The 127,636-nt window shown below is 33.7% G+C and overlaps 16 protein-coding genes across 25 annotated transcripts; 7 read left to right on the forward strand and 9 right to left on the reverse strand.

Annotated features, from left to right (window-relative positions):
• LOC18604961 lies at window positions 2,948-3,414 on the forward strand. Its single transcript, XM_007037686.2, has one exon. It carries the CDS (start codon window positions 3,044-3,046, stop codon window positions 3,404-3,406), a length of 363 nt encoding a protein of 120 aa, XP_007037748.2. The 5' UTR covers window positions 2,948-3,043; the 3' UTR covers window positions 3,407-3,414.
• Window positions 5,864-6,724, forward strand: LOC18604962 (probable calcium-binding protein CML15). The gene has a single exon (XM_007037687.2). It carries the CDS (start codon window positions 6,112-6,114, stop codon window positions 6,595-6,597), a length of 486 nt encoding a protein of 161 aa, XP_007037749.1. The 5' UTR covers window positions 5,864-6,111; the 3' UTR covers window positions 6,598-6,724.
• LOC18604963 (putative phospholipid-transporting ATPase 9) lies at window positions 7,822-16,542 on the reverse strand. Of its 4 annotated transcripts, XM_007037689.2 has the most exons (13): window positions 16,304-16,542; window positions 15,086-15,464; window positions 14,877-14,962; window positions 12,789-14,140; window positions 12,506-12,616; window positions 11,809-12,085; window positions 11,489-11,577; window positions 11,292-11,400; window positions 10,228-10,437; window positions 9,745-9,870; window positions 9,542-9,640; window positions 8,935-9,126; window positions 7,822-8,762 (listed from the first exon to the last, which is right to left on the reverse strand). In XM_007037689.2, exons 2-13 carry the CDS (start codon window positions 15,267-15,269, stop codon window positions 8,133-8,135), a joined length of 3,465 nt encoding a protein of 1,154 aa, XP_007037751.2. In that variant the 5' UTR covers window positions 15,270-15,464; window positions 16,304-16,542; the 3' UTR covers window positions 7,822-8,132. The 4 variants fall into 4 exon arrangements, with proteins under 4 accessions (XP_007037751.2, XP_007037752.2, XP_017973497.1 ...); XM_007037690.2 differs by having other exon boundaries at window positions 14,877-15,464; XM_018118008.1 differs by lacking the exon at window positions 16,304-16,542 and adding an exon at window positions 16,173-16,279 and having other exon boundaries at window positions 14,877-15,464.
• LOC18604964 (G patch domain-containing protein TGH) lies at window positions 23,073-34,709 on the reverse strand. The gene is made up of 16 exons (XM_007037691.2): window positions 34,431-34,709; window positions 33,162-33,252; window positions 32,976-33,070; window positions 31,639-31,742; window positions 31,240-31,301; window positions 31,072-31,146; window positions 29,974-30,125; window positions 29,452-29,527; window positions 29,264-29,350; window positions 29,041-29,118; window positions 28,345-28,489; window positions 26,763-27,255; window positions 26,308-26,586; window positions 26,104-26,232; window positions 25,594-25,800; window positions 23,073-24,420 (listed from the first exon to the last, which is right to left on the reverse strand). The coding sequence occupies exons 1-16, from the start codon at window positions 34,563-34,565 to the stop codon at window positions 23,644-23,646; spliced, it is 2,985 nt and encodes a 994-aa protein (XP_007037753.2). The 5' UTR covers window positions 34,566-34,709; the 3' UTR covers window positions 23,073-23,643.
• On the forward strand, window positions 37,636-42,418 carry LOC18604965 (protein Dr1 homolog). Of its 4 annotated transcripts, none has more exons than XM_007037693.2 (6): window positions 37,636-38,081; window positions 38,174-38,237; window positions 39,320-39,409; window positions 40,873-40,967; window positions 41,597-41,665; window positions 42,023-42,418. In XM_007037693.2, the coding sequence occupies exons 2-6, from the start codon at window positions 38,183-38,185 to the stop codon at window positions 42,182-42,184; spliced, it is 471 nt and encodes a 156-aa protein (XP_007037755.2). In that variant the 5' UTR covers window positions 37,636-38,081; window positions 38,174-38,182; the 3' UTR covers window positions 42,185-42,418. The 4 variants fall into 4 exon arrangements, with proteins under 4 accessions (XP_007037755.2, XP_017973562.1, XP_017973563.1 ...); XM_018118073.1 differs by having other exon boundaries at window positions 42,026-42,418; XM_018118074.1 differs by lacking the exon at window positions 39,320-39,409.
• LOC18604966 (protein MIZU-KUSSEI 1) lies at window positions 42,727-44,403 on the forward strand. Its single transcript, XM_007037694.2, has one exon. It carries the CDS (start codon window positions 43,308-43,310, stop codon window positions 44,055-44,057), a length of 750 nt encoding a protein of 249 aa, XP_007037756.1. The 5' UTR covers window positions 42,727-43,307; the 3' UTR covers window positions 44,058-44,403.
• Window positions 49,509-54,583, reverse strand: LOC18604967 (kinesin-like protein KIF18B). Its single transcript, XM_007037695.2, has 7 exons — window positions 53,470-54,583; window positions 52,553-52,826; window positions 51,743-51,793; window positions 51,560-51,652; window positions 51,107-51,472; window positions 50,185-50,856; window positions 49,509-49,864 (listed from the first exon to the last, which is right to left on the reverse strand). Exons 1-7 carry the CDS (start codon window positions 54,318-54,320, stop codon window positions 49,826-49,828), a joined length of 2,346 nt encoding a protein of 781 aa, XP_007037757.2. The 5' UTR covers window positions 54,321-54,583; the 3' UTR covers window positions 49,509-49,825.
• LOC18604968 (DEAD-box ATP-dependent RNA helicase 51) lies at window positions 56,343-63,828 on the forward strand. The gene is made up of 12 exons (XM_018118216.1): window positions 56,343-56,834; window positions 57,332-57,517; window positions 58,216-58,401; window positions 59,900-59,983; window positions 60,870-60,914; window positions 61,130-61,201; window positions 61,290-61,589; window positions 62,559-62,597; window positions 62,703-62,807; window positions 62,905-62,973; window positions 63,059-63,184; window positions 63,371-63,828. The coding sequence occupies exons 1-12, from the start codon at window positions 56,394-56,396 to the stop codon at window positions 63,551-63,553; spliced, it is 1,836 nt and encodes a 611-aa protein (XP_017973705.1). The 5' UTR covers window positions 56,343-56,393; the 3' UTR covers window positions 63,554-63,828.
• LOC18604969 (piriformospora indica-insensitive protein 2) lies at window positions 63,953-67,536 on the reverse strand. The gene is made up of 4 exons (XM_007037698.2): window positions 66,867-67,536; window positions 65,386-66,433; window positions 64,584-64,679; window positions 63,953-64,472 (listed from the first exon to the last, which is right to left on the reverse strand). Exons 1-4 carry the CDS (start codon window positions 67,083-67,085, stop codon window positions 64,141-64,143), a joined length of 1,695 nt encoding a protein of 564 aa, XP_007037760.2. The 5' UTR covers window positions 67,086-67,536; the 3' UTR covers window positions 63,953-64,140.
• Window positions 69,580-74,745, reverse strand: LOC18604971 (probable serine/threonine-protein kinase WNK3). Of its 2 annotated transcripts, XM_018118336.1 has the most exons (8): window positions 74,330-74,745; window positions 74,091-74,128; window positions 73,750-73,977; window positions 73,431-73,654; window positions 73,179-73,336; window positions 71,460-71,643; window positions 71,245-71,382; window positions 69,580-71,073 (listed from the first exon to the last, which is right to left on the reverse strand). In XM_018118336.1, exons 1-8 carry the CDS (start codon window positions 74,414-74,416, stop codon window positions 70,217-70,219), a joined length of 1,914 nt encoding a protein of 637 aa, XP_017973825.1. In that variant the 5' UTR covers window positions 74,417-74,745; the 3' UTR covers window positions 69,580-70,216. The 2 variants fall into 2 exon arrangements, with proteins under 2 accessions (XP_017973825.1, XP_017973826.1); XM_018118337.1 differs by lacking the exons at window positions 73,750-73,977; window positions 74,091-74,128 and having other exon boundaries at window positions 74,330-74,408.
• On the reverse strand, window positions 76,181-79,860 carry LOC18604972 (50S ribosomal protein L19, chloroplastic). Of its 2 annotated transcripts, none has more exons than XM_018116739.1 (5): window positions 79,508-79,860; window positions 79,046-79,267; window positions 78,870-78,956; window positions 78,640-78,773; window positions 76,181-76,627 (listed from the first exon to the last, which is right to left on the reverse strand). In XM_018116739.1, the coding sequence occupies exons 1-5, from the start codon at window positions 79,685-79,687 to the stop codon at window positions 76,528-76,530; spliced, it is 723 nt and encodes a 240-aa protein (XP_017972228.1). In that variant the 5' UTR covers window positions 79,688-79,860; the 3' UTR covers window positions 76,181-76,527. The 2 variants fall into 2 exon arrangements, with proteins under 2 accessions (XP_017972228.1, XP_017972227.1); XM_018116738.1 differs by having other exon boundaries at window positions 79,046-79,270; window positions 79,508-79,845.
• LOC18604973 lies at window positions 86,813-87,793 on the forward strand. Its single transcript, XM_007037705.2, has one exon. It carries the CDS (start codon window positions 86,813-86,815, stop codon window positions 87,791-87,793), a length of 981 nt encoding a protein of 326 aa, XP_007037767.2.
• Window positions 89,566-93,372, reverse strand: LOC18604974. The gene is made up of 9 exons (XM_007037706.2): window positions 92,868-93,372; window positions 92,097-92,770; window positions 91,727-91,932; window positions 91,224-91,304; window positions 91,033-91,119; window positions 90,815-90,947; window positions 90,649-90,720; window positions 90,348-90,497; window positions 89,566-90,157 (listed from the first exon to the last, which is right to left on the reverse strand). Exons 1-9 carry the CDS (start codon window positions 93,254-93,256, stop codon window positions 90,060-90,062), a joined length of 1,890 nt encoding a protein of 629 aa, XP_007037768.2. The 5' UTR covers window positions 93,257-93,372; the 3' UTR covers window positions 89,566-90,059.
• On the forward strand, window positions 95,683-97,591 carry LOC18604975 (high-affinity nitrate transporter 3.2). The gene is made up of 2 exons (XM_007037707.2): window positions 95,683-96,055; window positions 96,699-97,591. Exons 1-2 carry the CDS (start codon window positions 95,929-95,931, stop codon window positions 97,178-97,180), a joined length of 609 nt encoding a protein of 202 aa, XP_007037769.2. The 5' UTR covers window positions 95,683-95,928; the 3' UTR covers window positions 97,181-97,591.
• Window positions 109,011-112,608, reverse strand: LOC18604977 (manganese-dependent ADP-ribose/CDP-alcohol diphosphatase). The gene is made up of 2 exons (XM_007037709.2): window positions 112,405-112,608; window positions 109,011-110,253 (listed from the first exon to the last, which is right to left on the reverse strand). The coding sequence occupies exon 2, from the start codon at window positions 110,238-110,240 to the stop codon at window positions 109,272-109,274; it is 969 nt and encodes a 322-aa protein (XP_007037771.2). The 5' UTR covers window positions 110,241-110,253; window positions 112,405-112,608; the 3' UTR covers window positions 109,011-109,271.
• Window positions 113,994-120,052, reverse strand: LOC18604978 (quinolinate synthase, chloroplastic). Of its 2 annotated transcripts, XM_007037710.2 has the most exons (8): window positions 119,796-120,052; window positions 118,878-119,667; window positions 118,462-118,746; window positions 117,814-118,032; window positions 117,528-117,707; window positions 115,979-116,488; window positions 114,645-114,806; window positions 113,994-114,500 (listed from the first exon to the last, which is right to left on the reverse strand). In XM_007037710.2, exons 2-8 carry the CDS (start codon window positions 119,631-119,633, stop codon window positions 114,420-114,422), a joined length of 2,193 nt encoding a protein of 730 aa, XP_007037772.1. In that variant the 5' UTR covers window positions 119,634-119,667; window positions 119,796-120,052; the 3' UTR covers window positions 113,994-114,419. The 2 variants fall into 2 exon arrangements, with proteins under 2 accessions (XP_007037772.1, XP_017973588.1); XM_018118099.1 differs by having other exon boundaries at window positions 118,878-120,052.

Raw genomic sequence — 127,636 nt, forward strand, 5'->3', positions numbered from 1 at the left:
TTTTTTTTTTTTTTTTGTTTACTGTTAGTTAGCATCAATGCACAAATTCTAAAAAAAGTAACAAAAAAATTGTAAAAACAATGAGACATAATATCTGAAAAAACTCATGAATTATTTAAGAAAATTAAAATAAATTTTTATTTTTTAATTACATTTAATCAAGTCTTTATATTTTTATTTTATATCAAATAAGCCATAATGGTTAATAGTTGATTAGCAAAAATTAATCAAAATATTATTTTTCATTTTGTATAATATGGTGCTGGCACGATATGTTGACATATTACAATAAATAATGACGTAAAATGTTAGTGTGGTATGATGATATAATTACATAACATTTTTCACCTTTTATGTTAACGTTATGTGGATATAAAATGACAAGTGATATTTTGATTAATAACAATTAGTCAACTGTTAATTATAAGAGTTTATTTGATCTAAAATACAACATACTCTTTATAAATTAATACTCGATAAATTAATTATCTCAATTAAATAATCTTTTTGATCTGTCCCGACTTAGGACCAATGTGATAAATTAATAATTCAATAAATTTATACGATAATACATTTTTAAAAAATATAGAGGTCCCACTTAATATATACATTAATAATCTTTTTATACATCAAAATTATATATATATATATGACTTAATTAAGAGGCTTTTGTAAAATACAAGTCTAATGTTATTTTCTCTTGAAATTGATGTTTCTTTATATCTCATTTTTAACTTTTCCTAATACATTAAGAAACACTGATGTAGTTTCATATTGCCAGAGAAAACTATTTGTAATACAATTATATTAAATTCAATGTTTTGAAAAAAAATAAAGAAAATCTTAATCAATTAATTTTTTATTAATTTATTGATTAAATAATATTTTGATTAATTAATAAATTTTAATAATCTAAAATAATTAATTTATAAAGATTTAATTGTAAAAGTATAAAAATTTGATTAAATGTAATAAAAAAATAAATATATATTTAAAATTTTTAAATAATTTAAGAATTTTTTTCAAACATTATATAATAAAAACAATATGACTGGAAGCAATTAATGCGAAAACCAATTGCTCAATGATTCACGAATTCCAAAAACAAAAACATGAAGGGTAGAAATGGAACTTAATAATTTTATTTGAGTGAAAAATATGGACATAAAAACTTCTTTAAAATTTTTGAAAGTTTAATTTAAAGGATGGAGCGGGAGGGAAAAAATAAACCTCTAAAATTTTTTTCATTTTTTAAAAATAAATTATTATTTTTTTATATACTCAATTTTTATATTATAAGTTGAACCTAAAAAGATTTTTCTCTTAGTAATAAAAAGATGTCACTTGAATCATGTAATTTTTTTTCTTATTCTTTATCACATGTGCCAAAAGTGTTAGATACTTTCTAACTTATCAGTTATTCATGTGTGTTAATATAATGGTTTATCTCAGTCAAAATAATAAAATAAAAATTTATTTACGTATAACAAAAGAATATAAGTTTTGTGAGAAAAAAATTTTAAAAAATAAACAAATTACATTTTATATATTATGATAATTTTTAAAATTACTCAAAAACATTTTTGTCCACTAAATTTTTTTACTTTATTCCTTACCTTTTGTCCACTAAATATCAAGGGACTAGGTATTAGTTATTCCTCTTTTCCCTGAATAGTCATTTCAAAAAATGATCATTCTTTTTAATGGAATAAAACATTAAAAAAAGATTAAGAATAGAAAAAGAATGATCATTCCATTCTCCCAACCAAACATAGAATCCGTTTGGTTTATAGAACATTTGGTTCATAGAAAATTGGTGGTGGTAACATGATATCGGTGTTAATGTGCTGCAAATATTGGCTGTGAAATATTGATTTGGGTATGATTTTTTTTGTTTTATCTTTAAAATAGATAGAAAAACATAAACTTTATTGTACAACCAAACAAAACAAAAAATTTCATTTTACTTTGCTTTAATTTGTTTTCCCCCAATTTAATTTCCTTAATATTTTCTTTACTTCAATTTTTTCATGAATCAAACGGGACCTAATTATCAGCAAAATTTGGGTGAATGAAAAGAGTTACCAAATGTTAGTTTATTAATGATAATGAAGATTTTATAATTCAATAAATATGAAAAATAATTCTCTTGATAAAGAGTAAATTGTTATGAAATAAATCTTAAGAGAACAATTATAAGAAAAATATAAGAGAAAGTATTTAGAGGGAGTAAAAAGATCTTATTCAAGTGTGTATTTTACAAATGAAGTGAGACGACTATTTATAAGCCAACAATCCTTGAATTACAATCATAATCTAATTCTATCTAAGGATTCAAATCAGATTACATTTCTTATTTCTTACTTGTTGGGTTGTTTGATTTGATTTATACTTATTGAGTTTTAATATAATGTACATTCACACATATATTGATAAAAAAATAATGATATAATGGGAGGAAGATTTTTGTGTTGTAATTTTTAAGTATTTATGTTTATAAATATTGATAAAATTTCCAAACACCAAAATATATTTTTCAGAGTGATATCCAAACACAAAAAAAAAAAAAACCTTTCTTTTCAAAAAGAAATATTTTCTTTTAGGAAATCAGTTTCTGATTACCAAAGGGACACTTGGGATAAAATGTTTTACATGCATGTCCTATATAAATTAAAAGAAATAATGGGATTTGAAATGTATTAATTTAAATCCTTGAAAGAAAAGTTAGAAACGAGAAGCTAAGATATCAAGAGAAGTGACTTTTAGCGCTGGAGACCTTGGAGCATCTTTTAATGGTTTCAGAGCTTTCTGACGAGGCAAAGAAGCACGCAAAAATTATCTTTTTAAGGCCTTTCCATGTTGGCTTCCACTTTCTGATCTTTCACTCTTCTTTATGGCCGGTTTAAAGCCTTCAAAAGAGCATCGCCCGCTTCTCTTCTCACTTTTTTTTTTATCTTGGTCGACAAATCCATTTGGTGGCTTGCTACTTGTATATATAGATGGCCTTCTATTCATAGTTATTTCTTCCTTAATCACAAAGAAGATGGAATCCGCTATTTCGTCATTACCACAGAGGCAGCAGCAGCAACAAGGAGATATAGGGAGCAGCCAAGGAGCAGCAGCGGCGAGCAGTTCGTCATCGTCAGCAGGTTCTATAGGGCCGTTCTTCGCGGTTATCTCGATTCTCACATTTCTTGCAATAGTTTCTTGCGTGGTGGGAAGAATTTGTGTCCGACGTCGGACGGCAGCGCCAGTTACACCGTTGGATACTATCAAGCATGGAGGCTGCTTGGGATGGTTGAAGCGAAAGTGTCGACATTGTATGGCTGGCGAGGTGGAGGTGGGAGCCAAGGTCATGTCTTTTGGGGAAGAAACAAATAACCATGCCCATTCCCCTGAAGTTTGAAATTTAAGGTAGCATTGCTCGTATTTTTTTTAGATTTGAGAGAAATGAATTCAAACCATACTCTTTAAAAAAGAAATTATATATCAATTAATGAATTAAATGTTTGAATGTAACATTGTTCGTATTTAGTTTCATATATTTGCTTAAATCATTGTACAACATGCACATAATATTTTTTCTTTCATGCACTGAAAAAACACAAATGAAAAAAAGAAAGAAGGGCGTGATCATGATTTTGGTTAAGTTATAATCTTTTTTACCTTGGTTCTTACTTCTTTTAACTGTGGAGGTTTTAGATCTGGTAAGACGAAGCATATAGTAACACTTTGTTTCCTAATGTATAATATGTACATGAATTGATTACGGGAAACAAAGGATGCTTAGATTTGATTTGATACAATGAATACTGTATGCACATTCAATATACATTATTGGAGCTTCAATACCTTATTAATTATTCAATTTGAATAATGTGTTCAAATTAAAGATTACTAACATGTATATTTATTTTAAATCAAATAGATTTTCATAATTAAGTATTGATTAATTGTTATTAATAAAAACATCACTTGCTCTTTTATGTCATCACATAATGTTGACATGATATGTTACATGTCACAACAAAGATTGTGCATGGTGCCTTACAATGCAATCACCTTACAGAGAATGTGATTACAAGGAATATGATTATAATTTTTGGTATATTAAAAAGGGTGTGATTAAAATATTGAAATAATAACTTTGTAGTGTTTGATTTACAAAATGTAATATTAATTTTTAAAATTATCCTATGTATTAAATTGCAAGTTTAATATACTTGTATATTATTTTATTGTAAATTTTTATATGATATAATTTTTTAAATAAATTTTTCAACAAATAACCAAGCATCGAGCAAATTNTTTTTTTAATTTTTTATAAAATTAAAAATATTTTGAAAAAAAATTAAAAAAAAAAAAAAATTTAAAAAATAAAAAAGAAGAGATATTTTTTGAAAAAAAAATGAAAGTAAAAAGGAAATATTTTTTACTTTTAAAAGTTTATTAAAAATTACATAGAGGAAATAATTTTTATAATTTTAAAAAATTATGAATATAAAAAGAATATCTTCTATTTTGTCAAAAATTCTAAATATATTTTTTTATGGATTTTCTAATCTTTTGTAATTTCTTAAAAATAGTAATTATTTCTATTTTTAATTGTTCTAAAATAGAAATTATTTTTAGGTTTTTTAAATTTTTTAGAATTTTTAAAAATTAAAAAATTATTTTTATGTTGTTCAAAATTTATAGATTTTTTTCAAAAATTTAAAAATATTTTTAATTTTTTAAAGTGATAAAAATTAGATTTTAAAATTTTATTGATTGAAGTAGGGTAAAAATGTCAAATCAAATTAGATAACATTGCAAACTAAGTTATAATATGAGATTGTATTCGTTTTTCAATATAATCATATTACATCCATTGCTTGTAATATGATTGCATTACAATCTTACATTAAGTTGATTTATTTCAAAACAAATATTACAATGTAATTTTTAATTACACACATTACAAGTAATGTGATTATATATCTTTGATATCAAATGCTATCAAATTGTGACATGATCACATATTGATGTAATAAGATGACATGATAACATGACGTTTTACTCTTCTTAATTAAGAATCAATTAGATAATTCTTAATTTATTATTGGTATTGTGCAAATAATCCAAACAAATTAATTTCCCAACTTTTTATGCAAATAGATTCAATAATAATATATATATATATATATATGTGTGTGTGTGTGTGTATGTGAAAGACAAAATCTTAATTAAAAAGTTTTGGCCCATAACTTATGAAGAATAAATTAATTGTTCCTCTTGCAGGCGGGCCGAGAACCACCGACGTTGAATATTGCCCGTAAACAAATCCAACACACTTGAGTTGTTGCAGCCTCTGAAGAGTAACATGTTTGGTTGACAATCACAGCGAAGCTTATCTACCCGCATTTTGCAGTTTCTCAAATAATACATAAATCAATAAAATCACTTCCATAATTAGCTTGTTGATTTACGTACATTTCCAAAATATAAAACATCTTTCCAAATATAATCACCTTTTAGCAACCAAAATCAAACTAATAATAATTTCCAAATTAATTTAATTATCATAAAATACTTTCTTTTTTCTAAATTCAATTTGGAAACCCTTTTTTTTTTGGGTTTCCTGGTATTAATTAGTGAAAGATATTCTCATGAATTAATCTTTGTTAACACTGCGTAATGATTACCCTGCAATGCATTTTAGTTTAAAAAAAAAAAAAAACAAACAAGGCAATGAGGAGGTTTCCTTGGTAACTCCCATGAAAGGAAAGACTAAAGATTCTTAACCTTCCATGTGTGTGTAAGTATAACAAAGCGAAACAAATCCACCGACAACACCCTTTCTATTTATAATGCCACCCCAACATCAAATCTAAACCTCACACTCTTAACCATCCCTTCCCGAAAATACCAAAAACCAAAACATTTCTTTCATTTCCTCCTTGCCCATCCCTTCTTCTCCTCCATAGCTGCCGGAGGGGCCGCGGCCACCTGCTTTATCATGACCATAAACTACCATTAAGACGTTAACATTCATTCTCTTACTAACATTAGTTTTCTAGTACTTTTTGGTTTTGTGGTGCGTTTCATGTGCTGGGAACATTTACATTCAAAATGGTGTCATTACGAGTTGATCAAATCAATCAATTAAAGGACATATTCGCAAGGTTTGACATGGATGCGGATGGCAGCCTGACCATTCTAGAGCTTGCGGCGCTGCTAAGATCGCTAGGACTCAAGCCATCCGGCGATCAAATTCATGTTCTGCTAGCCAACATGGACTCTAATGGCAATGGTGCGGTGGAGTTTGATGAACTAGTCAATGCCATATTGCCTGACATGAATGAACAGATATTGGTAAACCAAGAGCAACTCAGGGAGGTTTTTCATTTGTTTGATCGTGATGGCAATGGCTACATCACCGCGGCGGAGCTAGCTGGCTGCATGGCCAAAATGGGACAATCGTTGACATATAGAGAGCTGACGGAGATGATCAAAGAGGCTGATACCGATGGGGATGGTGTCATTAGCTTCAATGAATTTTCTTCTGTAATGGCAAAGTCAGCCTTGGACTTTCTAGGCATTACTTTGTCATGTTAGGTTATATATAATTTATTCTTTCTTTCTTTGTTTTTATTGGTGTGAACATTACCGGGAATGATTTGTCGATGAATCTTATGTGAATTATTAATAATTAAGGCTCTGAATATGGTCATTCTGTATCTAACTTTGTCTTCAATTTCATCTATCTGTACAGATTGGAGGAAGAACTTGCTACCAGCCATTGTATATATATATATATATGTTGATTCCAAAGTTTAATAGATTCAGGTTGGCTCTATGTATTATGTCAAAATAACTTTTTTGTTGGGGTTTTTCTGATGAATCTATATATTTAATCAAGCTGAGTGCATTCATCTGTTAATATTTTCTTTAGATGTTTCTATGTGTTCTTGAAGATTGAGCTTATCTAAAACGATAAACCAGATAAATGAGCAAGAAAAATGGTTCATATTGGTTTTCTGTACATTACTACTAAGATTAAAGACCTCAAGAGACAACTAAGAAATTAAGATCATTTAGTAAAACCACATGGCTTTTAGCACAATGATAAAGGAATCTTCATCAACTATATTGTATGCTTGGTAATGCAGAGAATTCGATTGGTTTTTCAAAGGAGAGTTGTCCTGTTTTAACGAACCAGAAATCCTCAGCTCTGCCAGAAAAAGCTGGTTCTTATCGATGTCTGTTTTTGTAGTAGCAGTCTAGATTAATTGGCGGTATATAATCCAGAAAATCTTGGCATTGGCCTTAGCCTCATGACAGAAAGATGTCATGTAAAAGCATCCGGATAATGTTTATAATCAGCTGGGGAAAGATCAATGGCAAGATTAGAGTAATATCTGCACTTCCAAGTTAAATGTGAAAGCTAAGGTATGCAATGAAGGTGTGTAACTCATGCTATGTGACAAAGACCATTTAAGGTAACCAGCTACCCCTAGAGAAGGAAATTTATATTTGATCCTGTAGAAATATGGATACAGACACAGAACAGGATCTAGTACCAACAGTCAATTCTTCCGCCTTTTTAACTTTTTCTTCATTTTGCTTGCTGTAAACATGAAAACATTCAACTCTATATATACTTTTTCCCCTCTACTATCTTTAGAAATGTACTGCAAACAACCAAAGAGCCGGACAACAGGGTTGGGTACTGACCTCCAAAATGCTGGAGGCCGATTCTGTCAGGGGAATGGCAAAAAGAAGAGAGAAGAATTAATGGTGTTGAAATAGGTTTCTGAGAATCATGCAGGACAACATGAATACTGTCATCAAGAACAAATTCAAAATTAATTAACTTTTATTTCTATATCCTTACATCTTATCATACAAATTACAACTTTAGCGGAAAAACGTGATATGGGCTCATAGAAATAAATAAAAGAAGATGGTTCTAACTGAAAAGGTTGGATACAAGGCTGCATCGGTTGGGTTCATAGGACTATCTTAGGGACATAACTTTCTTGTCAAGAAATGCAACTATCTCGATGTTAAATTATGTACATTAGAAGAAACCTAGCAGCACAAGTAATATACAACTATCTTGCGGTAGAAACTAGTGAAGAGGATAATCATCAATGATCCCCAGCTCTCTCTTTAAAGCTTTTTGATTTTGCTTCAAAACGTGCAGTATAACCTACTGTTGTGGGACGTAGTGATCTCTGCCTTACCATATGACAGTACTCAGGGTCATCGCTTTGCCCATCAGATCTTATCCACTGTATCATCTGATGATACAAGGGGAAAAACCGCATTTGAATGGCAGAGTAAGTGAAATATGGGAGAAGTGAGCATATCAGCACAAGGAGTGTGAGAAGCCAATACAATCCAGATGGTGCACAGGCTTCAACAAAGACCTGGTAGGCGGTAGTTGATATGTCTGGGTCCATGGCTCCATAAGCCATGAGGAATATATACCATAATATAATGCCGCCCCAGATGAAGAGATGTTGTATATATGTAAAATAAGTGATGGATAGTGCCATTTGGCAGTTAACTACCCAGACCATACATGTATACATGGTAGCGCCAAGGATCTCCAATCCAACAACTTCCCCACCTTTGCGAAAGGCTTGATGCTGCATTGCTCGGATGCAGAAGAAGAAGATTATGGTAGCACTTAGCACTCCATTAAATGCCCAGCCAAGGATTCTAAGCCAGCTGAATAGGACATTCTGTATGCCTTCTTGATATAATAGAGGAAACTGCAACATTAAGTATAAGAGAAATGAGATATTATCATCACGGTGGCATTTTCTCTCCAGTATAGAATTTTAAAAGTATGTTAGTTTTCTACTTCAATCAACGAAGCTTAATAATGCCATTCAAGAATCTATCACTTTGTGGGCAAAAGAAAACCATTTATACGAGAGATACCTTCAGACACAAACGGGAAGAGATGTCCTGGTCAAAAACTCCCAGAGCAATCACAGGAAGTGATGTGAAGAAGACATTATAGAGAGACAGATACCAATCGTTGTACACAGCTTGCCCCGAGAAAGATGCATATATCTCATAGAAGAAGATAGTGAAACCAAATGCAATATTCTTGTAAAAGAAATAGCATATCTGCAAAAGAGTGCAATCATCTCAGTTTAACTGGTTGATATTGGATGCTTGAAAAAGAGCATTAATCAGGTTTCTGACATTTGATTGTCATGGCTAAACAAAAGGGTTAAGAAAAGGTTTAATTTTTCTACCATAGATTAAAAACCAAATCGATTTTCAGACCAAAGAAAAAAGAAACACAATGCGACTCATAGTTTCAACTGCTAGGAATTTAATACTTCAACAGTACAAGAATCATATTGGTCAAATCCCTATTCATTTTAAACTGTTGTTCCTGATTTAACTCAAACATCTTCCGAATTTGTAGTGATATCAAAATTCCAAATTTAGCTTTGTGATAAAAACATTGGTCATCTCAATTCCAGGTTAGATTGAGAACACTTCAAGATTAACATCTCAGAATTACTTATATTACCATTGATGAGATCCGTCTATAACACCAATGTCCATGCACAAGAAGCAAGCGCTCCAAAAAGCGGAACTGGGCAATTGCTATATCACTTGACATCACAGCCTGAAAATTTGAGAAGTGGGTATTAGAAAGGAGAAGGAGAAAGCATCAAGCAAAACAAATCAATGCACCGGCTTTACACATGAAGCAATCTATTTAGCATTTACCTGCATTCCTTCCACACCACTGATACCAACTCCGATATCAGCTTCTTGAAGCATACCAACATCATTTGCTCCATCACCAATTGCTAGAGTTGTACTACCCGTTTTACTTTTAACCAGTCTTGTAACCTGCATTTTTTTTTCAGATAATTAGTTTGAGTTCTCCTTGGAATTGCTAGAAGCAAGCAAGAGCTCGGATGATGTTCTTAGTTACAAAAATAAGTACTTGATAGTCAAGTTGATGTGGGACAAATTTCATCATTCATTTAAAACTGACTTAATTTTTAAAGATTCCAGAAGTACTATAAACAGGCTAGTAGCTCTTGAAACCTCAGTTCAACACTTTCTTCTGTCAGCATATGTTATCCCAAAGGATAACATGCACAACTTACACCACTTTTTGCTCACCATAGGAACAAAATCAAATGGAAATTTTTGCATTAAAAGAATATATTTTATGCACCATTGAAAGATAATCTAACTTACTAGTGCCTTCTGTTTAGGAGATGAACGACAGCAAATAACTGATGCACAGCCAATGGCAAGTTCTAGGAAAATGTCTCTGACATCATCGTCCAGAGCATAAGTTAGTGACTTCCCATCAACAATTAAAGCCAATGCCTCAGAATTTTCACTTGATAAAGTAAGCAACTGCTTCCCTTCAGCTATCTGCTGGAGAACGCCTGCCTTAAATGCCTAGAAAATCAAAAAGATCTCATCAAGCTGACAAGCATACTCAAAAGTTGGACTAGATTTGATAAGAAACCACTTTATACTGGTTACCAAGAAGTTGTCAAGATATGTAACTATAAAATCCTACTTTTGTTCTGGGGCAAAAATGAATCTCAAAAACTGTTGAAGGGAGCAAAATCTTTCTTAAATTATTTTAATTTATGCCACTCACGTAGTTCCTATGTGTTATAATTGAGCCTATCCAGAATGTAAGGCATGTGAGAGTTTTTTTTTCATAAAAAAAAGAATTAAAGCAGAAAAACACCTCAAGTAAAGCTCGAGTTAATCTTAACCCTCAGTAATGAGGAGGATGTCACTGTCAACTGCACAACTTTACCAAAAAGCCTAAAGCTGAGATTTGTCATGAGGTTTCACATTAAGCATTCGATGGGATAAAATGGACAAAATAAACTGGCGGAGAAAAAGGTCCATAATGCTTTTGTATATGTCGATATAGTTGAAGAGGAAGACTTGAAAAGAGTTGAGTTTTCCCATTTGTCCACAAATTAGGAAACTTTTGTTGCAACGGTTAGTTCATATTACAAAAATAAATGGAAGGATTTAATCTGAATATATAAAAAGAAAGCCACTGAGAATTTTTGAGTTGACATGCTATCGCAGTCCAAAACGGTAAGAAAATCTGGAAATATAATAAATGCAAAATATGTTTTTGTTTACTGTACTTAAATTGAACATTCTCAGTGACAAGCATGGTTAAAAGGAGCAATTTGTCAAATGCCGTAATGCCTAATCTCCTTAAAAGCAGATAAACTTAAAAGGAAGGAGAAATAAAGCCATCAGTTGAAGTTAGAGTTTACCGCTGCAACAGCAGATTTGTCCCCTGCTTTCTCCAATGCCTTGTTTTCTGGAGTCTCTGAATTTATTACTATTTGCTTCATTCCTTGTCTAAGCAAACTACAGGCAAAGCTGCAAAATTCAACATGAAAGTTTGAAAAGTCAGCACATTAAAGTTTACATAAGATTTTATGGTAAGTATTGGCAACACTCATTATACCCAATATTTATTGCCGTCTCCATCTTATCTCCTGTCAAAACCCATAGTTTGATCCCAGCTTGTGCAAGTTTGTCAATGCATTCAGGAACCTATCCAGAAGAAAAGGTGAAATACTCAATAGAAAGCCTTAGAATTGATCTTAAAAGTGATTCAATCCTCCAGTATTCGAGCATGAAATGAAAAATGAATTAGAACAAGTCATATTTGTTGCCTTTGTTTGTAATGATAGTTATTTCTACGTTCATAGGGAGAATAAACAAAAGCTGAGGGTTATTTTGCTGTGTGGTGATAATGCTTTCATTAAATGCCATTAAACCCACCCCATTTTGAAGTTTGTCTTCAACAGCTGTAGCACCAAGAAGAATCAAATCCCTCTCAATCTTTTCTGCCACTTCCTCAATCATTTCTTCACGATCTCCACTCACTAAGTTCTTGGCTTCTGTGAATTGCTCATTGAACTCAACATATTCTTCCTCATCTATTTCACGGTATGCAAGTACCAAAGTCCTCAAACCAGCATCAGCATATTCATCAATGTGCTCCTTGGTTTGCTCTGCAAATTCTCGTCCATTCTTTGCAAGTCTTTCAAACATGACACTGCTTGTTTGGAGAACGAAGATGTACTTAATGTAATCTGTTTTCAAGCATTTGTATTCTGGAAAGAACTACTAAGCAACGTAATTTAGCCAGTCAAGATATACACAATTGCCCTTCCCTTAGTTATGACAGAAAAATATTCATTTTTACGCAGAGATAGAATGAGGTCTCCAGTTGTTTCTTTTTTGGTGCTAGAGGTCAACCCTTCCCACCCCATTTGCCACTCATCTAAAAGCGAAATGGATAAAAAAAAAAAAAGATGCAAACAGAGTTGAAAAGCCATTGCAGGAGCCATGTCACTGACCGCTAACTTGTATGGTCAGTTTGTCACCAATGTAATGCCTCACAACTCAAAATTTTGCTATGTTCATTATTATCACTTGCTCTGAATAATAGTAAGTTCTGTTTCAGATTACAAACCTGTCGGCACCTTTACAAAGTAGTAGCAGCTTTCCCTCCTCATTCCTCACAATCACAGACATCCGCTTTCTTGAGCTACTAAACTCCAAGATGTTCAATAGGTTATAAGATCTGCAAAAGAGAAAAAAATGTTCCATCATGTTGAATACATATATGAAAATACCATTAGCTACTAATACCTAAATTGAAATGATAAAGCCTATGCATTCTGCCACAGCTAAAGTTGACTACGAAGGAGGGCCTCGGAATATTTTATTAACTATTGACCATTAAAGATTTTGACCTTTCAACTTTTTTGCCAGAGACTGGATCTAACTCGTATAATGAAATGCTTGTTTGTGTCCTCTCATAAAACTCAAATCCCAGTTCTCTAGCTGCAACCACAAATGCTGCCTCATCAGGTGATTCGGCTTCATAAGAAATTCTTCCAGTTCCTTCATCCACTTCAGGTATTGCAGTATGGCAGATAGCCAATAGTCGTAAGAACTTCTGGATTACATCTGCACGAGTTTCATTTGGCCAATTACCATTAGTGATTCTTTCATCCACAAAGTTAAACCCTTTGACGGATGGCTTCTCTTCCTTAAACTTCTCTACTTGGCCCTCTACCTCTGTTGCCTCTTGAGCCAAAGGTGAACCCTTCCTCCAGGCCAGAGCTCTCTCAACTTCAGTAATTCCATGGCCATAAGATATTCCAGCTACAGAACATTTGATAAATTCCATAGAGTTGCAAGTCAAAGTTCCTGTTTTATCAGAAAGTATGGTATCAACCTGGCCAAGTTCTTCATTTAGATTTGAGGTTCGAGCACGCGCAGGCTTGTCTGCTTCCTCATAGTACATGTGCAGATCTTGGTTGATGAAAATGCTCTGGAGAACTTTGACAATTTCGATGGATACATACAAGGAAATGGGAATCAAATATGAATACAACATGAGGGCTGTCAAAAATTGCAAAATTGCTGCAACTGCTGCTCTTTTTGGGTTATAATAAATTGTAGTCTTATCTGGTCTAAGGTACCATCTTGTCATTCTTCCATTTTCCAGGTCCTCCCTGGTTGCTATCCCAAAGAAAATTGACCCAATAATGGACAGCACAACCAGGACAGCAAACAGAAAGTACACAATCTTATCCATCCTCTTCTCAATCTTGCTTCTCTTTGAAGGAGGTGCTGTTGAATTTTGAATAACCTTTGTGTCATGGCCTGTGAAGATAACAGCACCAAAAATATAATCCGTGTTTCGTAATTTGGAGTCCCTAAGTAGAAGCTGCTGGGGGGATAGAGGATGCTGTTCTTCTCCAAGTTCCAAACTGCCAACAAAGGAGTACAAATTTGAATTTGGATCTTCACATCTAATGACAGCCTTGAAGTTTTGAAAGCTTGATTCCTCATGCATGCTTGAAGTTGCTTCCAATGCTTGTTTTAGTTTCAAATTGGTTTCTCCATCAAGGTTTGTTGTTTCAACATAGCAAATAGCTTCGTCGTAACTTGATGAGAGCAAAATAAGATCAGCAGGAAAGAATTCATCCTTTTCCACCTTGACTATATCTCCAACTTTCAAATCCATCCATTTAGTATGTTCAAAAATACCATCACCTTGATGCATCTTAACTTTCCTGTTATTCACCTCAATGTCCTGCAAGGTCATCAACAACTACTTTACGAACCCAAGAAACAAAGACTAATCAAACTAGAGTAAAAAGATATAAACACAAGAATGGCAGTCAAAAAAGAGAGATATGAAGCTTAAAGGAATAGCAGCAACTCCACACACTAAAGAGAAAAAAAATATAAACATACCTGTAGCATTCTATACACAGTTTTAATAGGGACTATGCACCACCACTTTTGATGTGAAGTAGCAATTAATGGGACTTAACTACTTTCACATATGCAACATATTTGAATTGACTAAGGACAAAGAACACATAAATTAACTGGTTAAAACTAACCCATCAGATACATAGAGCTACTGCATCTAAACAGACAGACCTCTGCAATCCCTTACCCCCTACCCCCACCTTTTGCTTGGTCTCTTCTGCAAGATAACCACTATACACAACCTCCGATCAAACCTGTTAAGTAGTAGAACCTGACAAGTATATTTTCTCAAAAATCGTTTCCCTGAACTAACAAACTTTGTGACAATATATTCCCTAATCCTAACATTTGCAGACCCGAAAATTAAGAAATCTACCATACATTTCCCATAATTCATAGAAAAATCACAAATTTTAATTGCAATTATGATTATGATTAGGAAAATTAGTTTGAAAAACTGTTCACAGCCGAATATACACTTGTCACATCATAATCAGAAACAGAATAGTACTAAACTATAAATGTGACATCTCAGCCAGCATCAATGTTACCTGCTTTTTTCGCCTCCAATCTTCGACAACCTCCTTTCCCATGGTAGCTCCAATTACAACAACTAATGGAAGAACATTACTGACAGCTGAGTAAGGAGAGAGTGGGGTGAAGGACAATATTGCACAGATAAGAAAATAAAAATTGGCAACCCTCCTGAACTGCTCAAACAACGATTTTGGGAAGAAGGTTGCAAGTGTATACTTTGTACCTCTGACATAATTATCACCATAGTTGAGGAGACCTGCCTCAAAGCATTCAGGGTCATTGCAATACACTACCCTTGAGAAACCAGGCCCTCCAATCAATGAGTGCTCCCCTTTGAAAGATGCTTTCCCACAAGAAAAGGCATGTATTCTGCTAAAATGCTGCTTCTTTCTCCTGCCACCAGCCATTCTACGCAAATATGAATCTAATCGCACTGATTCAAACACATAGACACCACCAAAACCAAGAAACTTCTTTTTTCTTCAGGAGCTGCAGATACTGACAAAGAACTGAAGTTCTCAAAAGATGCTTTCAAGTTTCAACACCAAATGATATTATAAACAAGATTCTCCAAAACCAGCTGCACATGAGATCCCGGAAAGCTGCCAAAGCAGGAATCAATCAGACCAGATCTTTAGGCCACAATTTCTATTTATGAACAGGCAAAGAAAGAAAAAAATGGAAAATTAAGGTAGTAAACACCAGGAAAAGCAAAAGCAAAAGCAGATTAACCACTATCAGAATTCTATATGTATTGAAGCTCTATTTAGAATAATTAACTCCCATAAAAACCAAAAAAAAAAAAAACCTTAAGCCACTAAAATGATAAGAAAAAGAATTCCCATTTCATAAATGAATATTCCATGAAGGGACAAAAAAAAAGGGATTGAGAAGCAAGCTTTGTTTCTGCAACATACATTGTCTCTTTCTTTTTTTATTTCAATTTTTGGTAGAAATTGTGGACCGGGCAGCCATGTCTCAACTTTGACTTTCAGCTAGAAGAAACAAACCAAAGGCGTGCAGTTTGTTTTACCCATCCAATCTCATTTAGTTCAACTCAACTACTTCATTACAACTCATTTAAAACCCAAAAAATTAATAATAATAATAATAATAATAGTAACAAACTAATATGATACAAAGACAATAACACCAACCCAGACAGAACCAAATCAGATAAAAATGGAAACAAAACGGCTTTTGATCCAAAGTTTTTAAAGATACCCAAAAGTGTCAAACTGCTTTAACAAGCTTTCACTAAATCCTGAAACACTATAATTATAGCAATAATTTGAAGGAGTAGTGCTGACCAAGGCTTCTAGAAAGTCAATGAGAAAAAAAAGGCGCTGCAAGAGAACGTGAAATGGAAGAAGAAGAAGCTTTTACAAACAAAATACAAAGAACGGAACTTTTGAGAAGGGTTCTAAGCTGAGAACATTACTTCATTCATATTTTCTGGGATCTTCTTTTCTGTGCGGGCAACTGGAAGTTAGATAAGAAGCAGACAAAACAAAGAAAGATAAAAAGAAAAGTGGGATTTTTTTTGTCTTCAGGTGATGTAAAGAGATAGAAAGAGAGAGAGAGGATTTAGCTGTGAATCTACAAGTGAGGGAAGGGCATTGACAGATGTGAGCTAAGATTAATTTAAGGATGTCAGAGAAGTGAAAATTTCTTCTTTTTTTTCTTTTTTATTTTTGGGTTTAAAAGACAGTTGAGAGAGAGAGAGAGAGAGATTTCGTACGCAAAATGTTCAAAATTGGATTAGCATAGTGGCGTGCTGAGTGCTGACGGCATGGGATGAGGCTGCGTGTAAGAATGGTCAAACCACACCATTCACCAATCACATGCTCTAATTATTTTTTGGCTCTTTTTTTTTTTTTTTCATTTTCTCATTTCTTTAAACAACAAGAAAATTGGGTTTCCAATTGTCTTATTATTATCCAACTTTTTTTAAAAAAATTAAGTATTGAATTTATCATTACTCAATGTCCTAGTATTCAAGTACAGGGAAACAAATTGTTTTTTTTTTTTAATTTCAAAAGCTGAATATATTAAGTTTTAAGTTAAGTAGAATTTTAATTTTTATTTAATTACAATTTTTTTATGCATAATATTAAATAATTATATAATTTTAAACTTCTTTTTTCATATGAGTCTTAATCTCATTTTAATTTAAATTTTTATTATATTTTAAATTTTCAATAATAGAATAACGGTTTCATTTCAAAAATACAAACAGAAAATTGAATTACATAAATTTTTATATTTTTTTTATTATTTGATTTTTTTGAATTTTATCTTTATTACTTCTTAGGTGATTTTCGCAACCTTTACATGGAATAGAACAAGAAAGTAAATGTGGTTGAGGTAGTTGGTCCTAAACCCTTTGGTAGGTTTCAAAATTTGAAAGGTGATTATTGGAGCAGCTGTGAGCATTTCAGCAGCTTGAAAGAGTAGGCAATGGCCTCCATATTTTGCCCTTTTCTCCTTCCTTTGCTCTCAGAATCTGCCAAATGCAAATACCAAAATCATGTCCTCAATATTAGGCCGGCGCTTGATACTAATTAAGTAATGTTATTCCACCAAATGTCCATAAATTAGAGCAAGTGCTTCATTATCAGTTTGGATTTGAAAAGCCATCAGATTTTGCTTCAACGCTTGAGAGTTTTGTTTTGTTTTGTTTTTTTTTTTTTTTTGTTTGCTAAATAATTATAACCAAGGGATTGGGGTTGGGCGCAGCCAGATTGACTAATTTTACATGTGCCACGTGGCAAAAACCCATATGATTAGAATTGGAAAACAATTTTGGGGTTTTCTGGTTGTGCCCATCCAGATTTATCATTGTATAATTTAGGAAAGCTGTACTTTTTATATTTATAATAATACATATGCACCAACCTAACTCCAATATTTTTTATATTAATTGAACCATTCCATATTTAGTGAAATCATAGTAATGCTTTTTACTTAATGATAACATTAGATTGCATATGAATATAAGACATACTGTTTGAAAAAGTTTTTACATTATTTAAAAAAAATTTTATTCTTCTATTGTATTTAATTAAATTGTTATATTTTTATTTTAAGTTAAATAGATTTTTATAATTAATTAATTAAAATTAATAAAAATATAATTTATTATTTTATATTCACATAAGGGTAAAAAATAATATCATATGATCATATCAAAATATCATGTTATTATTATTTATATTATATAATATTTATGAATTTATTATTTATTATTTTTATATCATTTACAAACGACATCTATTCATTAATAAAAAAGTAAGTTAAATACTTGAAATTGAACAATGAAAGGGAAGTATTACTTTAATTAGAGTTGATGATCTATACTGTTGTTAATTGTTGTCTCATGGTTGTGTTTGTAAACCAAAGGTGGGGAAATAATTACAATTGAACTTTGCATTCCCAAACATAATTTAATGTGAAAAGAAACCAAAGGATGCCTAAACATTGGACCTAAATTTTGCCTAAATTCCATACCAAAAAGTGGCCAAAACTATTTCAATGCAATTGTTTCTATATATCTAGAAACAAGGGCTACCCGACATCTAAAAATAGTAAGATAAGCAATTAATGTGAAAGGAACAACAGAGTTAAGGGCAAATAAAAGTAGGTAAAAGGAACTGATTAAAAATAAAAAACAAATTTTCCTATTAAAAACCATTATAGCCGACAGAGAAATTTTGGAGCTGTTGAATCTATCCTTGCAATTTACAACGAAGAAAATAAAATAAAATGCAATACATAAATGAAATTATCTCAAAACCCTTTGAATATCTACCAGTCAAAAGGCCAAATATTCATTTAAGAAATTGGATTAAAATTATCAATGGAAAGACAAATTTACCGAAGTTTGGTATTCAAGACATACAAAATGAACCATAGCTAAGAAATGAATTCTTCAATTTTCATTTTTTGACTTTGGCTAGTTGCTTAGGTTATTCTCAAATGAAGGAAACCTAAACCCAAAAAAATTAGCTTGCATACCACTACTCCCACCTCTCACTTTGACCACGATGAGAGCTCTTGTATTCTCACCCCTTTTTTTCTTTGTATTATTTCAACACCAAAATCAAAATGGATTTTGTTATGATCCCACTGTAGATTTGATATTTCAAAGAGAAACAGAGAGATTGAATTGCTTCCCAAGAAAAGAAGAGAAAATTCTAGAAAATTATGGACCAAGAAAAGATAGAGAGAGAGAGAGAAGAGAAAATGATAATTCTTAGGCGTGACCCATCCACGACCCTGCCCCTCCATCAATAGGTGTATAAGGCATCTTAATGAGGGGTACAATTAAGTTTTAAAAAACATAATAATTAGAAAAAAAAAATGTGAGAAACGGTCATGCATAACATCATCCTGGATTATGAGTTTGACTGAGAAAAGAATAAACTTAAAGACAGGTGATTCATTCATTAGACTTTATAAAAAGTCTCTGAATCTACTTGTTTTTTTTTTTTATTATTATTATTATTGGCTTTTTCATTCCCACTATTTGAATATTGAAAATGCTTCCAACAACTAACCCAAAAGGCTTGATTTGGATTAGTTCAAAGCATACAAGATATAAGGAGTACGCATGGTTAGAAATGAAGTACATTAAAGCACATGGGATGGATGGGGAGGGTCAGCTTGATTTAAGCCCACAAAAATGCTGAAATGAATAGAAAAAAAAAATTTGATATGTACCATATAATTAATTAGCCTCATAAATTGTTTAGGCCATATTTTAGAAAGATCTCAATTTCTTTTGACATATTTTGAACAGGACCAAAGGGGAGTGTGAATTATTAGGCTTTAATCCTCCAAAAATAAAAAAATAAAAAGAAAGCAAAAGAAAGATCAGTGTCATTTGGTTAAACTGACCATCTCCATCTTAGAAATTTTTCAAGGACATTGGGCAGGGATTAATGTTGGATGTTTTGTTATCTCAAATTCAAACATGAATGCAGTTTGTGGTATTAATTGGTAGGTATGATAATTGGACACATAACTGCATGACAATGCTTCACTGCAATTCCTTAATTGAAAGTCAAGGTCAAGAGCATTCCGTATTAGGTACTTGGGCATTTAATTCCGTATTAGGACCTCTACTTTCACATTCTGCCTAACCATTCAATTTTCTTTTTTTTTTACTGTAGAAAAAAGAAAAATGGCCAGAAATGTAAGAAAAGATGGACTTATAAAGCATGCATGCTTGGACACACTTGTTTCAAAGGTTCATGAAACCCTTCCACAAAACAATGGTACACGTGGCATCTAAAGCAAGCACCACCTATACTCATAATCAAGGTAATAAAAATTCGTGACAGTTGCGACCAACAATATGCGTCATGTGCTATAATGAATAAGATCGGGGGTGTTAGTTTACGAATCTATACAAGAAAATTATAGATAAAAATATATATATGTATCTCAAAAACAATTTATATAACTTGTCTGCAAAAGAAATTAAATTATAAACTGTATCTCGTCTTCAAAAAAATATTTCGTATCTAAAAGATTTACTCTTCTTTTAATTTTTTTTAAAGAAATAAAAAATTTTATTATTTACTCAAACGAGAAAAACAAACACCAACTAAATCATTAACTAATAATTCCCTAGATTCATCAGGTGGGTTGTTATAAACTAAAAAACTCTCAACAATAGAAAAACCTCATTGGCTATAAAATCAACAATTTTATTGCCTTCCTTGTACACATGACGAATCAGGACGTCCCATTGGTGTTGAAGAAAACTATGGATGGCTTGAATTAGTTTTGAATTGGAACATGAATGACTCAAATGAGACGTGCAGCTAATTTTCTATCCATATACCTTAGTCCTCGATGTACTCCGCAGGGTTATGCTCGGTAGGTTGTACAATTTCTAAGCCTCATTGCTTTGTTTTCTAATAATCGTTACTAATTAATTCTAGTGTCCAATAATCCTTGTTTTTATATATATACTAATAGACTTAAATCCATTACATCTGATAATAGTCCAATAAAACTTATATATAAAACCCAAAATAGAAAATACGTGTAAGATCTTTAAGATTTCTCTACGATCCCAAATCCATATCATTTGAGTAATATTTTACTTGTAATTTCATTTAATCTAATATTATCATTTAATTTTTTAAATTAATTAAGAAACTTTATTTACCCATTAATTGTAATAATATCCATCAACACATTGCAATTGACCTCTGCAGAGAAGAGAATTATCGATGAGATCCCTTTCATTACAATCTTTACTAATTAGGCCTTTCACCATACCATATTTCTCATGAGCTTTCTGGATAAATAATTTTCACTATCACATCCAATTCATGTAATACTATTTCATGATTTTTATTTTGGTTGAATTTTGAAGAATACTTTTTTTTCAAAATGCTAATATATAATACTAATATAAATAATAGAGTAAAATACTCAAACACTTCTAAATTTTGACTAAAAATACACAGAGCTCTATTAGTTTGAGAAATGAACATTTTGCCTCAAAAGAAAGTTTGCCGCTTAACATGTAAGTCAAACTATTAGTTAAATGTTAAGATTAATGTTAATTTGCTAACGTGGCAATATTTTTTTGAACAATTTTACCCTTAAATATGTCAAAAATTACAATACTAGATAAACCTTTATTCTTCATTTTATTATTTTTCATTTTAATTTTTTTACTTTCTTAAAAAAAAACTACTTACCTTGTCCAGCCAAATATGGCTGGAGAATCGCACTCCTTCAGGGGAGCACCGAAGCTCCCTTTTGAGGGAGATGTCTTGCTACCTCAGTGGAGCCCCAAAGCTCCTCTAGATCTAGCGCTCTTCGATGTCGAGGAGTGCGAGATTTGGCCAAAGGGTGGCCGATCGACGTAAGCGAGCATTAATCGGTCAAATTGTCTAAAAAAAAAGAAAAAACTTAAGAAAAAGAGGAAACGATATTTTAGTTTTTTTACTGTTTGGTTAATGGTGTTAAGATTTTTGGTTCTAAATGTCTTTTTTTCAAACTAATAAATTTACATGTAATTTTGATCAAAACTTAAGAATATTTGAGTATTTTCCCTTAAACAATATAATTCTAAAATACCTTTTTAAAAACACACCAATTGGACACTCAAGTATTTAGCTCATTGGTTGGTACATGATCCCTACCTAAAAAGTAAAATTCGAATCCCCCTTCTTCTAATTATATAAAAAAAAAAACACACCAATCGAATTTCTTAAGTTGAACAATCTTATGAAAATCTTTAAATATCTTTTTCAATAGAAAGTGGTGAATCATTTATCAAGCATCCAATATAATTTTTTTAGCATGTATATAACCCACTGTACCAAGCTAAAGCTTTTATATTCAACATCACCTAATGGTAACATCAAAGTCATATAGCTACAAAATAAATTATATTGACTTTTCAAGTCTAAGAACAATCAATAAATTGTAATAAAATTCTTTTTAATTATTGACAATGATTGACTTATATGGAGTTTTTTAATTAAATCCTGTTCAATGTATGTGTATCATACAGTACACTCACTCATTTGCTTTAAGGTTACTACCCAAATGCTAGAATTAAACCATTTTATTTTTTTATAAAGGCATAACAAGTGTAAGCTTTAATAGTTTGTCACAGTTAGCCTAAAACAATTTTAACAAACAATGAACTAAAAAACTATAACCCCCTGCTTACCATTAGCATAGTTTTTTACAATGTTAGCAAATAATTTATAGTCATATCTTATATGTCATAAATAAATAAAATGCTTGTTAATATATATATATATAATCAATAATTGATGTAATAATTATTTATCTAATAACTAATAAAATTGATTTTTAATGTCTGACAATGGGAGCACGTCCCAAAATATACGATCATATTCTATCTTCTCACTCTTCTCCATTACCGACTCAAGCATAGTAGAAAGTCACTGAAAAACCGTTGGCGTCCTCTTCTTCTTTCAGGTGTTTCGTTAGACTAACATTTGAAAAGCAGATATAAAAATGTGTACATAAATATTATTCTTTATTTAAATATGTATAAAATATTAAAAATATTTTAAACACATTATTATTGAGTCAACTCGTGGTGGTGAAGTCCCTTGACAGTGAGTTGAAGTTGAGTCTCCATGAGAGCTGTGGAGTAACTATGAAGGCAAACTCAAGTGCTCACGAGTAACTTGGCTCGTCGGGTATGATAAATTTCGGTGGAATTAATATGCAGGTCACTTCCATTTCAGAAGTAGAACCGAGAGGATGCAGCAAGAGTTCAAAATTTGATCAAGGAGGCCAGAGAGGTACCTGGCCACTATTCCGAAATTACATTCATAATCTTACAGCACAAACGGCATTCATAAATTATAGTATAGCTGTATAGCTGTCTGTATGTATACCGCTAGACATATTTCATGTTCAGTTCAAACGTCGCCCAACATAGATACTGCCATCAGGGCTTTTGCATGTTAATAGCATCACCAACCTTCTAAATCCCCTCCATCCACTTTTCCTCCCTAACCAGGCCCATGCTTCCCTGCTTTCAGTTAAATGAATCATTTCATCAAATGCAAGCCTCGATGGATTTTAACTCCCTCCCAACAAGATCTGGACACAAGACCCACGCTAGTGAATAATCTCCACGAACGTTTCAGCGGCCAGAACATCAAACAAAATTAATCAACCGTCAAATTTTGGGGTTTGGTTCCATGGAGAGATACAGACCAAAAATTTCTGTATGAAGATAGGAATGAAGAAAATAGATGCTTATGTTCAATCCCTCCGTTTTCGTTTCTCTTTCCTGGCTTCTGAATGTTCCCTCTCAGAACCATAACGGGATCTGCCGGCAGAGTCCCTATTTCTGTGTTTATGATGTTTTGAGTGTTTTCTGCTGCTACTAGACTTCTCCCGAGAGGATTTTTTCCATCTCCCTTTTGACCTAGAACGGTTGCGATCTCGATGATCAGTGGATGAATCACTACATGAATCACTGCTTCTATGACGATGCTGCCTAGAATGTTTTCTACTCCTTTCATCTTCTGATGAGGAACTGCTGCTCCAGTTTCTTTGTTGCCTGGAGGGTGATTTGGCTCTCCTATCCTCTTGAGCAAACTTTTCCACATTGACCTTATCAGATATGTTCTCGGACAAACCATCAGTATATTTGCTACTATATCTCAAAGAGCTGCCAGGAATGGATTCATTTTTTGAGGATTCACTATCCCGAGCAGTTTCTTGTCCAGGGTTTAGAGAAGTTCCACTGACAGCATTAGAAGTACAAGAAGTTCTACCTTCAACAAGAATGATTTTAGCATTTTCAGCATCACCGTTAGGTGTTTCTATCTGGGCAGGAATGCTGGCTTTATTTGTCGAATAGGGCGCATCAGGGGGAACCTCCAAGCCCAGTTCTTTTCCTAAGGATTCCAGAAAGTCACCTGCTATCAAACGATTTAGAGTTGTAGTTGCTGTTTCAATCTTCTTCTCTGGATCCCCCACTTTGTTGGTATTAGAGTCTTCCACATCATCATCAGAATCATCAGAAAAAATAGCCTGCAGAAATGAAGATCAATGCAACAGAATGAGTAGCATGTCCCAGTCACATCATGCCTTAGTGAGAAATAAACATTTCATATCAACAGAAATTTCACCATCGCCTCCGTCTGCACCCATCACTTGTCGGCACATGCACACTCTTTCGAAAAAAGAGTCTGGAACATGCATACAAGAAAAGCATTACAGTGAAGCAGGCAGGCTGTCCAAGTCATATCATGCAGTGATGATAAAATAAATGTATTATATGGGTTAGGCACATGCTTTAGTGGCACAAACAATATTGTATATCCATAGAAATAGCAGTGCAAAATCAACTCCCATTCAAGTAAAACAAAGTCTTCTAATCTACAAGAAAACTAAACATGAATCAAATGATGAGCAAGCAGCAAATTGATCTAACTATTTTCTTTTCAAAACACAAACAGCAAAAGTTATCCTGGTATCAGAAAGTTCAAATACTAAGGATATTATATTATTAAAAAGAGGCAGAACTGAACAAATGCATGTAAGAGATAACAATCACCACTAACTGTCCAAACTACCAAAGAACATGCATTCAAAGATTAAGCGCAGGTACAGAAAGGGCGATAGGATGCCCTATAGCAGAAGTCAGCACTTTGAGCCTGCTCATCTCTAACTAGTGAACTTAAGCTAAAACAAAGTTGTACGATACAATTTGTAGCATTCTGCTAGCTCTTCTGAACTCTAGATGCTGTCAGAGTAAACAATCATCCTCATTGCATTGAAATTCAATTTCAAAAGTCAGGAAAATTGAAGAGCTCCAAACAGAAAACCCAAAATAAATTATTTATGGATGACAAGAATGTCTAAAACATGAAGAAATTGAGGAACATGCGTCCATGTGCATGTGAAACCAACAGTACAAAATGATGACAAAGAACTTTTTAGTCCAAGATAAACAGTTAAAAGCCTCACTGATTAATTATAACGAGAAAGGACACAGAAAAATCGGGTCAGTTAGAAAAGAATGCTCTCTCCAAATTGTCAGGCTAACCATTACAAATTCCAATTCTAGTTTGTGTTATGGTTCAAGTGCTTATAAACAGGAGAGAAAATTAACTGACAAAAGAATTGAAACCAAATGTAAGTTCCAATTTCAAATGAAATGTGATCAACTTCACAAACATATTTTAACTGAACAAATAATACCTTATAGAGATCGACAGGCCTTTCAACATTTTCAACTTCAATTTCAATTTCCTTTTCAGCTACATCTCCAATTGTCTTATGAGCATCAGTTTGAGCAACAGGAAGATCTCTATTTGTAATAACATCTTCTAGTTTAGCACCTTGAACAGAATCTGGCATGAAAAGTAGAGAATCCATCTTACTTCTCATGCGTGGAGGTGGTGGTGGCTGCAAATGGAAATATTGTATTTTAGAACAGTGCAATGCTTTGAAAAAGATATGAAAGTTCTCATCCCCTCCTTCCAGAGAGTGCAGTAAGCAAGAAGATAAGCAAAACTCTAAGACAACTAAAACCAGCAGACATGACAGGTTTTATTTTTGGTGGGTGGGGACTAGGTAGAATGGAAGACAACACGATGCTTGTCCATGTATAAGCATGGTAATACACATAAAACCTTTCATAAACCTTTTTGAACTAATTTAGGCTTATAAAATGAAAACATCAGAACAGAAGCAGGAATTTAGGATTACCTTCCCCATATGAGGATCAATGAGATCAAAGCGCTTGCATAAAATAGGTAAAGGTCGCCATTGGAACTCTGCCCTTCTTGGGTACATTTTCTTTGTCACCAAATCTTCAGCATGAGCGTCTTTAACTTGCTGTAAAATTTATTTAAAATCTCAAAATCCAACACAAAAGATTCAAAAACTGAAAACACACCACCTTATGATTACCTCTAGTCCACCAGAGGTAAACTGCATTCCAGTGGCTAAAAGGTCAAATGGCTGTGTAGAGATCATGCTTTCCTTTCCCCGTTTCGCTTTCTCTATTGCCTCAGCAGCTGCCTCAAAATCCAATCTCTCACGAGCACGAGCTGCTTCTGACATATTACTAGCTGCACTAGACCCTGTAGAACGAAGTCCTCCTTCGTACTTTTCCTTGAGAAATAGCTCAAACCTTTCTTGCTTTGCAGGATCATCTTTGAATGGTTTTGCAACTTCTGGCAACTCACTCTACAATAAACAGAGAATACAAGGAGGAATTCAACATTCTGTACAAACAATCAAGTTGAAGTGTGCAAAACAGGAAACTGAGGATAATATTGAGAAATATTACAGCATTAATAGAACAAGAAAATTTCAGATGCTTGACTTGCATGACTTTGAAAAAGAATATAAGCAGTACTTACAAATGATGCAGGATTTGTAAATGTATCTGATAGATTGAATTGGAGCTGAACAAATTCTCCAGAAGCAACAGATGAGCTTGGGGTCTCTTTCAAGCTTCTTTCCAAAGGTTTTTCTCCTAATAATTTGCCACGGCTCTCTGCCGTCATCTTCTGCACACTTGGTGAGAGTTTTCCATCCAATGACAGCTTGCCTTGATTGCCACGTTTCTGATGCTCCTCCCAGAGCTTCCTTGCATAATAATCATGCCCATTTCCTCCAGAAAGAAAACTAAACAATGGATTTGACTGATTCTTCTTTCTGGAAAGATCCTCGAATAATTTACCACACCGAGCTACTAATGTTGCAACCCCCTCAATTAAGAGTTTCAGATTATTATCATCAGGAGGAGGAACCACTGGGGGAGAGGGAACATCAAGCTTCTTGAGAGTCTCGAGAGAGCCAGGAAATTTATGGTGTGGCACAAAATCCTTTGGGATTAGAGGAGGATCAAACCTGAACAACAATTTCAAAAAAAAAAACGAGATTAACAATTAAAGGAAAACAAAGCGAACTACAACAATTTGTTTATCTCTGATCTCCCAAGTATGCAAAACATGTAAGAAAATGAACTAGGTACGATGTACCTGCTGAATGACTCAAAATATTCATCTAAAAGAAAGTTGCACTACAAGCAGTTGAATGTACAATATATTAGGTGCCGCAAATATGTTTCCTAACACTTTACAAGAGTGCATATTTAAATCTCTTTTAGGTTTGTTGGTATTTCAATGTATGATGACATCAGTTAGATTTAAAAGCTAAAATTTATATCATTATACTTCCAGGTCTATGTTAATGATTGCAAATTTCTCTTTTACTGGCATGATTATCAATCAAGAATTGGCAGCTTTAAGAAACCAAAAGTTCCACCATTACGCTATTTAAAAAGATCCATCACTCTCCTATTTCTTTCTTGTTTAATTATTACTCTCACATTCTCTGTTTTCTGTTTGCTAAGCACTTCAGCTTTATCAATAGATTTCTTAATTTAGAAAAATCAACACACTTATCATATAAGCCTCAAAATTAACTTTTTTTAAAAACCATAATTCCACCTATTAAAAATACAAACAAACAGAGAGCTATCCACCATAGAGAATTTCAATTAAAAACTCTGACCCACATAAACCAACACCACCCTGCCCCCAAAAAAAAAAAGTAAAAAACAAAAACTTCTCGCCAATTTGATAAATGTCCTGCAGGAAACTGAGCAAAAATTAAACACTTCAAATATAGTAGCCCAAACACCCTTTTATTTGAAACCTTAACTTTACTGATCCACAATCAACAAACAAACTAAAGCTATCCCACCATAATTTCTTAAGTATTAATTTACAAACCCTGGCATGCACCACATCCCCAAACTTACTACCACAGGAGAGGATATATTAAATTAAGAATTTCCTCAATTTCTAATGTCCTAGAAGAAATACAGATTGAACATTATTTCTCCAAATAAAAAAGGGAAGATCAAATTACAGATTCAAAACAATGAGACAAATGTGTCATCAAGCAATGCACCATCGACTACTTTACAATTACCTTTCTAACTGGTAGTCAGAAACTGATGCAACTTTGAAACCACGCAGAATACCCTGGTCCTTCGCAACCACCTTTTGTTTACTCTCTATGCTCAATCTTGACGGCTCTTCATCCTCTTCTACGTAAGTTTCTTGAAAGTCATAACCTAGATAACAGCTATAACCTCAGCTTGAAACTTAAAATCAAACTGATAAACTCAGGATAAGTTGGCACATTAATGATAAAATTATTCACCCCTTGGACACTAGCAACTAATTGTCTGAAAACTTTTGGCGCTCCATGCTCTCCAATATAGAAGCTAAGGGCCAAAATTAGTTTAACAATATCAACAAACCAAACAATGAGGATACCTAATGAATCATAATACAGTTGGCATCTATGTCAAAAACATAAGCTGCGAGTAAAATACCAAATTTCATCACAACAGTAAACATAAGAAACATTCATCTATTAACAGAAACCCATAAGATCAGGATTTTCAAAAACTAAAACAAATCAATCACCAACAGCAAAAACGGAAAAGGAAGGTAATATCATGTACTGAGGAAAAAAAGGACAAGAGTTCTCTACTCCACTATTAGCCAATCTGACTGATTCTTCTTGATGGTAACACTAGCAATCAATTTTATTTTGTAGGAAGCAATAAACCTTGATGAATAATTCCAAGATGCATGTTCACAAAAGTAAAATACTAACCAGCAGCATAAATATCTTCATCTTCAGCATCAAATTCTTCAAGTGCACCAATTCCAAAACCAGGAGCAGCTTTTCCTGCTGGTAAATCTAAGCAAATTAGTTGAATCAACCTATATTAATGTAAATAACTCATGCAAGCAAGGTAAACTGGAGAAAGATAAAACAGAAAAAAAAACCCTGGCAAAGGACTTGAAAAGGCAGCTCATAAGACAATAGATCTTACACTTGGAACCAAAGGGACTATCTTTTATTGATATAGCTTTTCTGTACCCATGCTGCTTATTATTGGACAAGTGTGATCTTTTCTTTTCTGAAAGCATTTACAAATAAAAAAAAAAGGCAATAAGAATTAATGCTTCTGACAACAATACATAGTCGCTGCAAACAGGTGTCCTTCAGGAAATTACATACCCCTAAACTCAGGAGCATGCTTAAAAGGATCATATCCTAAACCATGCAAGTCCTGCTTTGGGTTGAGCACAAAAACCTGCAGCAAGGAAATTATAATGGTACAATAACTTAATTACCTTCTATGCATCACAAAAAACTGATTTCTCTATCTCTATCTCTCTTTGCCCATTCAAGCCCACAAAAGTAAGCAAATTGACACAGATTTTAGCCTCCAAAGCTTAAGTAGATCCTACCTGCAAATGCTAATACATATATGGACCATACTAAAACACACTACAAATTTTCTATTCCAATTTGACAAAAACATAAAATACCCTGCCACTTGTTCAACATTCACAGAAATGAAGCAAGTATTGATGAACCAGAAGCCACTGTTTTTGAGGTTTTTATAAAAAGAAACAACAAAACAACAACTCAATTACAAAGGTCATTCATGATTTGATTAAGGATCATAAAGATAAAAAAGAAAGACAATATCAATACTGAGATAATAATTTTGAGTAGCAAGGAGAAATTTCTCACAGGTAAGCTTTGAGAAGACTTAGCATCGTTAGTGGCAGGCTGCTCAGCCAAGCTCTCAGGCTGACCCTCAACAGGCTCATGATCAGGGTGTGATGCCTTTGTATCATCAGAAGCAAATGCTAGAAAAGCTTTTCTAGCTTCTCTACGAGCATCTATTAATGAAAAATATAAGATAAGAATAGTAATTCCCAAATTTAGTCACTTAAAATTAAAAATCGTCAGAGGAAAAGCATATAAAGATCCCCCATCCAGTAAATCTGTATATAACCGCAAAGTGAAAAGGATGTTCTACATAAAGAGGTTTCAATCGATAAATAGATTAGGATCTATTTTCTTTTCCCTTTGGTTTCTGGAAGTGTGAGGAAAAGCTGCTTATGATTGAAAAATAGTAACATTAAATTATCATAGAATGGTGGGCTAGGAAGCACAGACATAGACATGCAATACAGGTACATCACGATACAGACACACCACAACAATTTCTAAAAAAATTAACATGGGTACAACAGGACACTACAATTAAAAAATTATTTTTTAGATTTTTTTGTAAATATTGACACTTTTCATTAAAAAATAATCAATTTCTTCACAAAGCTTTCTTGTCATTCAAAATTCAATTAAAAAAAATGTATGTGAAAAGTATACCAAAAAGGGTAAAGATATGCAATGGAAAGGCCACGGGCCCATGACCATATTAAAATATTGCTATCTTTTTTGGGCTTCAAAAACTTGATTTTAATGAAGGGTTGATCTGGCTATTTTACTCTGATTAATGATTCCAAATTTGGGAAAGAAAATGCAGAGAAAAAATAAACCCTCCACCACATGTCCAGCCGTGTCTTGAATACGCCCAATTTTCATTTTTGGTGTGTCCTCATGTGTCCAACACATATCCTGCCGTGTCCAGGGTGTGTCCGACACCAATACGCAGGGGCACACGACATGTCTGTGCTTCATAGATAGTGGGTAGGTCTTAGTCTCTTAGATGTGTCTCCTAGTTGTATGTACAACGTAAAGCTTTCTTAAATCCATGCTGCCCAGTGAGCTAGAAATACACAAATAGCAAAAGACTCATCATGGGATGGGAAATCAAAGTACCATATAGTGAACTTGCATTCGATTCCTTAATAGCACGGCCATGTCGCCATCCCATTCTCAGCAGCAATTTTACACCTAATCAACAAAAGCAAGATGAAGCTCTAAGTTCATTAATCTCTAAACAGATAAACTACCTGGCAGTGAAGTATTTATAAATTCACAACAAACCAATAGACTCAGCAGCTGGAAGAACAAGTTCATCAGGAACAGGTCCAGGAATTGCAGATGGCCTGCAGAAAACACAGAGAACTAAATTAACAAAGCCAGAAAATCATAACTCAGCTGTCTGCAAGTGAAATACCCCAAGGAGCAAAAATCAACAAGTATAAAATTGGGCTATATAAAATGGCAAATTAAATTCTTTTATTTCATGCATGAAATACAAGTTGCACTAGCAACAAAAATCAACATTCCTTTTAAGATCACTTAATTAATTTTTAGAATATGGGTTTGTATTGAGAACCAGATTTCAAACAAATAAATAGGTGACAATTGCAGTTCAAGTTTCATATCTAATGCTACAAATATTGCTGATCAGGAGAAATGTATCACAAACACTTAACAGACCTTTGCTTTTGTTCCTTATCCGCTTGTTTTCGAGCATACTCAGCAGCTGTAAATCCAAATGTGTCAAATTGTGAAGATGTTCCCAAATACTGACCTTCCAATTCCTGAAATACAAAGAAAATGAGAAATCATAAGAGTGAATAAAAATTCTTATAATTTGAAACAAAATACTAACAAATCACCTTACACAATCCCTAATCATCCACCTATAAGTGATAACCGATAGGACAATACACTGAAACTAATTCCTTTTCAAATGCCAACCATTGCTCGAAAGACAAAAAGCTATGAGGTAGAATTTTGAGTTTCTGTACATAATATTCTCATTATAGCCACATATAACAAAAGTAGGTGAAAACATTGAGTAGGTAATCTAAATGCAAGACTGCTTTAAAAGATTTCAATATAGGAAACAACACTTCATCCTTCAAATTCTGTTGTGATTTTACAAATTGTCTTGCGATGAAATATGATCTGCAACAAAGGCATCTCTGCCGGAAACTTTTGTTAACAAACGAACAGAACGGATATTTCAAAACATAACTGTTTAACTAGAAAGATGCCTAAGCCTTTTATATGAAGCAATTCTTGTATAATAATCATCAACTCTTTCCATATCGCAACAAATAAAAGATTTAACTAGTATTTTAGTGGACATTAGATAATATTAATAACCATGAGATCATGTCAGAGCTATGAAAATATATTAAGAAATGATACATTAAATAAAGATTTATTATAAGTGGGCCTATTGCATAGCAAAATGTGCATCAAATCTCTGGTACATCTACGGATGATAAAGACATTGCACCAGACATGAAACCATGTCAGAGCTGTGAAAATATATAAAGAGATGAAACTTTAAAGAAAGATCTATTATAAGTGGGCCTATTTTATAGAAAAATAAGCATCAAATCTCCGGCACACATATGGGATGATAAAGAAACTGCACAGCTTTAGACATGCAAATATAAAGGCAATATAAGAATAGAATATCTTCATAGAAAAATAAAGAATAATCATAAATATACATATATTCAATATCCATGGCACTACAAATTAATTGGACAAGATATTTCTATAGCTAAACTTCAAGATCAACATGGAGTTGGGAATTTCAGGTTCCAAAAAAAGGCATCAGGAAAATTTCAATTCTAAACCAGGATCCTAGAAGTGCAAGTGACTGAATGGAAAAAGATAAAGGAAATAAACAAGTAAGACCAAATTAAGTTTTGACTATAGAGCAAAATTCCTTGTCAAAACCAAACACACACTTAATCACTCCCATATTTGGTGAAAGAAAATTATAAAACGTGGGAAAATGAAATAGAACATACAGCTTTCTCATCTTCATCTAAAAAGTTGATAATGCTCTGTTGTTTGACTTCAGCTCTGTTCTTCCGCGATGATGTAAATGACTGTGGGGCCCAACCTGCAAATATGTTTCACAAACCATAAGGCATACTGAATTCCTTTAGCAAGTGAACGACAGCAGTCTAGTGAAAATGCATAAAGAGATATACCCTCTTTAGAGCCAACCGTATTGTAGTAACCAGCAGAAAATCCACCAGTAAACGCACCATGAAATCTTCTCCGTCCTTCTTCATCTCTAACCTGAACAAATATAATTCAAATACGATAAAAAAAAAAGTTTTTTCGGGTTTCGACTACAAATAATAAATAAACACATGATATGTTTTATCTACTGTATTATATCTATATTATAGAAGTGGCTCAGTTAGTGTCATGAGTTAAACAGACACCAACTCAGTTGGCAAATTACTCAAAATCTAAAGAAAATAATTAAAATAAACAAAACTAAGGATGCATCTGTCATTTCACCTTTCCTATGAATAAGGACTTCGGTACTTTTAAATTGATTTTAAATTTTTTAACTTATTTCAACATGCACATAAAAGAAAATTACTCATTTTCACTGTTGGGTAACCTCTTTTTCTCTTCCATTCACCATTTTCATCTCTACCACCCTGTGTTAGTGGATGTGCCAAAATGTAAGGTTCACAATATAAAAAAAAAAAAGGCCAAATTGATGGTAGCTGCTTTATTAGCTCATACAAAGCATGAAGAATATCTTTGATCAGAATAATTCATTTTGCTGTACTTGCACTGTAGCTAGTACGCAACCTAATAGCAATTGGCCCAATTCTCCTATACTTATTGAAACTATAAACCTTGGCATGATTGGACTTCCCAAAAAAACTGAACCAAAGTTTTCATGATTTATTTTACTTATCTATTATGATATTCAAAGAATCATTAGTATCGGAGCCACCTGAATAGAGATATGGAAAATTTCTTTTCTTTTTCAAAAGCGATTCCAAGACAAGTTGTTTAGAAAGAACTGCAAGAGAAGTGAAGCCTATCAAAGGCTCCCATTCATATCAAGGAACTGATTTAGATTCAAATAGTACCTAAAAAAACAAACAATATGCTTTGACTAGCTCAAGGATTCAAATTATACAAAGACACCGCCAATTGACAAATAGCAATTTTCTAAACAGAAAAATAGTAAACCAAACTTGGACAAAAAAAAACTAAGAAAATAAGAAAATGCAAGTTCCGTCGGCTTTCATTTCCCGTTTTCTTCATCTTCTTTTCCCCTAACTTTCTAGGCAACCAAACAGCGTTTAAAGGGACAATTTCTAGCTTAAAAAAAGAAAAACTAAACAGCACTCAACCTCGGATAGCTCTTTGAAAAGTTCAAATTTCTCACTCATAATCTCAGCCAAAAATAATAGAAAAGACAAAGAAAAAGAGGATGAAAGTTATACCTCTTGCTTCCAGGCAGGGAGCGAGCGGAGGTTGCCAGAAGCTTCGGCAACGGCTTTTTTCCGACGGTTGGTGATCTCTTCCTCACGCTCTATCGGTGTACCGAAGAACACGCAATCCTCCTTGTCTGAATCCATACCGTGACTGATTTTGTTTGAAATCACAGAGATTAAATGCTATCAAAAAATGACAGTTGTTTGATTAAAAAGGGATTTGTTTTGGGTGAGAATTTTGGGGGCTTGCTGAATTCTTGAAAGCCCTTGCCGTAGTAGGATGGGGGGAAGAAGAGAAAAGGGAGGAGAGAGCGCTACCTGTTTTACTATTGTTACATGTGGGCTCAGGGCCTCAGGCCCTCAGGCCCGTCTCGTCCCAGTAATTCACGTAATTTTTCTTATTAAAATATATTTTATTTTAATATTTTAAATATATTAAATTAAATTGGACAAATCACATTTTATTTATGAATGAAATAATAATATCTTCGAGCTAAGCTTTGGATTTATAATGTGAAGCTCTAGCTAAACTTGAGTCGTATCTAGGTGGGCAACTCAATTATTGGACACGTCTAAGAAAATTAGAAAAACTAAACTCAATTATTTTCTTTTCCTTTTTCTCTTAACCATTTCAATTCTTCAATTTGATTGGATAATAAATCTCGCTTTCCTTCTATTAATAATATCAGCTTTTACTTGACATACAATTTTGCATGTAACTCGAAACAAGCTATAATAATCCTTTATGCTCTATTTATTTATTTATATTTATAATCTATAATATATGATGTAAAAAAAAATGGTCATCAACATTTTATTGTTTAAGTGTGACTAACCATTGAGGTGGAGGAAGAGGGGTGACTATTTTAATTTTTTTTTATTTATATATATAAATAAAAAATTATAACTTTGACATCTCTAAATAAATTAAAAGAGCTGATTTAGAGTAGTGGTAAGAAATTTAATCTAAATTTTGAATGCTTAATTCAATTATAAGTCACTCAAATTTTGAAAATTTTGTTTGTTTTTTTCCCTAGTTCATCTAGGTTTAAGTTTTGGAATTATTTTTCTTTTTTTTTCTATTTTCTTGATATATTTAATTATTTAAGATTTATGGCATTGAACTTGATATCATACGAGATCTATATTTGCAAAGTGTTTCAACTTTCTAAGTGTTATGCCAATTAATGTTAAAGACAAAAAAATCAGTTGCATATTTTCTCTTAGATCATTTAATTGCATATAAAATATGAATTGAAGTATTTTGAACTTGATAGTAGGTAAGATCCATATTTGCAAAGTGTTTCAACTCTCTCAATTTGCCAATTAATGTTAAAGACAGAAAAATCAATTGTATATCATTTCCTAATTCGATTAATTTGACTTATTTTAACTCTTTTAGTTTCTATAGCAATTACAAAAAGTTTGTGTAATAAGATGAAAAATGATTTTCTTTTTAGTTTACATTGAGAAAAAGATTGTCAAGATCATTGACACGGACTTTAGTGATGAAATTGAAAACATAAAAAAACATCAAGTATAACTTACGATACCTAATTTGAAAAATTAATCTTAATTTTTTTTTATATATATTTATATTAGTGAATCTAAAAATTTATATTTAAATTGCTAATAAAATTTTATATTATAATTTAATTTTATTTAAAAAATAAATTAATTTTTTATTTTGAATCGAATCATGGACCTGATTTATAACGTTTTATAATTCCTCGCCACCCTTCAAATAAAATCCTGAATCAACCACTTACTAACCACTTGTTAAAAGAAAAAAGTGTGACTAACTGCTTGATTGAATCTATTTTTATTAATAAGATCATATACTTGACTTATATTCATTAAAAATGATAGATTTTAGTTTATTAAACAAATTCAAGTTCGAGAGTATAACTACACACAAATATTAACGCCTTCGCGAATCTTATTTAACAATGATATCAATTAATCATATATTATTTTATTTTATTCTTAAAAATTAACTTTAACTTTAACTTTGTATTTATTTTTATTTTAATTTTCTTTAGTCTTTTTAATTATTGAAATCGTTTCTTGCTTCTCAATATTTTCGGTGAAAACTAACTACAATTGTATTTGATCCAACATCACCAACTCTTTTGATTTTTTTTTTCATAATATCTTAAAAAGTCTCTAAATTATTTAAAAAAATTCAAATAAGTCATTATACTTTTATTATATTCAATTAAATATTTTATTTTATTTTAAGTAAAATAAGCTTTTATATTTTTATTTTAAACCAAAAAAGCCCTTAGTCAGTCAAAATGGCATTTGTTATTATATATTGTATGACATTGACATGACATATTAATATATTATAATCAATTATGATATAACATGCTTATATATCACAATTGATTTTAATATGACATGTTAATTTTGCATAATAACATAATTATTTGACATTTTTTACATTCTACATCAATATCGTATATCAATATCAAGTAGATATAAAATAATAAGTAATATTTTAATTAATAACAATTAATCAATCATTAACTGTAAGTGTTTATTTGATCCAAAATAAAAACATAGAAGCTTAATTGAATGTAATACAATAATAAAAGCTTATTTGAATTTTTTTAAATAGTTTAAGAGTTTATTTGAGCATTGTGTTATTTTTTAAAATTAAAATAAATTAAAAAAATATAATCTCTAATAAAAACATACTAAAGGTATGAAAAAAAAAATTGCAATCTACAATATTTCAAGACATCCCTTTGGGATAAGGTTAAAAGTAATCACATGAATTGTTAGCAGACAATCATATTGTAATAAATATAAAAAAATCAAATTAGGAGTAATTGTTAGAAAAAACAAATTAATAGTGATAATAGTAATTAAATGCTGTGTGAAAAAATTCCAAAAGAAAGCAATGGAAGCAATGCAAATTTTATGATTATAAAGTTTTTATTGTGCTTGAGTTTATGCTAGCAAATGTATTTTTGGACGATAATATTCTTTTTGAATTGAATTTTTAACATTAAATAGTTATTTTTATATTTATTAAGTGAATAATTACAAATTCTTACTTAATTTATTTTGAATATGTATTAAATGTATAAGCTGTACAAATGAATATAATCATATGACTTTAATATATGAAATATTAGATTTTAGATTAAATGGCTCATCGGGTTAGTCATCAGTCCACTCTAATTCTTGCCTTATTGGCATTTCGTCAAACACATTTATTAACAAACTTTATTTTCCCCATCGATCAAAGAAAAATTATGGAAAAAAAAGACAAAGGTAAAACCTTAAAAACCAAAAATGAAGAGGAGTTAAAGCCACAATCCTAAACGCGCTTAAAAACGGAGCTTCCAACACGCACCAACCACCAGATCCACTAATTGCGCGAATCTTAAAAGGCGCCTTAAGAAAGCGCGTCGAGTCCCTTCGCACACCCTGAACGTGTGTGTGTGTGTTTTTTTCCTTGCCCTAATCGACTACGATCAGGAGCTACCTTTCTTACCGTGAAGCGCCGTGACCCTCTCTGGTAGCTCAATATATCAAGCATGTCCTTCCTCTTGATCTCCCCCTCGACTCAGATCACGAATCACTTAACTCGTTTAGCGTTTTTCCGTCCGTAGAAATATTCCCCCTTTGTCTAGACTCAGTAACTCGGTGAGTCAGTCGCCCCTTCCGATTTCCTTGCTCTCGCGTTTCAGATCTGTTTAATCGCTGTTGAATTTTGATTTTTTTCTTTTGTTTTGAAGAATTAAAATATGGAGCCGATGGATATCGTAGGGAAGTCGAAGGAGGACGCTTCGCTTCCTAAAGGTAATTTTTATTTTCCTCTATTTTTCGTTCTAAATATCTGTATTATTTATTCTAAATTATTCGGTTAATTTTTTGATGATATTTTATTTTTTCTCTGAAATCTTTTCCTCTTTTCATTTTTGGATTTTGCTGTGTTCTAAATTTATGAAATTTAAGTAAGACTTGAATTTGCTAGGGTTTCTATTAGCTTCTATCGAAATTAGCTAAAAATGGATAAATCTTAGCAGTTTCCTTACTTAATTTAGGGTTTAGGATTACCTATATTAACTCTTATGCTTTGAATTTACTAAATAAGTGAATAAGTTGCCATTAAAAGATAGTTAGGTTTTTTCCGAAGTAAGCTACCAAAGGGTGGAAGTCTGTAGTAACCTCAATTCTATGAGGTTAGGCGACTATGATTAGATGAATTTAAGAAAGTGTTACTTGCATAGCACATCTTTCATTATGTGAAGGATGACTTTGTGAGATCTTTGAGCTTTTCGGGAGGAGTTGTCAATTTGAATGCTTTTTGTGTGAGGTGTCAACTCGCTTTCCAATTTTTTGAAAAAAGCAATTGTTGGTTGGTTGTTATATGTTTTTGTTTTCAAACTTCAAAGGAGGTTCAGGGCAAGAGCTTCTATGTGAGGGTTTGCATAGTGCTGGTTGAGGATTGTGATGGCTTTGAATATGAAGAAAGGAATTGATTTAAATGCTGCACAGGGCATCATTGAGTTGGGAAAGGGTGCAAGTGTTTGGACAAATGTACCTCAAACTGGTTGATGTCTTTGCCTTCCATGGTAAACTTGTGTTATATAGTGCAATGGAGTTTATGAGCTAATAATCAGGCTGTAATATTTTTAATACTCTACATGTTTTGCTTTTGCAGCAAGGATTTATGATCTTGTTTTTCTTTTGCTTTTTATTGTTATAAAAAGAGAAGGGGGTTGCAAACTTGTGTCTTAAACTAGCCAAAACCCTTCCTCATGCACATGCACATTATAGTCAAGAAATTGCCTTGCACCTAATTACTGTGGTTTACTTTTAATTTGTTTCATTGCTTTGTGATGCAAATTACATATATATATATATATTCCTTTTTGCAGCAACTATGACCAAAATTATAAAGGAGATGTTACCCCCAGATGTACGTGTTGCTAGAGATGCTCAAGATCTTTTGATCGAGTGTTGCGTAGGTGAGATAATAAGTTTAAATCTTTCTTCTCTTTTTAATCAGTATCAATTAATGTCACACATCCTTTCAAAAAAAAAAAAAAATTAATGTCACACACTGACACTAGGTTTTATGGCCTCCATGTATTCTTTTGATTGTTAACATGTCAAATTTCTTTCTAAGATTTTTTATAAAGCTGAGTTGTTGATGTGTGTGTTAGTAATCACTTATTCATTCTTCTTTTTCTGTGACTTCTTTTGATAGAACAAAGCTTTGTATTTGTATGTTAGTGTCGATTTATGTTATCCCAAACATATGAACTTTGAACTAAATTTTACCTTATCAATTCCAGTTGTCTCTATTAGGTCACTTTTGACCTATAAAGACCAAAGAATGAAATAAACAAATGCATTTTAATGTTGTAATTTCTACTTTCATCAGCCAAGTTTCATATTGTCTGAATGTGATGGAAAAGGGAAAGTTCTTCTCCCTGGTAATTTTTATTTTTCAGTGCCTATTGTGTTTGTGGCTAGTCAAGCCAGGTAGGAGACATTTGAGTAACTAGCCCTTTTACAATAGTAATTGAGAAAGTTGAACCAATCAGCTTCCTATAAATGATCTTGCAATACTGTTTTCTTGTACTTGATCTAACCATACTAAGGATGCTACGTCCCTTGAACTGCACTTTGAGAAATATTCCAAGGTTCTTAATATTGTATCCTGTGAAAAGTTTCTTGGTCACTGATAAGCCTTTGAGGAAGTTTCCTGTAATATGGGCCTCTCCATTCATTTGAAAAATGCTTAATGAAATTTCTCAGCTTTTAGTGCTAGAAAGCCTCTAAAGTGCATTTACAGGATACCTGCTATCATTTCATGGCAGGAATAATTTTTAACTAAAGGGCTTGATGCCTGATTTCTATCTATCACTTAAAGCCCAGAGGTTTTAAAGCTCCCCATTATTTCTCAATTCTATGCCATGAATACCTTTGTTACTTTGGTATGCCTTGAAATGTGCTTTAAGTTATCTGTTTGCAAGAACAAAGATTGCTATCCACCTTGTAGTTTGGTTTTATGACTCTTCAAGGATGTGCTGCAATTTACTCTCTACTCTAATTTATTTAAATGAAATGTAAGTATGAAAAGAAGATGGATGGTTTTTCATTTCAAAACATTTGCTTTTCAAATATGTGTAGAAGAGAAATATGGTATCTCTTATTTTAAATTTTAAAGTGGTTTCGAACCTGAGTTGAGATTCATATAATTGGTAATTAGCCTCGTATGGTCATGCTTCCAGTATTTGTTGTGTCATTGAAGATTTAGGTGGAAAAACTTTTGCTTGTTAGAGTGTTGTTTGGCAAGTTTATCGACCGTCTATATTCTCTTGTAATTTTTTACATCATTGGAACTTTACTGTCTCTGACTAGAATTCAATTGATAGTATTAAATTGTTTCTTGTAATTGATGAAAACTTTAAACCTTTTGCAGAGTTTATTAATCTTATTTCATCAGAGTCCAATGACGTTTGTAATAGAGAGGAGAAACGAACGATAGCACCTGAGCATGTACTTAAGGCTTTAGAGGTTCCTCTCTATCGCTTACTTTCTAGTTTTAATTTGGTTTTTTGAAGTGTGTTATTTTATTGTCTACTTCTTTGCTTTATTAGGATTCAGAAAGTAATGCCTTGTATAAGACTTTGCATATTCTGTTATAGTTAAGCAGTGTCTTTATGCTTGTAGGAACTTAGCCTGCTTCCTAGCTTAAGTAAATATAGATAGAATATTAAAACTGCTTTTACAATAAGAACTCAAGCACCATGTGGATATATTATTTATATTTAATCCAGATATGAAGTGTCTAAGAAAGATATTTTTTTTTTGTCACATCAAGCAATGCCTTTGCTGGCCCTCTCGCCTTTTTAAAGATATGGCCTTAAATTCTTCTACATATTTCTTTTTCCTTGGCACTTTGTGGAGTAATAGAGGTAGCTCTAAGAAGAAGTTTTGTAACCCTCCTTTGATGATTGAATTAGTTCATGCTGGAGATCTCTGTTCTTAACAACAATGATCCATAATTTGCCATTGGTTACCGTTGTGCACTCTACTGCCTTGCATTTAGTTTGATTATAACATGTTTTAATTGAAAGAACGCAGAAAAGATTTACATGTTATATGTTTGTAGTAAAACTTTATGCATGCATGTGATTTGTCAGGTTCTTGGGTTTGGAGAGTACATTGAAGAGGTATATGCTGCATATGAGCAACACAAGATTGAGACCATGGTAATTGTTTGTCTTCTTGCTCCTTGTTTGCACTGGGAAACTGGATTGTGATGGTTTGTTTAAAAAATGAGATTGTGCAGCTTGTTCCATCTCGGCCCCCCTTATTCTTTCTTTTTTTTTTTAACTTTTTTTTTTCAAAAATGACGTTAGTGGAGGCAAAATTTTTTTCCTGGTTATTGACCAAGAAGTTGGAAAATCTTGTGCTACCATTTTTCTGTTGGAGTTTTGTTTTCATTGCCATACAACTGGTTTATTGAATTAATACAATACAATAGAATACTTCATTTTGAATTAGGTTCAGTAACAGAAGCACATCCCAACAGAATTCACTGATAGTATTCTTGAAATGCTTTTCAGCAGGACTCTTTGAAAGGTGGCAAATGGAGCAATGGAGCAGAGATGACTGAGGAAGAAGCAGTGGCAGAGCAGCAGAGGATGTTTGCTGAGGCACGAGCGAGAATGAATGGTGGGGCGGTTGCCCCCAAGCAACCAGATCCTGACCCAAGTTTAGAGAGCTAGCCTTCTAGGAGTTATTTTCATTTATCATAGGCAAGCATCCTTGACTCTTCCGATAGGGCTTCTAAATTCTAATCTCGTATATTATGTACAAAAATGCCATTGGTTAGTGCAGCACTTGCCTATGTGGATATTTGTACTTTTTTCATCTATGGATGCTGTCTGTAACTGAAAATGTAATGTAATTAGTGAGAATTTGTTCAATTACATATGTGTCTGTATATTAATCAAATCAAATCAAATCAAATCAAATGTTTGTGCTGACGTAACAAAGGCAAGCAGGCAGAGCATCTGACTTAGAATGGCTGCAATGCTATCGCTATGTGTCTCAATTCCCAAATTCTCTACTGCAATAATCAAAATGAAGCCACACTTGGGTGGAGAGGGTGCAGCGAGCTAGTGATGTGTCAATTCCTGTTGCGACATGTACAAAAGGGGGAATGTGAGGTCCCACAGACAATGAGGTGTCAGTTCGTGGGTTGGTGAAATGTTGACTATTCGCCCAACACTAGGGGGTGAGAATTCAGTATTCAATAATCAAGGTGAAGGGGCTCTGTTTTTCTGAGGCCAACATGTCCCAGGTGCTCCTTTGCGCTACAGGACAGTGGGCTTTAGAACAAACCAACGATGTGCCGTGGCTTGTGACCCTGCCTCGAAACTTATGGCTTCGTTTCTGCTTTGTGTTACCTTTGGCTGACTGCCATCCCTTTGCTGCTTTTGGATTCTAGTCAAAAGAGTCAGTCAAGGAAAATCCTTCTCTCTCTGCCCCACCAAGAAAGTGAAATAACACACATATTGTTCCCTTAGATTCTTTTCCTTTCTTTTCTTTTCTTTTCTTTTCTTTTCTAGTTTTTCATACTACTGCATACTTCACACTGCATACTCTTTCTCTCTCCACTTCCTCAATCAGCTGGTGGGGCAGCCTGTGTTTCTTTTGTCAGGATTCTCTTGCATTACACCAGAGTACTAGAAACAAAGAATTAAATTGAAAGCCCCACAAATCAGTAAAAGATAAGAAACCAGAATCTCTCTCTCTCTCCTCCTCTCTTCTCTTCACACCATCTTTAAGGGGAGCTGCCCTTTCCCCCATTAATTTTGTAATTTCTCCCATCACAACTAGCCAGTTATGGCAAGAATCTCTCAAGACTCCTCCAAAAGACACTTCCACTGGACTAAAAAGGTTGGAACTGAAGATGATGATGAAGCTCCAACCTTCAAGTCCTCTTCAAACTCCAATGAGGAAGACAAAAAGGAAAACCTTAAGAGCCATGTTGCTATGCCAACACCAAGGAAGAAGCTTCCAGCAGTTGCCGTTGCCAGGCTTCGATCTGTTCTTACAGCTTTTGGAAAGAACCGTTCAAGCCTGCCCTTTGGTCTCGGACCCCGAGTGGTAGGTACCCTTTTCGGTTATAGGCGTGGCCATGTTCACTTTGCTTTTCAGAAAGATCCCAATTCCCCACCAGCTTTCCTTGTTGAACTTGCCACACCAATTAGTGGATTGGTTCGAGAAATGGCATCCGGGTTGGTCAGGATTGCTCTGGAGTGTGATAAAGAGAAAGAAGAAGAGAAAAAGGCAGTGAGATTACTAGAGGAGCCCGTCTGGAGGACGTATTGCAATGGAAAGAAATGTGGTTTTGCAACAAGGAGGGAATGTGGTGCTAAAGAATGGAAGATTCTGAAAGCTGTGGAGCCAATTTCAATGGGAGCAGGGGTTTTGCCAGGTAGTGGAGCTGAGGCTGGTGCTGATGGTGAACTCATGTATATGAGGGCTAAGTTTGAGAGAATTGTTGGGTCTAGAGATTCTGAAGCTTTCTACATGATGAATCCTGATAGCAATGGAACTCCTGAGCTTAGTATCTATTTGCTTAGAGTCTGAAGAAGTTGCCATGGAATGTCCGAGCTAACTTCCTTTTCTGTGCGTTTTGACTTTTTAAGGGGTATACTGGTGATATTTGTCTTATTACTCTTTAGAGCCATGGAAATGGACTCTGGTGTCTTCCAGGTTTTTTCGTCCTTTTTTTTTTTGTTCTTTTTTTGGGAGAAATAGGAAGTGGGTTTTTACTTTTATTGTATTCTGTTAGCTTAGGTGGATGGGCAATACATTATAACATGATGCTAGGTGGGGGTCTTGAAGGTGTATATGTATAGTTTTCTTCTTCAACCTTTATTAAGTAATGAGACATTGAGCCTAGTGCAATCAATGATTATCTTTTGCATTTTTAGTTCATTTCATTTTTTTTTTATGTATCAAAACAGCCGACTAACTGTGGAATTTTCTTTCGACATAGTAGTAAATGACCCTGAGGGGGATACTCAGTTTTAAAACAAAAGCTTTTTCCTTTCCTTCCTACACTAGTTTTCTTTCTTGGCAAAATTTATCTTTCTCCTGGTAGCACTTGCCCACTTGAGAATGTATACATCCCCACTTGAACCATCTAATTCTTAATCCAACATTCTAGAAACCCCTCAGCCTCAGATGGGTCTAGAACATAATTATGTAAGTGTTATTTTTTAAAAAAAAAAATTTGAGTGACAAAATTTGAAGAAAAACCCAGAGCTTCTTCTTAAATTTGACTCCATTACTGAAGTTGCACTAATGCAATTCATGATGGAAACACTACCAAGGAATTCTTAACTTAGAGCAAATGGAAAGTGCAAAAAAAAAATCAATGTAGATCAAATGATTGGGCGCACATCTTTTATTCATGTGGTTAATTCATGTGGTCAAAGAGCTAAAAGTTTTTGAATAGGCTATCTCATTAATTTCCTTTGGTGTTTAATTTGTGGAATAGCTAATAACATCAATGTAGATCAAATGATTGGTGCCATCTTTATTCTGGTGGATTATGCAAATGATTGTTCATGATTTATCTTGGGGATTTCTTCTCTCTCTCAAGGGGAAGAAAAGGGTTGATCAATGATAAGTTCAATGTCTTCCCCTTTCTTCTTTAACACTTCCTTTCCCTGTTTAGTTATGATTCTTTAACAATTGCTTTGAGTTTATACATGTATGCAAGCAGCAGCCATACATACATAGAAATAAATTGTTTGAAATTCCAGCATTTGGTCTAAAGATGCAAGATGTCCAAATTCCCAATCATTGCTTTTGGGTGCACAATTCTGTGCGGATTGATCCCTAGAATATTTATTAAAGCCTAATCATAGAAGTCATCAAAAGCAAAATATTTTACACACCAAAAAAAGAAAAATCAAAACAAAAACAAAAACCCAATTCCTGACAGAAGAATGGCCTTTTTCCCTATATGTTGACTACTTTTCACTTTTTTGATTTCCTGCCGGTTTTTACAAACTTCACTCTTACATGTTGTACAGTTTGTGGACCTTTTGTAGTTTCACCACTCAAAGTACATCCCCCACAAAGTCCAGTTCACATGAAATCATCTCAAATCCCATCTTAGCAGATATTCTTTACAATGGGTATTCATTTTTATCATCAAATATGTGTTAAGGAGTTTGAATTTGAAGGCCAGGATAATTATCCAACTTTTTTTTTTCTCTTCTTTAGTCCCAAAAAGGGCTATGTTGTTCCACTATACCCTTCTCCTAGTTTCATGGCTTTCATACCCGAGCAAAGAAATGAAGAAAGAAAAGAAAAAGGAGGCCAGTAGCAGCCCCCCATAGGGGCATTTTCCCACAGTGGGATGTGGGTTACAGCTAGGAGCCGAAAAACAAATCCGTTAAGATTACACGCACAGGAATCGAGGGTGTGGTGTTGTTTTTTTTTTTGATCATCTACTCATCATTCTTCAAAAGATTCAAAAGTTGCTTGCTGCACTTTAAGTTTGGCCACTCTTTGCTTTGCTTTACACCATTATTACTCCATTGAATGCAGACTTATAGCCTAAAGTTTTGCCCCCATCGCACAGTTTGTGCAGCCTATATACTAAGCCAACTTGATCTTCAGCTTTGCATTATTTTTCCCTTTTTGCGGCTTTTCTATAATTGTGCTACATTGTTGCAGGCTATGTACCAATGCTAGTTGAGCTCAAATAGAGGATGGAGGTTGGACAATCGACTTGTGGAGATCCCTATCCAACCTCACAAGGCATTATTCATTTTTATTCGAAAGACTCCCATTTTTAGTACAAGTTTTATTTGATGGGCGAGGCATGCGCCCGTAGTATTACACTTACACAAGTGATAACCAGAAGCAATAATGGAGTAAATAAAGGAAAAAAATACAATGGGGTCCGAGGGTTTACTAATTTTACAGAAGAAAACAAGTAAAATGACAGATGGGGAAGAGCAGGCGTGATCTCCTCAGGTGCCAAGACAATATATTTTTGACAAAAGTAGTTGTCTTGTATGCAATGGAAAAGCAGACACTTCGTGTCATTTTCCGGAGTAAAAATGCGGATGAAATGTCCATATTTGTGGGGAAAGCACGACAATAATGTCCCAAGGGCATTTCCCTAGCTGCTTCTTCCCCAACACCAAGCTGCCTAGTTGGAAAAACGAAGTTTGTTGCAAAAGCAAGATTAGTGGTGGGGAAGATCATCAAAATGATGAGCTCAATTAATGAATTCCATAGCCATAGCCAATAGGTGAGGTTAATTAATTAGTGGGTTTTTACATATCCCAAAGTCTACCACATTTTCATGATACCATAAGGAACAAAAAGTTTTATCAAGTGACATCCATAATTTTCTTATTCCTCATGATGTTTTCTTGCTTTTTAACCCCGTCATGACGTTTTCATGTAAAATTTGGGACAGTAAACTGTACCTGTCTGAGTATGCATTTAGCTTGCTTATTAATTAGCAAGTGCAAGTATTCTTACTTAGACTTGCTAAGTATGATTAATATATATGATCTACAACTAATATATACAAATGAAGCCACATCTTAGCCATAATTTCTCATGAAACTCCTGCATGCCGTCAATAGTTTTGAACTGTCCCTGAGGCACAGCATGCTTGAGATTATCTTCTGGTACAGTGACTTTGGTCACATTGTCCTTAATACGTCCCTGGGTAATGTGGTCAAGAACACTGATCTTTGACCTTGGCAAACAGAAGGAAGCGTGATCCAGGCGGAGGTTTTATGAGCAAATCCGCAAGTTGATCTCTTTTTGGAATGGAAACATGACATACTTGGAGCTATTTTTTATCAACTTTTATCTCTCAAAAAACACGAAAAACAAATCGATAGCTGTGTGCTTCATGCGGGAGTGAAGAGATAAGATTAGAACAAACATTCGGAGGTAATCCAACATTGGTCTCCAACCTTACAACCTTTCTTTGAGGAATGACATTCTCAAGATTTGTGGGAATGTGACGTCTACAATAAGAAAATGAAAGTCATCTTTCACTAATCAAATGCAAGAATACCCTAAACCCACAAATTAAATATTTAAATTTCTAAGAAAATGATTCACTTTCCTACTCCCAAACGGGTCATAACAAAAACTGGTAAGGATAGTCCTTGCATAAGCCAAAAGTTTTTGTCACAAAAGGCTACATTCTTCGATCACATGTCCTAAATATCAAGTGCATTTACCACTGAGGAAGCCACTGCGATTAATGAAAATAAACAACATTTAATTTGTTCATCAATTGGATGTCAATGACAAAATTTTAATCAGTTATCCGTCTAATTAATGTGGCTTTAAATAATTATAAATGGATCCAGATAAGTTTTGGATAGTAAAATTAATATCAAACACAATTTTCTATAAGATTTAGGTTTGAACGTTAAGATATTTGTTATCTAAAACCGTTTATATATTAATTAATTTGGATGTGGATATCTAAAAAAATCGTTTAAAACCTTAAGGTAAAAATTTTTAAATTCTTGCAAATGTCATGGTATGTTGTAATTTTGTTATAACTGGACAAAGTAATATACATGATTTTTCTTAAGTATTGAAATTATAAAACTTGATAAAGTAATATATATATATATATATATATATATGTATATATGATTTTAGATTGATATTTCATTTCATATGTAATTGTTTTTTTTTGTTTGAATTTAGAATGAGGTCATCAATGTTGGGTTTATTTTGTAAAATTAACAAATTTATTTACTTTTCTTAATACATTTGTAATCTTATATTATAATTTGTAAAATTGAATTTTTGGGTTGAGTTACATCAAATTTATGTTTTTAATCGAGTATCTCCAAATAAATGATTTTAAATAATTAAAAGATATCACTAATATGTTTTGATTAGGTTATGGATAGTTAGAATAAAATTTTAAATGATTTTGTTTAAGCTTCAAGTATCTCAATAATAAAGGGTTTAGATCTTGAACATTTCAAAATAAAGAGGTACTTTATCCACTGTCATTCCTATTGGTCAAGATATAATTACATCATAAATTACTACAAGTATTTTGCAGTAGCACATAATATTGATGAGAAACAAACATAGCACTAGTATATGTTAAATATAAGCAACATGATGAAAGGTTCTAGATTATTTTTTTTAGGTAAAATACCCTCACCTCTTTAACTTTTAATTACAATTCTAGATGGGTTTATTAGTTTTTAAATGGACACTCTTGTCTAAAAAATAGAAGCACCGTTAACAGAAATAATGAAATGATTAAAATATTTTTTTATTTTTTCCCTTATTTTTTTCTCAAACAATGTGGTTTGCTGGCAATGCTCTCATTCACTGGCTGACCACCCCACAACAGGTGCTCCCCAAAGGAGGGAGCACCAGATCGGTGTTCCCACTCTTGAATTTTTTTTAAAATAAAATTATATAATAGTAATATTTAAAATTAATAAAGAGTAAAATTATTTTTTTAATATTGTCACGTTATCAAATAAATAAACATTAACGATTAACTGACGGTTGGATCTATATGTATAATGTAAGATTTTTTTTTGGGTAAAGTGTTTATTTCAAAAACTAGTAGATCTGTTTAAAATTTCGATTAAAACCTAAAAATTTGCAGATGATTCTAAATTTAAGCAACGTGAAACTTATTAACACTTAACAGATAAATACTGCTGTAACCGTAAGTGTAAATAAGAGATGGTAATGTGCACCCCTAAAAGGTAATTATTAATAGATGGTAATTTGTACCCTTAAAACAACTAATCTTTAAATTTGGTTCACGAATATATGACGCTCAAAATACAGCAGCACCAGGCCAGGCAAATCATGGTTGAAGATAATGAAAGGGCTTGTCCTGGTTGTTTGCCTGAACCCCGTGATACAGAGATCCTCCCAACTTGGTTTCCAAGCAATTGAAAATTCACATATTGCTTGTTTTAACATGAGCTGCCTGAACATCTAAAACGCCTATTGATTGAGATCATCTATGATCCTTGTGTTGAATGGTTCCTATGAAAATAAGCATCAGTGTTATTGAATTCTGAATTAAAAAAGGTACATAAATATACATGGATTTTTTGGGTCTCCAGATGCTCCAAGAGCTTCAAATCGAGAACGGAACTCTAGTGGAGTAATTGCTGGTGACCTTAATGACAAGAAATCGAATGAGAACAAGAAAAGAATCTCTTTCTAGTGGACTACAAGAAAAACAGGGGAACACCACTTTGGCAAGCAATAACTTTTGCTCGGTTGGAGAATGTCATGGGAGGAAGAGACACTGTCATACCACCACCTCCTTTTTGTTTTCTAATTCCATTTCTTTCTCTTGATTACTTCAGAGCGTGAGGTCTTTGGCGAGAAAATCCTGGCTGCATGATGTAGTTGGCGACGAACGTGTGGTCCAAACATAAACACCAACCAGAAACATGGTTAAGGCAAGCTGCATCAGCTAGAGAAGAAATAAAAACTAATGGATGAAGTGCCATAGGGAAGAGAGAACTTGACAACGAGTCCTCTATATTTGGGCACGCGAGGAGCAGCCCTCTAAAGACCAAAGTCATTCCCTATTCCAGGTGGTGGCATTGTAGATACAAAAGTACATATATCTTTTATGTGTATGCTTATGAGCTTATAGCAAAACGAACCAACTCAAAATAAAAGAAAGGGGAAGGGCGAAAAATCACCATACCTGAAGTAGCATGGAGGGAGCTGCAACAGGTTCTGAAATGACGTGGCTTCTAGTTTTTCTTCTATTGAGTGTAGTGACCGATGGGCTGTTAGCAGTTGTTATATCCCAAAAACTTCTTTTTTTGGTTGTTGGGACTGGTGATCGAAAACGATGACTTGGGCTCTTCAAGTCCCCAGCACTTGGTTCCTTTGGCCGCAAGCTAGCCCGTGTGGCAACCCTCTTAACCCCTACATCTGATGTTTTTTCACTCTTCCTTGAAAGCTCACGAATAACATCATCTTTCTGCTTTAACTGAGAAGCATAATCTTTCTTCATTCTCGCCATTTCCAGTTCCAATGCCTTCACAGTCAGTCTAAGCTCCTTAACTGCTTCCTCTGCTCCCCTCTTTTTGGATTCTGGTGTGAAACAGTTTCCTGTTAAGAAGGTGGATCTGGGTCTCCTTTTCTCATTTGGTTGGGCAGTAGATGGAGGAGTCATGAGAGATGTAACTGAAGAAGGGGTTGGAGAAGCATTTGCAGCCAAGGATTGTGCTTGAAGGGTTAGCAACTTCTGCTGTTGGCGTGCCAGTTGTACTCGCAATTCACGATTTTCCTTCTGCAGTTCAAGCAAAAGCTTGGCCTGATCAGTTCCAGATTCAGGTACTTCAAGTACCTCCTCATTTGCCTCACATGCCTGCAAGTGTAAGGAAAACATTTTTTACAATTATTTCTAGTAATTTATGAAAACCCTTTACAAGAAAAAAAATAAAAAACATGAATACTTAACAACAAATGTTTAGGGTTGTTTAAAACACAGTAAAAAGATTAAACTTGGGAGAACCAATGTTTAAGAAGTATAGCATGAAACAAAATAAACATAACTTAGCAATAGATGCAAGCACAGAAGGTTAAATTTGAGAAGAAAATGAGCAAAGATTACGAACCTTGGTTCGGATCTCCTTAGCTCGATCAGCCCAATGTAGAGTATTTTGTGTTTCACCAAATGAGAGATTGCTTGGACTGATGTTAGCAATCATTACAGTGTTACAAGCTCCACCTAATGAGTCCTTAAGGAGTTGAGTGAGTTTTGAATTTCTGTAGGGTATGTGTTTCTTACCCTCAACAAGGGCATTGATGCAGCTGCTCAGTGCAAGAAGTGACCGATTAATGTTGGCACCCTCCAGTGATCTAAGTGTTCTCTGATCAGTTGCAAGGGCTCTTTCAGAACCAGCAAGATCGATGAGTGAGAGCTTCCCAACTCTGTTAATGACATTCATTGAAGCATCTTTGACTCTATATTCAATCACAACCTAGATGAAAAGCAACTCAGGTAAATAAGAACATCATAAAACTACAAGAACAAAAAAAGTTACTAAGTCACACATTATTATGGGTACCTGAAGAATTGCATGGGATCTTGAAGATGTTTCATTAGCGCGAGTTGGTTCAGTGGTTCGGTTTTGGTTTCCTCTTTGTAGCAGTGCCATCACCTGCCGCAACCCAGTAAAACAGTTATTCTACTTCTATTCAATCAATTGTCTAACCTTCTAATCTATGACAAATGGAATTAGGAGATTTACTTCATCCGTGGAATAAGCCCTGTACTGTGTAAGACCTGCCGCTACAATTCCCTGCATTACATTTGAGCAAGCACTTTTCTGTGATAAAATGAAGGCATTTAAAATCTGGAATTTAAACAATATATAGAAGACTATAAAGTGGTTACAAAATTGTTAGTGTTTGCTTAAATAGTTTTCGAAAGTAACAATATTTCCTTGCATTTAATGACCCTGCACCTCAGCATTTAGCTAAATGGTTGGTGTATGATCCCACTTCGAATCCCCCTTCCCCAAATTAAAAAAAAAAACCCCACTGTTCCTTCTTGAAACTTCAGTTATGAATCTGTTATGAAGGAAAACATAGGGGAAATATATTTCTTTGTAATCGGTTAGGTGATAGCATGGAAATATAGAATTGGATGACAAGATATAGCTATATTACTTGCCACCAGCATCTCTTCTAGTCTGAAGAAAACACTTCACAAAGATCAATTCTGATGATTTTAGGAGAAATTTAATCAATATAGTGGACAATATGCTAAGTTTCCAAAATCAGACAATAATGTGGTAGTAATTTACTATGAAGTTTCCAAAAGCAAGTATTTTCTGCAAATCTCATTTTACAATGGACAATCTGACATGTTAATGGAATAAAAATAAGGTTACTTTACTATCCCAAGGTCCAAAAGCTTAGCACTTAAAAGGAAAAAAATTCTTTCTCTACGACATACAATTATAATAGTACGGTCATTTTCATAAAATAGAATTGCTGGGAAATACAGTTACAGTGGAATTGAAGTGGTATAAATTTCACGGCTGTTAAGAGCAAACCTGCTTATCTTCTCTCAGGACAAGAGGTCTTCCAGGAGAGAGTAAATCCCTGACAGTTTCATTGTAGACCTCAAGATAGGAGAGATGAACCACATGGTTTCCATCACAGCTCCTCTGTCTAATCTTTGTGAAAAGATCCTTTATTGCCAAAACCATCACCCCTGGATTATCCACGGTGCCCAGCATTGTATAAGTTTTTCCAGCTCCTGTGGCACCATAGCAGAACACTGAGCCATTCCTTCCCTGCAAAACTGCTTCAACAAGGTCTGCAGTACTGAAAGTTCAAATGGGTTGTGAAGAAGTTAATTCACTGAAAAAAAAAAAGCAGAGAAACTTAGATACATTCAATGCATATTGATACATAAGTCTTGTTGAAGAGCAGTAGCATTTTCTACACAAAAGAATCTTATCTTCCCTTCTGCTTGCTTAGCAAATGCATTGAAGAAAACAGAAACGTCACTGAATTATGTTGAAAATGGTAGATAATTCTCCTTTCTGGAATTGGTACAACTAATAATTGGGATTTCTAAAGTTATGGTTGTTATTATTTGTTTTGAATGCTAAAGAACCCAGAAACGAAAGCAACACTCGATTTTTCATTACAACTAAATACATTCTTGCTAAAACAAGTCAAAACAAAGACAGAAAGCCAAATTGAACCTCAAACATAAATCTGTGTCAGCTATCAAGTGAAGACAAAGCTAACAGCTGGTCTGAGGACTGCAAATACTTTCAATTAATCGTTCAGATTCACAACCAAGAAATTCTTTTTAAATCCATTTTTAAAATGAAACTTTTACAAGCTTCCAATCAGTTAACACAAAAATACAACCAAATAAAACAGTGTTAAGGGGCAACACAACTGCAATTCATATAAAAATGGATCAATGCATGACATCTTTTGAGCCATAACTTACGTGGTGGTATAAACTTCATGTTGACTAGTGGAATCCGGGAATGACGCATCAAAAGTAAAATGCCTGCCTCTAAGCCTCTTTAGTCGAAGATAATCATTCTCATTAGCAAACTCAGTCAAGTAAACATCTCTCTTATTCACAATCTTGACACAACACCTTGAACCAACTTCCTTCTCCTTCTTAGCCATAGGCCTAAGCCTTACAAACACAAGAATTCTACTATCATCTCCACCCATTGTCCCATTTTTCTCAGTGCAAGAAATACTCTCTATTTTCTCCAATTCTTGCCCATTCCTAGTCCCTCCCATTGACAACTTCCTTGCCACTGTAGTTTTCACGGTAGTCGTTGTGGCCTTTCTTGTACAGGAAGAAAACCCAAGAATCTTATCCGGACCAATCAAAAGATTCTCCTTTGCATCATCCAAAGGTGGTTGGGGCAACACAAAAGTTCTAGTCACTGTAGAATTAGCCATTGCAGGCAATGTAGTCATTGTGTTTTCTCTCATAACATTGTTAAACTTGGAATCTTTTTGCTCTTTCTCTTCTTTTCTCTCTTGTCTTTTGCAAGATGTGAGAAGATCAACACTTGGGTGAGTTGAAAAACGCTTCTCTTGATCAGGTTTCGGAGACGAGTTGTTTCTAAGAGCTGCAGAAGCTTTCTTTTGTTGCTCATATAAAAGAGTTAAAGCTCTCATTTTTTCCTTCAACCCATGATGCGGGTTCCTCAGTGGAACGTTGTTATTATTAATATTACTCACCTGGGTTCCTTCTTCTTTTTCATTTGATCTGCTGCATCTGCTACTTCGCTGCTCTTCTTGGCTGCTGATCTGAGACCTTGTTGAAACTGGCATTCTATGATTTTTACACTATCCAAACATGCCCCAAGATGGATTTTTCTTTCTTCTTTTTTGAATACCCAATTGGCAAAAACTTCCGAAAATGCAAGAAAGATGGAAGGGAACTTCTTTTTCCTGGAAAAATCAAAACTTTGGGAAATGATTGTGGGTTGGAGAAGAGAAAGCTATAAGCCTAACTAGAACAGAAAGGACATGAAAGAGAGGGAAAAGATCAAAGATTGGGGAATATGAACCGTTGGTTTGATGATGATATCAACGGTTGGTAGTAAAGCCGGGAAGGTCCGTTCTTTTTGAAAGTGAAAAGCTATTCTCACTCCATGTTTTTGATTTTACATCGTGCACTGACCTGACGGTGAGAAACGGCAATAGCAAAGGTAGAGTGGAAGAAGCAAAAAGTGGAGGGGTAGTAGTAGGGGTTTTAGCCCGTTTTTAAAAATTTGAATGGGGGCCTTACAACGGTCAAAAATATTGTCAGGGGCCCAACGGTTAGGTAATTCAGAAAAATGTGGGGTCCAATTTTGGAAATTTCCTAATGCCAGGGAAAAACACACTCTTAAGCTGTTTTGCTTTCTAATTAATAATTGCCATTATAATTAATTAATAAATTGATCATGGAAATCCCACCACTGACCACACCGTAGATTGCTGCATTTGTTTTTTTGTTTTTTATTTTTCCCTCAAAAGAATAACCACGGTTAAAGTAAAGCAGTAATTCCATTTTTCTAATTTGGAACTTTTTTTCTTAAATTTTAAAAGTCAAACCCTAGATATTATTATACCGTGTTTGCTGAAGCATTTAGCTTAATGCGTTTCCTCTGATCTGATGATGATCAAGACAAGGGCAATCAAAAAAAAGGAAAAAAAAAATTCAATTAAGCTCTGGTCAATGACCTAACCAAAACTCATTACTTGTTAATTAATGAGTTTGATTTGCTCAAGGCCGAAGCAAATATTTATATTTGGTTAGGCATGTGGATTTGAATTGCTATAACCATCCAATTTAAATGCTACATTTATTTTGTCTTACATTGTAAGGAAAGATTCTTTTAATTTAAAATAATTTCTTTAATCAGTAATTTTTTTGGGGTAAAAATTAAATATTCGATTTCATAGTTGATACATGTATGGATTGTGTTGTAATAGTAACTTACAATATTCTTATTTTCACTTTCTGATTAAAAAGGACAAGTTGTTACCTATTTCGGATTAAGTTCTGTAGCAAATAACAAGTAATTAACAAGGAGGGATTGATGACATGGAATCTTATATTCATTTGATTAGGACATGATTTAATAAAGATGATAGAGTAAGTGGGGAATAATGATCCACGTCGGTCATGAGTATGAAGGTTTTACGAGTAGCATGTTGAAACTGTGAAATGTCTTGTAAGGGAAGGCCAATAGAGCAACCAAATTATGTCTTCTTTTCTAGTGGAGAACGCCATCATCACATGTTTATATTCTTTTCCTTTTTGCATTGATTATCTTCTTCTCATAACCATGTACTATATTTATAAGAGTTCTCCTTCTTTTTCCGTCACCCATTAATTCTTTCTTCTTTTGTTTTATGGTCTTCTGGCTAAATAAATTTAAAGTCAATAATAGATAAAAACAAGTAGCCATCATGTAGTCCACTCTCCCTATATATTTTCATTTTTATTTTTCTATGTCAGTCAAACATCATGCAGTAATGGCATATATTCCTTTTGGTGCAAGAGATATTTATTTTAATTGCTTGATATCTGCAACCCTTTCAAAAAAAAAAAAACATATTTCTTATGTACTTTGCATTAACCCTTTCTAATTTCTTGCCAATATTTAAGTGTAGTTTGAGTAGAAATATGAGCACTCCAGGCCCATTATGTAAAGGCCTTTTCTAGGCCATCAAAAATCGAATACATTCGAAGTATGAAAAGCGGGTCTTTTATAAGCCCAATTGACGAATCCACTCTCAAGCCCAACTGATACAGAACAAAACCTCTTCTCGGTCGAGTCAGTCCGCAACTATAAATTCAGTCGTTAGGGTTTAAGGATTAACCTAGAAGCTGAAAATTGGGTTTTATCAGGGATGGGGGTAGCGGAAGAGAAAAGCTTTATCTCTTCCTCTTTAGAAGAGAGTAAGAAGAAAAGGAAGAGAAAGCGAAGCAGAACTAAGAAATCAGAGCACCAGAACCCTGATAACAACACTGATAGAGAAGAAGGAGAAGAAGAAGAAGAATTTGAACAAGAGAAACAAGAGGAAGATGAAACAGAAAACAGAGAAGTTCAAGAGAAGAAAAATAGGAAGAAAAATAAGAAGGTGAAGAGTGATGATGATGAGAAACAGGAACTTGTAAATAATGAAGAAGAAGAAGAAGAAGAGGAAGAAGAAGGAGAGAAGGGAGAGATAAAGGAGAAAGTGAAGAATGGGGGAAGTGGGATAATGAGCACTGAGTCATTTGAGTCCTTGGGATTGTCTGAGCCTACTTTTAAGGCTATTAAGGAAATGGGTTTTCAGTATATGACTCAGGTATTTTTTTTACTATGTTTAGGTTGAATTATTTGTGTATTTTATGTTCAAATTAGATTGTTTAGTGTTTTACCTGTGTGCTTCATAGTTGGTTTAGTTCAATTCAGAATTCAGTGACACATCATTGCATATACAAAAAAAAAGCCATTGAATATATTGTGAACTTTCCAAAGGGGGCAGATGAGCATTTGCTATTGTTCTGTGTAGCATTTACGGGTAGGCCAATGAGTTGAAAAATAAAAAACATCTATTAATAATGTTTTCTAGCATTGGATGCAATGCTGAATTTTGTTAATATCTGTTTGCCCTGTAAATATTTTTATACAACTTTTTTCTTGAAAGAAAAGGTCCACCTCTTGCTGTACAGGGAATAATATACTTTTCATCGTAAATTTGATGATTTTTAGGCTATACGTTGTGTTAGTTTTATTTTCATGTGTTTAATTTATGTAAGACTTAGAAGTTTCTTATAATTGAGCTGCCGAATAAAAATGCAGATTCAAGCCAGAGCGATTCCACCACTTATGATTGGCAAAGATGTCCTTGGGGCTGCAAGGACGGGTTCAGGGAAAACCCTTGCGTTCTTGGTACCTGCTGTTGAGTTGTTATATAATGTTCACTTCACTCCTCGCAATGGAACAGGTGTTATTGTCATTTGTCCCACAAGGGAGCTTGCCATTCAGGTAAAAATTTTGAAACCCTTATTCACTGTCATTACTGTAAACATTTATTTCAGGCTTAAAACTTCTTTTTTTCTTTTCCTGTGATTTCAATGGAGTTCTCATCAGTGCAATAATGAAATCTGTCCAATCCTGAACAGCAACTTTGATAATCTAAAAATGCTTTTCTCTATGAACGTATAATGTTTCTATTTGGATTTAGCCTTAATTTAAACTGTCTATAGCTTGTCGCATTTTATCAATGTATTAACAAAGTTAAGACGTTTATTGCAATGTGAATCAATTTATCACTTGGAAAAAAAAATGTTCTCAACTTTCAAGAAAAAGGAGGCAGCTAACCTTTTTTTCTGAGTAGATATGAAAAAATGGATTATGGGCTGATAAATTTCTTATTTGGCATGTATTTACTGTTAAAAATGATGTATTTCTAATGGCTTTTATTATGGAATAAATATTGGTAATTTCTTATGGTGTTGATGGTTCTTCTGCTTTTCTTAATAGCATAATACTATCTACAATGCTAACCTCATGAGATGGCAATAAAGAATATTTAATAAAGTATTGTTTTTCCTTTTTTCTCTCTCTCTCTTTTAAAGTTGACTAATTGGATTGCAATTAGTTTAATTGAAGTTATATATTGTACCCTTAATATTTCAACAAATTCGTTCATTACTAAGCAATGTAACCTTCAAATGCTTTAGACTCATGCAGTTGCAAAGGATCTTCTCAAATACCACTCTCAGACTCTTGGATTGGTTATTGGTGGTGCAGCCAGAAGAGGAGAAGCAGAGCGAATTGCAAAGGGAGTTAATTTATTAGTGGCTACTCCTGGTCGACTACTTGACCATCTTCAACATACAAAGGGATTCATTTATAAAAATTTGAAGGTAACATTAAAATTTCTGAACCTCGTATCTAATGATTAATTTTTTGTTTGGCTAATATGGTAGCTTGTATGATCATTTGATTTATAATGTATTTTACTTGAACTAAATTTCCTTGATTATAAGATTTTCTTGCGTGGTCAATTGTTCATACCTATTTGAGATTGTATAGTTAACTAAAGGTAATTACACTGTGTACTTTATTTTTTGGATGGCCACTTTCAGTGCTCAGAAGTAAAACTGTCGAAGCTGACCTGAACCTTAAAAAAATCCAGTTAACCTGCCTGAACTTGAGTTTGACCCAACTCGATTTGAACAGAAAATTCAACAATCCGAATCAGAAATCAACCCAACACATTTGACAAGAAAAAGTCAATAACTAGAATCTGTAATGAGCAACTAGAATTTACAGTATTGCATTTTTTTAAAGGATAACCGGATGAGCAAGTGATGATCTTTGTTTTAATTATGAATTTACAGTGCATATGTTGTTGGAATTTTTTTTTTGTTCTTTTAATTTTGAAATTTTCCATTTTTAATTTCAATAATAAAAGGGTAAAATCAATACCCTCACCTCCCAAAGTTTTGATCGAAATTGCACAGAGGTCCATTAGTTTTCAAAATGGACACTCTGCCTCAAAAAAATATTTTCTGTTGGACACGTAGGTCTAGCCATTAGTCAATTGTTAGTGTTTTTGTCAGTTTGATGACGTGGAAAGGTTAAAAAGATGATTTTACTCTTGATTAATTTTTAAAATTACTATTTTATAATTTTATTAATTAAAAAAAAAGCTCCCCATTTGGGGAGCTTGATTTGGGGCTCCCCTCCAAATACTCCCCTTTCTTGGGGAGTTGGGTGCTCCCTATTTTTTTAAATTAATAAAGAAAGAAAGGGTATTTTATTCTTTTCATAATTTCTGTTAACGGTGTTTGTACTCTTTGGGCGGAGTGTCCATTTCGAAAACTAATGGACCTGTTTAGAATTTCGATTAAAACTTAGGGGGCTGGGGGTATTTTACCCTAATAAAAATGTAAAATAATGTTGCATATTTAAGACACGTGGTGCATTCTTATTAGCTATTTTTTGCCATGTCACTCATTTGACTAACATTATCAGTCAAAGGTGCAAAATGCTTAAGGGAAGTAAAGTTGAAGTAGTTAATTGTAAATTTTTAAACTTCAGGTAGCAAATCAACAGTTTCACTATAGTTTGTGTAATAAATGTGTAATTAACCCTTACTAGCTGGTAAAATGTTTATGCATTGCTCTCTTAGAATCAATATTATATACCATATGTTGGAGTGCTTCTAGTGAATTATTATTTCTATCAACTCATAAACTGGTTTTGCAATGCCTCGAGTTTATACTTGCTTCATGCAGATAACTTGAAACCCTATACTCTCTGAAAAATTTAATTCAGTCATTATAATTATTCTGACTTATAGTTAAACTTGGTACATTAAATGAATTTTAATTTTCTAAAAATTCGTGGAATTTGCAGTGTCTCATGATTGATGAAGCTGACAGGATATTGGAAGCAAATTTTGAGGAAGAAATGAAGCAAATTATCAAGTTTCTTCCTAAGGTGAATTTTTTAGCCATTTATATTGTTGATTAGAGCGATGTCAGGAAATTATGATTTTGGATTACATCATTTAATCTGCCTCTAGGACTTCTGAATGAAATGGATGGTAACAAAAATTGTGGTAGTAACATTTTTTATTGACATAAAAAAGTTATGCTAATGCCTTTAGATTGGTGTAGAATATATTTTCTGAAGTAAAATATGATTGATTAAAAAGCTTGGCTTTCTGAAGGACTAGGTTCAGTTGCATTGACTAGGTTTTGTCAACTTGTGATGTTTTCTTATTTGAAAAGAGAAATAGACTTCTTTTCTAATGATTATATTTCTGGAAAAAATGAAGCAAGGTATCATGCTTCTGAAAAAGGCAAATCGTGTTACCCATTTATATTGTTGATTGTGAAGTTACTGGTGTATGTTTTGATTTTATGATCTCATGTAGTTGCCCCAAGGCTTTTCTTGAAAATTAGGTGTTGGGTAATCAAAATATTAGTGAAAGTTTGTTTAATAATTGGAAAGGGGTATGCTAGTACACTTTAAAAATTGAAGGTTAGAATGAATTTCCGGGATTAACAGACTTTGCTTTATAAAAATTTTAGTTAGCTCAGTGGTGTATATATTTTTTGTTGTAATTGCAACATGAGAATAAATTGTTTTGAAAATGTTAGTATGCTCAATAGCGCATTCCACAAATGATGCTCTAGGAGATTTCTGGTTATGACATAACTTTAAATCAAGATCAATGCCTCTTGCTTGATTTGCACTATCATGCTCTTGCTTTTTCACTAGAAGCTTTATGTTTATAAAGCAGTTTGAAGTTATACACAAGTCTTAGATTTGGTAACTTCTAAGGTCTTTAGAGCTTACTTTTTACTTACTTGATGTGCAGCAAAACAGGCAAACTGCTCTATTTTCAGCTACCCAGACTAAGAAGGTTTGCCCTTCTCCCTCATTTATATTGACCATTGTTCCCTTGACTTATGGTTTATTTTAATCACATCTATGCCAGCTTTCTTCAGAAAATTGTTTGGCTAGCCTATTTCTCTATGAATGGAAAAGTCAAAACTTTCTTCCTTCCTTTTCTTTATGGAGCAAAATTTTGGTTTTATTTATGTGACCATTTATTGTTACTTTTCCCTAAATCTGCAGGTTGAGGACCTCGCCCGCCTGTCGTTTCAGACAACTCCTATTTATATCGATGTAGATGATGGGAGAAAGAAGGTAGGCATGTAGTAGAGATTCAGTATATAAATACAGTCAAGTGCACTATTTACTTATCCTTTGACTTAACAAGACACTGTCATTGTAGGTCACCAATGAAGGGCTGCAGCAAGGCTATTGTGTTGTGCATAGTTCCAAGAGATTTATCCTTTTGTATTCATTTTTGAAGAGGAACCTGTCCAAGAAAGTGATGGTCTTTTTCTCTTCATGCAACTCAGTCAAGTTTCATGCAGAACTTCTTAGATATATTCATGTGGATTGCTTTGATATCCATGGAAAGCAAAAGCAGCAAAAGCGGACCACTACCTTCTTTGACTTTTGCAAAGCAGAAAAGGGCATTTTGCTTTGCACTGATGTTGCTGCTCGTGGACTTGATATTCCTGCCGTGGTATGTTTCTTTGTTTAAATGGGTTGCCCGTCATGGCAGTTGCCATTTTATGATTTTCTGTTGATCTTCCCATTAATGTTTTCTGCGCATTGTTGGAATAGTGGTACCTTAATGTTAGTATATTTGTGGTCCAAGTGCAAACATTCTTAATATATATTTTTCTTATCTGTAATTGGTATGCTCAACTATATATAAAAATGCAAAATGCATTGGCATCTTGTGCAAAATCAGGAAATTCATGCTACTCTTAAAAGACAATGGTAGTCTCCCATGAAGTTAATAAATTTTTTGGTGATCTGGTTAGGATTACTTTGCAATTTTGTTTACATAGCATTCCAAGGCTGCTGTTGGCCAGGTTTAATCATGACTGTTTTTTATTGTTCTTAAATAAAAAGGTCAATAGATTTCAATTTCATAGTTGTTTGCAAGTAGACTGGATCCTTGGCATAAATTATATGTTGTTGAAACGTATGTACATCCAAAGTGACCATTTGTGTGGTCTGTTGGACTCTGTTATGTTATGAATAATTCCATGTTTTTAACAATCTTTTCAATAACTTTATTTTGAACATTGCTTGGTCATCTCACCTGCTCTTTAGAAGTTGAACTATAGTTTAAACTTACATGACTACCATCTAGTTTCTCCTCCCCTCCCCCTCTTTTAAATAAAAATTTTGTACATGATTTGCATGTCAGCATATGTTGAGTATCTCAATCAGTTTAAACTTGGCAAGTTTTTGAAGGGTCATATAGTAGCACCAAAAGGGAAATGGAGTAGTAAAAGGGAAAACCGGGTTTCAGCTTTGAAGTCTGTCTGCATGAATGCTATGGTTAATTGGATTGATATAGAAATCTTAAAAAAAAAAAAAACAGAGAGAGAACGGAAATATTTGGAATCTTTGTTGCAATAATGATTTGGCATGGAATCATTTTGACTGAATTTTATTGTTTTCTATTATCTGTTTGTAGGATTGGATTGTGCAGTATGATCCTCCTGATGAACCCAAGGTGCGTGCTCTTTTTTTTGTGTCGTGTATCATTTTGCTTATTCTTGTATATTGTTATTTTTTCATCCATGTTGAGTAAAATGTGGCATGGGAATGTTGCTTTCAGGAATATATTCATAGGGTTGGTCGAACTGCTCGTGGGGAAGGTGCAAGAGGAAATGCTCTTCTTTTCCTGATCCCAGAGGAACTGCAATTTCTTCGCTATCTAAAGGTGCATTATTTTTGGTGAATGACTTTTTTTTTTTCTCAGTCTGTTAAAGAACTGCTATTCTAATTTGTTTCTTTCTGCTCTAAATTTCTAATGACAGGCAGCAAAAGTTCCTGTTAAGGAATATGAGTTTGATGAGAAGAAGCTGGCGAATGTGCAGTCTCATCTGGTAACTTCTTGGTTCTTTGTTTACTATAATTTGTTGATATAACAAAGTTTGGGGGAGCTTAGAGTGTCTACTTGGAATGATGCAGGAGAAGTTAGTGGCAAACAACTATTATCTTAACAAGTCAGCTAAAGATGCTTATCGATCCTACATTTTAGCATACAATTCTCACTCAATGAAAGATATCTTTAATGTGCATCGCCTTGATATGCAGGTACAATCTTTCTTCTGAATTCTTAAAATGTAAATCTCTTCTCTGCATGTGGTTGTGCAATCTAAATGGATTATTAACTAGTGTAAAATATCTTGATCCTGAAACTATTGTTAGCCATGAAATATTGTACATAACCAGGTGTATTAAGCTGACCAACAAGAAACGGAAATTGTTGTTTTTGAGCAGGCCATCGCTGCTTCCTTCTGTTTTTCATGCCCTCCTAAGGTTAATCTGAACATAGACAGCAACGCATCCAAATTTAGAAAGACAACACGTAAAGTGGAAGGAGTGCGAAATAGTTTCAGTGCAAGCAACCCGTATGGGAGGCAGAGAGGTGAAGATGATAATCGGCAATTTGTAAGGTATTAGTGGAAGCATCATCCAGAGGCCATTTATAAAGGCATTAACAGAAGCTGTGTTGGTGAAGCCGCTGCATTGGTCTGCAACAATTTTGTATCTGTGCCATTTTTTCTTGAAAAAGAGGGTGAGTCTGCTTGAAAATTAAGCTTTAATAGCATTTCGCGAGTCTTGGAAGTTGAACATGCACATATAGATTATTAGTTTTAAATTGACTTGTATTCAAGATGTGTTATTCTTGCCTAATAATTCCATCGTTCTCTCAACCATATAATTCTGATGGTTCATATTTGACATGTTGTGGAGGTTCTGCAATTGTTCTTTAATCAGGCTTTTAGCTCAGGTGTAATGGTTTTTAGTATCCAAGAGATTGATTATATTAAATCGAAAATCTCAAAAGCAAAACATCCATAAACGAGCCAAGGGAAAATAATTGTAATAGAACATAAACCAAATTTGTAAAACACAAAAATAATCACCTAGCAGCAAATACGAAAGGTCTCATAAATCATTAATCCTAGTGATCACGTTATCCAAGTGATTGAAAGAACAAAAAAGGTAGAAGTCACAAAGAGCTGAGAGATGCAAAAAGAGAATTGCTATATAAAAGCTGACATGACGAGCAGCATAATAGTTGAAGCAGAAACAGCAGCAACCTCAAACGCACCATTCTTCTCATGCTCTGGTGTATTGGTGGTGCTGTTCTGGTTCTGGGATTGCGGTGGAGTGTCTGGCTCCAACACTTTGATGATCATCTTCTGCCCTTTCTGGCAGTGCCCGGTTACCCCACTCATGAAATAGAATAAACCGGCTCGGTCCAATTTGAAGACAGTGTCGCCATTGTTGGAGAAGAATTGAGGATGAGAGGGCTGGCACTTGTCATACTCTTCTTGCGTCACCACCAAAACCGAGTCTTTCTTGTACTTAAAATCTGAATATGTATATCCATGAACAATGGGAATTGGAAAAAAACCCAACACTAGAACAACAAAAGAAAGTTATCGGAAAAGACGGAAAACATGAATGTTATAGTAGTGCTTACGGATGGTGTCATCAACCTTGAACCTGTTACTGGATGCCCACTTGTTGTAGATTTGATTGTCATGCTTTGGTGCAATCCAGCCATCGTCGCCATTTACTTCATATTCAGCACAAATTGCAATGTAAAAGAAGAGGGAAGAGAAAAGGAAAACCTTTCTGAAATGAGAAGCCATTGTTGTTTTAGCAGCAAGTTCGGGCATAAGATGAGAAATGATGCTACTTTTTTTTCACCTGGGTTGGGTAGGCTTAAAAAGAAGTGAAAAATGGAAGTTAGTTATGCATGAGAGGAGAGAAATGGGGACAGAGAAGTGGAGATAGTGGATTGTTGGCAGTAACCGTGGAGTTGAGGGTCAGCCAAAATCTTTGACTTGGTATAACCCATTTTTCCGATAATCCGGAAACATGGTCAGCATTGAAAACGTTTCAAAGATGTCTCGCAGTGTTATATGCCAGGTTGAATATGTTTGTTTGGATCCATTCGAGAGTTGGCAGGAGTTGATCACTATCAGTTGGTACTAGCTCAAAACGATGCCAATATTGAAATAACTAACTACATAAAAGAGAAACCAAAGATAATTTGCTGAGCCAACAATTTTCTTTAAAGGCAAAATTTAGAACAACAGTTTTTTGGAAGGAGAAGATCAGCAACCATCTCCTTTTAATCAGAAGATGTACAAGCATTTCCTCTGCGTTTTGAGCTTGAATACCCTGAAGATGAATAAGCATTTCCTTTTCATAGCACCGCTTCTTGCTCCCTTTCAATGTGGTACTTGGTTTTTCTCTGAATTAGTTTTCTTGTCAACAAGATTTCACCCCATTAGGAACATGGCTTAATGACGAGATCATTTCAGCCTGATAGCAAAGATTCGAATTGTTCCAAGCTCTGAACCGTCTCCCCATTTTCTTATAAAACCCTCCTGAGAACTCAAGCTTTCCGGTCAGATTGTTCCCATTAATGTAAAGAGCACCAAGGCTAGGTAGGGTTGCAATCTTTGGAGAAAGGTTTCCTGACAGATTGTTATCATTAAGTCCCAAATATCTTAACCTTTTCATTTCTGTCATGGACTCTGGTATTTTTCCTGTCAAACCTAAATTAGAAAGATCCAAAATTTCCAAATCCTGCAAGTTTCCCCATTGAACTCCCATGAGATCACCCCCAAGAGGATTGTTGGACAGCACCACCTCTTTTAAGGAAACCATTTCTTCAAGTGACTCTATCAACCCACCCGAGAAATTATTTCTCCCAAGGTCCAATAGGGTGGCATTCTTCAGGCTTCCAATTTCTGTAGGAAGCTTTCCCTCCAACTTATTGCTGCTTAAGTCCAGCTTTAGGAGCGAGGTGAAATTACCCCCAAAAGTCAACGGCAGTGACCCTGATAGATTATTCCTGCTTAAGTCCATTATTAGTAGCTGAGTTAACCCTCCAAAACTTTCTGGAATCTGACCGGTGAACCGGTTTCCAGCGAGTACAAGCTGCCTCAAATTCACCAAGCTGCCCAGTTCTATAGGCAATTCTCCTGTTAAGCCGTTTTCCAGTAGCACTAGTGATTTGAGCTGTTTAAGGCTGACAATAGAGGTTGGAATTGTACCAATGAGGCCGCGGTTTGATCGGAACCCCAAGGATTCTAAGCTGTTTGAGAGTCTTTCCCAGTTTGAGGAGGGAATTCGGATGGGGTTATGTCTAGGTGAGAAAAAGCAATTGAAGAATGAGAGAGATCTTAAGTGAGTAAGCTCAAAGAGGTGATGTGTGAACTTTGCATCTTGGCTACACTGGAGAGAGTTGTCAAAAACTAGACCAATGTTTAAAACGGTGACATGCCAAAAGCCATCAAAGAGATCACAATAAACTCCCTGCACTTGATTGTTCAAATAAAAATGTTGGATTAAAATAAGGTTGAGGAAAAATGTGACAGAATTTTATACACATAAACATGAAGATGCTTGAAATATTATAGGATCATTTTGTTTCTTAGCATGCAAATTTAATGTTTGGTTTGGAGTTGCAAAGTGCTGGTAGAGGAGAACTATCAGATTGCTTGTTTGCTTGCATGCAAGACTACTAATTACCAAGAAAAACTTGAGTACTACACAATTCCTTTTAATCAATTAATTTGTGCTAGTTTATATTTCATACTCATATTAGAAGAAAAAGTAGCTACTTGTCAAGGTGGATGTTCCTAACCTTTATGTTAAATGAGTGCAATTGCAATATATACTAGCTAGCAAACAGGGAAAAACAACGATATACTTATAGTTTATCTCTAATGGAGGGATGTACTTTTACCTGAATAGGTGACCATCCGCAAGGGTCTGGGTAGAGATCCGAGCCATTCCACCACTTCCCCACAAATCCTTGAATAGCAGAATACAGGGCCTCTTGCTCTCTCTTCTCCATTGGTGCCATCGAAAAGAAGTGATCCTCTTGACATTTGCACAGAACTAACAACCCAACAAGGGAGAACAGAAGAAGAAAATTCTTAATTGTGACAATGGGGTTCTTCATGGCCAACTAGTGTTTGAGAAAATAGGCTTCTACTAACAGGCTAAGAGAGCAAACAATATGAAGAGCTATAGAAACCAGGAACAATTAAAAGGAATGCGAAAAGAATTACAGTGTTAGATTGTCAGGTTTTCCAGAGAAACCTCATAAAATATAAAGGAAAGCAAAAGATGTGCTGCTGAAAATTGGAGAGTTAAATGATTTCCCATATGATTAATTACTCTTCCAACTGAAAAGCAAGCGGAAATGTAGGTAAAGGCGAAGACAAGAACAACAAAATTTTAAGGAGCAGTTGCAGCCAAAGTACATTAACACAGTTATTGGTGCCAAAAAGTAAGTAAATAATTAAATGAAATAACAACAATAGTATCAGCCTTTGAGTAAGAAAGGAAGTGAACAGAAACCTAGAAAGGCGATAGGCCTTTAAATGACCTTAGCTTTGCCTCCCCCCATATAGCCATGCTGGCTACTGCTGTGTATGTGTACAGCAAAGCTAGCTAGGCTTTTTGTCAATCTGCCTCTATCTGCTTTTGTGGCTAAATGAAGCTTTGTATTCAAGATAACTTAAATGTATATATTTTGTTTAACGTCTAGACACACACTTTAACCTTTTCCTTTAATAAATTTGGGCTTCGCTTTACTGGTGTATCTCTGTCTATGTGTACGAGATTAGAGTTAAAGTGGGGTTACTTTAATTATAATAATTGAAAAGATTTTTGAATTATTTGATGGGGTTGCAGTTTAGAGTTATAGGCTTAATCTGTAGTCGTAGGAGGGACCATTTGAGCATGCATGCATGCATTCATTGCCTGCCTGCCTTTCTCTGGGACTACTGCCTTTGGCTTCTTTGGTTTATATAAACTGCTCTTCTGAAGATTAATACTTAATCTGTGAAGTTAGCTGACTAGAGTCATTGGCGGGAAGCAATAAACTGAAGGCTGAGGGAGTTGTTCAAGGAACAAAACGTTGCCGTTCAAGGATTAATAAGCTGAGAGAAATACGACAGTTCTTGTGTCATTTAGCTTGGTTTTAATTGTTCAGTTGTTATACGTTGTGTTATGTTGTCGTTTTTGTTTAAGTTGAGTCATGTACACATCATTTTGATGTCGTTTTGTCTGGTTATCATTTTTTGTTTTCAAAGCTCAACGGTCATACTTCTTCTTCTAGTTATCTGTTGAAGCTGTGCTTCGATTGGTGTGAAGTTTTTCCTCTTGATCCGATTTATGAGAAAAGTTTATAATTGCTTAGTATAAATACAAATTTGAAAATTGAATATATGCTTTTTGGATCCAATATTTTGAGCTGAATTTTTTTTCTCTATTTTTCTGATCAACAAAGCTCTCTAAACTTTTTCAAGTAAAATTTTTCAAAAATTCTTTGATCAGCTGTTCAACTATTTTCTTCAGGCTCTACCAAAAACTTCTATGGTTGGTGGGAAAAACATTTATAGCTCTTCCAATAATTAGCTTATAATACAAAGAAAGAAGCGAAGCAACATAACTACAGAATAAAGTGACCGAACTCGATCGGAAAATTTAGACTATTTAAAAAGAATTATAACAATTCTCTAATCTTAACGAAATAATTCTTTTAAAATTCAGTGAGCAACAACGATTAATTAAAATAAAAAATTGAGAATTTGTGGAACGGTAGTTGAAGTGTTGTTCTCATCCACGTTTCCTTTCCTTATTCATAAAAAATATATATGGCCTATTACTTACGTGTTAAGGATGAACTTTCAAACTTTGCAAATGAATTTAAATGCCATATATACACTACATGTCTATATAATTATTATATATCCCTCATGCGCTTTAATAATTTCCAAAAAGTTATATTTTTCTTTTTGTTTAGTGAATGAGATAGTACCATGCCTTTATCATTTTAGTCCGCAACTTTTTCGTTTTGCTAATTATTTAGGCAACAGTCTTAGTCTCATTGAATTATTCATATGATAGGCGCATGCATGGTTGGCAAGAATAGCATAAGGTGACTAACTTTTAGTAGGATGCACGCTATTTTTAGTATAATATGCATGTCAAGCTATAGCTGATCGGATTTTGATTATTTAGCTTTGCAAGAAAATTCTGGACACATGGATAGGTGGAGTGAACCCTGGTGAAGGTAGTAATGAATCCTAGGCCCTCCATCCGCAATGTTAAGCACCAGCCAAGACCTTCAAAGGATACAGGAATGAGAGATTGGGGATTAGGGAATAAACCCTTATTGTCAATTCTTATTCTATTTTTTTTCAAAAAAAAAAAAAAAAACTGAGTCTTACTTTCGTAAAAAAAGATGAAATTTAGTTACAGGCAAATATGACCAGAGTCATTATCCCCGGCCATTAGATCCTCTCATAACACAAAATAATAACTCTGAGACATAATACTACATCAAAATCATTCAAACAGCCCTGAGTTTCTTAAGCCACATCTTCAAAGAACTTTTTGGATTACACAAGCCACATTTCCGAAAAATCAATCAAAGACAATAGCAATGATGCACAGCAATTTGAGGCAGCCAGATTCAAGTAGTTGGAGAAAATGATAGAAATCGTATGTACAATTATATGCACCATACAAAGTATTTGAACATTAAAACAACACAAAACAGATTAAGAAAGAATAAAGAAGAAACTCGTGAATGGATGTTGTGCAGATTTCTTCAGGCAAATGCAAAATTATATTACATAGGTACATGACTTGCAGGAACAATGGCTCACCTCAACAGTAACATGCTATTTATGGAAACCAAAGCTTCTGTTGAATCCTCTCCTTTCAGTCCAACATGGCTTGCCATTCAATGAATCAATCTACTTAGCACGCATGCCTTCGGCTGTAGTTCCAAAGCATCGTGTCTCTTGTCTAGCCACTGAATAGCCATATCAGATACTCCTGCAGATTTATCAGCGACCAACAGGCTGTCCAACTTTACCAACAAAATGAAATCTCTTTAAAGAATAACGGAGTATCTAGTAGTATCATTATCCCTTCCAAGATGTATAATGTTATCTTTTCAGTGAATAAGATATATAACAAGGAACATAGCTGGACTACTATCAAACTGCAAAGTTAGGCAAGACTAGAAGCAAATTCAAATTCCATGTAAAAGCCTACGTATGTTGGATGCACAATTTAGCAGATTGTCTCATTTTGAATATTATAGTCAGGGATCTTCATCTTACACATATCCAAAACCTTTTCACGGATTTCTGGAGAAATTTCCTTCAGAAGGTCTGATATGGCTAATTTATGCTTCTTCTTTAGCTCATCTATCTCCATTTGCTGCTTTACCAATAGAAGCTCAAGTCTCTCGAATATTACCTTCACTCCTGATTCAGTATCCTTTGATAGATTACATTTCTCTCTTGACGAACATGTTGCACTACCATCATGCATATTTCCCCCTGACGCGCTCAATGGCATGTCAGCAGGTCTGTTTCCATCTTTCCCCTGACCATCATCTCTTCCATTGTGATGTGTGTACTCATTCTCCAGTTGTTTAAGTGAAGTACCACTTTTTATGTTACCTTCACTTTCATAAATATCATGAGATTGTTCATCATGTTCAGAAAAGCTATCTGCAAACCTTACAAAATCCACTGGAGAAGCCAAGTTTGAAAGGCCAGTCCCGGCAGGAGAGATTCCACCAGCAGCCGCCTTGGGTGAGTCAGACCAGTATCTTCGACCTGATGGCAATCTCTCCAGAGAAAGACTGCCTGGAGATGAGGTTGGCTCATAAGCCAGTGGAGAGCCATCACCCTTATTTTCAGAGATATAGTCACCAGAATTTGCAACTTCTACAAAATTATCTCTTGGAGTTTCTCTCACAGTCCAATCAGGAATATGGGACCGGATTTCAGTCCCAATCATTTCAGAAATTGTTGCAACATCTTGATCTGTTAGGTCCAACTCCTCAACCATTTCACTAGCAACAGCAGTTGGTGTATCTGCTTCAATATCAAATGGGAAGTGGATGTTGCGAATATGACCTAGGACAACAAGGAAGCTTTTCAGTTTCAATAGGAAAAACAATTTTATATGCTAATGAATGAAATATTTTCCTGGGATGAAAAGGGAAAGAACTGTGAAGAAAAGGCATACAAGGGTATGCACGTTTGCGTGTGTGTGTGTGTGTGTGTATGTGAGAGAGAGAGAGAGACCTGTGGAATCTGCTATCCTTAGTTTCAGGAATATTGTGTTCAGGTCTTTTCTCTGACCTTGCACTTTGACATCTACGCTGGCCTCAGATTGAAGATCCTTGGTACTTCTCCTGAAATCAGTCGGATCAGAACTACAATCTGCATTTATCATGTGAAAATGTGAGGACCAAAATACTCAAAAGCCTTCAAGCTCAAAAAAAGCCCCTAAATTCTACCTGAAGTGTGGGCTTTAGGTCGTAAAGAACAACCTACACTGCCATTTTCCTCATCTGATTGGAGAAATGGATCCCCTAGAAGTTCCTTTGCAGGCAACCGTTCAGAGACTTTAGCAATACATTTTTCTATAAATAACTTGACTCCAGGGTCGGTCACTTTTGCCAATGACGCTGGCTTTATTCCCTGCCCAAGGAAAAAAAAACCATGAGAATAAAGAAAAATTGTTCCATTATCAATAAATGTGTCTAATACACAGAAACAGCTCTATTTCCTAAAATTTCAATCGCCAAGCAACTATTTCAATTTCATGCCACTAATTCTACCATAGCAATGTTTGGATAATTAAAACAGGAAAAATGTTCACAGAAATTTTGATTCAATTCAATGCAGAAAACTGCACTATACAAGTTGAAAATGACTGACAGGTCAGAGATTTATTTGATTGCTTATAATCAAATTTTTAATTGTTGGCCATAATGAAGCAGGGTATATATTGTAGTCCAAGGATGCCCCAAGTCTGCATCTATCCTATTCAATCAGGCTCATCAGTCCTCATCGTCCAGTCAATAAACTTAATCAAACGGAAAGGTAGTAAAGCACGGTATAGGCTATGGCTCAAAAGCACACTTCTAACTGAAGCTTAAGCCCATCCCTTTTAGTTAAACCTCTACCACCTGACTTCAGGATTCGCATACAGTAACAAAGCCAAGATGCTGAAACGTTTGACTTTATAGGCTAGACAATTCCGTTAAATAGGTGTTGAGGCTACAGTGGCTCCAACTACAGGAATGCTCTGCAGAAGATCAAAAGGTTATCCAAAAATCGATGTCTTCCCCACGGAAGTGAGTGCAGCAATAAGAAGTAAAGCATGCACTAAGTAAATCCAGAGATGGAAGAGTGATGGAGATCTATTGGAAAAACCCTTCAGCTGGTTGAGGTAAAAAAAGTAAAAGATCATGGATGTTGATTAGTTTTAAGCGAACAAATTTCATATTTTTATTGATGCAGATTATCCTCTAAATATATTCAATGCCATCACCCCACAGTGCCTCAACTCTGACTTAGAAACTTAGTTCGTATAGCTTGCATGCTGAATAAACCAAGGTTGACTTGACCAGTGAAAAGTGAAAAGCAAATATTATCACTGTGGCCAAGCAGGATAACAACCTCTAAACTTGACGAGGAAAGAAAATTCAAATTGCTTCAGGAAATAATCTAATTTCCGGCTGACATAATGGTTCCTACCAAACTCATTCTTCAGTTCAACAAATGAACCGAATTTTTTTTTATTTTTTTGATGGAATATAGCCAAATTTCTCATTTCTTTAGAATATCTCCACATTATTAGGAAAGGGAAGTTCATAAAGAATATAAAGGATCCACAACAAGTAATTAGGATTTCAATCTAGTCCAGAAAGTTGCAATGTTGACTGCCTAGGCCATCTCAGGGCATGCCTCATTTAGTGAATAAGCAAAAGCAGGGTCTAGGCTTTAATTCCTTTCCTTAGCAACATATAAGGCTTTACTTCTAGACATCACAAACTAATATTCTAAGGGGGTCAATCTTTTCCACCTGTTATTGCATTAGGCCTAAACTTCTCCAACAAATTTGCACTCATGGATTACAAACAATCAGCATAAGGTAATAAGCAAGGCACACAGTAAAGAAGTAGCCAATCCATAAACATTTAAAACAGGAAAGATCACAAATGCCTTACTGAGGTCACTTTCTTGAATATTTGAGCTGCATTGGCACATTCAACATATGGGTACTCAAAGGTCACTAATTCCAGCAAACACATGCCGAAAGCATAAATATCTACAAGCTCATTGTACTCCTCCTCATAGAGTTCTGGTGCCATAAACTCTGGTGTACCTAGAACATTAACAATTGCTTTACTATTTGTACTCAAATCTATGATGGTTCCAAAACTTGTAGTATTGATAGTTACAAAGGACATGATCCCTACCAATAACACTATGTGCTGAACGAGCCTGGCAAAGAATAGCGGCCAACCCTAGATCCCCAATCTTAACCTCACCTTGGTTGCCATTGACAAAGATGTTATCACATTTCAGATCCCTGTGAATCACTGGGGGGTCGTGACTATGAAGATACAGAAGACCCTCCAAGATCTGCCTCGACCATTTCTTCAATGCCCTCAAATCAACATGCTTATGCTTCTTTCGGTACCTACACAATCAAATATAAAATTTTCAATAAAACCAAAATGAACTATAAAACTTTAAACACATTAAGAAAAACATATCAGGACATCAAAAACTTACTGTCGCAATGTTCCTGAAGTGAAAATCTCAGTGATGAAGTTGATATTCTCATTTTTGGTATCGATCCACGAATTGTAAAATTTAATTATATTTTTGTGCTTCAAAGTTTTAAGCAAATGAACTTCTGAGTAAAGACGCTCCAAATCCTCAGAATTACGCAATAGATCTGTGACCTTAACCTGGTTCCATGCTACTTCTATACCTTCCAGTTCATCAAATGCTCTGTATCTAAATTCTCACAGCTTGATAAAGGATTCCAAAGAAGCCTCTACTCATGAATTAAGCCTAAAAATGCATTAATATATAGACTAAGAGAACTAAGAAAAGATAGAAAAGGATACACTTTCTTGAAAGCCCCTCTTCCTAATACCCCCTTGTACTGCAATAACCAATGCAAAAACAAGACAAAAACAAAATAACCCATTAAAGGTAATATCAATTAAGATTAGCCTCACTGCCAATCAGCGTCAAATATTAAATATTGAGACTTTATTCTAAAATGGGTAACTTTATTTAACTCAAAACATAAACCAAAAAAAATAGCAAAAAGGAAATGAAATGAAACAGTGACAGAACTAACCCGACCATAACGGCCCGTAGGATCAATCTCCACGAACTCAGCATCGGAATCATCTTGCTCTTGTTCGGACGTTGAATCCTGCGGCATTCTTGTATTTTCGAACACCACCCCAAAAGGAAAAAAAAAATTCAAATTTTATGGAAATTTCCAATTTCTTTCTCCGTTTCTACAATTAAAATCCAAACTATTTATTGCAAAATAAAATAAACCCAAGTCGTCGTTTCAAATAAAAAAATTAAAATTAAAAGAAAAAAAGAGGGTGGGGGAAGAAGGTGTGATGGATGGAGGGGTAGGGGGAGGTGTTTCGTCAATGTGAAGCGTTTAATGGCTCAGGGCACCAGCAAACCGGCTATGACTGTCTGACTCTCGCAAATGTAATTTAATAATCATTTCCAGCGTTTTCTTTTCCTTCTTCTTATTTTAGTAATTCTAGGAAATTCAACTTTAAGGAGATTGAACTCCGCTTTGCAAAAGCTCAAATTTGGGAGCACGTGCTGAAGCTGGTCCCACATATTTGGTTCCATCTTCCAGAGAGATTGTACCATCTCATGGTGGGCCCTTCCTCTTTGATGGCGCAGATGCTACGTGGCACCTTACTAATCTGTTTCCTTTTGCCGCCAACCAGCTCCCGTATCCATGCAGTTGCAATAATCACATAAAAACGGAGCAGTCAAAAACACACGAAAACAAATATTGACTTTTAAATTTAACAATTCACGGTTTTAGTTTATCGAATTAATTAATGCTTGCAAAGATAAAACAAAAAATTGTACAGTTTGCTTGACCGGTAATATTGTCCAAAGTGTTGTCATTGGGCAGCCATTAATTCTACAGTGTGCTTGACGCCTCCATTCCCTTTTTCTTTTCCCACTTCGAGGGCCTATAGCTATATATGCGGACCTTTATCTACAATAATTCAAGGAATTGTGGATATTGTTTTTGCCACTGCTGGGGGACAAAACCTAGTGGAAATATAAGGATACAGTGATTTGAATGTTTGTTTATATTAATGGGAGTTGAGAGATGGGTGGGCAGGCTTCCAGCGAATCAACCAACCATATAGATGGAAAATAACTAACATCACGGAAAAAATAAAATGATCCAATTCCAACTACCCATTTAATTATTATTTTATTTTCAAAATAATAAAATATTATTTTTATTTTAAAAATTTTAAATAAATATTATAGTTTATACAATTGGGTTGGATCCGGGATGAGCTTCGACTGAAAAATCTGTTCCCAAACTCGATCAAAGTTGAGATAGGCCCCAGTGGATAGCTCAATCATTAGACACCTTAACTCACTTCATTTTAAATTATTTGTCATATATGATTTTAAAATATTTAAAAATAATGTCCATTTTCTCAAATGAAAACAACTTTTTTAATGTCGACCCTTCATTAAAATATTAATTGACATGTTATTTTTTTGAAATAGAATACTACCCTTTTCTTAAAACTTTATGCTATTTGAAAATCAAATATTAAATTCAAAATAGAGTATGCTGTATAGAAAAGGTTGATTAATCAGAATTAAAACAAAAGAATAGGTTATTAAATTCTATCTCACATTGCAGAGTGCTTTAATGTAGACATGCAGGTGCTTGGTTTGGAATGAAATATAAATGGCACGACTCAAATCTTTGATTTGTAATGTTAATTATAACAATATAATCTTTCCTGTTAAGGGATCGATGATGACAGCATAACCATAGGAAGCATGGAGGAAGTACATGGGCACCTGCTATGGACATGTAATGTCTTGCCCCCAAGCATATATTTCACATGCTATTCAGATGCATGGTCTATGTAGAAAGCAACATTTTCTACAGGTAAACTTTTTCCACTGGTCAAGCAACAGCCCCATCAAATGCTGATTTTATATTTCGACACCCTCACCATCAAAAGGATAGAATCCTACTTTAGAAAAACAATACAAACAATCCAACAGTAGGCATCAATTTATACCTTTACCAGCTTGCTATGTATTCCTCTAAAACACGGATGGATTCGTACTTTTTGTTTAGTAGAAGCAAAAAATTAAGAGAAAACCAAAATAACTTATTCAAAAATAAAAGAAAAGAAAACTAGATAATTAGAGGAATTCTCTGCCAAAACAATTAGACCCCACAATTTTTCATAATGAAGCCATTTGTGACTTCTCACTGGCCTTAAAGCATGCTGTTCATTTTTAAGATTATCTAAGAGCATTCATCTTGTCCCTGAGATAGTAAAGCTTGGCTCTTCTCACTGTCTTCTTGTCCAGCACCTTAATCTCCTTTATGTTAGGGGAATACCTGTCATCCATCACCCACTCTTATTTGACCAATATGTAGAAGCTTAAGTATAACCAAATTGAACAAACAATGAGAACAACTATATGATATTTTCAACTTTTTCCATAACAAAAGACTGGTGAATTATTAAAAATAGAAAGAAAGAAACAGGATTTAGTATCATATGGGAAATTACAAAAACCATATAAAATTATTGGTTACCAATTATGATAAACAAACACGCTTGTAAAAAGAGTAAAGATTAAAAGTGAAGTTGCCACAACAAAAGGATGAAAGCCAAAAGGAGATTGTGGCCTTTTTCTTTTTCCATAAACCAGAAATGACTCTCATAGGTGAATCCAGATTTCTGGATTGAATCCTTCGTAAGTTAAACTTTAGTCATTAAATGAAAGAATATTAGAAAATTTGAAAAACAAGAAGTCAAAGAAGGCCAACCAACATATTAATCAAGCAATTTTGGCATTACTGTGCAGTGAATGCATTAAACAGTTGTAGTAGGAACAAAAGTACTAGTAGAATGAAAAACTTCAACCTCTTGTGCACCCAACCACAACAGAGCTCAATCAATCCAAGCCATATGGCAAGCTAGGTACTAGTCCAACTCATCCATCATCAGTCATGATGGTTGCAGTAGGTCAAATAGTACCTATATGTTTAAACACAACAACCAATGAATCTACCTTTAACATTCACATGCTTGGGCCCGTATGGAATGTGGCTAGGGAGCTAAGCAGATGGCAAAACCTGATTAACAGATAAAAATAAAGGGCCCAAACTTGATGATAGATACTGGATTGTTGGCGAAGGACATGAGATGACATGATGATGCATGCCTAAGTTTGACTGCCACCCAAAGGATAATCCTTTATGTGAATTTTTTATTTATAAAAACCATTCTTATCACACACTTATAAACTAAGAACTCAACAACAATCCTGCTCAGATGACAATATCTCAGTGTTAACAGATAGCTGTGTCCGACACATGAAGAGGACACATTTTCATGTCAGAAGCCTTTTTCCCTATCAATATGAATACCCTCAGTCTCTCCCTCTTCCTCTCAGCGATATTTCCTTTCATAAAAAGGTGCTCTGATGGAGTGATATTCTAGGTCATTCCAAAGTTATCTTCAACTAGAAGCTCCTGTACAGGCCTAAGAATCACAGAAATTCTGTCATTGTTGACTCTTGAATATGAAAGAATGAAACATCATACATCTGTAGCTAAAACAAACTCACTGGCTTACTATCTCTGAATTGGAGGATGAAAGGATGCACTTAAACTCGTGATAAGGGGTGCTGATCACTGGTTTCTGGTTTGGATACCCTTTGTGCATTTTCATATTCACCATAGAATCTCTTAAAACTAATAAAATTGAACAAAAGAAACCCTATGCCAAAAACTTAGTTTGACTGAAGAGATTATTAGAGCTATTAGATTAGAGACAATTCATCCTTAAAACAACTATGTAAATGAAACTTGAGCAAATCAATTGTCAGCATGAACTAAAAGAAACCCTTCACTATTAGCAATTTGTTAAACACCTTCAATAGCAACCAAATCATACAAGAGGTTTGCCCTTGGAAGCACGATGAAGCAACACTTTTATAGTGAGTTATGTGACAGACATTCTTTTTGCATATCATTAATAACATACTCTATAGTATATGCTAAACTTCAATTTCATTAGTCCTTAAAAGATGTTAAGAGTCTTGTGGAAACTTTTTGTAACTTTTTTTTTTGAGAGCATAAAACCTAATCCTCTGCATACATATTCTTGTCATTTCTGTGTCTCAATATGTGACCATATTTCTCAATGATTTGTATTCCATTGATACTCAAACTCAATATTATAAGGCACTAGTGATGCAACTTCACTGCACCTTGCCTGCAGGTCATCCAACAAAACAGTAGCATGCTTTTTTTTTTTCAGGTTGATACATTAAATCTTACTTAACACGTTTTTCAGGCCTGAATTTTGTTAGAAAGAAAAAAAGTTGGATGTTACTCACAGTGGGAAGAGGGACTCAACCCCAACTCCTGCTACCATTCTCCTTAGTCGGAATGTAGTATTTAGGCCAGCATTACGTCTAGCTATAACAATGCCCTTTATGGTTGAAACACGTCGCTTGTTTTCAGGTACTTCCTGCACTCACCAATAGTACACCAATTAATTTAATCAGCTCAACAGCATGTCATAGTTACATAGTAATAACACCTTCTCTGCAAAAAAATGTCATACCACTCTGAGTTGCACAATGTTGCCAGGTTTTATGTCAGGTATCTCCCTCTGCGCCTTCACCTCTTCCACTGCTTCCTTATCCAGAATCTGCAGGTACATCATCCATACAATTCGAAATGGGAATTAGAAAACATACCATTAATCATTAAGGTAGTGACAAGAAAAAAAATACTTTCCTGCATTATGTGCTTGGCAGTTTTATCAAGCCTCTTAAATTTGATTCGAGGAGGCACATCAGTGACAGATTGAGAAGAATCCGGAGTAGGTGAGGCAGCTGTTGTCATAGACCTGCTAGAGCAAGTAGACATCATTGCAGCCAACTGAGACAAACCCGGCATCGAACATCCGCCAGAACAACCAGGCAACATCAATTCTTTTGTTTGGGATCCCAATCTTGTCTGCTAAAATAATTTGCAAGCTCAGTAACAAACTTACTTCAAAATTTGACTTACAAAAACATAAGAAGCAACATGACTTCAAAAATATTGACCTAACAGCAATTAACAGTCAAATTATACTTAACGAGAACTCAAAAAAGGAAAACTTTTTAGGCAAGACAATGACTTATGCAAAACAAATTAAAACAATACTTAAAACAAAACCCAAAAAAATTAAAGGAAATAAATTAAAAGCCATACTCCTAGAGATTGCAGGAGGTGATTCCTGGAAGAATTGATTGAATTGTCGGATCCATGAATTAAGCTGCTGCTATTATTAGTAGCCAAATAAGCTCTGTTGGCTTTAAAATGTGCACCGCTCCAGCTGTAAAAACCATGTCTTTGACCCAATCGGATGCTCCCACCAATAAACGATTGCATTGTCTGCGTTTAAAGGAAAAATAGGGTCAGCTCCTACACTCCCGTTTGTTTGCTGAGAAAACGCGAGAGAGTGATGGAGAAATGAAAGGAATTTCTGCACTGCGAATCAATAAGCCCCGGTGCTCAAAACCCTCCCGTAGCGAACTGGGGTTTAATAATCGTAGACTGTGCTATGGCAGGAATGTCCCCTATTTGGTTTTGGATTTGGTGGACCTGTTCTTTGTCCAAGTAGCTTTACCAGAATGTCCGGTCCAGTCCATTACAAACCCATTGCCTTCTTTGTCCCAAGATTATCAAAGCCCATTGTTTTTGCTAACAAAGCTTTGATGAATAGATCTAATATATCAAGATAATGCTTATAAAATTCTTTAAATTATTTAAAAAAATTTAAACAAATTATTATTTTTTATTATTTTCAGTCAAGTCTTTATTCTACTATTATGTTTAATAAAATTCTTATATTTATTTTAAATTAATAGGTCTAATGTTTAAATCATTTTTATTAATCAAAATAACACTTGTTATTCTACATCTAGATGGTGTTGACATGATATTGATGTGAATGGTGAAAAATATTATATGATTATGTTATCATATCACATCAATATACCACGACATTATCCAGTATGACATGTTAACATTTTACGTTGTATAAAATGATAAGTGAAATTTGATTGAGAATAATTAGTTAATAATTAATCATAAAAGTTTATTTAGTTTAAAATAAAAATACAAAAAGTTGATTAAATGTATTAAAAGAATAAAAATTTATTTGATTGTTTTAATATTTGAAGAGTATTTTTAAATATTATACCTAATATAATCTTATGTTGAATTTGTTCTGCTATATACTGATTTATTTTATTGGTTAGTTTGTTTGGTTTATATGAAATATGAGATGTAATAGTTATATATATATATTTATTTATTTATTTCTATACGTAACTTCAGTTACCATTTTATAATTGATTACTATGAAGAAGTTAAAATATAAAATAATATGTACCAGAGAATCTCTAAATCATTCTATTAAAACAAAAGACTCCATTTCAATATCAAAAAAAAAAAAATAATAATAATAATTTGCACAGTTTGTCAACAGAAGAGTACATAATGCTGTACGGCAGCTAATTCATCATCCTTAGTATATAGGGATAAACACAAAACATGATTAATATTTAGCGAATTTCGCGCTATAGTTAAGTGTAAATTGAGTTGATTAATAACTAATTAATGACAATAAATAAGTTAGAAAGAGAAAGTGTTGAGTATTTGCATTATTTTTTGTTTTTGGAAATGAGGAAAGGGATTTAAACTTTATTTTTTAAATAGGGAGATCATGTATTAATTAATAAGTCAAATGCTTAATGAATTCTCACAGTAAGATAACCTTACTATAAAGCTAATTAAAATAATTTTTTAAAAAATAATAAAAACCTGCTTAGCAAGTTTGTCATCAACATAAATAATTTCTAAACTTATCCATTTTATATTAACAATTTAAATAATTTTTAAACTAACTTCTTTTATTTTAAATATTATTTAATTTTTATTTTTATTCTATTTTCACTTTAAAATATAAGAATACTATTATTTTTAATACTAACATTATATCTAACTAATTTAATTCAATTAAAATTATTATTATGACTTATTATGTTAAATCTCATACGTCTACGTCAATATTTTGATACTATTTATTTCATCTTTATAATATTTTACGTTAATTTTTATAATTTTACATCAAGACTTTTAAACTATTAATTTTCATCATAATTCTTTATATCCTTACTATTATTTACGCATAAATTAAAATTTGTAAGCCGTAAAATACTTTAAACTTGAGAATAACAATTCAAATGTTTAATTTCCCCCAAAATTATGTTTATTTGATATATGATTAACTTGTTACGTTAAATCTCACACATTTACATTAATATTTTGACAATACTAGTTCCACCTTTATAAAGTATTACGTTAATTCTTATCATTTTACGTCAAGGTTTTCAACTATTAATTTTCACTATAATTCTTTTTATCTTTCCTATTATTCACGTATAAATTAAAATTTGTAAACCACAAAACACTTTGAACTCAAAAATAAAAATTTAAATGCTTAATTTCTTTAAAAATTATGTTTATTTGACATAATTGACTTGTTACGTTAAATTTCACACATTTACGTTAATATTTTGATAATTTTTGTTACATCCGTATAATCTTTTACGTTAATTTTCACAGTTTTATGTTAAGGTTTTTCAACTACTAATTTTCATTATAATTCTTTTTATCCTCACTATTAGTTATACATAGATTAAAATATGTAAGCCATAAAACACTTTAAACTCAAGAATAACAATTCAAATGTTTAATTTCCTTGAGAATTATGTTTATTTAACATATAATTAACTTATTACGTTAAATTTTACGTATTTACATTAATATTTGGATAATGTTTGTTCCACCTTTATATTGTTTTACATTAATTTTCACGGTTTTACATCAAGGCTTTTCATCTACTAATTTTCATCATAATTTTCTATATTCTTGCTATTATTTATACATAGATTAAAATTAGTAAGTCGTAAAACACTTTAAACTCGAGAATAACAATTTAAATGTTTAATTACTTCAAAAATTATATTTATTTAATATAATTAACTTATTATATTAAATCTTATACATTTATGTCAATATTTTAAAAATATTTGTCCTACTTTTATAATGTTTTACATTAATTGTTACAGCTTTACGTCAAGACTTTTCAACTATTAATTTTCATTATAATTTTTTTTATCCTTACTATTATTCACACATAAATTAAAATTTGTAAGCTGTAAAGCACTTTAAATTCTAGAATAACAATTTAAATGTTTAATTTCCTCAAAAATTATGTTTATTTGACTTATGATTAACTTATTACGTTAAATCTCATACATTTACGTCAATATTTTAACAATGCTTGTTTTACAATTATAAAGTTTTATATTAATTCTTACCACTTTACGTCAAGATTTTCAACTACCAATTTTCATCATAATTCTTTTTATCCTTACTATTATTCATACATAGGTTAAAATTTATAAGCTACAAAACACTTTAAATTTGAGAATAAAAATTTAAATATTTAATTTTTTAAAAAATTATATTTATTTAACATAATTAAGTTGTTATATTAAATCTTACACATTTACGTCAATATTTTGATAATCTTTATTGCATCTGTATAATTTTTATGTTAATTCTTATCACTTTAGGTCAATGTTTTTAAATTGTTGTGAAAATTAGTAGTTGAAAAACCTTAATATAAAGCTGTGAGAATTAACATAAAATTTTATAAAAGTGGAACAAGTATTATTAAAATATTCACATAAATGTGTGAGATTTAATGTAACAAGTCAATTATATGTCAAATAAACATAATTTTTTAAAAAATTAAACATTTAAATTATTATTCTTTCGTTTAAAGTGTTTTACTGCTTACAAATTTTAATCTATGTGAGAATAATAGTAAGGATAGAATAATAGTAAGTATATAAATAATTATGGTGAAAATTAATAGTTGAAAAACCTTGATGTAAAGTCATAAAAATTAATGTAAAACATTATAAAGTTAGAACAAACATTGTCAAAATATTTATGTAAATGTGTGAGATTTAACGTAACAAGTCAATCATATGTCAAATAAATATAATTTTTGGAGAAATTAAACATTTGAATTGTTATTCTTGAGTTTAAAGTATTTTACGGTTTATAAATTTTAATCTATGCATAAATAACAGTAAGGATAAAAAGAATTATTGTGAAAATTAGTAGTTGAAATATCTTGATGTAAAACCGTGAGAATTAACGTAAAACATTATAAAGACGGAATAAACATTATCAAAATATTGATGTAAATGTATGAGATTTAACGTAACAAGTCAATTGTGTCAAATAAATATAATTTTCAGAAAAATTAAACATTTAAATTGTTATTTTCGAGTTTAAAGTGTTTTACGGCTTACAAATTTTAATTTATACGTGAATAATAATAAGGATAGAAAGAATTATAGTAAAAATTAATAGTTAAAAAGTCTTGACGTAAAGTCGTAAGAATTAACGTAAAACATTATAAAAGTGAAACAAGCATTGTCAAAATATTAACGTAAATATGTGAGATTTAATATAACTAGTTAATCATATGTCAAATAAACATAATTTTCGGGAAAATTAAACATTTGAATTGTTATTTACCAGTTTAAAGTGTTTTACAACTTACAAATTTTAATATATATGTGAATAATAGTAAGGATAAAAAGAATTATGGTGAAAATTAGTAATTCAAAGCCTTGACGTAAAGCCTTTAAGAATTGACGTAAAATATTATAAAGGTGGAATAAACATTGTCAAAATATTGACGTAAATGTGTGAGATTTAACGTAACAAGCTAAACATATGTCAAATAAACATAATTTTTAGAAAATTAAATATTTAAATTGTTATTTACGAATTTAAAGTGTTTTACGGTTTAGAAATTTTAATCTATGCATAAATAGTAGTAAGAATAAAAAGAATTATGATGAAAATTAGTAATTGAAAAACCTTAACGTAAAGCCGTAAGAATTAACGTAAAACTTTAAAAAGGTGGAACAAGCATTGTCAAAATATTGAGGTAAATGTGTGAGATTTAATGTAATAAGTCAATTATGTCAAATAAATATAATTTTTTTTAAAATTAAATATTTATATTGTTATTCTTTAATTTAAAGTGTTTTACGGCTTACAAATTTTAATCTTTGCATGAATAATAGTAAGAATAAAAACAATTATAGTGAAAATTAAATTTTAAAAACTTTAATGTAAAATCGTAAAAATTAACGTAAAAAATTATAAAGCTGAAATAAGCATTGTAAAAATATTGATGTCAATACGTGAGATTTAACATAATAAGTCAATTGTGTCCAAATAGAAATAAATGAATAATTATAAAAATAAAAATACTTTTGTTAAAATCAAACATTTAATTTTTTTATTATAGAGCTAAAANCTCAAAAAAGATAAATGGAAACAAAAATACAAGAAGGAGTACATCATATCATTATCTCTAATCTTGGAAAAGCAAGCCAAGGGGGATTTGTGGGCAACTTGTGCACTAAAGTCATCATTTTTCACCTAACTGATAACGACTATTCAATTTATAAGATTAAATTGCAACTATGAATTTAAAACCAATAAAGAAACCCATAAACACATTCAATCGATTAATAAAAAATGAAATTAAAAAAATTAAAAAGTCCAAGGAGATGAGGACTCTCTAATAAATAATAAAAAAATAAAAATAATTATAGTTAAAATATTAATTTACTAAACTAAATTTTTATTATAATATTTATTTTCAAAATTCTCAATAATTAATTTTTTTTGTCGAGAATATAATTGTAAATGATTAATTTTCATAAAAATTCTGTTATTCTCTTATTAGTTTTTTCACTTTAATTAATATTTTTTAGTTAATTATTTTCTTTCAATTATTATTTTTATTTATTTTGAGTTATTTAAGTTTTTTTCTTAACCTGTTTGCCAGGTAAACAGGTTAAAATTTTTTTTTATTGATCAATGGCTGAAAATGAACCCTTTAAATCTAATGGTTCTTATTTGTAACTTTTCATTAATGTTAACTTTATTATAGAATTTGTCCAAATGCTCTGGTGCAGAGCATCTGCATTACTATTACCTGTATGTAGGTGGAAATAATAATCCTGGGAAATCAAGCTGCATCTGTCAAAGTAACACACAATCCCATCATTTCTTTCAATTTCCCTCATCCTTTGTTCTTTATCCAATCATTCCTGTTAGACCCTTCAACTGCTAATGACATGGTTCAGGGGACCACCATTGCTCTATTTTACACTCTGCATTTTCCTCATTATTATGGTTGAACCAATTTGATAACATGCAAAGACTCACCCTAGTTACCTGCAAAGGTAAATTTTGAATTTCATGATGTAAGAAAATCATGGATGTCAGTAATTATAAGCTCCTTGATCAAGGAAATAAAGTCAGGGTTTGTTGGTTTATATCTGTTTTCAGCTTTTAAGTCAGTTCCTTTTTCTTGAAACTAAATATGAACAAGTAAAATGTAAAATCTGAAGTTTCAGGTGTGAAAAAACCACTCCAACTATGACATTTAAGTCAGGTATGGTGGGATATTGAAATCCCAACTTAAATGGGCTGATAGCTAAAAAGGACGGTGGAAATTAACTTGATTGTTGTCTGAAACCATGGTGAGGAACACTAGAGTTTGGACCAGATCTGCTGCAAACTGCAACAGTGTAGATTCCTCAGATTTTTCAGCAACTATGCCACTCCCTAGGTTCCTCTCTCCTCTACACCTTTGAAGAAAAGTTAAAAGCTAAACAAACCCACTAATTACAAATTGTAAAGTGTTGAAAACTTTTTTTAAACAAATGATAAAAGAACGGGAAAGACCCACCTTGGAAAACCAACTTCTTTTCATCTTTGAAATTATATTAATTTTGACCTGTTTCTTTAATCTTTTTCAATTAATCCCACTTCATGTGCTGTCAATGGCCTCGAGAACTCTATCTGGGAACGTAGAAATCTATACTCCAAATCTGGTGGAAAAAAAATGGGCTTCTCCACTATTAACCATGCATGGGAGTAACTAGTTTAAGTATAGCAGAAGCAAAAACCACCTAGGATTCAATAAAGTTGTCCTGTTGAGAAGAAAATTGAGAAAGAGAATAAAGTAGTAAAAAACAAAGGAAACCAAACAAAACATTAAAAATAAAGATCCAGGTAAGAGAAAGTTGAGCACTGCAATATAAAAAGGTTTGATCTTCACTCACTCTCACTCACTGCCATCTATTGCCAGTTTGGAATTATTTTTTTAACATCCATTAATGCTGCCAAGGACGCCTCTGGCAGCTTCTGTATGACTCATACATCTTGTGACCAAGATCTCTCACACACTCTCCCTATGTTAATATTCACTCTCTCTCAATTCTGTGTTCTCCAACTCATTCTTCCTCATCTTGTTGGCTACTTTTTCTTGCTCTAGTTCAGGCTCTGCCACTATATCTAGCTAGTTCGTTCAGCTTGTCTCAAAATTTGCAAATAACCATGCAAGACCCTATTGGGATTCCTGCTTGTTTTTCATCAGGTGAGAAGCCGAGTGATGATCCAGCAGCAGTAACCAGGTCCGGCCAGAGTGTTTTTATGTCTGTTTACCGTACAAATATTGCTGATCAGTGCCGATTGATCACTGTTACCTGGTGCAAGAATCTGTTACTTCATGGCCTCTCAGTATCAGTTGAAGGCCACGAGGGAGAGAGTCAATATACCTGTAAAGTTGAGCTGAAACCTTGGTATTTTTGGAGGAAACAAGGCTCCAAGCGCTTTATTGTGGATGGTAAAGCTGTTGATATCTTCTGGGACCTGAAGACTGCTAAATTCAATGGAGAAACGGAGCCCAGTTCCGAGTACTATGTTGTTGTTGTTTGTGATGAAGAGGTTGTGCTACTTCTTGGGGATCTAAAGAAAGAAGCATACAGGAAAACTGGGTGCAGGCCTGCTCTTATTGATCCCATTTTGGTTTCAAGAAAGGAGCACAGATTTGGCAAAAAGAAATTCTGTACAAGAGTTAAATTTCATGAGAAAAGTAGGTTTCATGAGATCTCAATTGAGTGCAGGAACAGAAGTGCAACCAATGGCAGCATGAGTAATGTCAATTCTTTTGGTGGGGTTGAGCCTGAAATGGAGATAAGAATTGATGGGCATTTGGTCCTTCATGTCAAGCATCTTCAATGGAAATTCAGGGGTAACGAATCCATTCATGTCAACAAAACAAGAGTAGAAGTTTATTGGGATGTCCACGACTGGCTTTTTAGTCCTGGTTTAAGGCATGCCTTGTTTATATTCAAGCCTATTCTATCATCCACCTCTCTTTCATCTCTATCAACATCTTCCTCCCCACCATTATCGTCATCCCTAACATCGACACCATTGTCATCTCAGACAGGGAGCAGTGGTTCACTGGAAGGGCTTAATCCAGGCCGCTCATCCGAATTTTCCTTGTTTCTGTATGCCTGGAAGGTTGAATGAGAGCAACACATTAAGAAGCCCCAAAGGTTCCATCATCATCATCATCATCGATGCCATAAGAATAAGGTTGTGAAGCGAAATGGGGCTTCAATCTTCATGTCCTGGGCCAGCATGGAGTGGTGAGGATGCAGACTGGGTCGAGAAGGGGACAGATAATTGTGCAGAGAAGGTGTGGGGGGCCCCCAAAGAGGTATTGGGAGTTAGTTACAGCTGGGATTGAACAAGTGGCCAGAATTGGACAAGGCGGATTGTATCACATACATGCCCAATAATTCCCACATCCAGAGGCATCTGCCATCTCCAGCTGTTTTTAAGAAATCCTAATTTCTTTTTCCTTTCTTGATCTGGTCTAGATAAGTGAGCAAGCTCCTTTCAAAATTATGTATCATTTCTAAATTTTATATATACTACAAGAGGAAAAAGTCGACAGTATTTTTCATGGGTAAGTGAATGTCTGTGTCTAGCAGAACATTGCAGATGCTGGATGGGGCTGTTGACGATGACAGAGAAAATCACTGACTGCAAGTCTTTTTGTGTGTCTGCGCACTGCACATGGATACATAGTTCCATTCAGTTCACTTACTTCAATTTTTTATCCCAATAACTTGAAAATTTGCTACTTTGCTCTAATATCAATGGATTAACTTTAGTTCAATGCTTCCTTCAAGAAGTCTAGACTCTAGAGTCATGGAAACTCATGCTAGTTTAATAAGTTCAAATCCTGATAAAGGGTCCTTGATGATTTTTTATTTTACCAAAAAATTAAGCAAAATGTCATTAAACATAAAAATGAAGAGGAATTACCACACAATTTGAGGTTCAGTCACTCTGGCTCCTAATAACCATAAGTCTAAACCACAATGCTACTCATTTTGGGGGCAGCCTTTGAGCAGAATCTCTCCCCACATTTGACATGATATTGTCAGTGCAACTTGATGGTGTAGATTTTCCCATCATTCTAATGGTCGATTTTTTGCAGAGCAGAGATGACATTGCATTATTTTCCTAAAATCTAAAATGAGTGGAAGGCAAAAGATTTGATTTGGCCATCTTAAAGATTATGGTAGTACTAAGATTTATCAAGAGTTTTCTGCAGAATCTTCTTAATTTTGCTCTTCTTAACCAGATATATGACAGACATTTAACATGAGTTTGAATTAGCTAGTAGTTGTAACATCATATTTATCCATCCATGTCCCTGTGCCATCTGCAGTATTACTTAATAAGTTATCATGTCCTCTTATTTAAAGTAAAATATATGTAGAATTCAGATTAAGTTGGTTCAATGTTTTTTAATAGCAATAGGATGAGCAAGTTCAACCCTTGAAAAAAAAAATGGCACAGTTAGTCATCTTCAGAAATGATTGGGAGATAGGTTGTTAAGGAAAAACTCCTGCAACTACTTGGAAATGGTTGCAAAAAGGTGGAGGTGGGACAATCATGAAGAAAGTGTATTCAATTGAGTAATCCTTACCCTTAACAGGATTAGAATAATCTAGCTACAAATTATTAAACAGAATCACTTTTATTTTACTTTATTTTGGGGCTTCAACGACAGCAATAACTCTAAATAAAGTATCCCCAATATCTTATGCAAATGTCAACAAAGCAAATTTGTTTCATGGGATATTTGGAGTTTTGGTTTCAGTTCAAATCCATGGTGACAGAGTAGCAACACCAATAAATAACTATATTCTCAGCAAACCAACAGGTAAACTATAAAATTAATCCAGTGGTTACTGGATTAAGAAGGTGTAGATGCTAGAGAAAAGCCTGGCAAGGCAAGAGAAAGTGATGCTTTAACAAGATCATCCAGAAGAAACAATTCCTGATTCTACTAGACAGGCCAGGCAAAGTCAATATTTTTGACAAGAACAAGATTGTCCATTTGTCTACATCAACAACCACAACGATATGGCTACAAATACAATAGATGTTACCAATGGCAACTGATAGCATTTGACAGTATCGTCCATTACCAAAATGCTAATAGTTATTAAATAGGCATGTTATTTATTCAGTAGCAACCTTGACTGCTTCAGCATTTTTCCTTGATACATCCTTAATTTCTGTTGCTACCACTCAAAACTGCGTCGCAGCCAGCCAAAGAATACCTAAGAGGAAGAATATGTTTGTAATTCTCGGAATGCACCTAACAAAAATAGTGTTGACAGCCAAGTTTTGGTATTGGATCATTGAAAATTTAGGTCTAGTACTGTACCCAATTTACAATAGGCAGATACGTGAAGACATTTTCATTTTCAATTCATTTTGATCCAAAACCAAACCATTTGGCCAGGAAGAACTTATTCTTTCCACGAGAGACTTCAGGTGCAGCTGGAGGTGCTTTCGCTGGTAATGTTGCTGCAAGGTTGAAATGGTGTTAATAGTTTCAGCTTTTGAAGGACATAGATCAGATACACATGTTGTTTAAACAGCTGCCAACGCTTAATAATGATAAGGTGAAAGCTTGTAAGTTAACCAATGCAAACGTTTCTGTAGAATGAAAGTATGTGCTTGCTGTATTCAAGATCGTACAAATAAAGTTATTAACCTGATTTTGGTGGAGCCTTGTTAATTTTTGCATTCCTCGCATCATTAGAATTCTTATCTGAATTTCGTACAGAAGCTTCGTGACTAGAAATAGAGGTTGATTTCCTCTCGGGCACCGTGAGCTCCATCTGCACTCCATTATCATAACCACCTGCAGTGACCAGAAGATTTAGAAGAATGGTCTATGAGGCCTTCAAATGTAATGAAATGTGCAATCTCTGAAAGACAAAGGGAGTAGCTCAAAAGCACGTATAATCTACTCTCTATAAGCTAAAGTGGACTTAACCAAATGGATTGCTTACCGTCATGTGGGGGCTTCCCATAGTTGTACCGTAATGCTTCAAAGAAGGAATTGTCCCTTTGATCTTGCATCACTAAGAAAAAAGCCAGAAATTGGATAATTAATCTCATGATGTATGAATGAACAAAATACTGTCACTGAGGTTATATAGTAATGAAAAATCTTACATTGATCAAAAACAGCATTTCTGTAATTTGGGGCAGAGCCGACCAGCAGCAGCTGAACTGCCTCTGCATCCCTAGCCATGGATAGTTTAGTATATGCATTCAGATTTTGTGTGTCTAAAAGAATGCCAGCCAGCTGTAACATCAGAAACCAGTGAGAATCCCAGATTAGAATTGCCATTTTGACATATTTGTTCTGTAGAATAGTGAGCCTAATTTACCAAAAGCTTTTTCAGCGCTGGGGTCTGTAGTAGATCATATGCATCTTCACAATAATTATCTGTCAGAATTGTACACGGAGATCCAACCTAGACAAAAACATATTGAATTATAGAACTAATTTATCTCTGTATCAGTGTATTTCCATAAAAATTAGGTAATTTCTGACTATCCACGACTAACATGTACTAACCTCTCCATTTGTTCTCAGAATATCTTGTCCAACTACAAGGATGCTTAACTGGCCAGCCATCATCAAACTCTCCAGATCCACCTGATCCCAAGCATTAGCAGGAAAAGCTAAAACATTGTAACTAATTATTTTGCAAGAATAAATGTGGGAAGAAACATGAAAAAAGAACAATGCAAAACTCTTATGTTGCCATACCAACCACTGCTTGCTAAGCTCAATTATCACTGTATGATATATCGAACAAGAATTAATAACCCTTCAAATTTGAAGTATCCATAGGCAATAATAAAATTATTTTTGATAATTAATCATGCTGAAACTTCATTTCTCCAATTGAATGTTAACAAATTAATATCATCATTTCATGAAGGTGAACAACTTTTGTAAAGAACAGAGTAAAACAATCACCCTTAGTCAAAATGAGCAAGTAAATCAAATTTTTTTTGTTGGGTCACTTGATTTTAAATTTAGAACTATCATTCACACAGAAAGGTTTAAAGTACCTCATCCGAAAAGAGCAGTGAGGTAGCATCGAGTCCAACATGGTGAAAGAGCCAAGCTGCCTGCCTTTGCTTCCACATTCTTTCCCTTCTGACATTCATCACTGGCACAACAATGCACCCATCTTCATCACCTTCTCCTTTGTTCTTCCTAGCCCTGTTCTCTTGTAGGCATGCATAGCATATAGCTGCCACCATGGAACTCGTACCTACAACCCAAAAATCTCACACATTTCAAAGTGAACAATCTACAATTAAATTGATTCAGTTGAGCTTTCATTGGATTCAAAGTAACTTTTCTCCTAGATTTATTTATATGATCACCATTCTTAGATTAGTCTACAAACTCCAAAACATGGCACTAATCCTTAACTGTTTGAAGGTCCAGAGAGGACAATCTTGGCCCTGAAATCAACCTCTCCGTTCAAAATCATCTCAATCTTGGTTCTCTGCTCCTTTAGAAATTCATTAAGACCAACCTCTCGAGTTCCATCCTCTTCCTTGGACCAACCATTTGAATTGCTCCTTGGTGCAATGTTCTCCAAGGAACATGTAGACTTAGAGATCGACCTCCTCTGAGCAGACTCCACCAAGTTCCTTGGCGGTGAAAGAGGCTTATTCTCTGGATAAGAACACGTGGAATACGATATTGACCTCCTCTGAGCCGACTCAATGAGGTTTTTTGGTGGAGAAAGCAGCTGGGTGTCTTGCGATGGAGCTTGAGGTTTGAAGGTTCGGCGGGAGGGGACTGGGATTCCTTGTGCATGAGGTGCAGGTGCGTCTACTTGAAAGCGTGACTTACGGAGGGACGATTGTCTAGGTGGCAAAGCGGGGGCTGCAGTGTGATCAGTAGTGGGGGAGGGTGGTCCACTAGATAGTGGTGTGTGGTTGGTCGGTTTGAGAATGTTGGAGAACCATTTATGAACTGCCTCGGCAGGGGACATATCAACAGGAGAGTTGAGTGAGTCTAGAGTTTCTGATTTGTTGCGGCTGTGTTTTGCTGATTTTGATAGAATTTCTCCACTGAATCCCTCCATCGGCCTGAGCCTGAGACATACTCATTCATATATATTATTGGCCAAGAAACAATCATATTTAACGAAATGAATGCATGTTAGATGCAAAAGGAAACGCTGTCAAATACCTTCTAGCAGACCGAGAGAGAGGGTCTCTCCGTTCAAGTGATGATGACACAGAAAACCTGCCTGGTTGTGCAGCGAACCTAGGCGATCCAACAGGGCGAGTAGGAGAGTCACACCGAGAAGGAGATGAGGGCACCATGCGCCTAGCTTCTTCTAGCCATTCCTGAGTTAACTTGCTGCTATTGCTCCTTGTGCTAGATTCAAAATCTTCATCGTCATCCATTAACTTACCGGTACCAGTTAAGTTATAATAAGCCTTCTTGTCATCGTTGACAGTCCCAAAGAACATGTCGTTCATGAAATCAGTTAGGTCCGGGACATGTTCGGCTCTTCGTCGATTCTCCAATGCTTTCTTCTGCAGTGAGGACTCTCTGCTGAGTCTCCTATCCATGGCAATGCCAGAGTGAGAGAAAGAAGATGGGATTGGACAGCAATGAATGAAGAGAAGTAGAGAACGAACAGGCAAAAGGTGCAAGTTACGTTGAAAAGCGTTGTTAATATCATAAGGCACGAGGGAGGGAGTGAGGCAGACGATGAAGGAATGTTGGCCGGCTTTTCGGTTGATGTCATTTTCTTGGTGTTGGTGTTTGTAATGTCAGGGTTGTCTTTTCTTTTGTGTTATCTGTGTGTTTCGAGGTTGATGGCGATGGCAAAGCCATCCGACTCTCAGCGTTTCCCCTTTTGTCTTACTAGATTGAGGAATATTATTTAACTGGATTTGTTATAGGAGATCAGTTTGAATTTTGGTGAAATTTTATTAGTAGAGAATTATTTGATAATTAAGTGGGTAAATATATTTAATGGATAAAAATTCTTCTTGGGTTGGAAATTGATTAAATAATAGGCTCTATAATCTTAATCAGTAAAAGTTACGGGATGTAATGTTTAAATGATCTCGATGTAAGGAATGAGTTTATTACGAATGTTTGTAAGACGTGAGATATTAAAATGCAAGAAATATTAAATTATATGTAATAGAATGTATTTTATGCGTTTTAAATAAACGCGAAAATTAATTTTATTTTCGAGTTTAATGTTTGTTTTTGAGTGTGTATATTTTTTGTAATCTCTATGATTATAATAGATTTTTTTTTCTCCGTGGATGTAGAGTATCGAACCATATTAAATATTATATTTGGTATGTGATTTATTTTTGTATTGATTTACAAAAAAAGGGGAGGTGATGATTGTTTCTTATTAAGAACAAAAAGGGGACTCATGTTCAATCTTGGATCAGTCCTTGTGATAGGAATATCGTTTACTATTCTAATGAATGAGTTACCGGCTCACTGGTCAACAGGAGTCGGCAGCTTCACTCTGTATATAGCTGGCCCTGGCCAACTCGCTCTTTTGACTGATGATGGACACTCCGACTTTCCACATTATTATGGAAATAAGCATAAAAAGATTTCAGCACCGCTTCAATATGTAGAATTCAAAAAAGTATTGAGTTGCTAAATGGTCCAATCTGACAGCCCATCATGGAAATGGGCTTTACCCTTCATTTCTTTCTTATGTTTATTCTTTCTCAAGCCCCAAAAGTTAATCAATTGGATCCACATATATTGGGATTTGAGAAGCCCAAAGGAATAGAAATCTTCCGCCCTCAGTTTGTGTCCATTCGTATTTTCATATCACGTGTTCTTTAACTTGTGAATATTAATTTCACTCACGTTAAAGAAAGAAAACTGCAGCTTGTTATTTTTTTTATAATATTATAATATATATATATATATATATATATAGTATTATAGTAATTAGTTTTATAAGGAGAAAAATCTCGTGGAGATATTAAAAATAAAATAAAATAAATATAAATAAAAACTTTAATGGAGATTGGTTATTGTGATGGTGTGAAAGGAAGACACTTGGGAGCATAAATAACTTATCACAAATTTAAAAAGGAAGCATGAATTTGAAAACATTACAAGGAAGATAAGGAAAGAACAATATACTGATAGAATGAAGTGTACATGAATTGGATCGCTGACTGTCTAAGCTAGATAGAAGGCTACTTCTCATTCATATATTTATTTATTCTAAATTGAGTTGGTAACAGATGAACCTAACAACTAGGTAGCTTCGTACATATTTGAAATATGCCGACTAGGCAATTACCACAAAATAAGGTCACTTCTATACTCTTGAAGGATAATTAACAACTCTCTCTCTCTCTGAGAATCATTTTATTTTATCCATTATTTTTCCTTTGTTGAAACTTGGGGAAACGCAATTCAACCATAGAATCCAAGCACATGCAAGCCTTCTATGATACCTAAATTGATTAATTAATTTTAAATTTCAATTATTTAGGTATGACGTTTTTTTATGTACAGCGTACGGAACTACTGACGATATCAAAACTTAAAGGACGCATCAATACTTTTTATTAGAAAACTAATAAAAAAGAAATCAAGTCATGCTAAGCATGTATAGGAGTACCTTCAATGAATTTCAAAAATTAGAAATAAAAAGAGGAAATTATCATAAAATTTTGAACATGTTGTTATATTAGGCCACCTTGTGAACACGTCTACACTGTTTTGGCTTTTGCTTAATTGTATAAGGTAAAGCTCAAATCTCCTCTTCTTGCTCCTTTGCACTTTCGTAAACATTAGGGGACAAAGCCAAACATAGAATAGTACTTACTATGCATCCAATCAGTCCCAAATTCCCACAAAACAAAGTCAACCAATAAACTAAACAACAAACACATCACACCAAAAGTCCAAAAAAGCTATGCTTTCTGCATATCAAATCCCTTGTAACCCCACCTCTTTATCACGTTAAAGGGGCGTCATATCATATAAGAATCCCTTCAAATTCTTAAGAAGGTATACCAGCAGATACTTTTGGGCCTTTTGACTTTTCCACCACATGTTTAGTAGAGAAATCCCCGCTTATTATTTTATTTGAGGTTGCTTCTACATAAGGGCCCTCAATCTCAACTTTATTCATCATCAAGGAGTTTTATTTGGAATCATAGCCTCTCAAGTCTTCAACAGATCCTAGCCTCCTAGCTTTTTGTGTGGTCGCTTGATCAAGAGTTCAGGAGTATCATCAATGGCAGCTCGAGGTCTTCTCTTGGCTTCATTTCTTCTTTTCTCTTGCTTTGCAGAGACTTATGGGATGATCTCTTTCTCTTCCCTGCCAAGAACCCTTGTAGTTACTGCCTCGCACAGACAAGGACGTATGTCATCTAAACCCGTCTCTTGATCGGAATTTGATTTGGTTTCTCCCAAGAAGGTCCACTTGTATTAAATATATATATATATATATATATCTATCTGATTAGATCTCTATGTCTACATGCATGAACTCTTCTCGAACTTAATTCGATAGTAATCTGAGAGCATTTCTTTCACGGGGTGATCCTCTTTTAATTCTTCAGGATAAATTTTGAGTGTTTGCATAGTTTTACAAGCTATAGATTTTACTTTGTGTTTGTGAAGGCAACTAGAAGATTGTTTGATATTCATATTAATCTTCGTTGGAACCAAGGCAATAGGAGATGTTAATAAATGGTAATAGCAGATTTTTGTTGCAGATATATCTAAACCATAACTTGCTTCTATAATGAAGAAGAATCCATCAATGGACCATATTGCTTGGGAATCTGGAATCGAGAGTTGACCAGCTTTAGGACAAATAATATTTTGTCCACTTTCATAGCTTTTTCCACATAGCTTTGTCTGCCTTTTCAACTTTGTCTGCGCCATGCTGCCTCATCATTTTTTTCTGGCTGGAAATTTCGATAAATAGCCATTTATTTTTTTTCTGGGCTTTTTTATTGTTGCTTAAGAATTAATGGGGTTATTGATTAAATTGTACAGTTTTGAAAGCTGATGAAGACAAAATCACAGTGATCTGGGGGCTGAACCAGAGTTTCCCAGCTGGTACCGACTCTGCCTACACGACCATCAAGGTCAAGCTGTGCTACGCGCCGATTAGCCAGGTCGACCGCGCTTGGAGGAAAACCGTAGACCATCTCTCCAAGGACAAGACTTGCCAGTTCAAGATCGTGTCAAGGCCCTACAGCAACACCAACCAAACCTTTCAATGGACCATCGAGTGCGACGTGCCTACCGCCACGTACTTCGTACGCGCCTACGCTTTCAACGCTGAGGATCACGAAGTGGCTTACGGTCAGAACACTGACGCCAAAAAAACTACCAACCTCTTTGAAATCCAGGCAATCACTGGACGCCACGTGTCGCTTGATATTGCTTCCGTTTGCTTCAGTGCTTTCTCCATCGTAGCCTTGATGGGGTTCTTCTTCGCTGAGAAGAGAAAGGGGAGGAAGGCTCAGCAGTAGTGTGAAACATGCAAAGGAAATGAGAACCCCCGAGAAAGGAAAACTGTCCACCGTCAAATGATAATAGTGGGTTGCGTGTGTTTCATTGTTTAGATTTATTACTCTCCTTTTAACAGTGTGTGTTATTATATAAGCTTTGAACTTGTAGGCATTCGGACCTAAATTTACAGGGTCATCATGTTGATTTCCATGGTCCAGATGGGAAGGGTTGTGTTGTAGTGGTAGAGGAATGGACAAATAAAAATTACTATGGAGAACATATAGATGGTTGTAACTTGTAATAGTAAAGAGAGTTGGGACTTGTATCATCTCCTTGTTAGACAGTGGAAACATGCATTTTGTTACTAGTGATATTAGAGTTTGATCAATTTGTAATTCCAAGTTGTTGCTAGAACAATTATCTTTTTAGTAGGATGAATCTCACAGAACATCATTTTTGTACAAAACTAGTTAATGAAATGGTAATTTGCAAACAAACCATATGGGGATCAAGGAATGAAGCCAAGAGTGGAATAATCAAAACAAATAAAGTATCTAATAGTTAAATATGAAAATCTAATTGTGTAGATCTATGTGAAGACAATATAAAACTGAGAATTAGCAATTCGAAAGTTATTTATATTCACGTGTCAAATCCCTTGTATTGGAGTTTATTGTTAAAAAGTAAAATGTAGCAGATGGTGATGACAATTAGATTAATGTAAGGACCATATGGTAAGATTTGCTGTCACGACTTCATTGACCTTGATATATAGTCTATGCTTGCATGATCGCCAAGCTTTTAATTTATCTAGCTTGGTGATGTAAGTGACAAATTATCACATGGAATTGAAAAAAAGCAAACAACCATAGGTCACTTCTTGCTATTTTTTTTAAAAAAAAAAAAGAAAAGAGAAAGATAATATATTTGAGATTTTTAAACAAATCTCAATTTTAGCAAATCAATTGTGAAAGAGGTGAAAAAGTCTAAGGTCCAAACTGAAATAATTTGGCTTGGTTTAGTTTCTTATTCCGTTTGGACCTTTTTGATAAGCCCAAAACTTTTTCTTTTTTATAAAAAACATTCATATCAACAGACAATCCACCTAGTAAATTAAACACAACACAATTATCATTAGTGAGAGCGATCCACTAATACTGATGTAAAATTACATCCATTCCTATCTTTTTATACAATTTATGTTTGGTTAATTAAACTGTTAGATTTCTTGCTCTATTTAATAGATCATGCATGTCAAATTTTAAATTAATTAAAAATATTTAACTATTTTTTTAATTCCACCATTAAATATATGTTGAAAAAGACTATACTATCCTCGATCGATATAATAAAAATATAATAGGGATATCGTATTGACATGACATTTGTGAGTAGACTATTAAATTTAGTAGTCAATTTGTTAAAATATTAATACGTATATAACTTGATCTTTCTTATTACGTGCTAAAACTTAAGCCCAACCTCGTATTGTCTTAAACTCTAAAAATAGGGATGTCAACGGGTCGGGTACTCTATAATTTTGAGATACCTGAACCTTAACTTTATAAAAAATCAACTACCATAATCTTATTAATTACACGAATAATTTTAAAAGTTACTACCCTAACCCTAACCCTATTACATTTTTACTACTATATAATTACCCTAATCCGTTTAAAAACCCGATTAGATTAAAAAATTATCAAATTTTTTTTCATGAATATCTAATTACTCAAACTCGTGTACATATACAATAATATTTCTTTACGTATTTCATAAAATTAATTACTAATTAAATTAATAAAAACAAAAATAGAATTATATTTCTTTGTAATATGATATGATTTTCATATTATTTAAACATAATTAATAATCTAATAATTTTTTATTTATATATATTTATATCATCACATTAGTTATTTAACTAACTATATTTTAAATATATTATTTTGTCATTACATAACAAAGGAAACTGCTTGTCCAGTGCTTTCCTTCATGGCCTGGGTTCGAATCCTAATGCAGCTATTTTATTCAGGTATTGTAAACGGGTTTAGGTAACGGGTATCCAAAGTGTGATACCCGAATCCTACTCGAATCCGATTCGGGTAGTAAAATTACTATCCGAACCCATTTGAATCCGTATATTTTGTATCCTAACCCGGTATAATTGGGTCGGATACCCGCAGGTACCCTATAATAGGGTACTCGTTGACATTCCTATCTAAAAATAGAGCTAAAGAAAAAGCAAAAGCTACAAAACTAACAAAAGCAAAAGCTAAAGAAAGGAAGAAAAGAGAAAGCTATTTAGAGAAATGGAATGCTTTGTTGTTTCTCTAATGTGTGTTATAAATGAAGAGAAAAGGCTTATTTATAGGTTGATGGCCCCTCTTAGTTAAATAAGATTAAGTTACAAGATAAAGATAAGATATGATAAGATAAGAGATTTAATTTGAAGAGATAATATTCAAATTAAATCCAAATCCTAATTTAATATAGTAAATCTACATTTAAACCTAGATATATATATTATCAAATCTAAGAATTCAAATCAAATTAGACATTCTTAGGAGGATATAGACATTTCTACCCTTATATCGCAAGTTGGGCCATCTGATTAGTCTATTGGACTGCTTGACCTGCTGGTTTGTTTGGGCTATTGGGCCTACCTGTTGGACTTGGGTTGGTGTAAACTTTTAGGCGGTGACATTCTCTCTCACTCAATTCGACAACGCCCTCATTACCTAGTGGAAAAGCTCCATCTCGTCTTGGAACTGCTATAAGTTCTCCGCTGACTCGCAACTTGTCTCATTCTCTAGCAACCCCTTCCATTTCACTAAATATTAATACCTCGATCTATAATTCTTTTGCCTTAACACTCTATGGGCCAACAGTTGCTCCACTTCTCGCTCATATGTTGCTTTGATTTCCTATCGACACTCTGTGGATTACCTCTCTATTAGGATCATGTTCATCTGCATGGTAAGACTTTAACATACTGAAATGGAAAACTGGATGTACCTTCGACTCAAGTGGCAACTCCAAATTGTATGCCACCCTTTCGACCTTTTTTAATACTTGATAAGGTCCCTTGTAATGCCGAACTAGCCCCTTGTGAAAACTTTTATTTCTGAGCACCAAGTGAAGTTTTACCATCACTGAGTCCCCTACCTCAAAATGTACTTCTTTTCGAGACTGATCGACCCACTTTTTCATTTTCTTGATGGTTTTGTGTAGATAGGTTCGAGCTAAGTCTAGTTACTTTTGCCAAACTGGAGCATATTTGTAGGTTGTAGGCATTGGACCAATGCAGCCTGCTGCTACAGTACTTGACATGAGAGGCTGTTGCCTTGTCACCAAATCGAAAGGGCTTTGTCCAAGTGCCTCATTCCGTTACAAGTTGTGAGAGAATAATGCTACATCTATCCACATTGACTAGTCAGTTTATATGCTATGCACAAAATGGCATAAGTACATCTTTAACAGGGCATTCATTTTCTTGATTTAGCCATCTACTTAAGGGTGAAACCTTGTGAAAAAGTTCAACTTGGATCTCATCATTTTGAAGAGTTCGATCCAGAAACCCCTAGTGAATTGTCCATCATTATCACTTACAAAGGTTAGTGGAACACCATAATATTTAATTACATACCTCATGAATAATCTCGTGGCCTCCACAACTAGACATTTATAACTAGCAATGATGAAAGTGGCATATTTGGAAAAACGGTCTACCACGACCATGATGCAACTCAATCCATCTACCTTTGGCACTCCCATGATAAAGTCCATTATCACGCTTTCCCATGGGTGATTAGGTATAGGTAGTGGTTCAAGTAATCTTGCCATCTTTTTCTACTCCATCTTATCTTGTTAACATATCAGATAAGTTTGTACGTAATTCTTCACATCCTCTCTCATGTGCAGCCAATAATAGCTCTCCTCTACCAATGCTAAAGTGCGGTGCATCTTAGGATGTCCAACCCAACTTGAATCATGACACTCATGTAAGATTTCTTCGCATGATCCCCCATGTTGTGGCACATATAACTTCAATCCCTTGTTGTATAAAAGACCATCTTAGACCCAAAATCGCCTAGCTTTTCCATCCTTAGCGTACTTTATCAATGATTGCGTCATAGTATCGTGTGATAGTCCATTGATATGTGACACAAGCGCCCTCTACGCTTTAATCACAACTACTAATGTGGCCTTCCTGCTAAGTGCATCCACCACCAAATTTGTTTTACCGGGCTTGTACTCCAACCGATAGTCGAATCTTAGCAAAAAGTCTTGCCAACAAGCTTGCTTGGGATTGAGCTTTTTCTTGTTTTAAAAGTACAATGTAGCCACATTGTTTGTCATTACCATGAACGGAGTCTCGAGTAGGTAATGTCTCTATGTGCGAAGGTAATGCATTACTGCAGTCATTTCTTTCTCTTGCACTATGTACCTTTACTTCGTCTCATCGAGCTTGCGACTCTCAAAAGCCACTACATGTCCTTTTTGCATCAACATTCCTCCAATGGCAAAGTCTGATGCATCTATGTGGACTTTGTATAATTTAGTGTGGTTCGGTAATGCTAACATTAACTCCTCACACATTGTGTTCTTCACTTTCTCAAAGGTTTACTGGCTCATTGTGTTCCACTCTCATGCTTTTCACTTCCTTAACATGTCAATTAGTGGTGCGATGATATAAAAGTAGCTTTTGACAAATCTCCCGTAATAATTAGCATGACATAAAAATAATCGAAGTTTAATTACCTCAGTGGGAGGTTCTCAATCAAATATGGCCTTCATTTTGTTTGGTTCCATCCGATTGTGTCCACCACCAACAATATGTCCTAAGAAAGGTACCTTTTAAAGGCAAAGGTGTACTTCTCCTTCTTCACGAACAATTCATGCTCCCTTAATGCCTCCATCACTTGTTGGAGATGTACCACATGCTCCTTTAGTGTTTTGCTATAAATGATAATGTCATCATAGTATACAACCATAAATTTATCAAGGAAAGGTTGTAATACCTTGTTCATGAAGGTGCAAAACATGGCTGTAAATAGTGAGTTTGAATGGCATAACGAGGAACTTATACAAACCCTAGTGAGTTACACATGTAGTCTTGGGCTCATCCCTCTTGGCTATGCATACTATGCATACTTGGTAGTACCTTGAGCTTAAGTCCAACTTTGTGAGCCATAATGTCTCTCTCAACTGATCAAATAAGTTTTCAATCAACGGTATGGGATACTTGTTTTTCATGGTGAGCTTATTTAAAGCTTTGTAGTCGATGCACAACCTCAAGTAGTGGTGTGCAAATGCAAACCGAACCGAAGTGAGTTCAGTTTTTTCGATTCAGTTAGTTTGATTTTTCTAGTAATTCGGTTAAGTTAGTTAATTCAGTTTGATTTCGATTAGAAAAATTCCTAACTAAACTAGTTGAACTTAAATAAGGATATAATGGGGTTTTCGTATGGGAAATAAATCATAAACTATTTGTTATTGTTTTTATCCATACTTTTAATTGTTTAGTATTTGGATGAGTATCCATCTATTTATTCTAATTTTTTATCATCATTTTTAATACTTTATAGTATTGATTTATGAAAAATGTAACATAAATAAATATATACAAACAAAAAAAAGAATATTCTCAAGTTTGGTTTTCGAAAACCGAACCGAACTAACCAAATTAATTCGATTTTGATTAGTTCAGTTACTTATGAAATTCAATTTGATTTCAATTATTTTTAAACATGAGTTCGGTTAGCTCAATTATTAGATATCTAAAACCGAAATAACTATTTGCTCTTCCCTAACCTCAAGGACCCATCATGCTTACTCCGGAACAACACTGGTGCACTATATAGGGATTTGGAAGGTCTAGTGAATACGACATCAACTAACTCCTTTAGTTAATTCCTCAACTCAACTAACTCTAAGAGGGACATCCGATAAAGGCCTCATGTTGGCGATTATGCTCTTGGTTCCACCTTTATGTGATGATCAATTTCCCTTTGAAGGGGTAACCTATTAGGTAGACTTGCCAATATCACGCCCTTAAACTCATCTAACACCTCAATTGAAGCCTTCACAAAATCCCTTAGGGTATCCTCCAACTTGAGAATTGTGACAAATGTCTCCTCAATTCGTCGTGCACCCTTGACTAGTTGCATTGCCGATAGTAGTTTGGCATTTAAGTTACATCTTCTTTTCACTAGTACTACACATTGCCCTTTGGTGCCCAACACACAAATGTAATTTACAAAAGGCACAAGCAAAGCATTAATCTTATCAAGGAATCCAATGCCAATGACACAATCATAACCATCCATAAGGATTACCCCGATGGGTTGTTTACCTTTCCATGCACCTAATTGTACATTAACTATTATTGAACCCATGGTTGGAATTTCCTTTGAATTCATCATTTTGATAAAACTAGCCTTTCTATTGGGCTTCAAGCTTAGTTTTTTAACAGCACCCTTTGTTACAAATAAGTTTGAAGCCTTTGTGTTAACAAGAGCCTCCAACATTTGTCCGTTCACCATTATGTTAGCAAACATAAGTCCCTTTTTCTGAGAGAATCATTTGGCTTTGATTGCGTTCAACACCATGGATCCAAGCTTTATGGTCTCTATGTCTTGTTCATCCTCCTCTTAAGCAATGGCCATTAACTTGGCCTTTTTTGGACAATTTTTCACCTAATGTGGATCGTCACATAGAAAGCATGATCGTGGCTTTTTCTTCTCATCTTTGGTTAGTTTCCTCATTCTCTCAAATGCCTTTTTTCCTTTGCCATTACCTTCTTTAGAGTGTCAATTTTGGTCTTGCCCATTCTTACCTTTATCCTTAGATTTGGGAGTGGGAGGCTTGTTGTTGAACTTGTGTAACTCAAGCATCAATTTTACCACGCTCATGGCATTTGTGATGTTCTACACACCTCGTTTTTGGAGTTCTAACTTGGCTTATGGCTTGAGCTCATCCATAAAAGCAAAGAGTGCTTCCTTTCATCAATATCGTTAATTTGTAACAATAATTCAGAGAATTGTTTAACATATTCTCTTACCTCACCTTGTTGGGTAAGTTTTTTGAGTTTGTCACGCACTTAATCATTTACATACTCCCTTTGGAACTCCGTCCAAGTGCTGATGGTCTCTCCTTCAAGCTTCTCATCGCACTTATGTCTCCATCATAGCAAGGCGATATCCACCAAATACATGGTTATGGAATTAATCCATAAAGCATCCTTTACAATGCCCATAGCGTTGAAGTATTGTTCCAAGCTTCATAAGAAATTATCCACCTTCTTGGCTTTTTTCTTACTTTGAAATTCCTTGGGCTTGGGCACCTTCCAGCGAGTCCCTAACTGAGTGACTAGCACACCACCTCATGTGGTTACCTCTAGTGTGACGAGTTTGTCCCTAAGCTCCTATACCTTCTACAGTAACAACTCAACCAACTCTTCCAATGCCGTGTCTCGATGGTTTAACATATCCACCAACTTATTGAGGGTTGACTACAACTTTCCATGAAACTTGTCATTTTTGGCCCTTAACTCCTCCATGTTGGCCTCGAACTCCTCGAGTATGTCCCTCATCTTTCTCACAGCCACCTCCATTCTGGCTACTCAACCTTCAAGAATGGACTTCATGTCTTTCGACTTACCTCGCTTAACTGTACCTCTAGTCTCCCTTACCTCTTGGGTGGATGCAAACTGGTCTTTTGCTGACGCCATTTCTCTTCCTTGAACCTTGACTTTGATACTAACTGTCACGTGTCAAAGCTTTAGCCCAATCTTGTACAGCTTTAAACTCTGAAAATAGAACTTAAGTAAGCTTCAAAATTAACAAAAATGAAAGCTAAAGAAAAAAAAGAAGAAAGAAAGCTATTTGGAGAAATGGAATGCTTTGTTGTTTCTTCTATGTGTGTTACAAATAAGGGGAAGGGGTTTATTTGTAGGCTGATGGCCCCCCTTGGTTAGATAAGGTTAAGTTACAAGATAGAGATAGGTTAAGATATTTAATTTGAAAAAATGATATTCAAATTAAATCCAAATTTTAATCTAATCTAATAAATTTACATCTAAACCTAGATATACATTAGCAAATCCAAGAGTTCAAATCAAATTAGACACTCTTAAGGGTGTGTGGACATTTCTACCCTATGTCGTGGGCTAGGCCTTTTGATTAGTCTATTGGGCTATCTAGTCTACTGATTTGTTTGGGCTATTTGGTCTACTTGTTGGACCTAGACTAGTTCAAACTCTTAGGTTGTGACACTTCCTTTACTGCTATTATTATTGTTATTATTATTATTATTGTTGTTATAAAAGTATGAACTCTAAATATGCAAATAAGCAACCACGTATATACACACAAAATATTTGAATTTAATAATTTTGTCTTAAATATTAGATTGCTTCTTAAACTAAACCTTTAAAAGTAAAAGCACATTTAATTTTATGTTTTATAGGTCCTATATTGAAATTATTCGATTGGTTTTTATTTTATTTTTATTGGATTTCGCATTGTTTTTTTTAAAGGCAATTTGTCGAGTTTCATTACTAAAAAAAATATATTGTACAAAAACTAGTAAACCATCCTTGTTGGTAACAGGACAAGTTACACCAAGTAGGCTTGGTACTTTTTGGCTCCTACCCTGCCTTACAGAACCTAGACACATAAACCCACCCAAGTTGCAACTAGGATCAAACTATCCATTGCCAAAGACACTACATTTCACATGACAATACTCAACTACCACTAATTTCCAAATTTCCAATAGACTAACCAAACCAATTAAACTTTCATACCATTTGAACTTACACCTTGTATTTAAATTCAACAAAGAAATCGACTTCCAGTAACAGAGCAAAAATATAACAACACTATAAAACATAATTAGCATTAAAACGGTAGAAAAAAGCACAAGACAACGTATTCAGATTGAAAACTATTCATATTCATTCAAATTGAAAACTATTCATATTCATCTCCTAAAAACAATAGCTACTAAACATTAAATTGAAAACTATTTAGATTCATCCTCGAATTCGTTTTACATTTTTGCTATTACTTTAAAATTTTCAATCAATGTGTGATTGATATCTCTAAGAGTAGCACTAATCTCAGCAAGAGGGTTCTCGAGTGATTTGGGAGAAACGAAAGAAAGAGTAAGAGTTTTGAGTGATTGGGCTGAATGACAAATAAGGTGAAAAAGATGAGCACCAGACCTCGGCAATGAGGACTTCAATGGTGTTGACGATGAGATGAGCAAAGGAAACATGTTTGAAGAGATTTGGTTGTTTGGTTGAGAGGTATTAGAGAGAAGCTGCGAGTTTGAGAGAAAAAGAAAAAAAGAGAAATTACTAATAGTTTTGGGTTTAAGGCTTGTTTAGGTTGTTGAAAGTCAATGTTTGGATGTTTAGGCTAGATTTAAGGGGGAAGACTTAGATGACATGGTGTTAAGGTGAAAGAGTAAGGGAGTTGCATAGGTGTTACGATTGCCTTGGAGAGGGGGACCATTGATTGAGGGAAAAGAGCAATTGCACCGGTGAAGAAGAAAAAATTAAAGAGCTGGTTAGAAAACTAGGTTTTTATAGCTTTAGGAAAAGTGAAACGGTGCTGTTTAAGAGATAAGGTATATCGGCATGAAAGATTCCATTCTGAGTTGTACAAGGGTTTCTCTAAAAGCATTAAATAATGTGTTTTGCTTAGAAGGGAACTTGAAAGCAAGCCCGAGCCTTTCATTGGGCTCTGTTGAAGATCTAGAAGTAGGCTCATGATTGCATTGCATTTCTAAACATTAGGCCACTTGAAACAAGTCAGAGTGAGCTCATGCTAAAGGAGAAGCTTGGTCAAAATTTGGGTCGAATCAAACCCAAGTTAGGTAAAGGGTTTTCTTATCCATGATATTGTGTGTTCGGCTTTTGTTTGATTAACTTAATGTTTTGTTTATATTGTATTTGTTTACATTCCTCATTTTGTTTGTTAGTTTTAATTAATATGTAATATATGTAATAATAAATTTATAAAAAAAACAAAACAAAACAAAATATTTAGTTCTATGAGACAACATATGGGTAATATATATGTATATATATATGATAAATAAAATAAGTGTTTAGCTTAGTAAAAAAATAATACTTTATATTAGTTAATGCTAAAAGAATCTTAATGATGATGCTTAGAGAAAAATAGAATATTCACACATAGGAAAATAAAATATTTATGCTTTTAAAAAAGGGAAAAATAAAATCAGAGGCGGAGCTAGTCAATTTTTATTGAGGGGCCAAACAGAGAAAAATAAGGGTTAAAATTTTTTTAAAAAATAATATATTAAATTTAATCAACAATAAAAAGATTGATAATAGAAATATGAAAGTAAATATAAAACTATAATGTGTAAAATATAAATAGTTAAAAACGATATATAAGATTAATAATTTCTTCTTATATAATCAGAATTATTTAAAGACTATATATTCAAGATAATTTCATTTTAACTAAATATAAAACGTAAAGCATATAAAAAATATACTTAAATTAATTTCTCCTTACATAATCAGGATTAATAAAAAATGATAAATTAATAAAATTTTAAGTAACAATGTAACGTTACAACTTATATTGGAGAACTATATAATAATTTATTAATTTTTAAATATTAAAATCATAGAAAATAAAATCTAAGTAATATAAAAAGAAGAACATGGCAAATAGAAGGTAGATACCACATATGATATAACAAAAAAGAAAGAAAAAGAATACAATTAATGGTTTGTAGAAATTTGGGAAAGAAAATTTAAAAGAACTTAGAACATATGAACAAATAGAATAGAAATGAAAAAATAAACAAATATAAATTGAAAAAAATAAAAAAAAATTAAAGTTGAGTGAGATATGTGAAATCATTTTATTATTCTTTATTTATATTAATTATTAAATAAAAAATTATTTTGCAAGAGCCATTAAAAAATATATAAAAATTTTAAAAATCTCATATGTTATGAAAAAAATTTTAAAAATTTTGAGGGGGCCATGTCACTTAAGGAGGCTCCACCTTTGCATAAAATATATAGTAATATAAAATATATTATTTGGATTGGACTGAAGATGGAATTTTGCTAATAGTCGTAATTCCAAATTAACTTTCCTAGATGAAGGACTTAGTTAAAATCCTACCAGAAGGATGGAAAGGTTTTAATTGTGTGTCCTAATATTATTTAATCTAATCAATTAATTTCAAATAAAGAATTATAAAAATAATATATATAAAATAGCAGTAAATTTTAATTTTACTACTTAATTATAGATTATAAAATTATTTAAATAAATTTAAGATTATCATAATAAATGTAAATAGTAAAATTTAAGATGATGTATTGTGTAAACCCCATTAATATAGAAATACGTAACTATATTTAAAATAATAAAAATTGCATAATAAGTAACAGAAATTAGAAATTATAGAAGGAAAACTTAAAAGAAGTTTAAGACAATAACTAAACAAAAAAGGAAAATACCAAATCCATATTGCATCATTGCATCCTTAACTGCCATTTCTTTCATTTCTTGTAATAATAAGTTTTCTTGAAAAATTCTCTAAGTTAGAAGATATTTTTGGATTTTACTAAAATCATGGAAAAATTTTAAAAATGTCTTCAGTAAAAAGTTATCAATTGTAATAAACAATCGGAGATATGCATTTTATTGATATATATATTTAATGTAAGAATTTTTATTTTTTTTTGTGGAAACTAATGTTAAACCCGAAAATTTAGTAGAGAGGATCTTCCCCTATTTCTTAGCCCTTAACACCAACCCTCTCAATTGCTAAAGGCGAACACCAGGACTAAAACTGTTCAATATTGTATTATAAGGCGCACCAGAGGTCTAGACAAGCAGCAGGAAAGAATGATTAGTATGTGTAATTTGAGATACAAAATCAATGATTCCTCATCCAAACTACTTGCAAGAAAAGCCGACTTGTTACATTGAAACCTTTGAAGGTCCAAGCATTTTCCTGTCAATGGTGCTTAACATAACATAGACTACATCTTTGATGAATGAATAGGAAGGCATTCCAGGAGCTGATATTCTATCAAATTTGTCAAGGATGGAAACTGATATTGGTGCTTTTCATTCTGTCGGTGCCAACAAGGGATAACATATTGTCATAAACATCTATATACCCATATGCAAAAGTACCAGGAGGACATTCTAAGGCAGCTTCAAGCACTCTGTGGTGAATTCCATGAGAATCAATTGAATGTCCTCCTTCATGATCATGCCCAGCTAGGCATACCTTCACACATTTGTAACGATGAATCACATCCATTACTTGGTCGTAATTCCATAGAAGCGCTTCTTGGCCTGATGCACTTGGATCCAGAGGCAGATGACAACATACAATTACTTTCTGTTTCAAGTTTGTTGCATCCTGAAGTACACCATCCAGCCATTCCATTTGTTCTTTTCCAACAGCTCCGTTGAACATAAGGAACCTTCTATCGAGGCCTTCCAGTCCCTCTGGACTGTTTTTATTTGAATTCGGGTTTTTTCGTCTCAGGAATTCCAAGGCCTCCAATGTATTTGGATGATCATGAGGCCATCCGATTGCACTGATATCATAGCCATCCAGTACAACAAATCTGTATTCTGGTGTTGGTGAAAAGTCATAGTAGCCATGACCACCACCACGAGGATTTGGGATCTTCAATAAAGGAAGTAACTTATCCCGTGGGAGATTGTAAAGACAATGATTTCCAATAATGTGATACAAGGGACCATTAAATTTTTCAAACTCACCGACTACTTTATTCACAGCATTTACAGATTGATCCTTGGGACAACGGCCATCAACTATATCTCCAAAATTAATAGCAAAATTAAGATTCTTGAGGTTGTTCCAGCTCTTGACTGCCCTTTGCAAAACAAGCATACTATGTCGATAATAGCGAGGAACCCCAATGAATGAGCAGCCATCAGGGATATCAGCATACTGGACATCAGAGATAACGCCAAAGGAAAATAGAGGATGTCTGCCTTGCCCATTTGTTAATCTATTTGCAGAACCCATGTGGAATTCACTCCTTAATCCCATAAAATTAGAAAATCAATGATTAATTATGCAGTTTTTCCGAGGCCGAAGAATTCAGTCAGAGTTAAATTGAGTAATGAAATGGATTCTTTAGGAAATAAAGAAAAAAAATGTCAAAAGAAAAGAACTATGCTTGATAGCCGTAATGCGTGTTATTAAACCAGTGATACAAAAATGGACCCAGTAAACAAGAGAATTCTTATCCAATCCACAGCCATCTGTCAAAAGCTAAAGCAATGTAAATAGGAAACAAACTCATCAACCATTTTTAAGTGAAGCAGTTTTGGGTTCTCACTTGGCCATCCCAGAAACTTCATTGCACATGTTCAAAATTAAAAGAATAACCTACCACACCGCACTGTAACAATGGTTTACTACAGCCAAAGCACCTAATTGGGCATATGCTTTTGGATTTCTTCAGTCAATTGTAGCAGAATACGACTCTCGATAGAACAAATGGCAACAACAAAGGCTCCAACTAAAAGGGTGGATTTATTTAGCATAAATGCTTTTGGTGACAAATGGAGGAAAAGTCTTGGAGACTAATTAATCTAACCATTCAACAAAACAAGGCTTATGTAGGTGCATATGAACATCAAAATCCCACAAGTAGAGACACAAGGAAGTAGCTATAGGCATTGAGCATGGTCTATACATGGCCAATCTCAAGAAAACTCATAAGAATGTCACGCTTGAGAAAATTTCTAAATCTTCCTCAAGTTCAACCTTCTAGATTCTAACTTATGCAAATTGCAAATTATTTCCAAGCATAATTTGCCAGCCATGACTAGAAGTATATAACTATGAGCATTTGAAGAAGGCTTGATCTATATCCTAGTCTCGTATACCACAGACTGAACAAATCACCCCGAACTAAGGGTATGCCTCCAATTCTTCTCAAGATTTACTCCATACATTCGCAATTCTCCAACTACCTTTCCCTTAACTGATTGTGATGCCATATATATGTTTCTTCCATTTTGGCAAGTGAATAAAACCAAAAATCGGTTCACCTTTTTTTTAATATATACTTTCTTATGTTCAGCATTGCTACACTTTATGTTAACATACATGTCTAAATTAAATATGTTACTATGCTAAAGCCTAAAACATAAGCACTAAGGTTCTCTGCCTCAAGATTTGTTCCTATATAGCTTTGCATCATCTTCTAGGTTATCTTCTAAATAATTATCCTGTGAATTTTCACGCTAATCAGCATCATGGTCCCTAGTTCCTTACTCATTCCACCACTTATTTATGAACAATTCTCACCCTGTTTAGAAAAATGAAAATCTCCAGTGTCTTTCACATTTAGCAGTAAACTTGCCAATTCATGAAGAGTGGATTGATATAGAGAGCGGAAGAATAACTAGGCAGGAGCGTGAATGAACCACCAGTTAAGATGAGAAGCTCGGTGTTAAATGATGGCACACTGCAGGATCTTAAATTATTAATTTGCATATGATTTTTTAAAGCAGAACATATGGCCTATGCTCAGAGGAATCCATTGCCACTTCCACCACTCCACCGTTTGTTTTTTTGGGTAAATTTTTCTTTTTTGTGGAAGTCCAGCGGGTTTTCAGTCAAGGACTTGCGACATTGTGCCTAGGTTGTTTAATAAACCAAGCAGGAAGCTTATCATTCACAGAAGTAACTAGTTTCTACCTTTGTGTCAGTTTGGTGGGTGAATGTTTAGGGGAGGTGGGAATTTTAATGCGGGGCAGATTCTACGAGTAAAAATTAACATCGTACAGTACTATGATTCGTCGAAACAAGTCAACAACTCCACCCGATTGAGTTCATACCAGACCTCAAAATCCCAGATCAAAACTAACAGAAAATCCTACATACGAGACAAAGATTGGGAAAATAATTCAACAGTTAACAGACTCCTCTCTCTGGCTTCTTAAACAAGAAAATATTGGTTTCCCAGATCGGCTGAGAAAAACAAGCGAAACGTGAAACATGTGCAGCCGTTATTCCGGATGTCAAGAGAGGACCAAAGAGATATCAAGCTAAGTATCAAAAGCCCACAAACCGTAAAAATAAAACTCTAAAACAAAGCTATGATTCAACAGCAGATCAAACAATATGCAACAAAAAGAAAGAAGGGAGAGACTGCAGGGAGTTCTTAAGGACGTACCTTGTTTTCGTTACAATTCTGTGGAGAAACGAAACCTCCAACAGATGTCCGTAGACTGTGACTGAAAATCTGAGAAGTGATGGATTTGGATTGGAGAGGGTTTTTGACGTGGGGTGTGAAGTACTTTTCCGCTTTCCAATAATGAAGAAATACGTGGATAAGACATAAGACACAAATTGCTGTCAGAATACGGAATAAAAAATAATATTGGTGATGAATTTTACAGGCTTTCAATCATCTGCAGGACATATATTAACCAAGGTTTATTTATTAGCCTTTTCCAAATCCTGTCTTCAGTTTTAAATATATTTGTTGTATTAAGAAGGGATTAATACGTATTTGCCAAAGTAATTGACTATATATAGATATATATATATATATATATATATATATATTAGTATCAGATAATAAAAATAATTTAAAAAGTTTTATCATCAGTCTTCTATGCGTACAGTCAACAACTATAATTGAACACAGATTTTCCTTAGACTTTTAGGCAGCTCTCTAAGATCGTTCACAAAGAAACAACAGAACTTGTGGTTTTTCTTTGTCTTGCTAACAAAATCAAGTTAGCGCAAGTCTATAAAAGAATAATAATAATAATAATAATAATAATAAAAGGTCTATTATTTTTTGGACTAAATCTCTTGTCTTTTATTGTATTCAAATTAATTTTTAAATTTTGATTTGTATTCAACGAGTTTTTAATTTTAATGAAAAATTAACTATTATATCTTATATAAAAAAACATTTTATACCCACATGACATATAATTTAATTGATTGGCATAATTTATACAGAAAATACGCGATCATACAAGTTACCCAAATCATATATCATGTAAATATAAAATTTCAACTTTAATGATAATTAATTTTTCATTAAGATTATTGGTTAGGGTTAAGGATTTATTTGGATATAAATCAAAGTTTAAGAACTCATTTGCACACATTGAAGAGTAAAAAGCTTAATTGAGAAAATAGTTGATATTTTATAAACTACTATTTAAGTTAAAAAAACATATTTTTTAATTTTACAATAGCTTAAAGGTATATAGTTAAAAATATCACAAAGAAAAAATGTATATCATTAACAAAAATAGGAATAATTTTTTCTTCAATATAATGAAAATTTGAAGCATGTAGTATAAGTAAAATCGTATTATATTAATATTTTATAGCTATAATACTTAAAAAAGATCTTGAAAATAAAAATACATAAATATAATTAAACGTAATAAAAAATAAAAAAAAATTAAAAATTTTTAAATAGATGAAGAATTTTTTTAAGTATTATACCAATTTTTTTCTTTATTATATAGCAACAAGTTTTTGTTATGATTAAAAATTATAAAATTGAGAATGATGCTGCAATTGTAATAATGATGAAGCAATGTTTCTTTTATGAAGGAACTTGGAAGTGCGGAAAACCAACTAGAAAATTCGAAGCTGAAATCATAACAGAAACTTTAGATGCTTGGATTGGCTTGGAGAGTGAGAAAAGGAAAGCAAGCCAAGGGAAGAGGTTATCAGTCAAAGGAAAAGAAGAGAAAAAGGGGTAATCATAGGCCCCATGTGCCATTTGAAGGATACATCCAAGTTCAAGAATGATTTTATGTAGTTTTTTCAGATGGAAATGGCGGTGGACATTTTCGTTTACAACCAAAAAGTGAGTTGGAGAAAACTAAACTGGAGGGTTACTTTCTTGTATAGAAATAGAATTGGAATTGTCGTGGTGTACGCTATTCTTAAGAATTCAAGTCTTCTTGAAGATGATTTCTTCCCTGTAGAACCAATAGCTATACAATGTCTATAAAACAAATCAGGACTGAATCCACTTTGATTTCCTATAAAACTAGCACTGACCTACATTGACTATTATAATTAGCAACTTGGAGGACAGTGAGAGAGAGGGGGCTGTGAAGACTCTCTGATGGAGCAATATCCCTATCCAAACCAAATCTGCTTGGAGGAAAACACGTTTAGACCAAAACCAGCTTGCATTCCTGGACCGGCTCAGCTTATAGACAGTGACTTTCCATTACCATGTGGACCAAGAACCTGGTAGACAAGCTTCTCTGGCAATTCTTTCTTGGCCTGCAAAATAAGAATCACCGAATCTCAAAAAAAGAAAACCCAGAAGATTGAAGTTCCATCCTTCTGTTGCATTTGCACACTTCTTTCATGTAACAAATTATTCCCGCTTCTTCAATAATCAAAAAAAAGAAAGAGAATACTAACCTGAAAGTGTCTCATATGCAATATAGGCTCACATCCAACATCTGCAATATTTTTTCCTTGAGGGGTTTGCAACTTGAACCGTTCAGCTTCATATGCCTCAAGGATATCTCTCTCATCAGGCAATTGGTGGCAAATTTTTAGGAGTGAGGTAAGAGAATTCATCTGGCAGATGAGAGTTAATCAAATATGAGAAGCCTAACTTGTTTATTTAAAAAAAAAAAAGGATTAAAAACATTAATACACAAGCCTGGGGGAATTAAACAGAATTTGAAGACATTAAATGGTCAGCATAGGTGCCATGTCACACCAAGGTAAGGCATTACGAGAGCAACCAAAATCTAAACCCCTCATCCGTTATTAAAAAAATAAATTCAATTGATAAAGTAATAAACATTTCAGACAGAGAATAGGTAACAAAAATTATGCTACCACATTAACATATCAAGGTTTACTACTTTTTACCATAACCAATAGCAAAATAGTGGCTTCTCTATGGAACATGGACAAATTAATTAAAAACAGATCAGATGAACCGGTCATTCTAGACAACTCAAGCATGTGATAAAACAAGATCATGATATCACGATTAGTTAGGCAAAAGCATAGAACAATGCTGAGCAAATCAAACACAATACTAAACACCAAGAATCAAGATTACTAATTTAAGTTGTATTTGGGAACTTGAATTTGGAAGATGTGATATGGATTTCATATTTAGTATAAATTTTGTGACAGATAGAACTCATAAAAACATCACTATATTTTCAAATTCATAAATTTGCTAAATCTCTATTCAGTGGTGAATTTCAAATACCTAAATGAAATGGTAATTTGATATTTATCTTCTTAAACTCTCTTAAATACATAAGTGAATCAAATTTTAACTAGTTCACATATAATAGCCGCATTCATCCTTACAATTTATGTAACAAACAAAATAAAATCCAGTTTCTCAAATTTATGTTCCCAAAATTAGCATACTTAAGGATTTCCCAATGATCCTACAACCTCATAGTAGCTGCTAGCAGCTGAAGTACCTGATGCATTTTGGTCTGACTATAACTAAATCTTAACTTCAGAAACATTATTTCATAACTTTTCCAGTTTGATCCGAATGTTAGACATGAGAAAAAACTACTGCTTTACCGAATTTCACTTTCACACTGTTCTTTTCAATTACTGAACAAATTGTACATCCTATAATTACCATGCAACTTCAGAAAGTGTGCATACAGTTCAAGACATCAGCAGGCAGCCTAAATTGATTGAGAAGACAATAATCAGCAAATGAAATTTATAAAGGACTGTGCTAACATATATAAGAACATGCTAACCTTCATGTACGGACAAGATGCACAACCGCCATGAATAGAACATCCCTCCCCACTTGCAACTCCAGGTACAACAGGGAGTATAACATCACCCATTTTAACTGATTCAAGAACAGGGGATGAGCTCGTAGATGTTTTTGTCATTGAATCAGATGAGACTGGAAAGACAATTTCAACATTGATTTTTGCTGTAGAAGTTGACTTTGAAGAATCTAACAAACTGCGAACAGCTGCAACAATTGCAGTCACCATTCCCGATTCTGTACCCAAGACAAATTGGAGGTGGTCATCAACATTTCTATCTAATGCCTCCTGAACCCTTTGTTTTATAAAATCCAATATGTTTTGAGTGGAGCCTACAACACCCATTCCTCTTCTCTTGGCTTCCATTGCCAAAGAGAACATTTCTCCAGGAACCTCAAAATGTGCTGTTAGAAATGCATCACAGTACATTTCATTTATCTTCTCTACAACCTCACGTCCAAAAAGGTGATGAACAATACATGTTCCATCCTGATGGAAAAATGTCACTAAGTCAGCAATAAAAAGCTAAGTGGTTGTACCTCCAAAGCTGCAAATGCAAGATATGATAAAGGGAAAATACAGTAATAAAAGATAGGAGAGACAGCTATGCAAAGATCTCAGCAGAAGTGTTGCAGCAATTATACATAAATGCAGAAATAACAGAGAAACAGTTTTACCCAAAGCAACAAACTACGATATAAGTTTTCAGGGCCAAATACACAGCTCAAGATAAGTACACCAAGGCAGAAGGATGTACATTCCCCCTTCCAGTGCATTTCACCAAAATGTCTCTGGCAATCATACTTCTTCCATTTTGCATGTTTCATGATGCAACTGCTTGGACTTGATATGCAGTGCCATATATTTGATAAGGCAGAGAGATAGATATTCCATGAAATTCATGTTTGATTGCAATGACAAAAAAACCAAGATGGAAGTCTGAGCGAAACCTAAAAGAAGGGAAAATTAGGAAAGTAAAATAATTCCTGAATCCTAATATGATTGCTATAGTATAAACTCTGCCTGCTGATCAGAAAGTGTCAGAGAAATGCAAATCACATGTGGTTAAGGAATATTGAGACAGGTTTGTTGATAATAGTAGCCATGTCATAAGATAAACTATTGCCAAGCATATTTCAGCTTGTAGATAAATTCATAGAAATAAATGGATTCAAATGCTTCATTCATTGTTCAGGTAATTCCTATGTTTATTACCTACTTAAAATATTGCAATAAACTATTTATAAATGGTGCCAACAATCAGATGAATCCCCACATGCTTCAAAACAAAAATGACCAAAAAGTTTTCTTTTTTTTTTTAAAAAAAAAGACAGGTTCCTTGCAATCTTAAATTGTGATAAATAAAATTAACAACAACCGAAATGCAAAAACCAGGCTGCTATAGATGCATAAAGACATAACATCATCACCAAAGTTGATACTCAGACATACATGGTACACTGTGTGACTCACCATAGAAACAAACTCTAATTCATCTCAGTTCCCAAAAGACTAAAGAATAATATACCTCATAATAGTGCAGGTGAGGTAGCAGTGATTTAATTGAGTCTCTATTATGTTCTGGGTATAATTCAGCAATTTCCTCATCAGACATCAAAGTCATCTGCTCGAACAACTCTTTTATATTAGCACCCATATAGGAATCGGGCCCATACCATATGTTTAAGTCTGGGATTTGAGTAAAAGCCTGTGGAAACCAAGAGAGGTGAACTAAGAACAGATACCTTAAGACTGAAATTAAAGCACTATGAGGAAGCAGCAGAAAAGAAAATGATGCTCGGAATACTACCCACCTGCAGAATGGTTTGCACAACATTTGAAGAAGTACAAGTGATTGTAGGTACAAGCTCATGAGCATAAGCTTTTGTTTCTAGTGAAGTATTAATGTAAATAACGTGCAAAGAAGGAAGTGAGTTAGAAGCTGCCTTGAGATAGTTCATATAATCAGGCGTAGCAGCAGCATCAGCCAAAGAACAACCTATGCGTTCATTTGACATCCTGTAGACACCAACCTGCAATTACATTATACAAAGAAACAAATCCATGAACAGCATTAGTGCTTCTGAGCTGAAAACAGGATACATTCAGCTTAATGCCAGATAAAGCATGCCATGTGCCAAAAAAAAACAACAGTACCATACTTCAATTTTTTGTCTTGCATTTAGTGCGTATCATAAAATTTTAGATCATACAGCTTTAAATTGAACTATTTAGGTCCAAAACAAGAGAATACTCCCAGCTGTAAAGTTTAAATATCTATAGATTAATTCTCATTAGAAAACTTTCTCCACATAACTTCCCTATCATATGACCATCCTAGTGTTTAATTCATGCTCTTCTAGTTTTACAAGTTATTATCTTCTCTTATAAGTACTTTGCATTTAATTCTTAAAAAAAATGAAAAGTAAACGAGAAGAGAAAGAGTAAAAGAAATAGTATACCTCTCCAAAGCCAGCTTGATCAAGAATCGCACGCACATTTTCTGACATAAAATCTACACCCAAAACGGTTATGAATTTACATCCAGCTTTTGCCATCTTGACAGCTGTATCTGCCATGACTAACGAGTCAGATATATGGATGTAAGGCCAATCCTTCTGAGCAGCAGTTAAGATGCCTTGCACTTCAGGATCCATGTAAAAGTGAGCAACGACACCAATTTTCTTCTCTTTCAGAACATTGACAAGTTCTTTCACCTTTAACTCATCAGGGAACAAATATCTTGCCTGCAATTCAACTAGAATTAAAACTTAGGATCTTAATACCACCAGGAAAATAAAATCCTGAAAAGATAATAGTATCACCCAAATGAAAAAATAAAAAAAAACGGGGGTGCGAAAATCAGTAAAGAACTAACCTGAGCCTCGGCATAGCTTCCTTTTGGCTGAACACCCTCAGCCGTGATCACCAACGAAGGAAACGGTTCAAAAGGGGCCTTCCCTTCCTTTTCAGAAACCAAGGACCTGGTTCGCTTCTGCATACTAACCAACACATTATGCCACGTGTTCACACGAGACCTTGCCCCACCAGGCAGTCCCACGTTAAGCGCCGCCAAGTCCTCTGTTTTCAATCCCAGCACTTCCTCTGGCGCCGCCCCATCAAGAACCGAAACCAAACAGGCGCAGAATCCTTTCGTGATCTCCGAATCGCTGTCGGCCCAAAATCTCATCTTCCCCTCAGAGTCCATCTGGACTTCGAGCCAAACTCGGGCCGTGCAGCCCATGACCCGGTTCGAGTCGGTGCGAGAAGAAGCTGGGAGAGTAGGGAGGAGAGAAGCATAGTGAAGGAGACGCTTGACACGGTCGAGAGGCTCTAAAAGGGATTGGAATTCGGAGAGAAGGCTGGAGAGTTTACGTGGAGGGAGATGAGCGGTCTGTGAGGGAGACAGGGTGACAGCAGAGCAGGCAAAAGAAATGGGCTTTGAAGGAGGTGAACCAGGAGGTGGAGATTGGATACTTTTGAGAGACTTATATAAGGATTTTTTATTGGTTCTGGGTGTTTTATGGAAGTTGAAAAGAAGTGATTTTGGGTTAGAAATCTGGGTTTGGGAGATAGAGAAAAAAGATGAAGACGAAGAAGAAGCTTTCATGGCGATGGTAGCAGAGAATTCCATGAGAGAGAGAGAAGGCCTTGACGAGCGGGTCAAACTGAGAGAGAGAGAAGAAAAAAAAAAAGACCGTGTTAATGGGTGGACATGCAGAGCAGAAAAAGCAGAGCCCTTTGTTAAATAAAAGATCTGGAGAGAAGCAGAGCAAAGGAACACCACCAAAACAACCTGTAAAAGGATGCAAGCAGGCGCGAAACGAACCCGAGCTAACACGCAAATGCTGCCTCCGTTTCGAAACGAAACCTTTGCAGCCCCTTGAGAGTTCTAAATTCCATTTTCCTCCTCTTTCTTGGAAAAGGACTTCATATTATGCCCTAATCTGTGGGTTCCAAGGATTTTTCTGACAGTGCCATAATTGTTTAGAGGATATAAATACCTGCAATAATAAATTTTCAATCACGACAATAGGCTCAGATATTTGGGGTTTCATTTTAAAATTTAGGCTCTGTTTTGGTAGCAGCAAAATAATTTGTTGAAGAAAAATATTTTATTGAAAATTTTGATGATTTTTGTTATTTTTATAAATTGCAAAAAAGTTCCAATTAGTTGAATTATTTTTCATCCTTATTTATCTTCAATAATTTCATACCGGAACACCATAAAAATATTAATATGCATTAATTATGTACTACATCTAAAACATTTTTTAACATTAAAAATATTATATTTAAAAAATATTTAACCTTTTTATTTATTTATTTGTTTCTCATCATATTATTATAATAGTTAATTTAATAAGTCAATTAATCATAAATTAAAAATTAAAAAAAGATTTTCAAAGGTGAAAAACTTATTTCCTATTTTATATAATTTTTTCTTTAATTAACCTTAATTATTTTGTGTTTTATTAAATATTGTAGTATCTAAGTAAAAATAATTACAATGATATGATTTTATTGAAATAATTGAATAAAAATAATTAAAAAATTTTGTTGAGAAACAAATAATAAATAAAGAGATAAAAGAGAAAAAAAAATATTTTATCATTTTATTACTTTATAAAATCTGTAACAAATAGTTTTTTTAATTGAGATTATCCAAAAAGATAAATAAAAAATGTTTTATACTCGTATCTGTAAAATATTTTTTTTGAAAAATATTTTATAAAAAAGTTTACTATTTTTTATTATTTAAATAAATGATTGAAAACATTTTTCGTAGGTAAATGTCTTGTTATTTTGAAGGAAATAAAATGAAATCATTTTGAGATCTTATTGTTTTGAAGAAAATAAAAAGTGATTATGCAAATCATGTTGTTTTGAGAGTTTTAGGTCATAGTGTTTTATTATTTTGAAAAAAAATAAAAGAATGCGGATGACATATTGACTTAAGGCTTTAGGGTAGAATTTTTTTTTAATAGGAGTTTTTTTTAATGAGTGGGAATTGTTTTACGCCCCTTAAAGGTATAAGAAAATTTTCAAAATAATGGATCTTTTACCCATTAACCTATAAAATTTATTCTTTTAAAATTTTATTATCAATTATCCAAAAATTATTATGTCTTGAAAATGTCCTCCAAAAACATGTTTTACTTTTAGAAAAACAAACCTGAGATTGACATAAAACATTTGTCAAGGAATATAAAATGTTTTCATAAAAGATTTTCAATCATTTATTGTTTAAAAAATCTCCGGAAGTTGCTAAATCTGTTATTGTTTAAACAAAAAACTGACTTGTTGGAAGCCTCCCATTGAGACTGGTCTGGTGCGCACATATACTGCCGTAAAACTGGTCAAGCTCGCAGGAAGTGCGCATGTGGTTTGGCAGCCGCTTCAGTCACTCAACTCTCACCATTAATTGGGAATAAGAAACTGAATCAGATCAGGCCAAGGCCATTCCATCCGTCCCAAACGTCTTCCTTTCATTATCCCAGCCAAATAGTCAAAGGAACAACAAAAGCAGGTCCCCTCCTTATGATCTGTCTCTTCTTTCCTTCGGCAGCACAAAGGTGCCACACCTTTTTCTTCTCTTATCAACTTCTTTCTTTCCTCTGTTTATTTTCTGCATTTTAATTTTAACTGATTTCCAAGAAGACGACAAACAAAATAGTATCTATATTTTTATTCTTTTTTTCTAAACAATCCAAAGTTATTCATGGATCGACAAATTTTTTTAAAGATTAATATTTTTTTGGATCATAAGGTTAATTTTTTAGAGGATTCCAAATTAATGATTATTATATACATAATAAGTTAAATATTTCTGAATCGTAAGAGTTGAATCGGCAAAAAAATACATTTTTAAACTTGATTGTTTAAGTTAAAGAGTTATTTAAAATGTTTTTTCAATTCAAACGATAAATTAATAAAAAATATGTTATTAAAAAGTTTATTCCAATACAAATGATAACTGAATAAATAAGAAGGTTGTCAACAACAGTAACGAAAACGTTAAAATTTTAAAAATAAAAAAAAATCTAATAATAGATGAAATATGGTGCTATGTAACATGAATGTATGAATTTTTTTTAATATTTATGAATTTGTTACACTGTTTTATTAAAAAAATTATTTTATAATAATATTAGACCATCAATGATCAATGACTAATCATTCTAAATAAGCCAATTTATATTCATAGTATTAGATGAAAATTAGATCATTCCTTAAGATAATGATCACTCTTAATATTTTTTTATACAGATGAAAATTACAACTTGGTCACGTAAAATCATTAAATTTTTATCAAATACAATAATTTAATCACTAAATACAAATCAACAAAAAAAAAAAGAGTTAAAGGGAAAATAAAATCCAAAGTCATGACGTCACCCTGAGGCTAAGCAATTCAAAGCGAGACGTGGCGGCTGGAAAAACGGTCGACCTGGCAGTGCATGTATCGGACCCATGTTTCGACGAAACGAGGCAGATGGCTGAGAGATGAGTTTCCGCTGTCAAATCTAAGACTATTTGCAAGTTGTGGGTTGGTTACCTTCCTCGTGACGTGAAAAACTTTGTCTCCATCTTTATTTCCATCTCGTTCCTTCCTTCCAATTTCGTAGTCAATATGAATAATTTCCCCATCGATGGCTATGCTTTAGGTCTTTGCTCTTCCACTTGCTTTTTCTTTTTCCCCGCTCGTGGTGCTCACTTTACGTGGAAAAATGAGTGTGAGAATCAAAAGTTTGACTCAATATCCCAATGGGTTGGTTAGTGCACATCAATTAGCAATATATGAAGCACCCAAAAAGAGAATGAAGCACACTGGATGCAACCTTGCTACTTGCTAGCATTTGGGGCCCCTTGCTGGTGCATATATATCAGATATCTGTTGTTTGATTTGTGCTGAGTACTGGAAAATTGAGAATAAGAAGACAAGAAGACTTGCCTTTCAAAAAAAAAAAAGACAAGAAGAGTTTAAAGGCTAATATACCATAGAAGAGTTTTTTTCTAGGCTTGATGAGAACACATGTTTTTGATAAGGATACTCTTGGTGAACAAATATAACATTTTAACAATGATTAAATGTAACTAATTTTTGTGAACAACTATTAACTTTTCACTTGTTAAACAAACCAAATTTTCACAATTAAATTAATTGTATTTGTTAAGGCTAAAATAATTTGTCACCAATATCAAATATTTGATACACCAAGTTTATTTTTTAAAAAAATTTTCTTTCTTCATATAGATTAAATAAATCCACCAGTATTGTAAACTATTACCAACCATAACAATAAGATGGCAAACTTTTGCAATGATTGACTTACCATTAGGCTATAGTAGCTATCAAAATTAATATTGATTACCTCTCTAATTTTTTTTTTAAATATATTAATTTCTGGGTATCCGCCATGTGAGGTGGTCTAGTTGATATAAAATAAATAAGTAGCATTTGTATAAGGATTTATAATTGATTTTCTATATTTTTATTGTATTTAATAAAAAAATTTTATTTACATTTATGCTTTTAATTTATTCAATTGAACTTTTATCTCGTAATAGAAATATAATCGATTTTATTTTTAATGACAATGGTCATTTCTTATATATGTAAAATCTGACGAGATATATTAATTAGACACAATAAAAATTACTAACGTGACACATCATGTCATTAATTTTGATTGTAATTATTGACGTGACCTTTCACATATCAATTTTATATTTAATCAACATGTCACATAGGTTCTATGTGAACCGCTAGTGATAGATGTCACTGAAAATAACATCTATTACATTTCCATTACAGGATAAGGGCTTAATTGAGTGAAGCATGGGCTCAATTAGGTATGTTGCAACGCGTAAGTTCAAGAACTCAACCACTTGATGTAAAAAGAAAGTTGTCATTTTTTTTAAGTGTAATTAACCATTTACTTGAATCTATCATTTTTAATGAAATTTTAAACTTGACTTAAGTTTATTAGAAAGGATAGTTTGCAATTTGCAAAAAAAATTAAAGTTTGAGATTATGTTTACACGTGGGGAAGATATTAGCACCTTGCAACAATCGTTCAAAGAATAATACCATTTAATCATGTGTTATCCTCTTATAGTTTAATTAATAATTTTTAATTTTTAATTTTATAGTTTCATAATTATTATTTATTTTTTCTGCTTTTTCTTTCAATATTTCTTTTTCTTTTTTTTCCATTATTAATAAATATAGAAGAGTTTTTCTCGAGCATTTCCAACACTTTGGTGGGACTTAGAACAATTTTCCTTAACTCAAGAGTATTTAAGAAAACATGCTTATTTCATTGAAAAGAATTTATCATCTGATTCATTCGGTATTTTATGAAAAGAGATCTTGATTTTAAACTTGATACTTTTTTTCATTTTTAATTTTTATTATATTTTTTGAATTTCTTTTATGTTCTTATTATTTATGAATCAGTTATCGATTTTATTAAATAAATGAAATCCATTATATTGGAAACTCTTCTAAATTCTCCCAAAGTTTTGATGAAATTTAGAATTATTTCCTCACAAGAATTTCCAAGAAATTTATCTCTAATTTTCTTAAAAAATCTCATCATTGGAGATTTTCATGTATTAGCTGAATTAACATTTTCTATGCATATGATGCAAACATTGAACTAATGATGCAATTTTTTAATTTTATTAAATAGAAAAAAAAAATCTTTGTGTTGGGAATTTTTCTAAATTCTCCAACACTTTGATGGAATCTAGAAATATTTTTTCACTAGAGAATTTCTCAAGAAATTTATGTCTACAATTTCCTCAAGAAAATATCATTATCTGAAATTTTCATTTACTTTTAACAATTAATATCTCAAATTAATGCAATACAATAAAGAATGAATGATGAGGACATAAATATTTTTTTATTACTTTTTTTTTGGGAAAATATTTTGAAAATTAATTTAAACTATGTCGCTACATATTTCAAATACAATTCCATTAATCATTTATTGCTATTAAATAATTTAGCACTATAAAATATCAAACACAATAACTGGAATTCTAGTAAATTTAAAGATAAGCCTAAAATATACCTCAATGGACCCACTTAGTTGGGCCTAAATCCTTTGGGCTGTTGCACACTCTTGAACTGCAGGTTAAGGGCTTGTCTGGATTTGGTTGGGTCAAGCCGACCCGCTTCTTTTCTTCTTTCGTTATTTTCCTTTCCTTTAATTGGCACCAAAAACCATTTAGGTGCCCCTATAAATACTAAACCCTAATCCTAGCAACAAAAAGGCCACATTTTCTCCCCTTTCTTTCTCTCTCTAGTGGTACATTCTCTCTCCAAAAATTAATTGCAATACTTAAATTAATTCAAATTAATACTAATAATAAAATAAAGGATTAAAGTTAGATCAGACATGTTAGTAAAAGAATAATAGAAAATAGGATTTTAAAAAATAATAATAAATAAAAAGAAAAATATAGTTTCCCCAAAAAAGTGATAAAAAAGATAATTTTTTATGTCATCATCATTAGTTCTTTATTGTATTGCATTTATTTGAGATATTGATTCTCATGAATAAAAATTTTCAACGATAAGATTTTCTCAAAAAAATTACAAAGACAAATTTTTAAAAAATTTTGTAAGTGAGGAAATATATCTAGATTTCACCAAAGTGTTCAACATAAATTTTAATTTTCTATTTAATAAAAGTGAAAATTGCATCATCCATCTCATGTTTGCATCATGTGCATCGAAAATGTTAATTTGGCTAATAAATAAAAATTCTCGATGATGTGATTTTTTAATGAAATTATAAACACAAACTTCTTGAAACTTCTCTAGGTAGGGAAATATTTTTACATTTTGCCAAAGTGTTAAGAGAATTTAAAAAAGTTTCCAACATAATCGATTTCATTGATTTAATCAATTGAAAATAGAAGACGTGAAAAAAATTAAAAGATGAAAAAAGAATAAAGGACAAAATCAAAACCCTTTTCATAAAATTCAATGAATCCAACGATGGAGCTCTAATAAGTGTGTTTTCTTGAATACCTTGATGTGAGAAAAATTTTTTAAATCCCACCGGAGTATTTGGTTGGGAAAATAAAAAAAATCTTCAATATTTATTAATAATGGGAAAAAAGGAAAGAGTTATTATAATTTTAAATCCCATGACAAGCGATGATTAGTCAAGGTCCTAATTGGGTCAATTGTTGCTTAGTTAGGGTCCAAAATGTTGCAAATTGTTCAGGTGCACCTGGTCTTAACTCTATTGTGATCTGAAAACAATTTTCGGCAGAATCATATGGATGCATAACTGTTGTATCACAAACTGGCCATGTGGACCGAAAATGAAAGTTTGAATAAGAGGGAATATGGAATAATTCTTCCTCACTTTAAAATAATATCTAGCCAGAGTTATTATAATTTTTTCTTGTACTAGTCTTAATACAATTATTGAAAAATCTCTTTTGTGGTCGTCATTTTATTGTCTGCTCTAATGGGATGGCCCCCTCGAGTTTTTAAGCTTTCACACGAGAAAATCTAATCCTCTATTATTTTACATATTTCCTTATTCAAAGATTTAGTTTCACTCATAAGCGACAGTAGTCATGGGTCATGGCTGATCTTAGAAGTTGCATTTCTGTTTGTACGAACTCTACCTTTGTTGACAACAGCCAGATAAATAGAGAAAGCTCCCAATTCTCTCTTCTGTTTCTTTGTTTGTCTAAGCTCCGCAAGAGTCATAAAGTATAGGATTAACAATCAATCTCTCTCACTTTATTGTCCCATCCTGTCATCCTCTTGCCCAGGATGAAGCAAAGAGCTGTCTCAAGTGAAGTTAAGCGCATAGGTAAATCAATGAGGAATTATTAAATTCAAGTGTTCCAAATGCTGCAGTCCAATAAGCATTATACTTGCAACAGTGATAACCCCTTGAAACAAGACTAAATCATCGCTCAGGCTGGCCGGGCGGCCATATTGCTGGTTTATTTCAGACAGTGAGTTTCCCTTTCAAAAGATCAAACTCTTTCAAGCAAAGCACTTGCCAGTTGGCGTAGTAAGTATATTTTTTGAGTTTGATTCACATTCGAATCTGCTATCATGGTTTCTCTTCACAAATTGATCAGTTTTTGCGTACTCCTTTTTCTGATCAAGCTCATCTCTTCGCAGCAATCTTATGACGATTCCAGTTGCACTGCAGAATCAGTTCAAAATTCCAAATACCTTTGCACTCCAAAATATTTTCCATGCCATACTTACGTAGTATACAGGGCTCAAAAGGATTTTCAGTCAATGTCATCTATTGCACCTGTTGAGTTTTAGGTTGACTAGAATTTTAGATCTTATTTGATTATGAGATTTTGTTGTGTACAACGTTGAGTAGTTGTATAGTTTTAAACTTCTTATTCCACATCGAATCCTAATCACATCCTACTTTGGACTTTTATACTATAAAAATGGATTTCTAGGCTTTAAAATTGCAAGTAGTGCTTTGAGAGCTCTAGAGAGGGAACATCTTGTAACTCTATCTTTTGCTCTAGGTGGAGCTAGAGTGGTTTGAGTGAATGTTCTTGGGAGGTTATTGAGGAAGAGTGTGCAAGGGATCTTGGGTTGTTTTGGGGAACCATAAAGGT

Source organism: Theobroma cacao, chromosome 3, assembly GCF_000208745.1.
Source record: "Theobroma cacao cultivar B97-61/B2 chromosome 3, Criollo_cocoa_genome_V2, whole genome shotgun sequence".
In the NCBI taxonomy this organism is placed as follows: domain Eukaryota; kingdom Viridiplantae; phylum Streptophyta; class Magnoliopsida; order Malvales; family Malvaceae; genus Theobroma; species Theobroma cacao.

Coding starts and splice junctions, on each gene's coding strand:
- LOC18604961 (XM_007037686.2), top strand. CDS start 3,044: ATGGAATCCGCTATTTCGTCATTACCACAGAGGCAGCAGCAGCAACAA.
- LOC18604962 (XM_007037687.2), top strand. CDS start 6,112: ATGGTGTCATTACGAGTTGATCAAATCAATCAATTAAAGGACATATTC.
- LOC18604963 (XM_007037690.2), bottom strand. CDS start 15,269: ATGGCTGGTGGCAGGAGAAAGAAGCAGCATTTTAGCAGAATACATGCC. Junction 14,141..14,876: donor ATTGGAGGCGAAAAAAGCAG/GTAACATTGATG, acceptor ATGACCTTGCAG/GACATTGAGGTGAATAACAG. Junction 11,401..11,488: donor GAGACGGCAATAAATATTGG/GTATAATGAGTG, acceptor TGAATTTTGCAG/CTTTGCCTGTAGTTTGCTTA.
- LOC18604964 (XM_007037691.2), bottom strand. CDS start 34,565: ATGGATTCAGACAAGGAGGATTGCGTGTTCTTCGGTACACCGATAGAG. Junction 31,147..31,239: donor TCCAGCTGCTGAGTCTATTG/GTTTGTTGTGAA, acceptor TTTGTTGATTAG/GTGTAAAATTGCTGCTGAGA. Junction 29,351..29,451: donor GCATGCTCCTGAGTTTAGGG/GTATGTAATTTC, acceptor AAATGCTTTCAG/AAAAGAAAAGATCACACTTG.
- LOC18604965 (XM_007037693.2), top strand. CDS start 38,183: ATGGAGCCGATGGATATCGTAGGGAAGTCGAAGGAGGACGCTTCGCTT. Junction 38,238..39,319: donor GGACGCTTCGCTTCCTAAAG/GTAATTTTTATT, acceptor TCCTTTTTGCAG/CAACTATGACCAAAATTATA. Junction 40,968..41,596: donor ATGTACTTAAGGCTTTAGAG/GTTCCTCTCTAT, acceptor GTGATTTGTCAG/GTTCTTGGGTTTGGAGAGTA.
- LOC18604966 (XM_007037694.2), top strand. CDS start 43,308: ATGGCAAGAATCTCTCAAGACTCCTCCAAAAGACACTTCCACTGGACT.
- LOC18604967 (XM_007037695.2), bottom strand. CDS start 54,320: ATGCCAGTTTCAACAAGGTCTCAGATCAGCAGCCAAGAAGAGCAGCGA. Junction 51,653..51,742: donor GGGCTTATTCCACGGATGAA/GTAAATCTCCTA, acceptor GGGTTGCGGCAG/GTGATGGCACTGCTACAAAG. Junction 49,865..50,184: donor CTCCCTCCATGCTACTTCAG/GTATGGTGATTT, acceptor TACATCATGCAG/CCAGGATTTTCTCGCCAAAG.
- LOC18604968 (XM_018118216.1), top strand. CDS start 56,394: ATGGGGGTAGCGGAAGAGAAAAGCTTTATCTCTTCCTCTTTAGAAGAG. Junction 60,915..61,129: donor CAGCTACCCAGACTAAGAAG/GTTTGCCCTTCT, acceptor CTAAATCTGCAG/GTTGAGGACCTCGCCCGCCT. Junction 62,974..63,058: donor CGAATGTGCAGTCTCATCTG/GTAACTTCTTGG, acceptor GGAATGATGCAG/GAGAAGTTAGTGGCAAACAA.
- LOC18604969 (XM_007037698.2), bottom strand. CDS start 67,085: ATGAAGAACCCCATTGTCACAATTAAGAATTTTCTTCTTCTGTTCTCC. Junction 64,680..65,385: donor TCCTAATGGGGTGAAATCTT/GTTGACAAGAAA, acceptor CTGAATATGAAG/TAAATGGCGACGATGGCTGG. Junction 64,473..64,583: donor CAAGGTTGATGACACCATCC/GTAAGCACTACT, acceptor ATACATATTCAG/ATTTTAAGTACAAGAAAGAC.
- LOC18604971 (XM_018118336.1), bottom strand. CDS start 74,416: ATGCCGCAGGATTCAACGTCCGAACAAGAGCAAGATGATTCCGATGCT. Junction 73,337..73,430: donor TTCAGCACATAGTGTTATTG/GTAGGGATCATG, acceptor TTAATGTTCTAG/GTACACCAGAGTTTATGGCA. Junction 71,644..73,178: donor TATTCAAGAAAGTGACCTCA/GTAAGGCATTTG, acceptor TTCCTTGGGCAG/GGAATAAAGCCAGCGTCATT.
- LOC18604972 (XM_018116738.1), bottom strand. CDS start 79,687: ATGCAATCGTTTATTGGTGGGAGCATCCGATTGGGTCAAAGACATGGT. Junction 79,271..79,507: donor ACCTCCTGCAATCTCTAGGA/GTATGGCTTTTA, acceptor AAATTATTTTAG/CAGACAAGATTGGGATCCCA. Junction 78,774..78,869: donor ACATTGTGCAACTCAGAGTG/GTATGACATTTT, acceptor TGGTGAGTGCAG/GAAGTACCTGAAAACAAGCG.
- LOC18604973 (XM_007037705.2), top strand. CDS start 86,813: ATGCAAGACCCTATTGGGATTCCTGCTTGTTTTTCATCAGGTGAGAAG.
- LOC18604974 (XM_007037706.2), bottom strand. CDS start 93,256: ATGGATAGGAGACTCAGCAGAGAGTCCTCACTGCAGAAGAAAGCATTG. Junction 91,120..91,223: donor TTCTGAGAACAAATGGAGAG/GTTAGTACATGT, acceptor GTTTTTGTCTAG/GTTGGATCTCCGTGTACAAT. Junction 90,948..91,032: donor CAGCGCTGAAAAAGCTTTTG/GTAAATTAGGCT, acceptor CTGATGTTACAG/CTGGCTGGCATTCTTTTAGA.
- LOC18604975 (XM_007037707.2), top strand. CDS start 95,929: ATGGCAGCTCGAGGTCTTCTCTTGGCTTCATTTCTTCTTTTCTCTTGC. Junction 96,056..96,698: donor TGCCTCGCACAGACAAGGAC/GTATGTCATCTA, acceptor TAAATTGTACAG/TTTTGAAAGCTGATGAAGAC.
- LOC18604977 (XM_007037709.2), bottom strand. CDS start 110,240: ATGGGTTCTGCAAATAGATTAACAAATGGGCAAGGCAGACATCCTCTA.
- LOC18604978 (XM_007037710.2), bottom strand. CDS start 119,633: ATGGAATTCTCTGCTACCATCGCCATGAAAGCTTCTTCTTCGTCTTCA. Junction 118,747..118,877: donor GAAGCTATGCCGAGGCTCAG/GTTAGTTCTTTA, acceptor GTTGAATTGCAG/GCAAGATATTTGTTCCCTGA. Junction 114,807..115,978: donor CATCTTGTCCGTACATGAAG/GTTAGCATGTTC, acceptor CTCATCTGCCAG/ATGAATTCTCTTACCTCACT.